Source organism: Zootoca vivipara, chromosome 6, assembly GCF_963506605.1.
Source record: "Zootoca vivipara chromosome 6, rZooViv1.1, whole genome shotgun sequence".
Classification (NCBI taxonomy): domain Eukaryota; kingdom Metazoa; phylum Chordata; class Lepidosauria; order Squamata; family Lacertidae; genus Zootoca; species Zootoca vivipara.
The window spans coordinates 91,174,600-91,318,778 of NC_083281.1; the positions used below are offsets into that span (position 1 = coordinate 91,174,600).

At 48.7% G+C, this 144,179-nt stretch overlaps 1 protein-coding gene across 1 annotated transcript; it reads right to left on the minus strand.

Annotated features, from left to right (window-relative positions):
* Window positions 1-14,676: 14,676 nt before the first annotated feature.
* On the minus strand, window positions 14,677-84,176 carry GFRA2 (GDNF family receptor alpha 2). Its single transcript, XM_035119132.2, has 8 exons — window positions 84,090-84,176; window positions 69,408-69,722; window positions 63,059-63,142; window positions 50,052-50,400; window positions 27,916-28,025; window positions 25,684-25,824; window positions 25,197-25,354; window positions 14,677-16,118 (listed from the first exon to the last, which is right to left on the minus strand). Exons 1-8 carry the CDS (start codon window positions 84,127-84,129, stop codon window positions 15,993-15,995), a joined length of 1,323 nt encoding a protein of 440 aa, XP_034975023.2. The 5' UTR covers window positions 84,130-84,176; the 3' UTR covers window positions 14,677-15,992.
* Between the last annotated feature and the right edge of the window lie 60,003 nt (window positions 84,177-144,179).

A 144,179-nucleotide genomic window follows, 5' to 3' on the forward strand; every position in this document is an offset into this window, starting at 1 on the left:
GGACAGGCTCTCTCCCAGGTGCTGTCATACCTTTGTGGTCTGTCAAACAATTTACAGGATTTACAGTTAGTGGCAATCACCTGCCTAACACCTGCTAGCAGGTGTTTTTTTTGTAAGCTTGCAGCTTTCTTTGTTAAAAGTTCCTTCCAGGTAAGCCAGGAGGGTTCTGTTAGGCTTCCTGAGAATGGCATATCACCTGCACCATGTCCTTTATTACATTGAACATTTCTTGCCAGAAGGTTAATGTTTGAAGACTTTAGCATCGTAAATGTAGGTCAGTGGTGCGTAGTGTTTGAGACCTCCAGCCCCTGCCTAATTAGAGGGTTTGTGTTTTTCACAAGACCAGGAACCACATGCCGCCTACAACTCAATTGAAACTTGAATGGATTCAGTGTCAAATTTATCTGAAGCATCTCACTCCTAAACGAATCACCTGCACCATACTGCTCCTCTGCTTTTCTGCCTTCCTACACTCCCACCCCTTGTGGGGAAAATATCCTTTGATCTCTTGAGAAATCCAGCAGCGCCCTTCTCTGTTTCCTAGACACTCACTGCATGGCCAAGCAGAGAACAATCCCCACTACCAACTCCACATTTTTCAGAAGGAGAACTTTCCTGCAAGGGCAACTGTTACAGGTGTTTTTTTTGGGGGGGGGTGTCCTAATAAAAAGGATTTGCTTAATCTGCCATAGTGTTTTATGGTCAGTTGGTCTGGAAATAGCAGGCATGAAACAGGTGGCCTGCTGTAAAAAAAACACAACACACACACAAAAAACCTGTCAAAGTGCAGATAGATAGGTCCAGGGGCTTTAATGCCAGGCCCCTTTGAAGTTGATTTGGGGGTAAAGGTAAAGGGACCCCTGATCGTTAGGTCCAGTTGCGGATGACTCCGGGGTTGCGGCGCTCATCTCGCTTTACTGGCTGAGGGAGCCGGCATACAGCATGTGGCCAGCATGACTAAGCTGCTTCTGGTGAACCAGAACAGCGCACGGAAACGCCGTTTATCTTCCTTCCGGAGTGGTACCTATTTATCTACTTGCACTTTGATGTGCTTTCGAACTGCTAGGTTGGACCGAGCAACGAGAGCTCACCCTGTCACGGGGATTCAAACCGCCGACCTTCTGATTGGCAAGCCCTAGGCTCTGTGGTTTAGAACCCAGCGCCACCCATGTCCCTCGATTTGGGGGTAGGAAGAACTAAAAGAGATAAAATAATTCCCTCTGATTACAAGCAGGATGACTAAAGGGGAGTTTGGGTCATGGCAAAAAAAGGAGGATTATGCAGAATTTCTGGTTTAATATGCTGGCTGTTTGCTGTAATAAACATTGACTTGACTTGACTTGCAAAAAAGGAGGGGATTTTTAGACTGCCAAAAAACCATTATATGGGATAGAAAATAAATGTGTTATCTCATTTTTATGTTAATAATAGATATGATCATACTCATGTGGTTGTTGTTTAGTCGTTTAGTCGTGTCCGACTCTGCGTGACCCCATGGACCATAGCACGCCAGGCACTCCTGTCTTCCACTGCCTCCCGCAGTTTGGTCAAACTCATGTTCGTAGCTTCGAGAACACTGTCCAACCATCTCGTCCTCTGTTGTCCCCTTCTCCTTGTGCCCTCAATCTTTCCCAACACCAGGGTCTTTTCCAGGGAGTCTTCTCTTCTCATGAGGTGGCCAAAGTATTGGAGCCTCAGCTTCAGGATCTATTCCTTCCAGTGAGCACTCAGAGCTGATTTCCTTCAGAATGGATAGGTTTGATCTTCTTGCAGTCCATGGGACTCTCCAGAGTCTCCTCCAGCACCATAATCCATACTCATACCCTTTGAGAATATTAACATCTTAGTGACTAAGGGCAATAATGCAAGCGCCCACACAATTGTTGCTGAACTAACCATACACTTCAAACGCTAAGCTTGGACGTGTAACACAACACAATGTGCATCACACGACAACTTTGTTGCATTCACAGGGTGTTCGCTTACGAAAACCTTCAAGCCCAACTGTAAGTTATAAAGTGAGTCTGCTCTATCATAGTGTCAAAGTGCAGAGAGAGGGAAATGCTTGGAAATGCTCGGCTCACGATACAAGTTCACAAGCCACAATTCAGAATTGCCCATGCACTGCCCATGAAATATATATATATATATATATATATATATTTATAAGAATAATGGAATAGAGTAGTATTATGACACTATACCTATTTTGATGCCACTTAGAAGAGCATTAGCTCACATGTGCCACTGGCAAGCCAGCTTATATTTGTTCAGCTGGTTAATCCTTCCGAAGGATAGAGCTATGTATTTGTCCCTATTGAAATTCATTTTCTTAGCTTGGCCCCAGTTCTCCAATCTGTTAAGGTCATTTTGAATTCTGATTGTGTCTTCTGCAGCATTAGCTACCCCGCCCAGTTTGGTGTCATCTGCAAATTTGATGAGCACCCTCTCAATTCTTTTATCCAAGTCAACAACAAATCTTTATTACGGTCACAGACCAGCATAAGGAGGGAGGGGTACAATCATTTAAAATCTTTTTTTTAAAAAAAGTTTCAGTATAAAAAAATTAAACTAAAAAGAGTTAAAACAGAAAATATATATGAAAGTCCATTAGACTCCAAAAGAAGCTAAGAAAGTCTAAAAGAAGGGTTAGGAACATCAGAGAAGAGTGAAAGAATGCAAAAGGCTAGTACTGTATATGTAAGACCACAGTATCTACAAAACACTCCGATACGAGTGCTCATCTTTTCATCCAAGTCGTTTATGAAGACGTTGAACAACAACGGGACCAGGACATGATCCTGCAGCACCCCACTCGTCACTTTTTCCCAGGATGACAAGGAACCATTAATGAGTACGGTACTTTTGGGGTTCAGACAGTCAACCAGCTACAAATCCACCTAACAGTTACCTCATCCAGCCCACATTTTACCAGCTTCTTTGCAAGATTATCATGCAGGACTTTGTCAAAACCCTGAAATCAAGATATGCTACATCCACAGCATTCTCCTGATCCACCAAGCTTGTAACTCCGTCAAAAAAAGAAAAAGGAAATGAGATTTGACTGCCATTACTTGATTTGGGGGGAACCCTTGCTGGGTCTTGGTAATCACAGCATCCTTTTCTAACTGTTTAATTATGTGTTCTTAGACCAGGGGTCAGCAACCTTTTCTAGCCGTGGGCTGGTCCACCGTCCCTCAGACCATGGGGTGGGCCGGACTATATTTTGAAGAGGAAAAAAATGAACGAATTCCTATGCCCCACAAATAACCCAGAGATGCATTTTAAATAAAAGGACACATTCTATTCATGTAAAAACACGCTGATTCCCGGACCGTCCACGGGCCAGATTGAGAAGATGATTGGGCTGCATCCAGACCCTGGGCCTTAGGTTGCCTACCCCTGTCTTAGACCCTTTTAAAAAAATAATAATGATGTTAGCTGGCCACTTAAGTGTTCTCGTCAGCATCCCAAAAGAATGAGCAAAGTTCCAAGAACTCCAGCCATGTGGGCCTCACCTAGCTGCTAGGCTGAAGAACAATAGCCAAACTTAGTTGGTCTCTAAGGTGCTACTAGAAGGAATTTTTATTTTTTTTATTTGGTTTTGACTATGGCTGACCAACACAGCTAAGGTAAAGGTAAAGGGACCCCTGACCATCAGGTCCAGTCGTGTCCGACTCTGGGGTTGCGGCGCTCATCTCGCTCTATAGGCCGAGGAAGCCGGCGTTTGTCCGCAGACAGCTTCCGGGTCATGTGGCCAGCATGACAAAGCCGCTTCTGGCGAACCAGAGCAGCGCACGGAAACGCCGTTTACCTTCCCGCCGGAGCGGTCCCTATTTATCTACTTGCACTTTGATGTGCTTTGGAACTGCTAGGTGGGCAGGAGCTGGGACCGAGCAACGGGAGCTCACCCCGATGCCGAGATTCGAACCGCCGACCTTCTGATCAGCAAGCCCTAGGCTCTGTGGTTTAACCCACAGCGCCACCTGGGTCCCACGGCTACCTACCTGTAAATAGCCATGGGAGTGTGTGAGAGCTGAGCTGAAAGCAGGCTGGAAGATGGAGACACACACACCTGCCTGCTCTGTGCTGGATCAAAATTTGCCACCAATGGAGAAGTAAGATCTGTTTGGATGTTAATGCCATGGGCCCCTCCATCTTATGTTTAGGTTGCATCCATGTGTAAATAAACCATATATCCTAATGACGCCATAGTCTCTGCTGAGTTTTATTCCTAGGAAACCAAAACCCGAGGAGGTAGCTGGAACCTCTGAAGCCTCTTGCTGCTTGGTTGTCGGGGTGGTGTGTAAACAGGCAATTACAGCTGGTGGAAGGAGATTAGAATAAAAAAAAATTAATAAGCAAATCTTTCTGGGGCTGTTTTTTTTTTACTAAAGCAAATAAAAGTAAATATTCACTGCACATCATCAATCATTTTGCAAGTACAGCTATTAGGCAACAGCAAAACCCTCTTTGTTCCCCAGTATAGCAGAACAATTGCAGAGTTAAAATGAAACATAAGCATCTATGGAGTTTGAATTATTTAGCAGACAGTATCCCTTACATCCCTGGACTTCTCTTTTGTACCAACCCTGTGCAGCTGAAAGTAATTCTGCATGCGATGATAACATTTCTCATCCCTATGATTAATTTACTGGAAATAAGTTAGGGAAACCACCACTGCCTTTCTCTTTTGATAGAATGCATGGATCTGTGATAAATTAACAAGGTATTCTTGCTCCCAAGCACGAAAACAATACAGAGGAAAGAAGGGGCGGGGGGAGAGAGATCCCACCAAATAGCATATTGAAATTATTGAGATGAACGCTTCTACAGTGGCTGCTTTCGGAGTTTTGCCACAAAGCGTATATTTCACTGTACATCTCAGCTGCGATCTTGTGTGCTGCTAAGGGGGACAAAACAAAAGCGAGGCAGTGGAACTTGGTGCAAGAAGGCCGTACTCTTTCCATGCTCTTGCAACACAGCATCCATTTTCACAAGGAACGCTTCAGCTGGAGTGAGCCAGTGTCACAGAATCGCAGAACTGTTCCACTGTTGAATAGCTCTTACCGTCAGGAAGTTATTCCTAAGGATTAGTCAAAATCTCTTTCCATAGATTATCGAATTGTAGAGTTGTAAGGGCCCTAGTGGTCATCTAGTCCAGCCTGCTGCAGTGGAGGAATCACTCAGTGGGACTTAAAGGTAAACGTAAAGGGACCCCTGACCATTAGGTCCAGTCGTGACCGACTCTGGGGTTGTGGCGCTCATCTCGCGTTATTGGCCGAGGGAGCCGGCGTATAGCTTCCAGGTCATGTGGCCAGCATGACAAAGCCGCTTCTGGCAAACCAGAGCAGCACACGGAAACGCCGTTTACCTTCCCGATGTAGAAATGCCAGGGATTGCAATGTAAAGCTGCATGGTCTCTCCCTAGTAAGCTGAGAAGACTTCCATTTCCAATAAAGGAATCAACACTCCCTGTGTTTCATTTAAAAAAATGGCTGGCTGCTGAAGCATTTCAGTTAAAGAATTTAAAGTGGATTGGTGACATTTCCCTTCAAAATTATAGGAAGGGTTTCATATGCCAGCTTCCCTATTTCCTTCATTTGATGCAGGCATTTTGTTTTCCATATAAACAGGACTCCGTTTTTGCACCTACCGGTACGCCCACACACAGCGCTTTTAATTGTCCTCTGAGACATGGAGGAGAGGAAAAGTGGGACATTCCAGGAAAAAACCAGAAACTGGGATGGCGACTGTAATTCTGGGTCTGTCCCTGGAAAATCGGGACAGTTGGAAGGTATGCAACCAGCAAGAATTTGCATTGATTAGGTTTGGCTGCTAGTCTCCCACACAACCTTGTTTAAAAACCCGAGGGAGTCCGTTCTACTGTCGAACAGCTCTCCCCACCAGAAAGTTATTCCTACGAACTTGGTTTGGTTTGGTCGGGATCTCCCTTCTTGTCATGTGAACCCATCAGTGCAGTCCCATGTCCCTCCAGCTCTGTAGCAACTCTGTGCATGGGCGTATCCAGGATCAAAGCTGGGGGGGGGCACACCAGCCACACCCCCAGCCACACACCCCAGCCACCCAATTGGCTAGCTGGCAATGATGTGGCCAGGATCCCCCCCAGGAGGCATGGTCAACGTCCACGCCCCCCAGAGGAAAGGGGGCCGTTTGCAAGGCAGCACACGGAGCCACCCGCGCTTGCACTCCTGCCTCGCCCGCTCCTTTAATGGCAGTGGTTAGCTGCCTCTGTTGAAGGAAACCTGGACCTGGGCTAACTTCAGCCCACACTCTTTCAAGTCACAGCGAGCACAGCCCAGAAAGTGCTGCCCCACAATGCTCCACGGCACTTCATTTGCATGCAAATGAGGTGCCATGGAGCATTGTGGGGCAGCACTTTCTGTGCTGTGCTCACTGTGACTTGAAGGAGTGTGGGCTGAAGTTAGTCCAGGTCCAGGTCCAGGTTTCCTTCAATGGAGGCAGCTTCGCTGCCGCTGCTGCCATTTCGCTTCAGCCAAGCAGGCTGAGGCGGAGCACAGCAGGCAGCGTCCCTGCCTGTCCTCTCCAGCTGCCCTTCTTCTAGGGGGGCAGCTGCCCCCCTTGCCCCATGCTGGGTACGCCCATGACTCTGTGCCCTACACAAAGGAGGCTGGCAAGGCAGCCCTTTGCAAGAGGATGCCTGGGTTAGCCATGTCCAGCCCTGCCCCTTTGTGTTCAGCTAACTGGTTAACAATAGCCGCATGGCTGCCTTCCCTTTCTTAGAGGAGTGTGGAGCCACGTCCATGAAATCAAATGCTAGTAAAAACTGCAGGTGAACACGACCCACATCAAGTCCTTTGCAACTCCCCCCGCCCGCCCGCCTGCCCGCCCCACCCCCCAATATTTTGAGCAACCAGCTTTGTTTATGTCTTTAACATATTTGAGTGCCGGCCGAGGAGGTTATTCTCCCCGACACTCCAGCAGGCAAGTAATTCCCTTTCCACAAACATGTGAGCGGAATGCCAGCCAGACAATTAGTGCGGCTTTTATTTTGCCTGCTTGCCATCCTTGCTAAGCTGAAGGAAATTTGATTTATTTCAGTAATAGGGAGGCAAATGCGCTGCTCCTGCTAAGTTCAGCCTTTCGTGTGCCTCACCATATACATCGCCGAGTGGGGAGAAGGCAGGGAACAAACCATGTCAACACACTGTGCTCAGCTGGAACAAGACCTGACGGCCACAATGCTCTTAGCTCAATGCAATGCATGAGTTTGGCAAGGGGAAATAAAGGAGAAAGGTTATATCTGGCCCAAGAGCTGGACAAGGGGATAGAGTGACTCCCTTATTAGGGGCTTTTGGGACTTTTTAGTTTAGTGAAAAGGCAAGTAGAAGTTTATAACATTATGCTATGATAGAAGTTTATAAAATTATGCCTGGCATGCAGAGAGTGGATGGAGAAATGTCGCCCCACCCCCTGTAACACTAGAACTTGTGGACATCCATTGAAGGTGGATGTTGAAAGATTTAAGATAGATAAAAGGAAGTCCTTCTTCCTGCAGCACATAGTTAAACTATGGAACTCCCATCCACAGGAGGCAGCGATGGCCACCAACGTGGATGGCATTAAAAGGGAATTGGACGAATACATAGAGGAGACAAGGTTAAGTCCGGGGGGGGGAGGGGGAATAGGAACATGATGTCAGGGGCAGGCAGGACTCCAAAGAGTGTGGGATGGAGGCAGGGGACCAGGAGAGTGACCCAGGAGAGGGGACAAGTTATTGATGGGGCTTGGTGCTGCCCGTAAGGAGCCAGGGGAAGCAGGAGAGTCAGGGCAGTCTGCGTGGAGAAAGGCATTCTAGATGTGGCACCAGAAAAAGAGGCTGTTCAGCCAACAGAGGAGTCTGCAGGCTCCCCACCTTCTCCTGCCTTGCTGCCTCCTAGATTCCAGAGGACCAAGAGGCGGCAAGAGCTGCGGTGACTGCCGTGCAAAAGAAGTCTCAGGTTCTGTTTGTGCAACCCACCAGGGGAGGGCATATAAACCAGCACACTTGGGGGGGGTGCGCGCACACACACATGCACGCACGCACGCACGCATGCACCCTTGCTTCCTATTGCCATAACTGCTGCATAGGGTCCAGACCAGTGGACAGTGGCCTAGAGGCTAGAAGCATGTTTGTGTGTATGTTTCTCTTGCAAAAAAAAGAGTTAACTGTCAAATGTGTGCTTTCCTTATCTGTGACGGGACAGCACACATAAGAGCACCTGCTGGATCAGGCCAATGGTCCATCTGGTCCAGCATCCTGTTCTCACAGTGGCCAACCAGATGCCTTTCAGGGGCTGGACTGAGGAGGAATGGTGGGAACCGCACCCCCTGCTCTTACTGTACCTTCCCGAGAGGAGAAGGGACAGTATAGATTTAGAACAGTGGTTTGCAGAAGGGCATAGTTCAGAGGCTGCAGAGGGGAGAAGCTGGGAAATATTGGAGGAACAGCAGGAAGAAAAAGGCACCAGGGGAGAGAGAAGCTGACAGACTCAGTGTCTCTTGAAAGCATTCCTGACCCACCCACCCCTCCCAGAACCAGGCATGCCTTGAGGGTAGTAGAACAGAAAGCTCAAGATACAGAAATCACAGATCAGCCAGCGCAGGGGTGATGCAGAATAGGAGAGACGGAAGGCGTGGGGCTTTACTTGGAGCAACGTCATTATCTACAAGAGACCGCATTCCTTTGTCTCTCTCTGTGAATATTAAATAAACTACTTGGTAAGAACCTTAGGGTAGTAAGACTCCTTAGGGTAGTGCAGGATATCAAATCCAAACTACTCCTCCTCCTCCTCCTCCTCCTCCTCCTCCTCCTCCTCCTCCTCCTCCTCCTCCTCCTCCTCCTCCTCCTCTTGTTTTTTGCTTCTTGGCATCCCACTGTGGAAGGTGTATAGGATTCCCTGAAACCTTGACAGAGACCCAGTGGGAAACCTGCAAGCAGGGTTAGAGCACCAGAGCCTTCTCTTGGAGCCAGGGTTGTTCCAGGTGATGTAAAGATCCCATGGGCACCAAGGGGCGGAGATGACAAGCAGATGGAAACCTGGTGTGGTCATCAAACAGGAGGAAGGGTGGGATAGAAATGGAATAAATACATAATAATATGTGGTAGGTGTCAAGTCTGTAGGTGCCAGGCTCATCAGCAGGGGAACCCAGGACAACTCCATGGGCATCAAATGCCAGTGGTCATCTAAGTCCTGATATTCAGCCCCAGGTGTGGAAACATCTGTCCTTCCCCTGCTGACATGATAGAAGTTCATAAAATGATGCATGGCATGGGCAAAGCGGAGAAACGCTTTTCTTCCTCTCTCCTAACACTGGAACTGCTGGACATCCAATGCAGCTGAATGTTGCAGGGTTCAGGATAGAAGAAAGCCCTTCTTTCTGCAGCACATAGTTAAACTGTGGAACTCACTCCCACAGGATGCAGTGATTGCCACTGGTTTAAAAGTGGTTTGGACAATTTCATGGAAGAGAGGGCTAGCAATGGCTGCTAGCCACAACAGCTATGCCCTGCCTCAACAGTTGGAGGCAGCAATGCTTCTGAATACGGGTTGCTGGAATACGGGTTACAGGAGAGTGTTGCTATTGTGCTTGGATCCCGCTTGCAGGCTTCCCCATTAGGACATCGTGTTAGCCACTAAGAGAACAGGATACTGGACTAGATGGGCCATTGGCCTGATCCAGCAGGCTTTCGTTATGTTCTAATTCTCGGAGGTTAAGTACATATTTTAGATTTTAATTTTCCTTTTTCAGAGCCGGCAGCACCCAATTCCCCATGGCTGCCAATGCAAAATGATCACAGACCACATCTAGATGTACTGTATAGACTCCCTGAATTCAGAAAGGGGGGGGGGGAGCCAGCCGAGCCAACACTTTGCCGGAGCTCTCCTGCAGGAGCACTGCATAGCTTGGGAAATGTGCAGCCGGACCATTTAGTCAATTGATCGGTTGCATGTCTCTCTTAAAAAGAGCTCCCCCCCTGCTAAATCAAGCAGCAGCTTTTAAAATACTTTTGCACTGCTGTTTATAGGAAGTCCTGTTTTCTAAGAAGATTGGCACCACCGTAGATAGAAGCGGCACCATCTCAGGAAGTACTCCCTGATATGGCACGGGCAGGCGGCATCTGAAAAGAAATAAATGAACTGTTCTCTTTGAAAAGAAATTGTTCTTCTTCACTGATGATTGTTCTGTTGGTGGATCTGCTTAGATTTCAGGCAACAGCCCAAACTGACTATCCACTTACTCCTGAGCCAGGTTCAAGATCTTTGCATTAATTCACAAAGAAGTTCTGAACAACTTAGGTCCAGCGTACCTCAGGGACCTCCCCTAAATCCTTCCATCCCAGCTTGGTCACTGAGATCAACTGCAAGAGCATCGTTGCTCATCCCTCAAGTTTTGACGTTCATCTGACACTGTCGAGAAACAGTGCCATTTAGTGCCATTGGCCCAGTCCTGTGGAACTCTCTGCTACTGGAGATTTAGCAGTCACCTCCTCTGCCAATTTTTAAATGCCTGCAGGCATTGAAGAATGCATCCTTCCATAGTAGTTAATGGATATCTGTTTTAAACTTTTACAATAGTTTTCATGGCTGTAAAGCACTTCAATATTTTTTATGACACAGCAGTATGCATTCCCCCCCCCCCCAATAAATAAATAAATAAATAAATAAATAAAGTGGAAGTGGCACATTTTGCTCTTGGTGGGCATGTCCGTGTGTCTCACCCCTAAGAGAAAGAGATGAGCTGCTTTGTCTGGCCAGTCACGTGGCCCATGGGCAGTCTTGCCCTTCTGCAATGCTTCCATGTCCACTTCGGTAACCAACTGGCATGGTACAGAACTGTGGCTCAGTGGTTAGAGCGTCTGCCTTGAAAGCAGATGGGGCTATAGGTTCACTCCCCAGTGGCACCTCCAGGACTGGAATGGACTCCTGCCTGAAACCCCAGGTTGCTGCTGGTAGTCAGTGTAGACAATAGATGGACCAATGGCCTATCACAGAATTCTAGAGTTGGAAGGGACTCTGAGGACCATCTAGTACAGGGGTGGCCATGTGATGAGTAACAAGTAACTAAAGAGTTAACTGTGTACTGTAGCACCTGACCACTGAGGAAGATCATGTTACAGAATGTACCAGAAGTGTTTCTGTACGTTGCAGTTGGTTTCGTTTCTGCCTGGGAGACGGTCGCAAGATGTCTGCGCTCTTACCAGGTTGTTTGTTATTTTCTCTCTAGAATAAACTTAAGTAGTTATTAGAACACTTTGGACTCTGTGTGTTCTTAAGAGGCTTTTTATCCAACGGCTATACAAGCTTTCGCTGTGTGAGAAGAAGAACTCTGCTGTGTGTGTGTTTTACTGCCAGCCCGGTTCTGCGGAAGCAGAGAAGCGGAGAGGAAGCGCGCCGGGCGATAATCAGAGGCTCCTAATTGAGTCATAAACAACTCAACGGAGCCCTATAGCCGTCACAGGCCAACTCCCAAGAGACTGCGATCTACTCACAGAGTTAAAAACTGGCAGTGATCTAGTGGGAGGTTCAGGTCAAAGTTGTTGAGCTTCTTTTAGGGATGAGGAAAGCCCCATTTTGGGGGATGCAGGAGCTTTTTTAGGGGGGGCAAAGTTGTTGAGCTTCTTTGGGGAGAGCCAGTGATCTACCACAGACGTCCAGTGGTCTACCGGTAGATCACGATCTACCTGTTGGACGTGCCTGATCTAGTACAACCCTTTGCAGTGCCAGAATATGCAGCTGTCCCATACGGGGATCAAACCTGCAACCTTGGTGTTATCTGCACCATGTTCTAACCAATTGAGCTTGTCACATTTGGCTCATATTTATCTGGCCCATATTTAAAGGCAATTGTGCGGTCTCTGGATAGATGCACCCTTCTCCTTTTGTCACCACTGTAATTTGCTCACCAGCAAGTCCCCAAGGACAAAAAAAAACCCAGCTGGGTGGGTGGGTGGGTGGAGATGCAGAATCTCAGCAAATGACTTCCCTCCACCAAAGGCAGGATTGCAGCTGACGGGCAATTTCAAGCCGTGGCTATCACCGTGGCTTCTGGCCTGTCTCCCTTCAGCCCAGAAGTGATTTCCTTTGCCTTGGTAAAGGTAAAGGGACCCCTGACCATTAGGTCCAGTCATGACCGACTCTGGGGTTGCGCGCTCATCTCGCATTATTGGCCGAGGGAGCCAGCATATAGCTTCCAGGTCATGTGGCCAGCATGACAAAGCCACTTCTGGCAAACCAGAGCAGCACATGGAAACGCTGTTTACCTTCCCGCTGTAACGGTTCCTATTTATCTACTTGCATTTTGACATGCTTTCGAACTGCTAGGTTGGCAGGAGCTGGGACCGAGCAACGGGAGCTCACCCCGTCACAGGGATTCGAACCGCCGACCTTCTGATCAGCAAGCCCTAGGCTCAGTGGTTTAACCCACAGCGCCACCTGGGTCCTTGCCTTGGAATACCTTGCAAAGATGCGTTTTCTCCTGCTCCCCACCCTTTCCCCCCCAATCTCCACCTGCAGGTAGAACAGGTGGAAGCCAATTATCATAAAGGCAGCGGCAATAGGCAATTTTGTGCAGTTCTGTTTGCTTGCGAGGCACATCAGAATCTTTCAATTTCATTGCCCTCCGGAGATTGTATCTATTTTCTTCCCCATTTGGAGAGGCGGCTGTTGAGAGCATATATAATGGGCCCTGGGTATTTCTGAGAAGAGCTCTGGTTCTTCCACCGAGCTCGCTTCCGATCAGTCACCTGAGCAAGCAGCCATTCACCTCTTAGCAAATGAGACCATTCAGACCCACCACTTTTTGCACCTGGCCTCATTTGAGCCCCGCAGCCACAAAAACATGAAAGGAGGCTGATGGATCAGGCCAATGGCCCATCTAGTCCAGCATCCTGTTCTCACAGCAGCCAACCAGATGCCGCAAAGGGAAACCAGCAAACTGTACCCAAAAAACAGGTGACCTCTCCTCTCCTAGGGTTTCCTGCAACTGGTATTCAGAAGCATTGCTGCTTCCAGCTGTGGAGGCAGAGCATAACCATCATCGTAGTTCAGCATCCAGTAATGTCTCCAGGTATGGCTGGAAGTGGCCCCACCTGGAATACTCATGGCCTGCCTCTGAAGCAGCTCCCCATGATCCTAGGGCCTTTTTATGGCTGGATACTCATGGCCACTGGTCCCACCACCTCCTGGCAAATAGAAGGGGAAGAAAATGGAGGCAGTGAGAGATTTTACTTTCTTGGGTTCCATGATCGCTGCAGATGGTGACAGCAGTCACGAAATTAAAAGACACCTGCTTCTTGGGAGAAAAGCAATGACGGACCTAGGCAGCGTCTTAAAAAGCAGAGACATCACCTTGCTGACAAAGGTCTGTATAGTTAAAACTATGGTTTTCCCAGTAGTGATGTATGGAAGTGAGAGCTGGACCATAAAGAAGACTGATCGCCAAAGAATTGATGCTTTTTGAATTATGGTGCTGGAGGAGACTCTTGAGAGTCCCATGGACTGCAAGAAGATCAAACCTATCCATTCTTCAGGAAATCAGCCCTGAGTGCTCACTGGAAGGACAGATCGTGAAGCTGAGGCTCCAATACTTTGGCCACCTCATGAGAAGAGAAGAATCCTTGGAAAAGACCCTGATGTTGGGAAAGATTGAGGGCACTAGGAGAAGAGGACTACAGAGGACGAGATGGTTGGACAGTGTTCTTGAAGCTACCAACATGAGTCTGACCAAACTGCGGGAGGCAGTGCAAGACAGGAGTGCCTGGCGTGCTCTGGTCCATGGGGTCACGAAGAGTCGGACACGACTAAACAACAACAGCAACTCATGACCAGCTTAAAACACAGTGAGGTTGCCCACCACCCACACACTTTGTTTCAAATGTCATGCGTGTGTCATTAAGGTCGGGGATGTTTCCACATTGCCAGCTGCCTGTCCACACAAGTGGGTGGAGAATGGCCATAAATGCCTTCATATGGCTTATGTGTATTCCTGCAGTGCAGAGGGTTGGTCAATATGACTCTCAGGGCCCCTTCCAACTCTGCGATTCTATGATTCCAAGTCAGGTTAACGCTGGTTTGCGGGAATGCAGGAATCATGGCTGAAAAATCCCAGACCAAGGGCCATCCAACCTCGGTTTAAAACAGTGTTTCTCAAACTTGGGTCTCTAACTGTTCTTGGACTACAACTCCCATCATCCCAGTGGTCAGGGATGATGGGAATTGTAGTCCGAAAAAAGCTGGGAAACACTGGTTCAAAACCTCCAATGAAAGAGAGTCGACCATCTTCTGAGGGAGTCGATTCCACTGGCAAATACCTCTTACCAATAGAAAGCTCTTCCTAATGTTTCGTCAGAATCTCCTGTCTTACCATTGGAATCCATTGGTTCAGGTCCTCCTCTTTGGAACAGCAGAAAACAAGCTTGCTCCACCTTCCATGTGACAGCCCTTCGGAATGTTGAAGATAGCTACCCATCTTCTCCTCTCAAGGCCAGAAATATGGTGGTCTGACCATTTCCAGCTGTATTCACCTACAGAAAAGCAAGTTGAGGCAGGTGCTCTGAGCTTTACCCTCACCTTCCTCAAGCAGGATGGGGAAGTAGGATTGTGGGGGGACGGCCAGTGACTCAAACAGCACACACTTTGCTTCTTGGTATGTTTATTTTAGATATTGTTTAAGCACTCCCAACTGCTCTCCTCTTGCCAATGCCCCCACCAGCCACAGGACTCTGGAGGAGGTCATCTTGAACATGGAGGGCAGAGATATTTTGTTCCCTGTTGTAGACATTGGTTAAATAATAATTAAAAAAAAACTTTACAATAATACATTTTTGTTGTGGTTTTGATCCTTAAAAAAGAAGACAGGAAAGCTAACAGAACCCTATCCAGGTTATGTGTTTGGTTACGTATATCCATATGTATATAAAGAAGCAGGTCTCTCTTGATATACATATGCTAGATATGCCTAGGATCAAAGGAGAGTAATGAATGCTGGTTGCCAGCTATGGCTGCTTCCATCCATCAGGAACGCAAAGTGACATTGGGGCAACCTTAAGAAGAGGAGAAGTTTCACCTATTGGACAGCAAAAATCCTAGAAAAAGAGAGAGGAGGGAAATCAGAAGAAACAGCAGAACGGGGTATCTCCTCTGGACCTGTCCGATACTCTTCTTGTTCCACCACGAGACTTGACTGGGTTTGCTATCAGGAAGGCTTTCCTGAAGGCCTCGAAAACCATGGGGTGGGTGTTGCTGCTCATCTCACAGTGCTCCTTGCACTCCTGGAGGGACCCCCATGCCCCACCCGCCCAGCTGCACAAACATCTTCTCCACCTTCTGCTTCACGAGGAGAAAGTTAAGACACTTCTGTGGGTGACGGAAGCCAAGCTTAGCCAAGGGGAGGAAGGAGACAGGGTTTTTTCCCCCTCCAAGCAGCAAAAAGGAATGGTATGGAGGTTGGGGAGGGGGGGTTGGACAAGGGGAAAGGGGGGAAGTAGCTGTCTCTTGCCCTGCAAAGCAGTTTGGCAAACTAAGGCGCATCAGCCACAATTGGCTCAGTCTCTCCATCCAGAGTCGGCCTCCTCGAGATTCTCCAACTGCTGGCAAAAGCAGGCGTGCTTCTTTGAAACGCCATTTGTGACCCCTTTCAAACATGGATGTATTTTGACACAATGGGAGACTCCTGGACTCTTGCTCTAGAGACACTTCAAACCAAAAAGAAACACAAAGCAAAAACCCCCCTCCTTTAAGTATGCAGAATTCCCAGCGTTTAAGTGCTCCCTCGGCACAGATTTTCTGGGGGAAATGTCCCGTCAATGCTCCTGCAACTTGCCGTCGTACCTTTTCGAAAGCAGAGACTCCGGAAGGCCAAAGGCCAAAGGAAACGTTTTCAAGGTGTCTTTGTCCATCTCTGCATGCACAAAAAGTTTGGGCTGCGCCTTCCCCCACCCCCTCAGAGCACTTGATCCCACTTCTCTTCTATAATGCCACTTTCAAAAGGAGAGAAAGAGCAAAGAGGGTCCCTGGGACAGAAGGCCGGATGCCAGATCCATTTGTGTCCACAAACGTCTTCTGTTCGGGGATCATGTCTGTGGTCAGCGACTTCTGCAGGGAGAAAGGAGGAGGGGGGGGAGAGAGAGGAAAAGAAAGGAGGGTCAGTTCAACAGAGCGGCAGCCACCCCAGGGCACTGGAGTTTTTTCCTGAAAGAGCTGCTTCTCTCCTTCCAAGCCAAGGAGTCAGACTTCTTGGTTTCGAGCGAGGATATTGGCAAGTGTCATTGTGGGCATGAAAAGCAATACAGCTCTCCTGGGGAGCTTAGAGAGTAAAAGCCCAGGCAGTAACTGCAGGAGGCTCTCTTCTCTCTGCAAGGCAATCCCTTGCTAGTCAGTGAAGACAATGGGCTCATCCACAAATCTGCTTGCCCCACTGCCTTCCCCATGGAAAACCCATGGCTTAGCTCTGAACTAGAGCAAACAGCAATCAGGTTTTGCACAGATTGCTGTTTGTTCTGATTTATCACTAAAGAACAGGTTTTTTGGGGGAAAGCAGTGGGACAAAGGCAAAACCACTTGGACCTGTACCTAGAAAGCAGAAAGCCACTTGGACCTGCACTTCCTAGACACAAGGCAAGCAGAAGTGTGGACCTGCCATACATACAGATACTTTCAATTGACGTTTCTGACTGCAGATTCCTTTAACTGTCGGCTTTTAATGGATCGTGGTTTCAATGTGCTGTGTACACAGACTGGGATTGTTACGATTCTTTGATAATGAATGGTTGTCTATAAATATTTAATAAAATACATAGAATCAATCTACTACGCTAAAGAGGCAAACAGTCTGGACTGGGCTGGGAAAGGGAGCTTCCTCGCTTTTCCTGATCACCATCTCCTGTTGTTGTTGTTGTTGTTGTTGTTGTTGTTGTTGTTTAGTCGCCTTGGTCGTGTTCGACTCTCCATGACCCCATGAACCAGAGCATGCCTTGGGAACTCTTCTCAAAGCTTCTCCTATTTTATGTCCATGGAGTTTTCTTGGCAAAATACTGGAGTGGTTTGCCAGTCCCTTCTCCAGGTGGATCACAGTTCCTTCTCAGCTATGACCTGTCTGTCTTGGGTGGCCCTGACCGGCATAGCTCATAGCTTCTCTGAGTTATTCAAGCCCCTTTGCCACAACAAGGCAGCGATCCATGAAAGGGCACCATCTCCTACCAGATGCTAATAATTCTGGTCTACTTTTGGAGGTGTTGTGAGGATTACTGAGCTAGAGCACATCTGCTTTAAGTACTTGAAATGTGCTCTGCTGGTATCATCATCATCATCATCATCATCGGTCATCAGGTCATCCAAAACAAAGGGGTCACAACCAACAGCATGAAATACCTTGGGTTCAGGTGACAAGGAAGGAGATTCTGGTGAATCTCAGTCTACTGCAGTGTTTCCCAACCAGTGTGCCTCCAGATGTTTTGGGACTACAACTCCCATCATCCCTAGCTAGCAAGACCAGTGGTCAGGAATGATGGGAGTTGTAGTCCCAAAACATCTGGAGGCACACTGGTTGGGAAACACTGGTCTACTGGATATTACAATATCTGCTTCTGTGTATGGACAGTTAACATTGATAAATAGGCACATAGAAGGGGACTTCCATTCCTGATGCCTCCTAGAGGGGATGGCCAGATGACCTTATAATCTTCCAAATGGATCGCTGCTCTACCAGTTAAGCAGCCAGGCCAGGAGTGACCAAAACAAACGTACAGTGGTACCTCGGTTTAAGTACACAATTGGTTTCAGAAGTCTGTACTTAACCTGACGCGAACTTTCCCATTGAAAGTAATGGAAAATGGATTAATCCGTTCCAGACGGGTCCGCAGAGTACTTAAACTGAAGCGTACTTAGCCCGAAGTATGAGTGTAATTGGTTCTGGAAGTCTGTACTTAACCTGAACCGTACTTAACTTGAAGCGAACTTTTCAACAACAAAAAAAAAAACTGGAAGCGAACTTTCCCATTGAAAGAAATGGAAAATGGATTAATCCGTTCCAGACAGGTCCGCGGAGTACTTAAACTGAAAGTACTCAAACCGAAGCGTACTTAAACCGAGGTATGAACGTACAATAAGAAGGGGGCGCTGGAGGGATCAGTGACTATCAGACTTTGAACAGCTGGTGTCACTGGATCAAGTTTGTCGAATTCAACAAAAAGTTTTCTATGTCTGCAATCCTATACCCACTTAACTAGAAGTAAGACCCTGTGAATTTGCAAAAGGTTAAAAAGAAATAAGATCCCAAATTGTCCTACCCTATATCAATCAGGATTGATGCCTTTGGTATGTTAGGATACAATATATCCCTTGGAACCTAAAATAGTTCTGCTTGGTTATCTGAAAGCTGTTATTCCACAAAATAATCAATAAATAGTGTTCAAACTTATAACAGCTGCTAAGAGTGCAAAATTAGGAGGTGGGGGAATCAAATATCCTACTATATCTGAATGGACTGAGGAAAAATTGGTTTGATTAAGCTAACTTATTACAAAACAAAATAAAAAAATCCTTCCAGTAGCACCTTAGAGACCAACCAAGTTTGTCATTGGTATGAGCTTTCATGTGCATGCACACAGTATGTTTCCAAGCACAGTTCAAAGTGTTGGTGCTGACCTTTAAAGCCATAAATGGCCTCGGTCCAGTATACCTGAAGGAGCGTCTCCACCCCCATCGTTCTGCCCGGACACTGAGGTCCAGCACCGAGGGCCTTCTGGCGGTTCCCTCGTTGCGAGAAGCCAAGTTGCAGGGAACCAGGCAGAGGGCCTTCTCGGTGGTGGCGCCTGTCCTGTGGAACGCCCTCCCATCAGATGTCAAAGAGAAAAACAGCTACCAGATTTTTAGAAGACATCTGAAGGCAGCCCTGTTTAGGGAGGCTTTTAATGTTTAATTGTTTTATTTCATTTTTCTGTTGTAAGCCGCCCAAAGTGGCTGGGGAAACCCAGCCAGATGGGCGGGGTATAAATAATAAATTATTATTATTATATTATTCTTCAGATACAAAACAATACATATAAACCAGCCTAACAGGTTGGTATATTTTATAATCGGAATGGTATATTTTATAATCGTTTGGAGCAACAAGTTCAATGATAATGTCCAACCTTTTGCTGCTTTCAACCTGCTGTGGCAGCACAGTATTTCTTTATGCTCTTTGTCTTTGGTTTATTTTCTTTACTTTTTTTATAATTAAGACCCCAAGGTAATTACAACTTGGTAGAATGGCCCCGCTCTTTAAAATGAGTACATAGTCCACGGGCCCCTCGAATCGGCACCCCAGCACCTCTTTTCATCCCCAAATGAGAGATTCTTTCTGTGAAATGGGGCCTAAATAGATGTCAGAGGGGACTTCTTTGTATTTGTCCCCTCCAGTTGAAATCTCTGAGCCTGGGAAGAATGACGAGGACGACGTGAGCTTTGAAGAGGCTCCTCTTAGGGATGGGCAAGAAAGGACCAAACAGCCACTAATGTTTCAAAACCAGGAGCTAGTCGAGGAAGCGGGGATCAGAGCAGCATCCTTTGGCATGAAACCATCAAAGACGCACGTCTCTTTGCCTTCATGAACTTGAGAGAGATAACTTCAGCTGCAGAAAAAAGACCTCATTAAATTCCACAAGATGGATTTCCTTCAGGAGCTCCTCAAGCCGCAGAGAACAAGCAAATTACCTTGTTTATGAGATGCTGCTGTACATATAAAAACCATCTCTGAATTGATGAAGTGGAATTTGACCTGGGCGACAGGGGGAACACAGTCGCACCAGAACGCCAAGTCGAGAGAGGTAGAGGGAGCAGAGGAAAGGTGGTCTTCATTCACGATTTACTATGTATTATTATTTATTGATTACATTTCCATACCACTTTTTTTCTCCAAGGGGCTGGGGGGGCATACATGGTTCTTCTGCCCCTCCTCCTTTAATCCCCATGACAAACCTAGGAGGGAGGTCAGGCTGAGAGGCAGTGACTTCCTCAAAGTCACCCAGTGAGTCTTATGATGGCCAAGTGGAGATTTGAACCTTGGTCTCCAAAGTCCAGGGACTTGTTGGGACACGGGTGGCGCTGTGGGTTAAACCACAGAGCCTAGGGCTTGCCAATCAGAAGGTCGGTGGTTCAAATCCCTGTAATGGGGTGAGCTCCCATTGCTCGGTCCCAGCTCTTGCCAACCTAGCAGTTCAAAAGCACATCAAAGTACAAGTAGATAAATAGGTACCGCTACAGCGGGTAGGTAAATGCCATTTCCGTGTGCTGCTCTGGTTCGCCAGAAGCAGCTTTGTCATGCTGGCCACATGACCTGGAAGCTGTGCACCGGCTCTCTCGGCCAATAACACGAGATGAGCACCGCAACCCCAGAGTCAGTCACGACTGGACCTAATGTTCAGGGGTCCCTATACCTTTGTACCTTACTCCCAAGTCCTCATGTAATCCTCACAATAGCCCTGTGAGGTAGGTTAGGCCGAGAGACAGTGACTGGCCCAAGGTCACCCAGGGAGCTTCATGATGAGCGAGTGACATCATCGGATGGGTTTTTCCAGGACTAAGGTGAAACTGCCAAGCTCCCAAGTTAGTTTTGCTGTTGGATGTTGCTAATGTACTCATAGAACTGTAGAGTTGGAAAGGACCCTGAGGGTTGTCTAGTCCAACCCCCTACAATGCAGGAATCTCAACTAAAACACCCCTGACAGGATGGCAATCTCTGGTCTTGTTACATTTATAGTACTGAAATGTTAGGAAAACGTTTTTGCACTCTTTGGTTTTGAAATGCCTTCCTGTTTTCTTGCTTGTAAGTCACTTTGGCCTGATTCTTTTTGAGTGGAAAAGTGGCATACAAATAAAATTACGAGTGAATGATGTCAAGTGAGGATTTGAACCCCGGTCCCAGAATTCCCAGTATGCAGAGCCAGGGGGGATACCTGTCCATCTCTAAAGTGGGATGTAATCCTCTAGAGCAGTCAAGTACAGCATTTCCTGTTTGCCTAGAGTGAACATGCAGGGGAATGTTGGTCCAGCCAGTTGAACTTCCTGTTATACCTGGTCCGGAGCATCCTTCATTTTGCATGTGACCAGGTAGGTGGGCATGGCCCTTCCAGACCTAACAAAAGGTCCAGTCACGCAGCCTTTTTGCCTCCTTTTGCCTCCAGTGGTTTACCAGTGTGGTGTAGTGGTTAAGAGCGGTAGACTCGTAATCTGGGGAACCGGGTTCGCATCTCCGCTCCTCCACATGCAGCTGCTGGTTGAGCTTGGGCTAGTCACACTTCTGTGAAGTCTCTCAGCCCCACTCACCTCACATAGTGTTTGTTGTGGGGGAGGAAGGGAAAGGAGAATGTTAGCTGCTTTGAGACTCCTTCGGGTAGTGATAAAGAGGGATATCAAATCCAAACTCTTCTTCTTCTTCCTGGACTGCTGGGATATACCCATGTGGAGTAAATCCACTCCTTCTACTTATTTGTAACTTCAAGCCTAAAACCTGCCTTCAGGGACCACACTGTGCTCTGATCGTGAGTAAACTTCTTATTGTTACTAACTGTATGAACAAGACTGTTGTGTCTTTATTCTTTTAGGAGGATTCAAAGGGGTCTTAACCAGGAATAATAGAACTTACGAGATTCTAACAAATCTGCAACTAGCTTCCTGCTTTGTAAAAGGGGGGGAATGTATGAATAAACTCACTAGCATGAGTTAGGAAGGATAATATTTAATCAATATATCCTCTCATGCTATTCACAACATTCCCACATCTAACACATCTGGATTCCCAAAGACCATTCCTTTCTCAAAGGTCTGCAGTGGTGGTCTTCCTTGCCTGCAGACTCAGCTCGCCCCCTCACCCTCACAGGTGACACCTATGCCTGGCCCCCTGGATCCGTGCACGCTGGGGGCTCGATGTCCTTGTGAAGCAGCGGCCCAAGGGCAATGGACAAATTCTCATGCTCATCACAAGCTGGCAATTACCCAGCTGGGGAAGCGGGAGGCTTGGATGCTATCTGTTTGCTTAAATATTTTGCCTCTCTACATGCATTTCTTGACACTCCAACTGCCAGAAGAGATTTGGAGAGGGAACAAGAAGAGAAGGGCCCCCACGTTTAGCTCCCTGGGAGCCTCCCGCCCTTTCCTTTTTTTTAATGAGGGGGGGAGAGAAGAGAATAAGAGAAGAGACTTCATTGCACCAACATTGCTGCTTCTTCATAAATGTCTAGATCTTGGGCAGCGGTTCTGCTACACAGGGTGCCAAGCCAAAAGGGGTGCAAAATTGAGAAGATCCATAACTGAGAAGATCCATTTGGGGGTGCCAAATTTTGGCCTTGCACAGGGCGCCATATTGCAAAAGATTAGCAAAGTCTGCCTGTGTCTTGGGATTTGGGGTGCATTAGGGAAGCTGGTATTAGGATATAATAAAAAGACACTATGAGAGCAAATCATCTAGCTGAGGAAGGCTTTATATTATTAATTTGCTTATTTAGCATATTGTTTGTCTCCTAATGTTTATACACCACTGGTTTGTAAAAATAAAATAAAATAAAAATCTCAAAGCAGTTTGCCGAAAAGATCCGACACTCAAAGAGCGAGTTCAATTCCTGAATTGCAGAAGGTTGGACTAGATGGCTCTTCTGGTCCCCTCCAACTCCACAATTCTATGATTCTATGATTCTAATGAAAGCAGGACGGCTCTTAGGCGGCACCTGTAATGGTGGCCGTTCCACCGATAGAAGTGGCCAAGTGGATGCATATGGGCAAGGTGATCTTGCAGGTAGACTGGTCCCAAGTTATTAAGGGCTTTGGATACTAATAGGAACACCTTGAACTTGACCCAGTAACATTTGAACTTTTCAATCATTCTTGTTATTTTTTTCTTAGTGATAATTTTATTGCTTTATCTTTTTTGTACACCATTTTGAGGTGTGTGGGGGGGTTTTTAACAATCAGGAGGTGTATAAATTTTTCGAAATAAATATTCACAGTTTCGGAAGAGAAGGGATGGAAACAGGTGCGCTGATATACTGAAAAACAGAGGATATCTACAAAGGCTGTTAAGCCACCCCCAAAAGGGGGTTCGGCACTGAGTGCATATTATGGGGTAAAGGTAAAGGTAAAAAGGTAAAGGACTCCGGCATGATTAAGTCCAGTCAAAGGCAACTATGGGGTTGTGGTGCTCATCTCGCTTTCAGCCGGCCATTGTCCACAGTCGTTTTCCGGGTCATGTGGCCAGCATGACTAAACCACTTCTGGCGCAACGGGACACAGTGACAGAAATCAGAGTGCACGGAAACGCTGTTTACCTTCCCACCACAGTAGTACCTATTTATCTACTTGCAGTGGCATGCTTTCAAACTGCTAGATTGGCAGGAGCTGGGACAGAGCAATGGGAGCTCACCCTCACCCCGTTGCATGGATTCAAATGGCCGACCTTCTAATCGGAGAGCCCCGGAGGCTCAGTGGTTTAGACTACAGCACCACCCGCATCCCTATATTATGCGCTACACACCCTAGAACCATAGAATTGTAGAGCTGGAAGGAGTCACAAGGCCAGGAATCTTTTGCCCAATATGAACCCACGACCCTGACATTAAGAGTCTCATACTCTACCGACTCAAAACCTCCAGAAAAATTCAAAAATAGGGCACTCTGGGCCTTGGGGGCGGGGTGGGTTGTATAGTTTGGAGCTGGTCTTTGTCAACTACAGCACCAAAAGACTTTTTTTTTTGTCTGAGCAAGATGTAACAAAGGATGTCAGGGTTTGACCCCAGGCTTGGGTAATGAATGTCCCTTGTTCCAGGGCAGGCAGCGAATCAGTCAATGGGGCTGAGGATGTGCTAATGGAGAGGAAAACGTTCTGTCCTATCCCCCACTTGCCATGGGGGGGGGAGAGGTTCTGTCGCGAGTAGAGGTGCCCGCAAACAGAGCACCGGGCTTCTGATGCGATGCAACTCTAGCATGAAATTGAGCCGCTGATTGTCTCAAGCGGCGGTAACGAGAAGCATAAGATGTAATTTCTCAGGCATGCCGGATCTAATTAGGGGCTGCCCAAGGGTGACATTGCTGCCTTTTGCATCTGCTCGCCGAGCTGAGGAGGGGATCCAAATGGCCAACAAGACCCCCCGAGAGAGGAGGAAGGGCTTCAGCAGAGAGTTGTCTCGCAGGTGGGCTGGGGATGGGGGTTCAGCAGGCATTGTGTCTCCACGCACATGGGAATGTGCCCCTTGGCGAGGGGCTCGCTGAAACGGCCATGTGGCAAGGCCTCGGTGCTCCCGCTGCTCCCTCGAGTCTTGTCCAAGTGTGGCTTAAATCACCGAATCAGAACTGTTGTGTTGGAAGGGAGCCCAAGGGTCATGTAGTCTAGCCCTTTGCGATGCAGAAATCGTAGGTAAAGACACTCTGACCAATGCCCACCCAGTCTCTGTTTAGAAGCCTCTGATGAAGGAGAGTCCATCACCTTCCCAGGTCATATAATTATAAAATTGTAGAGTTGGAAGGGACCCAAGGGTCATCTAGTCCAACCCCCGGAAATGCAGGAATCTCAGCTAGAGCATCCATGATAGATGGCCATCCAACCTCAACTTAACCTGCCACCCCAATGAAGATCATTTTTTAAACAAAAACAAAACCTCCAGTGAAGGAGAGTCCACTATCTTCTGAGGGTGTCAGTTCCACAGTTGAACAGGTCTTACCCTCAGAAAGCTCTTCCTAACGTTTAGTTAGAATCTCTTGTCATTTGAATCCATTGGTTTGGTTCCTAGGCTCTTGAGCAGGAGAAAACAAGCTTGCTCCGTCTTCCATGTGGCAGCCCTTTCGATATTTGAAGGTGGATGTCATCTCATCTCAGTCGTCCCTTTCCAGGTTAAACATCTCCAAGTCCTTCGGCTGTTCAAATGACCATTCATTGGAGGCAGACTGACCATGAGTGTGCCTGCTCTGCCTCCCTGTCCCCCCCATCACCCTCCGTGAGCTGACCCCCCTCATCAGCTGCTCTTTGGAGCTAAAACTTACACAAGGAATAAGAACATGAATAGAAAGTGGAGTTGGTGGGACTGGCCAAATGCCCCGTCCTCTGAGGAAGGAAGGCTGGGTCTTTCAGACTCCACACTCTGTGACCTGCTAAGCAAACCTGTGCTCTTGAGATGCCATGCAGGGATGCCTTCTCATAGGACTTACCTGGATGGAGGTGCAAGTGGTGGTCACCCCTGTGTCGTAGATGGTGTTGCTCTCGTTGGAGTCGTACGTTGATGTCTCCATCTTGGGCGGCAAGGTGATGTGTTGAATCGGCGGGAGAGGCCGGTCCGTGCCATTGCCAAAAGCCTGGATGGCATTTCCTGGAGAGGGAAACGGACAGCTTTACTGAAGGAACAACGAAAACTCCTCCTTGACATCACCTCCATGCCCTTTCCTATCAGGCTTCCATGTTAGGGACCCATCCCTCTCTGACCTGCCCTTTGCTTCCTGTGATAGCAGGATGCTGAACTAGATGGGCCATTGGCCTGATCACATTATGGTTGGTAGCCATCAATAGCCCTCTCCACCATTACATGTGGCGCTCTCTCTCTCACACACACACACACATGCGTGAGGCTCCACGGTGTTTGAGAGCAGCCCTAACCTCCCTCTGGCCAACTTCTACTCTGGGGACCACAGAATGACTTACGCAGGCAGGGGTTTTCCGTGAAGTCCTTCAGGAACTTCTCACACTCTTCCTCCATGTTGCCACTGCCCCGGCAGGAGCACGACGGGGACACAACGAGGTTGGCAGTGCTGGAGTCGACATAGTTGGGTGTCATGTCTAACCCTGTCCAAGAAGGGAGAGGGTAAAGCTTGAGTTTGCCACCTCCTACTCACAGAGGGATGGGCAAAGGCCACCTTCTTTGTAATTCCTTTCTCAAAACCCTGCCCCATTTGTCCAGCGCACATCAGGTATCTCAGAGACCCAGCTCTTTATTGTGAGAGATTGCAGTCAAACAGAACTACGCAAGACTCCTAGTTAGTACATGAAGGGGTTAAGGACTGCGTTGTATTGCTAGATAGCCTCAGTTAAGTCATGCCCCTCTCCAAAGAGGAAGCAAAGATTCTTTCCTCCTCCTTTCTGCCATTTGCTTAAGCAACCTCTACACTTAGACCACATGTCTGACTCTGGCTGTATTTTCTACCCAAGACTATTTTGCCTGTATTATCCTTGCATGGAACAATGCATGAGTGAGACCTTGCATCTGCAAGCAGAGCACTTTAAACTTGCTTAACATAGAATCATGGAGTTGGATGGGACCTGAAGGGTCATCTAGTCCAACCCCTGCAACGCAGGAATCTCAACTAAAGCATCCTCTACAGATGGCCATCCAGCCTCTGCTTAAAAATGCCCAGTGAAGAAGATTCCGCCACCTCCTGAAGGAATCCATTCCACTGTTAAACAGCTCTTACTGTCAGAAAGTTCTTCCTGAATCTCCTTTCTTGTAACTTGAATTCATCGGTTTGTGTCCTACCCCTCCAGAGCAGAAGAAAACAAGCTTGCTCCATCTTCCATGTGACAGCCCTTGAGATATTTGAAGATGGCTATCATATCCCTTCAGATGGTCTTTTCATTGCAAGAGGGGCAGAAAGAGGTCAGCTGCTGTGTGTGGCTAACTGGGATAAGAAAGATCCATGAACCTACATTCCTAATGTTGTCCTCCTGCACAAGCTGTGACTTGATTTTAGACTCTGCTGCGGCTTTCAGTGTGCTAGCTCTGGGTTTGGCATGTGTGGCGATGGACGGCACCCCACATGTGGAAAACCACCCACGCAATGTGCTCTGGTGCCAGGCTGCCCATCAGCCTTGGTGAGGACAGCTGGGGTGGGGCAGCAGATCCAGACATCTCTTTTTTTTCTCCCTTGTCACCTTCAATGTACTAGGGCTTCCCGCCTCCAGTAGCCTCAGGTAGGAGCAGAGGAGCCAGGGAGGCAGATGGAAGCCTCTGTCTGTTTTGCCTCAAGTGGAAAAATGCCTTGGGCCAGCCCCATTCAGTATATTCACAGTGGGGTAACATGCAATTTTATATTGGATTTTCTTCCGTATCAGACTATACATGGTTCAGTAAAATCTGATTTTGGGGGTGGGGTGGTAGAGTACAAGCCACTATTTTAATGAGGAAGATCATAGAAACCAACTGTAGAGCTGGAAGGTGTGGGAATGTTCAGGGAGGCAGGAGAGGATATATTGTCTAATAATATCCTTCCTAACTTATGCTAGCAAGTTCTGTAGCTTAGCAGAGTTTTACATTCCCCTTTTAAACGCACAGCAGTTAGCTTGTTGCAAGCTTGTTTAAGCATCTCAATATAAGATTCTGGTAATTTCCCTTATATCCCTCTTAAAAAGAATAGACACGACACAATCTTGTGTAAACTATATAAAATACGTTTACTCACACATTCAGTTCACAGATGGATCCCTGAAGGCAGACTTAGTTACAAAGTATATACATGTGGAACTATCCCACATGGAGATAGTCTCCAACAGAGCATCTCTATCTAAAAAGCTGCTGGTCTTGCGGCGGAGAAGGAGAAGAGAAGAAAGAGGGGGGGCGCATGCCCTGTGCTTTTGTGACCTGCACAGTTAAGGTCATGCCCACCTCTAGTCACATGCTAAAGGAAGTTTGTCCCAGCCCAGGAGGAAACAGGAAGTTCTGACTGGCTGGACCAAACATCCCCTTGCATGTCCACTCTAGGAAAACTAGGAATGTTGTACTTGACTGCTATCTATGTATCACGAAAGGGACCCCAACGGTTATCTGGTCCAAGCCCCTGCAACGCAGGACATCATGTGGACACTGCCAAAAATAAAAGACACAACAAGCAGTTTCAACTCAGCATTAGCTCCAGTGTGGATGAGCCCATTAATGCCACTCACCTATTAGGCCTGCGTAGGAACCAAGACAAGCCTGGTAATTGTCCCCAGGGCAGCTGGTCAGTGATTGGAAAGAGGCTTGGCAATTCGTGTGGAAATCTGCCAGTCTTGACCTGGTGACAAAGACAAGGGAGGAAAGGGGAAGGAAAGTTAAAATACTGCCCTGCTCAAGAAGTAGCAAGTTGCTTATGAGAGTTGGGGTGGAGGGAAGAGAGAGGAGGTGAAGGGAACCATGGTATTGCCAAATCCTGGACAGGGCCGTCTTAAGTATATCCGGCGCCATGGTGCAAAGATCCCTCCGGGAACCAAAGCGTTCCAAAACCAAGGCGCACTTTCCCATAGAAAGTAATGCACAATGGATTAATCCGTTCCAGACTTTTAAAAACAACCCCTAAAACAGCCGTTTAACATGAATTTTACTATCTAAGGAGACAACTTATCCATGAAATGAAAACATGAAACAACGTACTGCAGTCACACAATCAATCAGTCAGTAGCTGAACTGGGTTCCACACAGTCACACACAAAAAGAGCCGCAAAAACAAAAACGGAAAATAGCAGCAAAAACAGACAGACCTCAGCGTAACCCTCAAAACGGAAAGGTGGCACTCAAAATGTAAGCGTAACACTCAAAACGGAGCACGTTCGGCTTCCGGAAAAAAGTTTACAAACCAGAACACTAACTTCCGGGTTTGCAGTGTTTGGGTTCCAAGTTGTTTGAGTACCAAGGCATTTGAGAACCAAGGTACCACTGTAATTTGGATTGCTGGTATTCAAGGGTTTGCAAATGGTCCTTCTTGAAAAGGTATTTCATAAACCAGGCACGTCCAACAGGTAGATCGTGATCTACCAGTAGATCACTGGACGTCTGTGGTAGATCACTGGTAGATCACTGGCTCCTTCCAAAGAAGCTAAACAACTTTGGCTCCCCTAAAAATGCTCAACATTTTAGCCCTTCACCCCCCAAAACAGGGCTTTCTTCCCACCTCAGAAAATCTCAACAACTTTGACCTGAACCCCTAAAAAACAGGGATTTCCTCCTCCCTAAACAACTTTGACCTGAACACCCCAAAAGGGGGTAGATCACTGCCAGTTTTTAACTCTGTGAGTAGATCGCAGTCTCTTCGGAGTTGGCCACCCCTGTCATAAACCAAGTATCTAAAGGGCAGGGTTCAAATGGCCTTTTTTTTGGTATACAGTCATACCTCATGTTATGTCTGCCGCGGATTACATCTTTTCAGATTACGGATGCGCCGGAAGTCCCGAAACGGGTTACTTCTGGGTTTGGCACATGCGCAGAAGCGCTAAATCACGCTTTGTGCATGCGCAGAAGCGCCGAATTGCATCACGTGTGTGCGCAGACACAGCGCTTCAAGATGCAGCCTTTTCATGTTGCGAACGGGCCTTCGGAACAGATCCCGTTCGCAACCAGAGGTACCACTGTATATAATAGAATCATAGAATTGCAGATTTGAAAGGGACCCCAAATATTGTCTAGCCCAATTCCCTGCAATGCAGGAATCACAGCTAAAGCATCCCTGACAGATGTCCAACCACTGATTAAAAAGCTGAAATGAAGGAGAGTTCACCACCTTCCAAGGGAGTCCATTCCACTTTCGCATAGCTCTTACCATAAAAAAGCTCATTCATATGGCATGATTTTATTTCTTATACAAATATTGAGGCACATGGTCACTCAGTGCCACCAGCATATGCAAATGTCTGACTCATTTAAGCCTATACAAAACTTTGGACACATCTACACAGCTGCACATTTAAAATGTGTTATAAAGTGCAACATACAAACGTGACACTTGGTGGCGATAGTGAGCTATGCAAAATTCAATGCATTTTTCAAAACCTTTTTTAGAGAAAAGCTTGTTCACAGTGTTTTTTTAATATGTATGTAGATTCCACCTTTTATTCTCAGTAATGATGGAACTCACAGATGGAGAATACTTTTATTTTTATAAATCTTTTTGTTTTTTAAAAAGGAATATTTTTGTGAGTTAATACTTTATTATCCCTTTGGAGCTGTGTTGTATCTTTAACTATGATTCCTGCTTCACAAGGTTCAAATTAGATGACTCTTTGGGTCCCTTTCCATCTCTACAATTCTATGATTTTATTCTCTTTGTACTTTTGTCCTTCCCGGTTTTATGGTTTACATTTCTGACTCTCTCTTTTTTGCCTTTTTTGTTACGTTTGTACTTTTGGCTGTAGTTCGCAAATCAATAAAATAGAATAAAGAATAAAGGCAATCAAGGGTCTGAACAGCTGCAGGAGGTGGTCATCATGTCACAACTCATATTCCCAACCCTTTTGTGGCTCTTCCTGGACCTCAAACCGTGAGCGAGAGGAGGCAGAGAAAGCTGCCAGGAAGATCTATGTCCGAGATGACCACGGAGGCGTGAAGACCATCACCCAGGGAAGCACGGAAACTAGAGCTGGGCTGAAATGACTCACAGCTTTTCATAAATTTTTCTGGCAGTGCAAAAAAGAAAAAAGAAAAAAACCCACCCTTAGCATTTGGTCCCCACGTCCTTCTTGTGAAATTATGCACTTCCTTCGTTGACAACTGGCTGTCTTTTCTCTCAGTTAACCCTCAGTGACATCTTCACGCGGCCAAGTGGAATTGGCTTTGCAGTGTTGTGGCATCTCGTTCGCTGCATGAATCATAGAATCGTAGAACTGCAGGGTTTGGACAGGACCCCAAAGGCAATCTAGCCCAACCCCCTGCAGTGCAGGAACCACAGCTAAGGAATCCCTGGCAGATGGCCAGCCAACCTATCTTTCTAAACCTCCAACGAAGGAGAGAGGTCACCATCTCGCGAGTGAGTCCACTCCACTGTAGAACAGCTCTTACCATCAGGAAGTTCTTCCTAATGTTTAGACACTGGTGGAGGAAGAGGGGGTGGGGAGGAGTGCACCGCCCCCCAGCACCATGATCCCGGTGGGGTGCCATCACAGCTGCTCCCCCCCCCCAGGGCTGGGCGCCACGCCCACGCCTGCTCTCTGCTCCCGGTGCTGAAGCATGAAGCTCCGCCACTGTGTTTAGACACAGTTGCCTATATCCTTTTCACATGTACTGCTGTCAAACTAGGTGTCTCCCCTCCATACATTCTCTATTTGTGGATCTCACTAGTGGAGAACTTTACGTTTAAAACCTATTGGTTTTGAACCAATAAATAACCGTTCATAATTCAACCCACCTGCCTGTTAGGAAACCATTTTAATCTGTGTGTCTGGGAAGTAGGTGCGTTTCATTTCGCTGGCTTTGACCTCACACCTCTCTCTTCCTCCATCCCATCAAGGGAGAAACTTGCACCCCTATTTAATCCAGATAACGCTGAACCCCCCCTTTTTAATGTGTCCAGTAAATATATGGCGCGTATTGTGGAGTGACCAGTTTAACTACGTGGTTTGGTGAAGAAGCACCTCCTCCTGCCCAAATCTTCCAACAATTCAGCCTGTTGGCATTTCATAGGCATGTCATCGTCTTCAAGGCGATACAGGGCAGGCTGGCAATGCTAAAATCCTGGCATGCACTGCTGAGTTTGACATGCTTTCTCTGCCTCTCGCTGGAGTCTAGGCACGCTGGTGTCTTGAGGCATCTCCTTCTGGAAAGCTGGTTTGTCCTGGGCAGGTAATGAAGCAAGAGAATCGATGGGTTTTCACCCTTCTTCACTTTGAGGGAGGCCCCAGGGTGGGGGCGGGGAGGATGCTGTGGCCGCAGCAGGAGAAAGGGGGAGCCGTTTCATTTGCAGCGCCTTTGTGGGGCCAGGCTGGGCACAAGCAAAACACTGGGAGCACCGCTTACCTTTCTTAGTGGGTCGTGAAAACGACTATTCCAGATAACCCTTTTTAGAGGGTAGAATCATAGAATCATAGAGTTGGAAGAGACCACAAGGGCCATCCAGTCCAACCCCCTGCCAAGCAGGAAACACCATCAAAGCATTCTTGACATATGGCTGTCAAGCCTCTGCTTAAAGACCTCCAAAGAAGGAGACTCCACCACACTTCTTGGCAGCAAATTCCACTGCCGAACAGCTCTTACTGTCAGGAAGTTCTTCTTAATGTTTAGGTGGAATCTTCTTTCTTGTAGTTTGAATCCATTGCTCCGTGTCCGCTTCTCTGGAGCAGCAGAAAACAACCTTTCACCCTCCTCTATATAACATCCTTTTATATATTTGAACATGGCTATCATATCACCCCTTAACCTTCTCTTCTCCAGGCTAAACATACCCAGCTCCCTAAGCCGTTCCTCATAAGGCATTGTTTCCAGGCCTTTGACCATTTTGGTTGGGGCAGTAGGGGTGAGTTTATGGAAATAAAATGCTTGGGAACCACTGAGACGTAAATATCAGCCTGTAATATGAGTCTACCATATACAGTTGGTATAAGGATTTATGGCATCACGCTGGTGAGAGATGTTCAGCGCCTGCATAGGACAAGGCTACCTAAATACCAAGGAAGCTTCTTCTTATTTTGCTCCTTGGCTGAGACCTGCTTTGTCCAGGCAGGCAGGCAGGCAGAATAATGAATGGTTATTTCTTTGTTTAACCACAGGCTAAATGAAGCGCACAAAGAATAAGCAATATTCCAGGTGGGATATATGGCTTGGTTCTTATAAGGCTTAAATCAAGGCTATCTGAAAGACTCTGTTCCTTCATAAGAACCTGCCCGGGTTTTGAGATCTTCGGGAGAGTCCCTTCTCTTGGTCCTGCCACCCTCCCAGGCACACTTGGTGGGGACGTGGGAGAGGGCCCTCTCGGCGGCTGCTCCCAAACTTGGAACTCCCTCTCTAGAGAAGCCAGACAGGCTCCCTCCTTACTGTCCTTTTGCCAGCAGCTGAAGACTTCCCAAACAGGCATTTGGGAGCTGACTGCTTTTAAGGAAGGATCTCGCACTGTGTTTCTCCCTCCCTCCCTCCCTCCCTCTCTCTGTATAAATGTTATTGCTTTTTAATGATTGGCCCCCTGTCTTTTAAGCTGTTCTTATTTTGATCTATAAGCAGCCTTGAGGTCCGTGTCAAGGGAAAAGGTGGGGTATAATCAATCAATCAATCAATCTGGCGACTGGCGTAAATCTAGAGAAATAGTACATGTTGCATTTTAACAGATTCATTCCCTGGGTGGGGTATCTCAATGATCAGGTTCTGCTGCATCCCCAATCCCAGGATCAGAGTCGGTTGGATCAATGGCCCCAGGAAGCAACACAAGCTCGTTGCCAACAAGGAGAGAAATTTGTCACACACACACACACACACACACACCCTCCACCAGGTCTTTCTCCTGGCTTGTAGCACCCTCCAAGGCAAATGTTATTCTTTGCACAATACATGACAGGCCAGCTGGTAATCTTTCCGTAATATCCAAGCCAGATGTCGCTCTTTCCATTAGGCACAATGAATTCACAGTTATTGGATGAGATTTTAACTGCCAGGAATAAACCTTCCTGGAGCCATTCCAGGGCCTCTCAGGTTTCCGTCTTTCAAGTGCCTCGGCCGGGAGCCCTGGGCCAAGTCCCTGGGTGTGGTGGCATGGAGAAGTCCGGCCAAGCTGCCACTGAAGCACTCCTGGGGCAGGCAGGTGGTCCTGCCCAGGCTTCAAAGCTGAAGGGGGACCTGGCGGAGGTTCTGGAAAACGGGATTGATGCTGAAGGGAGGCCAGGAGGCCAGGAGGCGAGTCCAAAAACTTGGTTGGGTTCCTTTCCTGAAATACTGTACTTTTGAGAAAGGTATAAAGAAAAACAGATGAAAAACGTAGGCTGCCTTCCAAGGGCTCCATTTCAAAATTAAATCTCCCAGTTGTTCCTCTTTGATGAACTCATTACATGAATGTACTTTCCTTCTGGAGCCATTTGACTTGGCCGGGACATGCTGAGAATGTCTCCTTGGCAAACAAAGAGCACACATCGCTCAAAGTGTCTGGATCCCTGGACCTCTGTCATGGGACAGGGCCATGATCAAGCACTGGCCTAATCTGCAGAACCCCCTGGGCTTCCCGTGGCATTTATTTTTTATTTATTTATTGCATTTCTGTCCCACCTTTTTCTCCAAGAAGCTGAAGATGGCCCATAGGGTTCTCTCTCCCTCCACATTTTACCCCCCCCCCCAACAACTTTGTGAAGTAGGCTAGGCTGAGAGGCACTGACTGGCCCAAGGCCACCCAGTGGGCTTCATGGCTGAGTGGGGACATTGGAACCCTGGTCTCTCCCTAGTCCAACCACTACACGACACTGGCTCTCAACCATGGAGCCAGACAGGAGTTGAAGCTACAGTCTCCTTGTCCATAAGAGTAAGGTAAAGGGACTCCTGACCATTAGGTCCAGTCGTGACCGATTCATCTCACGTTATTGGCCGAGGGAGCTTCCAGGCCATGTGCCAAGCATGACAAAGCAGCTTCTGGTGAACCACACGGAAACGCCGTTTACCTTCCTGCCGGAGCGGTCCCTATTTATCTACTTGCACTTTGACGTGCTTTTGAACTGCTAGGTTGGCAGGAGCTGGGACCAAGCAACGGGAGCTCACCCCGTCACAGGGATTCGAACCACCGACCTTCTGATCAGCAAGCCCTAGGCTCTTTGGTTTAAGTCACAGCACAACACCATAGCTGCCAAGTTTTCCCTTTTCTCGCGAGGAAGCCTATTCAGCATAAGGGAAAATCCCTTTAAAAAAGGGATAACTTGGCAGCTATGCACAACACTGGTCCAGCTCTTGTAAAGCCATCCCAGGCCTGGATTGCAAAGCATGCCTGGATTTGAAGTGCTCGGTGCATATGCTGATTTGCAGGTGTGCAAGTGCACAGTAGAAATAGTTAACTAGGTATTTGCAATCAAATAATGGAAGAGCAAGTCTAGAGCAGAGGTGTCAAAGGGGAGGAGATCTGGAGAAATAAGCAGCAGGTGCATTAAATGAGGATGGAGAGGACCATCAATAATACTGGGGATCACAATGTTGATTATTTACCAGTTGACACCTATCCATAATCAGGGGAGTAAATGGCTTGTGGGCATCCAATGAAGCCGAGTGTCAGAACATTCAGGACAGATTAGAAAGTCCTTCACGCAGCATGTCATTAAACTCTGGAACTCCCTCCCACAGGAGGCAGTGATGGTCACCAACCTAGATGGCTTTAAGAGAGGTTAGACAAAAATTAATGGAGCCAGGCCACTAGCCAGGGTGGCCGCTCTCTGCCTCCACAATTGGAGGCAGCAATGCTTCAACTGCGGGAGACCACAGGAGGGGAGAGGGCTCTTGTGCATGAATCCTGATTGCAGGCTTCCCAGAAGAGGCATCTGGTTGACCACTGTGAGAACAGGATGCTGGACTAGATGGGCCACCGGCCTGATCCAGCAGGCTCTCCTTATGTTCGTATGCTTAAGAGTTCTTATGCTTGTCCCAGACCTGCAAGTATCTGCAGAGTCCCTAGAGGCCCCAGAAGTAAAGGGCTGAGGGGAGCCAGGTGTGTGGAAAGGAGAGGACAATTACAGAATGGCTTTCAATTGGCAAATTTAGGCTAAGGAAAGTGCAGGTTGACTTGGAGAGATCCTATCTTCCAGAAGTATTGGCACAGTGGAGACCAACATTTAGTCTTAAGGTTCTGTGTAGTTGTTAACTGATATTAATTTTTGTATCTTTTTAAAGATCTTATTTAGATCTTATTTTAGATCTTATTGTGATTTATGTGGGAATTGTTCAAACTGGTTGTGTATTTTTTGATGTTTGACTAATTGTTTATGACTACTTTTGTTACGTTGCAATTATGTACTTTTTCATGTTGTAAGGCACCTTGAACATGGTTTGAACTATGGAAAGGTGGCATGCAAATAAAATTTAATGCATGCATGTATTTAAACGCGCACACTCAAAATGTATGCATTAAAATGCACACTTTTAGATGGGGTCATCTGGACTGTTCCCATGCAAGTCCATGAACCACACATGGAGATTTCTTTCCGTCCCAAGGCAAGCCAAAATGGCAAATAGAATTGAGAACGGCAGCCCATAAAAAACAACTATAAAATCTACAAGGAACATTAAGTGAGTTTCTTATTTTATACAGAGGAAGGTAATTGAACCAACTGTTCAAACGGATGTTTTGGGACCCTCCAAAACGAGAGAGAGAGAGAGAGAGAGAGAGAGAGAGAGAGAGAGAGAGAGAGAGAGAGAGAGAGAGAGAGAGACTGCTGAACTGGCACAATCGCTTTGGCCTTTTGCTTCCCTCCTCCACAAAAAGCTCCTGCCAGAAAACCTCCTTTCTTGTCACCTGGTTCCATATCTTGCTAGGAAGAAGCCTTTCTTTTGGGGAATGTAGGCCATGAAGAAACGTAAGCTTTCTCGGCGGTGTCATCTGTGTAGCCCTCTATTCCAGGCATCCCCAAACTTTGGCCCTCCAGATGTTTTGGACTACAATTCCCATCTTCCCCGACCACTGGTCCTGTTAGCTAGGGATCATGGGAGTTGTAGGCCAAAACATATGGAGGGCCGAAGTTTGGGGATGCCTGCTCTATTCACTTCAGTGTCTCTCTTAATGCCCTGACGACCTTTGGAAGACATGTACCTATTTTGTCTATCTATCCTTGCTGGACCCAGGTGGCGCTGTGGGTTAAAGCACAGAGTCTAGGGCTTGCTGATCAGAAGGTCGGCGGTTCGAATCCCTGCAATGGGGTGAGCTCCCGTTGCTTGGTCCCAGCTCCTGTCCACCTAGCAGTTCGAAAGCACATCAAAGTGCAAGTAGATAAATAGGGACCGCTCCGGCGGGAAGGTAAACGGTGTTTCCGTGCGCTGCTCTGGTTCGCCAGAAGCAGCTTTGTCATGCTGGCCACATGACCCGGAAGCTGTCTGCAGACAAACGCCGGCTCCCTCGGCCTATAGAGCGAGATGAGCACCGCAACCCCAGAGTCGGACACGACTGGACCTGATGGTCAGGGGCCCCTTTACCTTTACCTTTATCCTTGCTGCATCCAAGTTCCTTAGACTATAGTTCTAGCTCTTTGCTCATCTCTCTTCTGGAAACCTTAATACCCCTCTGGTCCCCGGAAACTTTGGATTCGCCTGCATCTTTTGGAAGTGTGTGCCTGCAGTAGCAAACACAAAGGGTATGTGGTTCCAGATCCACCTTCCCCAACCTGGTGCCCTCTGGGTGTTGTGGACTGCAGGCTGATGGGAGTGATAATCTAATAGAGGTGGAGGCTACAAAGCTGAACCATGCTGCACTCTGTGGACCAATATTGGTCTAGTCCAGCACAGGTAGATGTGTTTATCTTTTAAAAACATGAGCACCTGTGCTGGATCAGACCACAGTGGGGCCATAGAGTGCAGGTGGAGATTTGTGGATGTCTGTCTCACTTAGGAGACCAGCCAGGGCTGGGTCAGAGAAACCAGCAGCCAGTCAGTCACAGAGAACATCTCCTTGCATGGTGAGACTTGTTGAAGTGAATGGGGGGTTCCCCAACAGCATCTTCCATCACTCTGTTACATTTCAATGCACCCACCAGGGGGACTGTGCTCAAAGGCTTATGTTCCACGAGCAAAACTTCCTTTTCAAATCCCACCTCCGTATTTGCTGGTGTGATGTTGTTTCCTCTTAAGAGCCCGTGTTTTCTTTTTAATTCATGGCGGTTAAATGCAATTGAAGAGGAGCCCGCTCCCCATGGCATCCCCTCACCTGTGCTCAGAGGCCATGATTACCTAGCGAGGGAAGGGGAGAATTAAGGGCATGCATCATTTGATTTTAATAGAAGGAATGTTCTATCCCATTGAACTGCTAACTAAGCCGAACACAGGATTGTGTTTACATAAGCAAGCCCCGAGTCGATATAGACTTGCTGTCACGTTAAGTCAATACTTATGAAAGTTCCCTGTTTAATTATTCAGTGAGGATTGACTTATTATTGTGTTAAGATGGTGGTTAGCCTTGAGCAAAGGGAGCCGCAAAACTGAAAAGGCTTCTTTCGGCTTTCCCCGGAAAGGGCTAGGGCGCAGAGAGAGGGGGTGGGCGTCTCTTGCATCTTCAGCATCGTCAGATGCTGCTTCGATTGGAGGGGGGGGACACAGCTGGGGATGGGGAGAAGGGGCAGTTTCCCATTTTTGTATCTTTCCATTCATACATTCCCAAATCAAAGCACGACCCCAGCAAGCCTTGGAGCTGAATATCAGCCAGCTGAAATCAATGATTCCCTAACAAAAAGTCACCAGCCTTCTTTCACTTTCAGAGCTAATTGAAGAGCCTCAATCCCCCCCCCCCCAAGATGTATTGTTCCACGCTACCCCAGTTTCTGAGCAATGAGAGACTCCAGGCCTCCTGCATGCTTAGCCAGAGTTCAGATTCCCTGGAATGAAGGTCAGTGGAGCCTGTTGAATCTTTAGGGTATGTGGTTTTATTTACCCCGACATACTGAGCATAAGATGAAGGGGTTTACAGCATCAACAGCCCAGCCGATCTTTCTTCTCCATTCTTTGGCTCCAGCACAGAGCAAGCAGGCCTCTGTGTATCCTGCTTCTAGCCTGTGTCCAAAAGCTCAGCTCCCACAAACTACTCTGGCTATTGTTCTCCTGCCTAGCAGCTAGGCAAGGAGCGATCCATCCCTTAGCTTGGAGGGTCCCATCACTTAGTTGTAGCTCTTGCAACCTGGCTCATTCATTAGGGATGTTGATGAGGACTCTTAAGTGGTCAGCCTAGCAGGGGTCCCCAAACTAAGGCCCGGGGGCCAGATGCGGCCCAATCGCTTTCCAAATCCGGCCCCCGGATGGTCCAGGAATCAGCATGTTTTTACATGAGTAGAATGTGTCCTTTTATTTAAAATCTCTGGGTTATTTGTCGGGCCTGCCTGGTGTTTTTACATGAGTAGAATGTGCCCTTTTATTTAAAATGCATCTCTGGGTTATTTGTGGGGCATAGGAATTCGTTCATTATTTTTTTTCAAAATATAGTCCAGCCCCCCACAAGGTCTGAGGGACAGTGGACCGGCCCACGGCTGAAAAAGTTTGCTGACCCCCTGGCCTAAGGTCTTTGTCATATCAAGAAACGTATCTGACTCAGTCAACAATAGAATCCTTTATTAGATTCTGACCCTTGCTGCGCCCAAGAATTGGAGGGTCTAAACTTAGGCATCATCCTGACTGACCTTCACCCCCCCCCCCAAAAAAACCCAACCCACAACAGTATGCTTGCATGGATTAATGTGTTCCCACCCCCTAGAAGAACAAACCTCATTTCAGGGGGAGCAGGGGGAGGTATATATGGATGTCATGATCAGTCCCCTCCCCCTAGCGGAGCACTTTCCATTTGGCAAAGCCCCTCCCCTCCATTCCTCCCTGATGGGGACCAAGGAGAGCTGATATCTCCCCATCTGGTTCCATGAACAGTATATTCTTATTTATATATTTACAGGGGAGGTCATGGTCATGTGTGAAGGGTGAGTCAACTGAATGTTATTCTGTCATGAAAGAAATGTGTGTGTGTGTGTGTGTGTGTGTGTGTGTGTGTGTGTCATTTCTATGACTTACAGTTCCAACATAACGCTTTGTTTTCCCCATGAGAGAAAGCATCCAAGGATTAACCATGGATCCCTGTGACATGTGTTATTGATCCAGACAGCCATTTTACCAAGCGGTAAAGGTGGTGGAATCCTTACAACTGGATGAACCCCCCCCCAAACCTTGGTTATACAAGAGAAAGCATAGCGGGAAAAGAATTACATTTCATTTCATTAGTGCAGATGGCCAAGACACGCTAGAAAATCTGGCCAGTCACATTGGGCTCAACTCCCACAAAGAGAACTGACCGCTGAGCTATGGAACTCCAGATTCTGAGCTCAACACCACAAATATACGGCTCTTCCCCTAAGAAGCATTTCTGAACCCCTCCTTTCCACAGATTAATAGGCGATTCTGATTGCTCTCCTGCCCTGCCTATTCTCTGGCTTAAACCTGGACCTGTGAACAGCTGCTCCAAGCCCTTCTCATTACGTAGTGTAGTGAGAAGGCCGAACCGCTCTGGTTGTTGGTTTTTTCCAGAAACGCATCTACTGTATTACCAAATGACATTTTGCCCATTCCTCTACAGCAGTGTTTCCCAACCTTGTGCCTCCAGATGTTTTCGGACTACAATTCCCATCATTCCTGACCACTGGTCTTGCTAGCTAGGGATGATGGGAGTTGTAGTCCAAAAACACCTGGAGGCACAAGGTTGGGAAACACTGCTGTAGAGGATATGGAAGTTCTGTGGGTACACGTACAAAGAAAGAAAAAGAAAAAGAAATCAAGCGTCCCACTTTGGACACGAATGCTTTCAAAGTCAGGCCATTTCATCAGCACCACCTTCTCCTCTTTCGAGGTTTTCCGTTGGAGGGTGAGGAGGAGAGAGTCGAAATTGAAGGAAGAACCCCAATGAAAAATGAAGGTCTCTCCTTGCCTCTGGAGACGGTGGAAACACAGCCTTTGTAGAAGATGGGAAATTCTTCCGAGGCAGCATTCAGTGAAGCATGTTAAGACCAGATTATTTGTGGTCCTGATTTGCTGATGCAAGATGAAAAAATACAGCAAACTGCAGCTGCTGAAATCAGCTCTTTTCACCCTTTCCCCTCCTCTTTCCCCTTAGCTGAGGTTATGGTTTTGCAAAAGGTTTTATATTCTGAAGCTAAAACCTGTCCGGTACAATCAGTGCCATGGTGCAAAGAGTCTGTCAGAAATCCCTGCAGCTGCGGGGAAGACAAGAAAAGCCACACAGAGGGGAACGAGGGTGCCAGCAGAGGGGGGGGTGCTGTTCCTTTTTTCCTACCACCTTTTTCCATTCCAAGGGGATGGAGAGCCTGATCCAGGCACCCTGGGATGGGGGCTTTTCCCAATCTCAGCCAAGGTCCCAAGTGGTGGCAAATGACACGTGACATACAAATGCAATGGGGGGGGTGTCTGGCTGCTGCTTTAATGAAAAGCGTGTCATTGGGAGGCTGCGATTTTGAGCAAGGGAGGGGTGATGTGTGCTTAGCCCATAGAATTGTAGAGTGTCGAGGTACACCCGAAGGTCATCTAGTCCAACCCCACGCACAATGCATGAATCCCAATAAAGAATCTCTGATGGGTGGCCATCCAACCTACTGTATCTTTTGTACAAGGGAGCGACAGGGTTAGTTAGCCTTTCCCCTGCTAGCCACATTCCCATTCTTCATTTCTGCCCCCCTGGTTGCATTAGCAGTTTGACCCCCTATCCTATAAGGGGCAACCTGCTCCCCACCTCCTTTCCTCTGATATCCTCCTGCACTTGAGATAAGAAGAAGAAGAAGAAGAAGAGTTTGGATTTGATATCCCGCTTTATCACTACCCGAAGGAGTCTCAAAGCGGCTAACATTCTCCTTTCCCTTCCTCCCCCACAACAAACACTCTGTGAAGCAGGTGGGGCTGAGAGACTTCAGAGAAGTGTGACTAGCCCAAGGTCACCCAGCAGCTGCATGTGGAGGAGCGGAGACGTGAACCCGGTTCCCCAGATTACGAGTCTACCGCTCTTAACCACTACACCACACTGGATAACAGTTAGGGGGGAGGGGAAAAAACAAAAACTCTCCTTAAAGGCTCTCCAATTACAGCTCATCTTTTTGCCTATTAGCTCTTGGGTTGGAGGTTTAATTACCTGCTGTCCTCCTAGCACAGAAACCTTATATTTCCCTGTGTCTCTAGGTTGTTATCAGGGTGGTAAGTGCGGTTTTCTTGGTTGTAGCTGGAGTCCCATCACTTAGGTAAAGGGACCCCTGACTGTCAAGTCCAGTTGTGAATGACTCTGGGGCATAGCTGCCAAGTCTTCCATTTTTCACGGGAAACCCCCGGATTTTAATCCGTTTCCCGCTGTTATCCCGAATAGAAAAAAATCCCATAAATCCCCTGATTTCCTACCTGCCAGGGAGGCTCCTTCTGCGCATGTGTGGACATGCGCAGAACTGATATTGGATGCCGCTCTGCCCATGTCTGGGCACCGGAAATCGGGCAGCGCCGGCACTGGAAGACATGCGTAGACGCGACTTCCGGTGCCGCGCCACTGCTGATCCTGGATTTTTCAATGGGAGACTTGGCAGCTATGCTCTGGGGTTACGACGCTCATCTCGCTTTACTGGCCAAGGGAGCTGGCATACAGGGAGCTGGCCAGCATGACTAAGCTGCTTCTGGCAAACCAGAGCAGCGCACGGAAACACCGTTTACCTTCCCGCCAGAGGAACCTATTTCCCGCCCGTTTACCTATTTATCTACTTGCACTTTGACGTGCTTTGAACTGCTAGGTTGGCAGGAGCTGGGACCAAGCAACAGGAGCTCACCCCATTGCAGGGATTCAAACTGCCGACCTTCTGATTGGCAAGCTAGGCTCGGTGGTTTAGACCACAGCACCACCCGTGTCCCAGCCCCATCACTTGGGCCTGCTTAAAAGCCAAAGGAATGAGCATCAAGGAGGCATTTTTTCCAAGAGCAGCAAAGACAAGACAAGCAGCGCCTTCCACATGGTCTCTTGCACCTGGCACTGCATGTTTCAGAAGGAAATAAGAAGAGCACCTGTTGGATCCGGCCAATGGCCCATCTAGACCAGCATCTTATTTCTCACAGTGGCCGACCAAATGCCTTTGGGAACCCCACAAGCAGGATCCAGATATTCAGAAGCATTGCTGCCTCCAACTGCGGAGGCAGAGCATAGCCATCCTGGCTAGTAGCCATCGATAGCCCTCTCCTCCGTGAATTTGTCGAAATCCTCTTTAAAAGCCATCTAGATTGGTGATCACCATTGGCTCCTGTGGGAGAGAGTTCCACAGGTTCACTATGTGCTTTGTGAAGAAGGGCTTTCTTTCCCCCCGGTCCAGCTAGAGCTGCTGCTTCAGGTCAAGGTGCACACAGTGACCACCTGTCCATTATTTAGTGGCCAAGGTGGCTTCCGTGGAATCCACTCCTAATGCTTTTTGACTTCCGACCTGTCTGCTTTTCTCCAATGCCTTCAGCCACCCAATTTCCCTTGCTGCCTTCTTGGGCTTGCAATGCTTCCCCTTTATACCTCTATGCCCCTTCCCTTTCCCACCAAGACTTCGGGTTTGGTCCCCTTGTGCCCTGACCCTCTGCCAATCACAGAAAACAACAACGCCCCATCCTAATATACCAGGATACCGACCAGATTTGCTCTCTCTTACTCTTTCCTCCACTTCCGCTGTCATCTTTTCTGGGCTGATTTATATACATACATATTATCCTTCATTCCTTATCTCGCTGCTCCTCCTGTAGAGCCCAGAGTAGCTACCAATGTATAAAATATAGCAATAAATGACTCCTGAAAGCACAGACTAAAAATACCGCCATAAAAATGCCATTAAGCAGCCTATCACAATCCAAAGTGCCGCAGGCGTCCTGTCCCAAAGGCCTGCCAGAACATAAATGTTCTTTGCTGGCATCTGAATAAAGGGGGGGGGAGAGAGGAGACAACTTGACCTGCAGAGAGAATAAATTCCACAAACAGGATGCCACCACCAAGAAGCCCCCGCCCTCAGACCATCCTAAATGGGGGGATCACCAGCAGAGCCTCCCCCTGCAGCTCTTAACACCCAGGCTGGTCGGCACTGGGCAAGGCGCTCCATCGAGTACTGGGCTCTTAAGTCATTCAGGGATTTGTACATTAGTACCGGTACCAACACTTTGAAACTGGGCCAGGTCATTTCGTTGGTGAAATATGAGCCTGCCTTGCCCTTCTAGATAATAAATGGGCAGTAGAATTCTGTACCAGCTTCAACTTCCCAAAGCACTTGGGCAAGAGGATCCCATTGTGCCAGCCACAGGGGCCATGCTGCCCTCCTCAGACTCCAGCTCGGAAGCCCTCATCTCTCCTGCTCTGCTCAACAACTGCTAAAGCCAGCTAAAGGTAAAAGGTAAAGGGACCCCTGACCATTAGGTCCAGTCGTGACCGACTCTGGGGTTGCGCGCTCATCTCGCATTATTGGCCGAGGGAGCCGGCGTACAGCTTCCAGGTCATGTGGCCAGCATGACAAAGCCGCTTCTGGCAAACCAGAGCAGCACATGGAAACGCCGTTTACCTTCCCGCTGTAGCGGTTCCTATTTATCTACTTGCATTTTGACATGCTTTCGAACTGCTAGGTTGGCAGGAGCTGGGACCAAGCAACGGGAGCTCTCCCCGTCACAGGGATTCGAACCGCCGACCTTCTGATCAGCAAGCCCTAGGCTCAGTGGTTTAACCACAGCGCCACCTGGGTCCCTGCTAAAGCCAGCTAGGCTGCTTTAATTGAAGAAGTTTCTGTCACCAAAGACAGAGCAAGCCACTGAGAGAGAGCTGCAGCTCTTATTCAGGACTCAGCCTTGGAGCGGCTTTCATGGAGCCTTCAGCCAGAGCCCTGCATGGAACTGTCCAAGGTGCCACAGGAGGCTCTCCCTCAAAGCAGAAGAGACTCAGAAAAGTTCAGGTAGCCCCCTGCCCACTTCCTGACACTCGTCAAAATATCCTGTGCTGGAGCAGAATATTGTGCAGGTCTCTTAAGAAGAGCACCTGCTGGATCAGGCCAATGGGGGCCCATCTAGTCCAGCATCCTGTTCTCACAGTGATCCCACCAGATGCCAGGAGCAACCCTTCTGAAGGCATTCCACATGGGACAATGAAAGTACCTTTGAGGGCCCCCCATCCCCACAAACCTTGTGCAAAGGCTGTTAATGGAGGGAACAAAGTGAAAGGAAAGTGAAAGGTGCATTAATATCAATGCTGGATGTTCCATAAACAGGTTTCCCTTTAGAATGGCCTGGCTGATTCCAAACCTATTTCGGTGGTCCCATTTGCCACCCAGAATTCACTGCTCCTGGTTCCACAGCAGAGCTAACCTCTGTGATGTATAGAAAGAAAGAAACAGGACAATAGTTGCTTGATTAGCCGAGCATCCACCTGAGAGTGCGCAGAGGAGGCACAAACACCAAGAAACAGATGGTGGCCATCTGGTCTTTCTTGGGCAGCAGGAAGGTGAGGTGGCTGCCCAACATTCCTACTGAGCAAGCAGGGCCAAGCTGGGGCAAGTTTCCCATTGGCTTGTGGGTCTCCCTTTGGGGCATCTGGGTTGCCACTATGAGAACAGGATGCTGGACTAGATAGGCCATTGGCCCGATCCAACAGTCTCTTCTGATGTTAATAAATAATAATACAGTGGTACCTCTACTTACGAATAACTCTACTTACGAATGGAGCTCCGTCCGCCATCTTGGATGGGGTTTAGATAGGATTTATTCTATAGTACTTACGAATTTTTAGATAGGGTTGCTTCGACTTACGAATTTTTTCTCCCAATGCATTCCTATGGGATTCGACTTACAAATTTTTTCGACTTACAAATGTGCGTTCGGAACACATTAAATTCGTAAGTAGAGGTACCACTGTAATAACAATAATAATAATAAATCATTTTATTTATATCCTGCCCTCCCCGGCCAAAGCCGGGTTCAGAGCGGCTAACAAGTAAAAATAGCACAGTGTACATAAAAATCACACTGTCAATTAATTAAAATACATTCTAAAATCAATTCAGAATCAAATTAAGGGCAACCATTGGGCTAGATTTCTATGAGGGTTACAGAAGGAGAGAAGGGGTCAGATTGTGCCTTGGCCAAAGGCCTGGCGGAACAGCTCCGTCTTGCAGGCCCTGCGGAAAGATGTCAAGTCCCGCAGTCTCTTGTAACAGAGCATTCCACCAGATCGGGGCCACGGCCGAAAAAGCCCTGGCTCTGGTCGAGGCCAGCCTAACCTCCCTGTGGCCCAGGATCTCCAAGATGTTTTTATTTGAAGGTCCTCTGTGGGACATACCAGGAGAGGCACGGGGGTCCTAGGCCGTATGGGGCTTTAAAGGTTCTTAAGCTCTTGCACTCAGGTCAGGCATGTAGGCTTCCCACGGGCACCTGGCTGGCCACCAGGAGACAGGAATCATCCCACTTCCAGGGTGAGGCTTTGCCAGGGATTCCCCATTACTGAGCACTTGTTGGGCCTGGGCCCAGTTGTGCTCCAAACACCATTTCCCAGGCCCACAAAAGGCTTTTCATTATTATGCCCTTAAATCATGGGAGAGCCTGAGAAATAAGATGACCTTTTTGGTTTGGAAAAGAGTAGAGCAAGAGGGAGGGAGGGATGTTGCAGTGCTAGGGACTTTTTAATTTAGTTTAGGAGAGTAAAAGGTGACATGGTAGAAGTGTATAAAATTAGACATGACTTGGAGAAAGCGAATAGAGAAAATGTTTTTCTCCCTCTCTCATAACACTAGAACTCGTGGACATCAAGTGAAGCTAAATGTTGAAAGGACCAATGCAGATGTTTAAAAAGGACTTATTTTACGCAGTGCAGAGTTAAACCGTGGAACTCACTCTTACAGGAGGCCGTGATGGCCACCAATCTGGATGGCTTCAAAAGAGAATTGAACGATAAATTGCAAGAACTCAGGCCAAAAGAAGATGGATTTCGAATAAGTCTTCACTAGGTTTTATTGATGTGATGTTATAATCTTTGTACATTATAAGCAATTTAACTCTTTATTTAGAAAACAGAATGTAAGTTTGATGTAAGGTTAGTTACTCACAGATATACCTGTTATATTCATTTAAACATAGTCTCTGTCTTTTACATATGTTAAAACTTCATGTTTAGAGATCTGAATGAGTTTTTATGAGGAGAATTATTCTAAGATTCATTTCAACTTTCTCAATATTCCAGCTGATGAAGAATAGTCGAAACAGGGCCTTGTCCTGATTTTTACTGGAATTTACCTTTATTTGCCTTCAACATTGGGACTGATTCCCATTTAAACTCCGCATCACATCAATAAAACCTAGTGAAGACTTATTCGAAATCCATCTTCTTTTGGCCTGAGTTCTTGCAATTTATCGTTTATTTCTGGACTTTCCCAAGAACTCCAATTTCTACTTCAAAAGAGACTTGGACAAATTCAGGAGGAGAGGGCTATCGATGGCTCCTATGGTTCTGAATATCAGTTTCTGGGAGCCACAGGAGGGGAGAGGGCTCTTGTGCTCAGGTCCAGCTTGTGGGCTTCCCAGTGAGGCATCTGGTTACTCGCTGGGAGAACAGCTGGACTAGATGGGCCAACATTGGCTTGATCCCGCAGGACTCTTTGTATGTTCCCATGTGCTGTGGTTCCCCAACTAGCCATTCCAGGAGCTCAGAGTTCCTTCCCTCCGCCTCCTCCCTTTGTACCCAGCATTTAGCAAGGGGCAAGGGGAGGCACACAAGGATCGGCAGTGCCCATTGGCCCTTGGAAGAGAATATTGCCCTGGCAGCTGATTAGACTGCCGGGGGAGTTCTGGCAGCTGGAGAGACAGAGAGACAAAACCAGAGAGACAGGGCAGAGCAAGAGACCGGAATTCAGGGAGACAAGTCTAGCACTAATGATGTTTCCCCCTTGGCCAGCACTTTGACACCTCCTTTTTCAACATCACTTGCAATTTCTTTCTCCCTGATCTCCTGAGACACATCCCTGCCCCTGTGTCCAGCCCTAGCAGAGCATCACATGCCCTCCCACCCCCACAAACACGCAGACACATAACGCCTAGGCCAACCTTTCTCCCTCCTCTATATGACATCCTTTTATATATTTGAACATGGCTATCATATCACCCCTTAACCTTCTCTTCTCCAGGCTAAACATGCCCAGCTCCCTAAGCCGTTCCTCATAAGGCATTATTTCCAGGCCTTTGACCATTTTGGTTGCCCTCTTCTGGACACGTTCCAGCTTGTCTGTATCCTTCTTGAACTGTGGTGCCCAGAACTGGACACAGTACACCAGGTGAGGTCTGACCAGAGCAGAATACAGTGGTTCTATTACTTCCCTTGATCTATATGCTATACTCCTATTGATGCAGCCCAGAACTGCATTGGCTTTTTTAGCTGCTGCATCACACTGCTGACTCATGTCAAGTTTGTGGTCTACCAAGACTCCTAGATCCTTTTCACATGTACTGCTCTCAAGCCATCCTGTATTTGTGTCTCCCATCCTGTATTTGTGCCTTTCATTTTTTTTGGCCAAGTGAATCCTTTCATTTGGCTCCTACCCTCAGAAGCAGCACAAAACAAGCTTGTCCATCTTCCCCATGACAGCCCTTCAGATATTTGAAGACGGCTCTCCAATCACCTTTCAGTCTTCTCCTCTCCAGGCTAAACATTGCCAACTCCCTCCACTGTTCCTCACAATTCTTGGTTCCAGACCCTTGGTACCCCTCCTTTCCACACCTTCCAGCTTGTCAGTCACAGGACTCCAGGTGGGGTTGGACCAAGACAGAATAGAGAGATACTATTACATCCTTTGATTTAGTTTCTTAGACTCCAAGGAGAGTCAACAAAGGTTGTATCTTGGGCTGGCCAACCTTGACATCCATGCTCAGTCAGGGCTGTGGTTGGTCAATTGGGGCACCTGAGCCACAGAGACCAGCACTGCCCAAGAAGACATGGTACTATTACTTCCCTTGATCTGGACACTAGACTTCTGGTTTGTGCAGAGCTTTTGGGGAACTTGGAACCTCCATGTCCTCCTCTTTCACTTTACCCTCCCATTTCTTGCATTCATGAAAACTCAGGAGGCCTTCCCTTCCTTGGACAACTTCCCTCTCTCTCGCTCTCTTTCCTCCCATCTGAACTCCATTTCATGCTGGACCAGGCTGGTAACGAAGGCTGCACTCACTCAACACTTTTCCAAATGCATCAAGTTTCCTCCTCCTACTCAGATGCATCCAGATCCCTGAATGTCCAAGCGAGAAGCAGGAGAGAATAGTAGCCCTTAATTTGGCCACTGTGCACAGCTAGCCAAGAATCTTTTATTCATAGAGATGGGGTGTCTGCTGTTACTATTTGATGAAGAGCTGCATTCAGGAGAATCGGACACATTCCCTGGGAAATTCAGGACAGAGAGAAGAAAGGACTTCTCCACACAGCACATCTTTACGCTATGGAACTCGCTCCCACAGGAGGCAGTGAGGGCCACCAGCTTGGGTGACTTTAAAGGGGGGGGCTGCTCAAATTCATAGAGGAGAGGCTACTAGCCAGGATGGCTCTGCTCTGCTTTCCAGAGGAGGGAGAAAGGTTGTTTTCTGCTGCTCCAGAGAAGCGGACACGGAGCAATGGATTCAAACTACAAGAAAGAAGATTCCACCTAAACATTAGGAAGAACTTCCTGACAGTAAGAGCTGTTCGGCAGTGGAACTTGCTACCAAGGAGTGTGGTGGAGTCTCCTTCTCTGGAGGTCTTTAAGCGGAGACTTGACAGCCATATGTCAGGAATGCTTTGATGGTGTTTCCTGCTTGGCAGGGGGTTGGACTGGATGGCCCTTGTGGTCTCTTCCAACTCTATGATTCTATACTCCATAGTTGGAGGCAGCAATGCTTCTGAAAACCACAGGAGGGGAAAGTGCTTTTGTACTTGAATCCTGCTTATAGGTTTTCCTTTGGGGCACCTGGCTCCCCACTGTGAGAACAGGATGCTGAATTGGATGGGCCATCGAAGACTCTTACGTTCTTATCTTCTTACCCCACCACAGACTTTCGTGAGCCAGAGGACAAGTGGAGTGAAAATTGAGAAGGGCAGTCATATGACCCATTATTTGAAGGCTTCCTCTATCCGGAGGGCGGCTCAAGTCCTTAGGTGGGAGAGGTGGTTGGAAATTGCTCACCCACAGTTGGGAACACCTGGAGTTCTTTATTGTAAATTTGCATTATAAGTTAGCCTAGGCAGATCTGCACCCTCTTTGGGGGCAAGGCATAAGTGGCCACCCTGAAAAGGTGAGTTTCCCCAAGAACACTCCCAGCATGCACCCAAACACACAGCCGCACAACCAAATCACCGCATCAAAGCAATCCATCGCCACTGAAGCTGGAGACTCCATCAAAAACCACACACACCCAAGACTCAAAGCCCCAAATGGGCCACAGTGACAACGTTTCATTGGTGAGCCCAGGATGCTAAGCCCGTTTTCCATAGTGACCTCCAGTGCTCAAGGCCTTCCTTCCTAGGTATCTTCTCTCCCATGTTAGAAAACTCTGCTAATAACAAAACCCAAGTTTCACAGATCATTCGTGAGCCCCAGGGGCTTTGCCATTGGGAAACCCGGCTTCACAGCGAGGCGGTCCTTACCGGCAGAGGGGGTCCGACCTGCACAGGCTGCGGAGCTCCAGGCAGTTGGGCTTCTCCTTGTCCTCATAGGAGCAATGGGGGACGATGGTCTGTCGGCGTCGCTCGGCACACGCCTGGTCCCTGCAGGAGCAGAAGAGCAGCCGGTAGGTGTACTCGTGGGGCACGCGGTCGAAGAACTGGCGCAGGGCTTTGTGGCACTTGCGGCGGTTGCAGGGCTCCATGGAGGAGATCTCCTTGTTGCAGATGGAGATGTAGCTCGAGCGGAGGCGCTTGCAATTGTCGTTCAGGTTGCAGGCTTTGGCCGCATCGAGGCAGTGGTTGCTTTTGGCGTTGGCAGTCGAATCCATCCCTGTCCCGGCAGAAGAGAAAAAAGGGGTTACTGTGCATAAGAACACCCTGCTGCATCAAACCAAGGACCTACCTAGTCCAGCCTCCTCTTCTCACTGTGGCCAAGCCAAGCCCAAGAGCCTTTCCTCCCTGTGTGATTTCCAGCAACAGGTATGCAGAAGCATTGCTGCCTCCGACTGTGGAGGCACAACATGGCCATCATGGGGAGGAGCCCCTGATAGCCCTCTTCTCTATGGATCTGTCTAATCCTCATATATATATATATATATATATATATATATATATATATATATATATAATTTATTAAGGTTTTTTCAAACAGTTAAAAAACATTTAAAAATACAAAAAACATACAAAGCACAAAAAATACAACAATACAAAAAGTACAAAAAATATAAAAACAAAAATTCAAACTTATAATCCTTATTGCTAACCTATTGACTTCCTCATTCCTCCTCCTCCTGCGATTCTTTACATATCTTCAGTAGTAAACTCTAAATCTTATATACTTCTAGTTGTTACTTAATATTACCTTATTTCTATATCTTTTACATCTTAACCTTTTATATTCTCTCCAAATCTTTCTTCTTAATTAGTTTATCATCAATTTCTAACAATGTTTATTTTGCACCATGGTATTATCTACAACCTCTATTGATCTCCCTCACTTCCACGAATTCTAATCTATTATATGCTTATTCTTTAAATAAATTTCAAATTTCTTCCAATCTTGTCTAATCCTCTTTTAAAGCCATCCACATTGGTGGCCATCACCTCCACCAGTGGGAAGGAGTTCCATAGTTTACCTATGGACTGCCTGAAGAAGACCTTTTTTTATCTGTCCTACCGTAGATCTTCCATCATGTGCCACAGGATTCTCTGGGCACTTCCAGACTGGTCCTTTACAATGTGCTCTTTGGGTGATCTGTGCCCTTGACGCTCCTCCTCTAGCTGCTCTCTGGGACCCTTTTGCAGCAGGTGGGATTCTTATCTATGCTCCGGGAACAGCAGGTTGCAGCCATTTTAGAAGGAGAACTCCCAAGCATGGCATTTGGGTCCAAGATTACATGCACCTCTGATCCAATTTGAAGGATGTGCACCTGGGAGATTTGGCATGGGTACCTCAAAACTGCCCAGAAGGGGCAATCAAGCAAGAGAGAAGGCACTGGCACAGAAGCATCCTTGTGGGGCTTGCCCCCCATCCCTTTCCTTCCCCTCCATCCAGAGGAGAAGAAGAAGAAGAAGAGTTTGGATTTGATATCCCGCTTTATCACTACCCGAAGGAGTCTCAAAGCGGCCAACAATCTCCTTTCCCCTCCTCGCCCACAACAGACACCCTGTGAGGTGGGTGGGGCTGAGAGACTTCAGAGAAGTGTGACTAGCCCAAGGTCACCCAGCAGCTGCATGTGGAGGAGCGGAGACACGAACCCGGTTCCCCAGATTACGAGTCTACCGCTCTTAACCACTACACCACACAGGAGAGGAACTGTTCCTTCCCACCAAACCACAGAAGCACTGACCCACTAGCTCTGTGGCTCCCAAACTTTGGGGAGCCACCATTCCCATGGTTCCATAAACTCATCCCCAAAGCCCACCACCTTACCCTATATATATATATATATAAACATTGTTCAGAACATCAATTTGCACAACCCACAAAGGAAGATAATAGCACAATAAAATCCAAAACAGTAACAATTAATTGCAGTTATTCAAAAGCCAATTAAAAGTATTTCTTTTAATTAATTCAAGAAAACTGATCCAGCGAGACCAGCTTTTCAAAGTCTGGTAGTCATTTACACCTCCGCCACCTCACACACACACACCCCGCCACCCCCTTGCCTCTTAGCACCCCCTGCCCACTTTGGGAAACACTGGACTAGATTGAGAATCTCAAGGGCTGATGCCAGCAGAGCATTCTGGAGCCCTAAGCTATTTAGTCAAAAGATTTTTAGGTGCCCATCGGTGAAACTTGCAGGCCAGCATACAACAAGAATAACAGGGCATCAACTCTTTAAAAGGAGGGAAAAATGACAATTGAAAATGCAGAACTGGACAAAAGCAGAAAATGCAGCAGAGCTGAATGAAAGCCTCTTCCAGCTCCCAGTCATCCCTGGAGGGGCTCCTCTCCCCACTTTCTCAAGGATTTTCCTGGAAACTGCAGCTGAAATTGGACACAGGTGGGCAGCAGGGAGACCCCACACGCCCCCAGCGGACCGCCTTGCTCCACCAGAACCACCAGAAGAAAGGAACACAGCATTAACCGCTGGGCTGGGTCATGTATGTGTTCTATAGTGGAGAAATATGACCCCCACCCAAAGTGGAAAGTCCTCTCCTGCCAAGTGCAGTTGTTAGATTCTCAGCATCTGCCCTGGAACACCAAATATTAGCACAAACAGAGAAGGTTGCAAGGAAAAATGAAAGGTGGGATTTCTATCTGAAAGAAGCATTGCTCCCCCCCCCCCGCCATAGTTTGCTCCGTAGCCACCCAGAACCTCAGCCATCATGTCATTCATACCTCATGGACCTATTAGAACCCGTTGGAGTTCTTTGACAAGAGGCAGATAGAGGTGATCTGGTTAACAGGCTGGACTTGTGGTTTGGGGGGGGGGGGGAAGCATCAGAAAAAGGCAACTAAAAGGATCAAGGGGTTGGAGCAACAGGTTGTAAAATGGATCTCTCTTCCCATAACATACTCATTTTTCAACAAAGCCGACTGAAGCACATAATCTGAATGAGAGTTGTGCAAGCAAGTTTTGGGGCCACACCATTCCTCTAGCCATACATGAACATCAAGAGATCTACAGCTAGATTCAGAGACAACATGCACTCATCCTGGCTCCTCTCCCCCCCCCCAGCATGTTCTGCCCCCAGCAGTGACCAGCAAGCTGGCTTGAGGCACAAGGCCTCCCTAAGCAACAGCCTCACACGAACTCCAGCGCGCAGATCTCTGACCTCAGAGATCCTTTCCAGATGTTCATTGGGGAAGTTGATTCAGTCTGCCACAAGCTGGCCTGAATCTTCAAAGCAGCTTCCTTGCCTTTGGCAGCCAGGATGACCAAGGGGCTAGAGCAGGGGTTCCCAAACTAAGGCCCCGGGGCCGGATGCGACCCAATCGCCTTCTAAATCCGGCCTGCAGACGGTCCGGGAATCAACATGTTTTTACAGGAGTAGAATGTGTCCTTTTATTTAAAATGCATCTCTGGGTTATTTGTGGAGCCTGCCTGGTGTTTTTACATGAGTAGAATGTGTCCTTTTATTTAAAATGCATCTCTGGGTTATTTGTGGGGCATAGGAATTTGTTCACACACACACCCAAAATATATAGTCTGGCCCCCCACATGGTCTGAGGGATGGTGGACCGGCCCCCTGCTGAAAAAGTTTGCTGACCCCTGGGCTAGAGTGACTCCCCTGTAAAGAAAAGTTGCAGCTTTGGGGGAATTTCAGTTTGGAGAAAGGGCAAGGAAGAGGTGACTTGACAGAAATTTATAAAATGATGCCTGGGATGGAGAAAGTGGATAGAGAAACATTTTTCTCCCTCTCTCATAAAACTAGAACTCGCAGGCATCCGGTGAAGCAGAACTTTGGAAAAATCAGGACAGATGAAAAATACCGTATTTTTCCATGTATAAGACAACCCCCTCTTTTTGGGAGCCCTCAACAGTTGTCGAGCTTCTTTTGTAAGTTCGCTGAGCTGTTCAGCAGCTTTCCCTGCTACTGCCACAGCACCAGCCCTCGCTTACTAAGCATATTAACCTGTGTATAAGACAGCCCTCAATTTATCACACACACACACACACACAAAATCAGATAAAGGGTCGTCTTATACATGGGGAAATACGGTAGTCCTTCTTCATGCAGTACAAAGTTCAACTATGGAACTCGCTCCCACAGGAGGCAGTGATGGCTACCACCCTTGATGGCTTTAAGAGAGGTTTAAAGAAATTCATGGCGGAAAAGGCTATCAAAGGCTGTTGGCCAGGACAGCTCTGCTCTGCCTCCACAGCTGGATGTAGCAATGTTTCTTAATCCTTGTGGCTGGAATCCACAGGAAGGAGAGTTGCTCTTGTGCTCAAATCCTGCATGCAGGTTTCTCACAGACATCTGGCTGGCCACTGTGAGAACAGGAGGCTGGGCTAGATGGGCCACCACTGGCCTGATCCAGCAGATGCTCTTCATATGTTCTTATGGTGGGAGCACATTCATCACTGGTCCATCCAAGCCAGCCTTATTATGGTGCCTGGGCCCTCCCTACCCTAAGCTGGCGAGCCTAATGGGAAGAGAGCTTACTGGGAAGTGCTGGTGCGCCCAGTTCCCTTCTCCTGCGATAACCAGCTTCCTTTACTGCGCAGAGCCAGTTAGCTGCTTTCCTGATAGAGTTTAACATGTATCAGGTGCCAAGTTCTAATACAGCATTAAATTAAAGGCATACCAGGGAAAGCATGAGGCGACACGCAAGTGAAAGGGGAGCCCCTCCCACGTGCCTGCCTTGAACTCAAGCCTGTCCTCGTCCGCCATCTGCTCTTGATTCAAACCAGCTTTCTCTGCAACGTTTCGGTTCCTTTTGCTGAAGCTGATCCTGGCCCTGCTGCCACCAGCCCTCTATGGCTGGGGGATGCAGAGCTCCTAAAGTCACAACAGAAAGTCCTTCTTCATGCAGCGTATAGTTAAACTGTGGAACTCCCTCCCACAGGAGGCAGTGGTGGCCACTAACCGGGATGGCTTTAATAGAGGATTAGGCAAATTCATGGAGCAGAGGGCTACCAATGGCTCCTAGCCACGAAGGCTCTGCTCTGTCTCCACAGTTAGAGGCAGCTATGCCTAGGACCCAGGCGGCGCTGTGGGTTAAACCACTGAGCCTAGGGCTTGCTGATCAGAAGGTCGGTGGTTCGAATCCCTGCAACGGGGTGAGCTCCCATTGTTTGGACCCAGCTCCTGCCCACCTAGCAGTTTGAAAGCACATCAAAGTGCAAGTAGATAAATAGGGACCGCTACAGCGGGAAGGTAAACGGCGTTTCCGTGCGCTGCTCTGGTTTGCCAGAAGCAGCTTTGTCATGCTGGCCACATGACCCGGAAGCTGTCTGCGGACAAACACCGGCTCCCTCGGCCTATAGAGCGAGATGAGCGCCGCAACCCCAGAGTCGGACACGACTGGACCTGATGGTCAGGGGCGCCTTTACCTTTACCTTTATGCCTAGAAACAACAGGGCGGGAGAGGGCTCTTGTGCACCAATCCTGCTTGTAGGTTTCCCTTTGGGGCATCTGGTTGGCCACTGTAAGAAGAGGGTGCCAGACTAGATTGGCCTGAATTGGCAGACTCTTCTGTCGGATGTCGCAAGAGGGAGAACAAGGCAAGTCACACCTGCAACCTACCCTTGAGGCAAGGCAATTGGATAATGTATCCGCTCCTCCTCCCGCTTTTGAGCCTGAATCCAGGCTGCCCTTTTGCAAGACGCCAGCATCAGTGCGGGGATCTATGTAAAGCAGGCTGGATTGCCTAATCCTCCCGAGTCCCCCCTGCTCCTGCCCTGCCTGAGACCGGCAGGGACCTGGATGCATTTTAATAGATTCAGGGCTTGCAGGAGTCTTGCTTTCTGGGGAGCTCATTAATGAGGTACAAGCATTAAACTTTCATGAAGAAGAAGAAGAAGAAAGGGAGGCTGGAGTCAGGCCTTTCAGAGGGGGAGCTGAACATCGCTGACCCGATTTGTTCTCGGGAGCTGCCTCTCCTGCCTCAAAAGGCCTCAAATACCCAAGATCCCTTATTCCACGTTCAGAAAGGAAAGGCATGTTCTCCCTTTGCCCTCCTGAAAACACTTGGGATAAAAAAAGTTCAGAACCTAAGGAGAGCCTGTCGGATCACGCCAATGGCCCAGCATCTCACGGTGGCCAACCAGATGACCCCAAAACAGGACCCAGGTACAAGAGCGTTCTCTGGACTAATGTGCCTTAGTCTCGGATGCAGGGGAAGTTGTAGCCTCTGCCTGCCCCTTCATAGAAAACGATGTCCCGTTAATGGGATCTGCGAGGAGCTGCTTCTGTCCAGGCACCCAGGTGGGTGCTAGGGCCAGGGCACTCCTCGATGGGGCTCTGGGGGTACCCCTATTTGACGAAGAGTTGTGTCGGCCCTGGGAACACTCCAAGCAGAAGGGCTGGAGTGCGAAATGGTATACCCAGTGCATATGCCACAATTTTCAAACCCGTAATCAATAAAGTTGTGGCTTATTTGACCCATTTTACACTTACCTTCTTTGTCCTGCCTGGTTATTTTTACTATATTGAGGGTGAAGGGGTCACAGTGCCTTGGCACACAACTCGGGGGGCTGGCCCTCTTAGCTAGATGACAGAAGGCCATTCAGCACTTGGAGAAGCTCTGTACTTGTGACAGCAGAGAAGGAAGCAAAAGCAGCTGATACACTTTGGAACTCCCTCCCTAGAGCAGTTAGGCTTCCTCCCTCCTTGTTGTCCTTTTGCCAGCAGGTGAAGAAAGAACCTTCTATTCCAAAAGGCATAGAAGCATAGAATCGTAGAGCTGGAAGGGGCCCTCAGGATGATCTAATCAACCCCCCTGCAAAGCAGGAATATGCAGTTGTCCCATATGGGGATCAAACCTGTGCCTTCAGCAGCTGACTTTTTTAAAGGGCTGGTACTGTGAAGCTTTTATATTCTTAATAGATTTTTAAATGTTGTTTTAATTCTATGTTTGTTTATTTTTTAAATGATTATCCTTTCTATGTTCTTAGCTTCTTCTCTTTTACCTGTGTTTTTGTATTTTAATCTGTGAGCCATCTTGAGCCTTGGTCTGGGGGAAAGGCAGGATATAAATTGTTGTTATTCAGATGCCTCAACATCCCATGCTCTGCAGATGATGCTGCAGTCGTTCCTTGGCTCCCAGGCACTTGGCCTATGCTCAGCAGGTAAGGGGGCCTTGTGGCCCTGCCCATAGAACATGCCATGCCACACACACACACCCCGGGAGAGCATCTGGAGCCACCCCAGCCTCCTACCTGCCTCTCCAGCTGCCATCCCCAGCACATCCCGAGGGGCTCCTTGGCTTTGCAAAAGAAAGCTTTGAAAAGCTGAGCCGCATTTCTAAACTGCTTTGTGGTGAGACTTAGCAGGTTTGACAGCCGCAAGGCGAGGAGGTGGGAGGTTTTGAAATTTAAATAGCATGTTTTCCACATCTGCCTTTGGATCCAACCTGAGGGTAATCGTTTTGCATCCCCGTGCAGCTGGAAAAGTGACGCTCTCCAACGTTTAGCTTCTTCTTTCCTTGTGCAAGGACAAACACCACCACCCCCAAGCTCTCAGCCCCCAGCCCCCCCCACCCACACGCACACACGCTTCCTGAAAATATTTTCGGTGATGAGATCCAGAATAAATACATCCTAGCGCTAATGCTTCTTGATGCCAAACACGGCCCCGTTCCTTATTTTCCACCAGCTAAATAGTTTATTGATGGGGATTTGCTTCAGAGCGGAAAAAAAGAAAAGTATTGTCGACTGGAATCTAAGCGCTGCATTTCTTGGAAGGGAGTTTTGCAGATTCCCTTCTGGATGTCAGTTCATATTTCCTGCCCACAGAATTAGGAGGGGGGAGGGGAGGACCAACGCGGCCCTGCAGCCCTTCGGGGCAACTCTGTTCATGGGGCATTGTCTGAGCACATCCAGTTCCCATCGCCCAGCACAACACACACACACACACACACACACACACACACACACACACACACAGCAGGTTCCTTGGCTGCCCCCAACCCCAGCACCTCCAGGAAAGAGAGGAAAGTGTCAGGAGTATGGGCAGGAGTCAGCCCCTGGGGGCTGTAGTGCTTTGCAGGACTGGGGCCTGCCTCAGCTTGTGCTGGAGAAGCAAGGAGTGGCCACTCAGGTGAGGCCACTTGATACCTCACTGCACCTGGTGGCAGGAGCTGGGAGGGATAAAAGCTCAGCATTTCCCTTCAGCTCTTTGCCACAGCAATGCTATCCCTGCCTGTTTGCCTCTGGCCTCTTGCTCCTTGGACCCTTGCCTTGCCGACGCCTTGCTCTTTGGACCCTCGCCTTGCCGACGCCTTGATCCTCGACCCTTGGACCTTTGCCTTGCCGATGCCTTGCTCCCTGACTCCCAGACCTTCACCTCTGCCTTGCTCCTTGACCCTGTGACTGCCTGCTACTGGACCCTCAGCCCTGCACCTGTTCCTGCTTCTACACCTCCATCTTGCCTCTGGTCCTGACGTCCCCAGCCAGGGCTTCAACCGCCCGCCGACCGGACCGTGACAGAAAGAGCCCACACAAACCACAGGGCAATCAGTGGGGCTGCCTGGCTGCCCTCCTGAGCCACAGCTTTCTTGAAGGAATTTCCCAAAGGTCTGCTTGGACATGCATACAATTATACATGGCATGGAGGAAGTGGGCAGAGAAAAGTTTTGCCTCCCTCTCTCATAACACTAGAACTCAAGGTCACCCAGTGAAGCTGATTGTTGGGAGATTCAGGACAGATAAAATAAAGTTCTTCATGCAGCGTGCAGTTAAACTAGGGAACCCAGTTCCACAGGAGTCGGGAATGGCCACCAACCTGGATGGCTTTAGAAGAGGATTGGACAAATGCATTGGGAAAGAGGGCTTTCGATGGCTACCAAGCCATGATGGCTCGGCTCGGCCTCCACACAGTCAGAGGCAGCAATGCTTCTGAATACCAGTTACAGGAAGCCACAAGAGGGGAGAGGGCTCTCGTTCTCTAATTCCGCTTGCAGGTTTCTCACAGGGGATCTAGTTGGTCACTTTGAGAGCAGGATGCTAGACTAGATAGGCCCCCAGCGTGACCTAGCAGGCTCTTCTTCTGTTCTTGTGACACTAACATGCCACGTGCATGAACCCACGTGACAACGGAAACTGACTTTCCCTCTAAGATCAAGTATTAGTCATTGGCTATATTTATTATTATGCCTCTCTGGGTTGCCATCAGCTGTCATCAGCTCTTAATCTTTGCAATCTCATTTGCAGAATCAAGTTCAGCATCTATTTATTTATTTGAAGTGTTTATCTGCTCCTGTTCAGCCACAGCATTGCCAAAATTTAAAACAAGCAACCAGCAGAACCATTAATCTGGCAATGAAAAAAGGGATAAACAGCACACAGCAGCACTGCCACCAAAAGCAGAATCAACTCTCAAGGATGCTGTGGGACTACAATTCCCATTACCCCTGCAACTGGCCAGGCTGGCTGCTGGGACTTGGAGTCCAGCCCTATCCCTACTACATCCCTGGTAGCCAGTCCAGATCTCAAAAGCTTTGTGAAATAAAATGTTTAGATTGCATGTAGCAGTAAGCTGAGAATGAGGCTCTTGATTCATTCCAGTTTCATGAATGATTATTATTATTATTATTATTATTATTTATTTTATTTATTCCCCGCCCATCTGGCTGGGTTTTCCCCGCCACTCTAGGCGGCTTCCAACAATTACCAACATGCATTAAAATATCACAGATTAAAAACTTCCCTAAACAGGGCTGCCTTTAGATGTTTTCTAAATGTCAGGTAGTTGTTCATCTCCTTGACCTCCGATGGAAGGGCGTTCCACAGGGTGGGAGCCACTACCGAGAAGGCCCTCTGCCTGGTTCCCTGTAGCTTTGCTTCTCGCAGTGAGGGAACCGCCAGAAGGCCCTCGGCGCTGGATCTCAGTGTCCTGGCTGAACAATGGGGGGGGTGGAGACGCTCCTTCAGGTATACTGGCACAAGAGCATTTGCACAGAGCTCAGAATGTGGGGCATTGCTAGTAAAAGCTCATGCTTCTGACATCTGGTAGCAGTCAGGCCCCACCTATGTTGAATCAACCCAGCTCCTCCCTCCCCCCGCTGGCCAGCAGGGTCCCCAACTTCAGTTTCAAGAAAGGAGATTCCGACTAAACATTAGGAAAGAACTTTCTGAGGGCAAAGAGATGTTAAACATGGGAAAGCATGCCTTTGGAAAGCGGTGGACTCTCCTTCCTTTTAAGCAGAGGTTGGATGGCGATCTGTCAGGAATTCATTAGCTAGGGGTTGGGCTAGATTGACTCTTGGGGTCCCTTTCAACTCTGTGATTCTAAGAGGGCAGAATCAACAGACACACCCTCACTTCTTCTTTTTTAACCTGACTGGTATTTGAGGTTGTTCTTCTCTCAGATATTTACATGCCTTTATTGCTGCCGTATCTGGATATTCTGTTTCCATATCAAATGTAAGCCTCTGCTCTAAACATTCCACATATCATAATTAAAAACAGCTTCTGTATTTACCCAGGCTACTTAGTATCATGACAGAATGATCAAAGGAAAGACTGTCTCCATCAATGCCTGGAGTGAGTGGGATTTAGATGCACCTGGTGAGAGAAGGAGGGTGGATTTCATCACTCCACTAGGAGACAAGTCCCCCCCCCTTTCCAGGCCTACCAGAAGAAATGCAAATGAAGCCAGCTGGATGCCACCCTGCCTCCTTGGAAGATGGGGCAAAGTCCTCTTTCTGGCATCCTTCCTGGCAAAGACCATTGAATGTTGAGTCTAAGAAGCAAAGAATCTGCTCCTGAACTGGGATGGGGTGAAGGAAGGGTTGTTTTGCCCCACTTTGCTGACACAAGGTGCCTTTTGCCTGCTCTTGATTCCTGGAGAGGGGTGACCAGACCATCGAGGGATCCATGCTCTAGTTCAGTGTTTCCCAACCTTGGGTCTCCAGCTGTTTTTGGACTACAATTCCCATCATCCCTGACCACTGGTCTTGCTAACTAGGGATGATGGGAGTTGTAGTCCAAAAACAGTTGGCAACCCAAGGTTGGGAAACACTGCTCTAGTTATGTCCAGGCTGCGTTGCCATGGTGAGTAATATATGTGGGGCTTTAGAAGTGGTCCAGAAACTTCAGCTGGTGCAGAAGATGGCTGCAAGAGCCTTAAGCAGGACCAGGTGTTAACAGATGTATAATGCCAATGTTCATCCATCTAACAAACTTGTTTTGGGGACGACTGGATATCACAGGAGGAAGAACAAGGCAGGTCACACACAGAAGAAGAGCCTGCTGGATCAGGCCAATGACCAATCTAGGCCTGCATCCTCTTCTTGCAGTGGACAACCAGATGCTGGGGGAGAACCTGCAATCAGGACCTGAGTACAAGAGCCCTCTCCCTCCCTGTGGTTTCCAGCAACTGGGATTCAGAAGCATTGCTGCCTCCAACTGCAAAGGCAGAGCCGAGCCATGGTGTCTAATCCCCATGGACGGCCCTCTCCTCCATGAATATGTCCAACCGTCTTTTAAAGCCATCCAAGTTGGTGGCCATCACTGCCTCCTGTGGGAGTGAGTTCCATAGCTCATCTATGCATTACATGAAAAAGGACTTCCTTTTATCTGTCCTGAAACCTTCCAACAGTCAGCGTCATTTGATGTCCAAGAGTTCTAGTGTAACAAGAGAGGGAGTAAAAACTTTTCTCATTTCACCTGCACAAGGGAGTTTGTGAGACAACCCACCAGTCAATCATGTGGTTTGGCCCAAAAGGCCTATCCTGGTCAAAAACTGGCTTGCAGAGCCAAAGGCATACCCCCATGCCCTGTTCTGTCCTAGGAACACAGCATATTCAAAAGTTGCATAGATCCGATTTCTCTTGTGAGCGTTTGCTGACACACAACACTCTCTGTTGAACATCTCCATGTTTCTCAGGGTGGGATGCCTTTGTACTGCCTGTGGGCCTCCCCACCTTCCCTGAGTTCTGGAAACTTGAGGCCCACTATGCACCCAGCCAATTTCTAAATCATGTTCAAGATACAAGTTTCCAGTATACCAGACATGCACAAAACAGTAGTTAAGGAAAATATATTTTGCTGCCTGAGGCGAAAAACAAGATAGCACCCTCCTCTAAGGCCCGTCCTGAAGCCAACTGGACTGGTAGTTGAATCCTATATAATAAAGTGCAAGTGTCTCTGCGTCCAGTATTCCCTGTGTCCCTGGGTTTGCGCTACTGCGCATGTGCCCCACGGACACAGGGATTGGACGCAGAGACTTGGAACGCACACCGCGCGTGTGCTCACCCCACCCCACCCCACCCCTCTGCCTACCGTTTCCCTCGCAGTCCTCAGAAGAATCGCGGCCTTCTCCTGGGCGCCCACTGGCCAGCTGGGCTCAGCGGAGCGCCCCGACGAAGCGGCGGCCATGGGAGGGGCCAGCCGGGGCCCCCACGCCCCGCCACCGAAAGAGGCCGAATCGCGGCCTTCTCCTGGGTGCCCGCTAGCCAGCTGGGCTCAGTGGAGCGCCCCGACGAAGTGGCATGTTCTAGCGCCCGTTTATTAAACGGGCTGAATGACACTAGTCCTACTTAATACTGGTGAAATGACTACCCTCAAGGGCAGAAGGCTAGCATAGGAGCTACAGGGCAGGTCATGTGGCACTCACAGCTCTGTTCGCTCCCTGCCCAACCTCAGCATCCGCCGCCTGAGGCAGCTGCTTCATTCTGCCTCATTGTAGGGCTGGCCCTGATGTGATGAACCAGATCCACTTTAAAGTGCCATGTGAACACAGACAGCCCTGAACTCCCAGGAAAGAGGAGCAAGGAGAAGATGTTGGTTCTCCTGGAGTTCTGGCAGTCACCTGATGGAAAGCAACAAATGGAAACAGCCAGGAAGCCTTTTTCCCTTGGCCTCTCTTACCTGAGACAATTGAAGCGAGTCTGAATATATCAGTGAGACGAGAGGTGACTGGTTCGTAGGGGGAAGCTTCATAAAACTCTTCTCCTGGAATGAGAAGGAGGAGAAAGAGAGACTCTTAGCAACTCATAATGTCCTTTTGCTTTTGCACGGGGTGGGGTGGGGTGGGGTGGGCAGAGAGCCACAGATCCCTGGACCCCTGTTAAACTGTGATTTGTTTCTTGTGAAAACAAACTCAAAGCAGTTTACCAAAAACCTTAATCAATAGCATTGTTCATAAGAAAAATTAACAACAACAATTTAAGGCTTTGGGGAATTTAAAATGACAATAGACAGTTTAAAACTCACATCAACTTTCTAAAGATCTGAGCAGGCTTGTCTAAACAAGAATGTTTTTAACAGGCACCAAAAAGAGGACAGTGAAGACGCCTGTCTGATGTCAATAGGCAGGGAGTTCCAGAGTGTCGGTTCCGCCACACTAAAATACCAGCTTCTTGCAAATGTGGAATGAGCATTACGTGGCACCTATAACAGCACCACTTCCACTGATTGAAGTGGATAAGAGGGTGATGTGGCTCAGCAGCTATAATAGGTTGGCCTTAGTTGATCTGTGAAATCAGATGAGGCTCTTTTGCCCCCTTTTACTTGATATCTGACCCATGAAACAGGACTGACAGCCTCACAGGGTTGTTGCAAGGATGAAAGAGGCAAAGGCTATTTTAACACAGTTCTAAGCATCAAGAGCCTAAGTACGGTAACTTGATTGAATGGCCCCTGAAGTTGCTCAGGCAAGGCATTTCAGATTCATTCAGGAGCCCTTGGCTTCCCAATTCACCTCTGGAGCCCTGGCGTGACTGTGATTCACACACCAGACCAGAGGGGCATGGAAGCAATCCTGAGGAGAGAGGGCCCCAGTTTAAACCATGGATTTCAACAGTTCTTAGTCCCAACGCCACTTTGACCATAGAATTTTAGGGTTCAATCCTCTGCAATGCAGGAATCAAAGCTAAAGAATCCCTGGCCATCCACCGCCTGTTTAAAACTTCCTACAAAGGAGAGTCTTCTCTGTAATATTCCGATTTTAGTATATGTGCTCCCAAAGCAAGCCCGCTGCAAAGGCGAGTCCGCCACCTTCTGAAGTCGTCTGTTCCACAGGCAAACAGCTCTTGCCACTGGAAAGTTCTTCCTAATGTTTAGTCGGAATCTCCTTCGCTTAAATTGGATCCATTGGTTCAGGTCCTCCCCTCTGGAGCAGCAGACAAGATTGCTCCATCTTGCATATGACAGGTATCTGAAGATGGCTATCATGTCCACCTCTCAGCCTTCCCTTCTCCAGGCTAAATAAACTCAACTCCCTCAACTGTTCCTCCTCCTAAGGGTTCGTTTCCAGACCCTTGATCATTTACTTGTTCCACCCTTTGCGATCAGGAGAAGGTTAAGGGGTGATATGATAGCCATGTTCAAATATATTAAAGGATGTCATATAAAGGAGGGAGAAAGGTTGTTTTCTGCTGCTCCAGAGAAGCGGTCACGGAGCAATGGATTCAAACTACAAGAAAGAAGATTCCACCTAAACATTAGGAAGAACTTCCTGACAGTAAGAGCTGTTTGGCAATGGAATTTGCTACCAAGGAGTGTGGTGGAGTCTCCTTCTTTGGAGGTCTTTAAGCAGAGGCTTGACAGGCATATGTCAAGAATGCTTTGATGGTGTTTCCTGCTCGGCAGGGGGTTGGACTGGATGGCCCTTGTGGTCTCTTCCAACTCTACAATTCTATGATTCTATGAGTTGTAAAACAAGCTCAAAGGATGGAAAGACTGGTGGAGGAGGAGGAGACCTCCCTCCCTTCGTCACAGGTTCTTCCTAGGCTGCTTACTCACAGAAGATATTCTCAGCCAGGAGGAGGAGGAGGAGGAGGAGGAGGAGGAGGAGGAGGAGGAGGAGGTGGCAGCTGCCCTCCTCCTCTCTGGTAATTAAGAAGCTCAGCTGCTCAAACACAAGGTTATTAGCAAGCCAGGAGCACTCCAGGAAGGGTCAGCCCCCACCACAGGAGCTCCTTGCTGGACAGTTACAAATGCATTTCATTACAGTACCCAGGATTGTTCCCCTTTGCCAGGCGAGCTCAGCTGCCCCCATGCACAGAGGCTGCTTCTCAAGGGCACGCTTCTCACACAGGCTGCTTCTCTCCTTTCTCAATAGGAAACGGGAGCCCGGGAAGGGAAAGACAGAGCCTTAACGGGAGGTTCACATGAAAACCATAGAATTGTAGAAGCGTCATCTAGAGCCCCAACCCCCTACGATCCCGCTTGAAATGCAGCAAGGTCATTTCCCACCCGCCCACAGAGTTCCAAGGTGCATTTACAGGGGATCGTTCCCATCAGGAAGTGGAGGGTTGGGAGGGATGCCTGAATCTGACACACGCAGGACCTTGTCAGTTTCCCACCCTGACAATTCCTATTTACGAAGCTGCCATCTGCGCACATGTGATGGCCACACATTGGCACGACCCCACTCCCTCCCTCTGCACCCACTTTCCTAATCGGATTGAAGCTGGCTTCAGAAATGGCAGCATTTGTCAAGGAACAGCAGGAGCAAAATGGATTGTGGCTAACAACATGTGAGCATGGCATCAAAATTTAGCAGTGCGGATGTAGTGGATGTGGAGGAAGCGGTCATGTGGAGGTGCCCAAAGAGGCTCTGACTTACATCTAAGGGGGAGCAAGTGAGAAAAGTCCTGGTGTCTGTCAGCCATAGCTCAGTGGTAGAGCAGCTGCCTTGCATGTAGAAGGTCCCAGGTTCAATCACTGGAATGTCCAGGGAGGGTTGGGAGAGACCTTCCCCCTGAAATCCTGCTGCCGGTCAGGGCTTGTCCACACCCCTGCTTGTCCCGTGCTTTAAAAGCTCGGGTCCGAGTGGTTTTCCACTTCTCCCATGCTTTCTAGGCACAGGTTCAAATGGTTTTGCATCTGTCCTATAGCTCCAACTGGAAAAATGCTCTTTACCGTTGAACTGGAACAAACAGCAATCCATGGAAAAGTCAGTTGCTGTTTGGTCTGATTCAGTGGTAAGAGCCGTTCAGCAGTGGAACAGACTCCCATGAGAGGTGGTAGACTCTCCTTCCTTGGAGGTTTTTAAGCCGAGGTTGAATAGCCATCTGCTAGGGAAACTTCAAATGAGATTCCTGGACTGCAGGGGGTTGGGCTGGATGACCCTTACGGTCCCTTCCAACTCTGCAATTCTATGAAATCGATTCAGTGGCTAGCCTTGCTTCTGCCTCCAGTGGACTCTCATGAAGCTGGAGAATTTCTGGCGCGGAATCAAAGCTTTGTCTCTCCATGGGCAGCTCTGACAGGCCACAGCTTTGAATTTCCCCCTCGCTGGGCTTGCAACAACAAATCACACATTCGCAATTCAGGTACCTCAGTTGCTTCTTTTTCTATATCGCCTCGCCAGGGCCGTAAGTAATTAGGTATCTGAAAAACTTTGCTCCTCTCTAGGAAAATTGCCTTGCATCAAAAGGGCAATGGACCTCCCCTGAGCTGGAGGAGGCAGAAATAGCCTCTTGGGGGGGGGGAAGCACCAAGGTGGAACAGGAGCAGCCTTGGTTGGGGGGGGGAGCTCAGCTGGGCTCCTTCCAAGAGGAAAGAGGACCTTTGGGTAGTTGGTCTGGGGCAACACCTTGGGCAGGTGGGCAGACCTTGCTGTTTCCAAACTATTCTTTGCCTTCAGGTGCAGAGAAATATGCCCAGAGATTTGCATTTGCTGGAGACAGGAAACTGTGCCACAGATCTTGTATGTGTAAAATGGGGTGCACCCATCAATACAGCACCCCTCTTTTCACCACTGCTTTCCTCCCTCCTCCTGCCAGTTTACTTATAGCTGCTGCACCTTCCTAGGCTAGTTTGTTTGTGACAGATTAGCATAGAACATAGCTGCCAAGTTCTCCCTTTTTTTAAGGGAAATTCCCTTATGCTGAATAGGCTTCCTCGCGAGAAAAGGAAAAACTTGGCAGCTATGGCATAGAAAAACTGAGATAATGAGATTCCCTCGCTGCGAGAAGCCAAGTTCTCGATAGTGGCACCTGCCCTGTGGAATGCCCTCCCACCAGATATCAAAGAGAAAAACATCTACCAGACTTTTAGAAGACATCTGAAGGCAGCCCTGTTTAGGGAAGCTTTTAATGTTTAACAGACCATTGTATTTTAATATTTTGTTGGAAGCTGCCCAGAGTGGCTGGGGAAACCCAGCCAGATGGGTGGGGTATAAATAAATTATTATTATTATTATTATTATTATTATTATTATTATTTATCACACAGAGGCTGGGTACTGCCTTCTTTTTCATTGACAGGGTCCCTACTTCATGCTAAAAGTTTAAATGGTAACACTTAGAATCACAGAATTGTAAGAGCTGAAAGGTACCCCCTCTCCTCGGATCATGGTGCAGGAATCTTTGCAAGAGTCTTTGCATTTCCAGTGAAAGGCAAAAGGCTGCATTTCAGCTGGCTGGAGATCTTTTGTGAAATCTCAATATGTTTTGCACGTTGAACCTCTGCAGTCAGGAATAAACCACACTGAGTTCCATGGATCTTACCCCCAGTTAGATTGCTGATATGTGTGCATTGTAATGGATCAACACCATTAACTGCATTCCTGGACACGCTGTGGGGAGCATGCATGGCTATGGGGCGGGGAGGGCTCTCCTGATGAGCTCCTGCACTTCAGAATTTGCCATGGCACTGCAAGTCTGGATTGCAGGGAGTGCCAAAGGGGACACGTGCCTTGGGCAGCCCATTAGGGGGACAGCAAACCGTACTTTGTCCCCTTCTTTTTTCATACCTCTCGCTGCCTGCAGCAACACAAAAGCAAGCCCCTTTCAATTTGGCTTCTTTGCAGGGTTTGTTCTCCCCTGGGTGGGGAAGGGGAAGAGGTTGTTGTGGGATGGAACACTGGGGCAGACAAGTCACAACAGTTCCTAGAGTGTCCACTAAGAGGAACTCACCTGGGGAACACCTGACTAAGTTTCTGTTCCTCCAGATATGCAGATGAGATGGATTAGCTGGCAGACAAAAGCTCCCAGCCAGCAGCCATTCTCTCTCCTAGCCTTCTCTCCTTCAATGGGAACACATCTCCAGAGAATCTACAGTTAGGATGGTTCTCCCTCTCGGCCTGCTGCCAAGAGAGAGACCAGATGGAGCCTTACTCTACTAAGAAGACTCCAGATGTACATACTTGTAACTTTTCTACGCAAGCCTGCCTTTCTGAGATTATGCTGTTAACTCAGGATGAAACTGTAAGTAAACTCTATCTTATTTTATAAACACTGTGTTGTGTATTTCTTTTAAGAGGGACAAAACTTTGCCAGGAAGTATAATATTGTACAGGTTTTAGCAAACCTGGACGCACACGCTTTGCTGCGCACAAAAGGGGAATGTCACTCTGCTGATATTGGAAGCTTGCTAACACAAGCTTGGATAGGATCTATCTAATAATATATCCTAATCCACATCCCTAACATTCCCACAGTTGTAACAGCTGGCCAGGGAAAGGAGGCATGGGAAAGGGAGCACACCTGGTCTGCAAGAGCAGCAGCATCAAGAGCAGCCAGCAAGGTCATGTGGCATGGAGGGTGGGCTTGAAAAGCCTACAAACTTAACCAAGTCCACACAGCAGTAAACCTTATCCAGCCTCTTTTCAAAGGAAGCTTGGTCTAGGCTTCCCTGGGATTCTCCCATCGAAGAATGAGACGCAGACTTGCACAACCGGTACAGGTGCCATGTAATACCCGTTAGGCATTTATAAGAACTCAAATCGTTTGCTGTGGCAACACCCACACTTTGGAACTCCCTGCCTCTTGAAATCAGGCCAGCGTCTTCACTGCACTTTTCACAACGCCAGTGCTGCCAATTGAAACAGTTGTGTCGGCAGACATGGGTGAGGCGATCTCCCAAGTAAACCGGTCCCAAGGGCTTTATATACTAATAGCAACACCTTGAACTTGGCCCAGTAGCAAGCTGGCAACCAGTACAGATCTCTGAGCAAAGGTGTTCTGTGCTGACAAGGCCTCACTCCTGTCAGCAATCATGCTGCAGCATCCAGATCAGGCATCCCCGAATTCGGCCCTCCAGATGTTTTGGGACTACAATTCCCATCATCCCTGACCTCTTAGCTAGGGATGATGGGAGTTGTAGTCCCGAAACATCTGGAAGGCCGAGTATGGGGGTGCCTGATCTAGATGAAGCACAAGGGCGGCCTCACATAGAGCGTATTGCAGCAATCCAGCCCAGTTCTCAATGCTCTACTCAGTTTCACACATGCGCACCCCACACTCCCGCCAGCCAGGGAGGCACTTACCCCCCGTCAAGCCAAGGTGGATGCTCCAGTAGATCTGAAGGCACAGGAGCTCCTTCTTCATCCCGCGCTTGCAGTGGCAGTCATAGAGGGGGCTCTCCTGCAGCACCTCCAGTGCCGCCTGGCACTCCTTGTTGGCCAGCATGGTGTTGCGGTCACGCCCGGCCACACACTGGCGCAGCGTACGGTAACGGGAGCTGCAGCTGGGCTCGGCGGCACACAGCTCGTTGGCGCGGACACAGTCCACAGGGATCCGCCAGGTGTGGAAGTCCTGGGTGGTCAGCGAGGAAGAAGCAGCCCAGGTGTGCAACATCTTGTCTGCAGGCAAGGAGGGAAACACAGGGAAGCGGCTCAGAGACGAAGAGAGCACAGGGCACCACACCCCCAAAGCCTGGGCAAGCAGTGTTAGAAACTCAGGTATATAAGCCAGGCGCCAGATGGCTCCTTAAACCAAGGTTGCAGTCACCAAAACGGAATGTCTAGTTGCCGTCCGGGGGCAAGACGGCTCTAGAGTGTTGTTTTTCAAATGAGGGACTGGCCGTGATTGATTCTCAGTTAAACATCTCGCTAGTTCAGAGCACAATCTCGAGCTAGGTTAAGAGCTTTGAGAACTTAAAGAAGAAAAGTCACTTGATCCAGGGACAGTCCACAGGCCTGCTCTGAGCTCTGCTTCTCTTAATCATAAATCACACTGCACAGAAAAAAGCATTTGGGTTGCAGAAATTCATTCCAGCTGTGCAGATAAAATAGAATTGATAGAATTCTACAGGATTAGCCTGTGAAAACTGTGGCGATCCAATGAACCCCAGATGGTGGAGATGTCAGGTGTCATCCTGGCACCCAGGCAGCTTCACTTGGTTGCAAGTGATTGAAAGCCAGGTGCAAAATGAGGCCGGTGCCTGGCTAATTTCGAACACTGTGGGCAAGGGGTGCCACGAAAGAAGTTTAGAAAATCATGCCTGACATGGATAAAGTAGACTGAGAAAAGTTATTCTCCCTCTCTCATAACACTAAGAACTGCTTGTGGGTATCTAGCTGGGCCCCTGGTCTGATCCAAAATGTTCTTTGGTTCTGATGTTTTAATGTGTCTGTGTTACCAGGAATGGCAATGAGAGGATCTAAGTATTAAAATAGTAGCCCCAAGCTCCTCCTGCCCCACCTGAAAGGCTGCCTCTCCTTCTACTCAGCAGGATCACCAGACCTTTAAGGCCTCACAGCTGGTGAGTGTTAGCACAAGGAGGCCACCCACCATCCATTCCCAGACTAGCCCCAGGAGAAAGGAGGAGAACACCACCCAGAACCTGCCATCGCGCAGCACCCAAAGGTGCTTTCCGGAATATGGTACTTCATATATTTGCTGGAAACTGCCCTGAAGCATTTGTTTGGGCAAAAGGCAGAGAAGGCATCTAGCAATCAAATGCATGGACCACACATGGACCAAGAGCCACGAGGAAATGCAAGCTTCTTGTGTCTCATCATCTGCTGAGAGAAACCAGGTGTGCTCCTGCCAGCCAGGAGTCGACAACCTTCAAGGGACCAGGTGCACATCTGGAGATCTGAAGAAGCGCCCTGGGCACCACAAAATGTGGAAGAAAAACTGGGGGGGGTACTCAAGAACCTCCTTGCCCACACACAACAGGAAAGGCACACACACACACAGAAAGAGAATATTTAGGACAGATAAAAGCAAGTTTTTCTTCACATTAAACCAGGGCACTAAATTATGTCCAAATTATTTGTATAGAAACACGAAGGTGGCTTGCTTAAGCCATGCAATCTAAGCTTGGAGTATCCAGCTTAGGCCTCCTTACAGGTAGGGTTCACATGGTGGAAGTGAGAGAACAAAGCGTTTGGCAACCCCTTCCTAGAATCATAGAGTTGGAAGAGACCACAAGGGCCATCCAGTCCAATCCCCTGCCAAGCAGGAAACACCATCAAGGCATTCCTGACATATGCCTGTCAAGCCTCTGCTTAAAGACCTCCAAAGAAGGAGACTCCACCACACTCCTTGGCAGGAAATTCCACTGCCGAACAGCTCTTACTGTCAGGAAGTTCTTCCTAATGTCTAGGTGGAATCTTCTTTCTTGAAGTTTGAATCCATTGCTCCGTGTCCGCTTGTCTGGAGCAAGGTGTGGGAGTGTGACCTATCTTCCGCTCAAGGTGAGGGGGTGTGACCTATCTACGTCTGCCAGAGCAGCTTACTCTATGGTCTTAACCCCTTCGTGCATTAATTAGGGTTAAGCATGTTGGTTGTATGAGGCTCCTTTGTCCCACATCGGCTGCCCTGGCAGATGGCAACACCTGTCTCAGCAGAAGAAGAAGCACCTGGCCAGCTCTTTTGCAGGTAAAGCGCTTTCTTCTCTTTCTTTCTTTCTTTCTTTCAGTCACTTTAAAACACCCAGCTGCCAGCATGTCTTTGGCAGGAAGGTCGCAACTGAATGTCAAATGAAAGTGTTACTGGAACGTCAGTTCTGGGGGCACAGTGGGGAGGCTGACTGCCCAGCACTGCCAAGCCTTGCCTTTTTAAAAAATGTACCACAACTCTCCTAACTGCTCAAGCTGGGTGGAAGCAATAAGGGTACAGCAAGCTCAGTGTTGTTCATTAAAGGGCCTCTTCCAAACACCACGTTTAAAGAGAAAGGCGGAGAGAGAGGCTTGCTGTTTCTTCTCCAAAGCCAAGAATATCCCATTGAAATGCTGGGGCTTTAGTTAGTCATTCTTGGGATTTAAAGGCCCATCTCCTGCACAGCTGTCCTACAAAGCCAGCCCTTTCTAAAGAATCCAGTTGTCTTCTTATTTTCAGGCACCAAAGAAAGATCCCAGCAGACTATGAGAGCCTCCTGACCTAAAACATCCAACAAACCGTACTGCAAGACAAGAGGAGGACAATGGCGATTCTTTCATGTGCTGCAGAAGACGGAGGAATCAGAAGTAGCTAAGAAGCAAGAGGAGTCAGGGGTTGTGCTGCGCAAAGGCCTTGCCGCCATCTTGCAGGAGGGATATGCTTGGCAGAATCCCAGACTGCATCCCTCAGCCCAATACATGAAGATGCTCTGTGCTCCGCAGCACTTAAAAAGTACATGCCCAACATCCAGACTTCAATGTGTTGCTTGTTTTGTAGTCCAGTCAAATGAAGAAGCTGTGCTGTCATCACTTACATTCCTGGCTTTGAATCTTGGATCCAACAGATTTTCAGGAGCATGAATCGGATGGCAACAAAATTATGTTGCTCTGTTATTTCTCCCAAGCCCAGTCCTTTCAGGTTTCATCTAGAAGGCAGAAAGAGATCCACCAGCTATGCCAAGAAGAGGAAGACTACAAACAAAGACGGCATTGAATCCTTCTGCCTTCCCTTGTCACAATGGCAAGGCCCCCCAAGAGGCAGAAATGTATCTCACTCTTGCATGTGAGCTGTACTCTCAGGGCTTGCTTGTCCTCAGGGTACAGGAATTGTAGTGAATCTTACAGTACATGGTCTTACATAAATGTCTTACTGTTACACAGTTTTAGAAATCATTGGAAGGGCATAAATATATGAAAACTTGGTCTTAAACATTTTGTTCATCATTCTAAATGAAAATATTTCATAATCCCAAAACCCTTTCAAAATGTCCATTTGGGGGGGGGGAATGGACAGGAAGGAAAGAAAGGATGGGACAAAAAGGGCTTTGAAGAAATGGAGAAAGACCTGTTTTCTCCCCTTTTTCCAGTTCAGCCCCATCCAGCCTTCAAAGGTCTACATTTGGGCAAAAATTCCCAACTTAACATATATTCTAACAGGGTTCAAAGGGGCAGGACTGACCAGGAACAAGATTTTGGGGCAAAGGTGGATTCAATGAAGACATTGACCCAGTGTGTGGCAGCCTTGAAAAAAAAGTGAATTCCGTGCTAGGAATCATTAGGAAAGGAAACTGAAAATAAAACTGCCAATATCAGAATGGCATGTAATTCTATGGTGTGGCTGTACTTGGAATATTGTGTACAGTTCTGTTTGCTGCACCTCAAAAAGGATACTGTTCGAGGTGTATAAACCTATTATTTACCACTGAATTGGAGCAAACAGCAGTCTGCAGAAAACCTGAATCAGGCATCCCCAAATTCAGCCCTCCCAATGTTTTGGGACTACAACTCCCATCATCCCTGACCGCTGGTCCTGTTAGCTAGGGATGATGGGAGCTGTAGTCCCAAAACATCTGGAATTGTATTTTGCTCCAATTCAGCAGCAAAGAGCAGGTTTTCGGGGGGGGGAGCAGCACTTGGGCACAGACCAGGGAAGTGCCAAGCTGTGCCTAGAAAGTGCAGGGTGTGGATGATCCCTGAATGTTGGACAATTTTGGACAGACACATGTCTTCACATAGTTCAGCTATGGAACTCACTCGCACAGGAGGCTGTGACAGTCACCAACTTGGATGGCTTTAAAGGAAGATTATGAATGGAGAACAAGGCTAGCGGTGGCTGCTAGGGCACCATGTTGGCAGAGGCTGGCTGGGGGTCTTCTGCATTTCACTGGCCCTCCAGTCATGGAGTCTCAGGAGGGTCCTGTGGGAAAGTGTAGAGGGAATTGCTGCTTCCTCTTCTAAGTTGCCATCTGTGAAATGACCTCAGTCTCAGGCTGCTGTCTGCAGGAATTAGATGCTAAAAGTCTGGAAATCCCCGAAGGGGTTATCCCAGCAGCCTTGAAGCAGAGCAGCCCCTCTTCCAAACGCAAAGGGGTCGGGCTCCGTCACATGTCAGATATGCAGGTGCTGCGCGGAGGTTAGCACAAGGTGACACGAGAGCCACAGTTCACGCATTCCTTTGAATTCAGCACCCTCTCAGGGTTCACCTAAGTTCACCCAGTTCCATGCCTGGGACATGTTGTTTTCATTAAAACTGCATGATGCGCTGAGAGAGAAAGCATGACAAGATTTGATGTCTTCATCTGCTTTACAGGATTAAAGTCACGCAGACTCGGGAGAGGAGGGAATTTGGGAGCGGTGAATAAGTTGGTCTGGTCTGATTCCATAGGCTTGTAGAACTGGAAGGGACCCCAAGAGTCACCGAGTTCAATGTGCAGGAATCAAGCTGAAGAATTCTTGACGGATAGCCATCAACCAGTGTGGTGTAGTGGTTAAGAGCGGTAGACTCGTAATCTGGGGAACCGGGTTCGCGTCTCCGCTCCTCCACATGCAGCTGCTGGGTGACCTTGGGCTAGTCACACTTCTCTGAAGTCTCTCAGCCCCACCCACCTCACAGGGTGTCTGTTGTGGGGGGGGAGGGGAAAGGAGATTGTTAGCTGCTTTGAGACTCCTTCGGGTAGTGATAAAGCAGGATATCAAATCCAAACTCCTCGTCCTCTTCTTCTTCTTCTTCTTCTTCTTCTTCTTTAAAAACCTCCAGTGAAGGAAATCCCACCATCTTCTCAGGCAATCCGTTCAACTGTCAGAATAGTCTTCCTGATGTTGAGCCAGAATCTCCTTTATTGTCACTGGAATCCCTTGGTTTTGGTCCTCCCCTTTGAAGCAGCAGAAAACAAGCTTGTTCCATTTTCCATGGGTCAGCCCTTTAGATATGTGAAGATGGCTATTGTGTCACCTCTCAGTCGTCTCTTCTCCAGGTTAAACGTACCCAACTCTCTCCACTGTTCCTCATAATTCTTGGTTCCAGATCCTTGATCTGTTTGGCCATCCTGCTTTCCATACCTTCAGCTTGCCAACCTCCTCCTTAAACTGTGTTGACCAGAACTGGTCACAAGACTCCAAGCGGAGTCGAACCAAGGCAGAACAGAACAGAACAGAACAGTACTATACTTCCCTTGATTTAGCTTCCTGGGAACCTCCAACAAGAGCCACCAAAGGCTGCATCTTGAGCTGCTCAATTCTGACATCCATACTCGGCCAAAGCTGTGGTTGCTCAGCTTCGGGCCCCTGCTCTGAGTGCCATATGAGCCACAGAGACCAGCACTGCACAGAATGAGGCAGAACGGGTTGTCCAAGGTAAGGCCAAGTGTTCCAGGCAACCAAGGAAGCTGGTGGCCAAGGTGGTGTCAACCCTTTGAGTCAAAGCCAAGAACAAGGCTAAAGGAAAAGGAGGGAGGGGGATGGGAAGGCCTGCCAATGGCAGCACAAGAAGATACAATGGAAACTTGAAATGACCAGTTGCCTAAAGTAATTTGACACAGGCAAACAAGCAACAGCAACGTTTGGGAAGACAGGAAGCTGGTTCATCCAGCGTCAGACCATTGGTCCATCTAGCTCAGCACTGTCAACAGGGGCTGACAGGGGCACTCTGGGATTTGGGGCATGCTCTCTCCACCACCACGCAGGTGGCGCTGTGGTCTAAACCAGAGAGCCTAGGGCTTGCAGGTCGGCAGTTCGAATCCCCATGACGGGGTGAGCTCCCGTTGTTCAGTCCCAGCTCCTGCCCACCTAGCAGTTCGAAAGCACGTCAAATGCAAGTCGATAAATAGGTACCGCTCCGTCGGGAAGGTAAACGGTGTTTCTGTGCACTGCTCTGGTTTGCCAGAGTAATCCGCGACAGGACCTAACGGTACCTTGACCTTTTACTCTCCAAAACCCAATCCAGAAGGAGAAGCAGGCCTGGATGGGAGCCATGGCAAGACAACCCCTTAGCAGTGGGTGATAAGAAACTGCTAAGAAACCCGAGGAACAGGTTCCAGCTGCCGCCAGCAGAGATCAAAACTTGAGCCTTGAAAGGCCATCTTCTCCCAAGACTTTGTTGCTGGCCCAGTTGCTCTTTGAAGTGCATCAGTAAAGTTTTACGGCTTTGTAGATCCCAGCTCAGGGAAAGGGTGGCCTGCCTTAGGGGGGAGGGGTATTAAAGCATTGCCCATCCCTGCTGGGTGCATGGCCTTTTCCCACCCCCATATGCTCTGGACTACAATTCCCATCAGCCCCAGATAGCATAGCAATGCTGGACTCTTAAGACTGCAGTGGCTGGGGCTGGTGGAAATTGTGCTCCGAAGCTTTAAAAAAGGATTGGGCCACCATGGGATTTGAATACAGTTATCAATGGTTGCTAGTCACGATGCCTCAGAAAAGCAGTTGCCAGGAACTACAAGTGGGCAGAGTGCTCATGTCCAGCTTGCAAGCTTCCCAGTGTGAGAACAGGATCATGCGGGACTAGATGGTCCATTTGCCTGACCCAGCAGGCTGCTGCTCTTATGTTGGAAGGGAGGGAATGAAGGCTCTGTCCCACATCCATGGAGCCCAACAGGCCAGGAGTCCAAACACAATCACCTCCTCTCTTTGCAAGAGTGAGTCTCTCTGTCTCTCCCCATCTTCCTTCTCCCCCCGCCCCACCCTGAACGGATCCACTTAATCCAGCGTAAATAAGCTCAGCATTTCAGGGCTGCAGCTCTCCACCCTGCTCCCCCAGGAGGGAACTTCGTTTCTTTTGTACTTTGTTTGGCTTGCTCTGGCAGGAACGTCCCACTGAATGCCACCACCCCCCTCCTGCCACCCACTTGACTAAGGAGGGAAGGTTGGGAAGGCTTCCAAACAGCTTCTTGGCTGAAAGACAGTGGGAAGGGGGGATCAAAAGGGCTGCCTCTCCAAGGCCCCTGCCTCCAAGCACACACAGCCTGGCACTGGCTTGTAATCTGGGCCCATGGGGCCTTTGCCTTCCCCACCCCACTGATGCCACCACCATACACAGAAAAGGCACCAGGCTGCCTTGAGCCTTCCCACCAGGCAGAGCCCCTAGGAAGTGAGGCAGCAGCGACACCTACAGGCAGGTGGAGGCTCAGCAGTCAACACACAGATGGGGCAGTTTGCAGGGTTGCTCCTCCAGATACTTCCCAGCATCATGGTCCAACTGGAGCCTGCCTGCTCCATTGCAAGGCCCGCTGAAGGCCAGCGCCTGGTCCCTGGCAGTAGCCAGCACACGGCCTCTCCATCCCAGAGGCTTAAGGGACACCCTGGACACTGGCCTTGAAGCCTTGCATGGTGACCCCCACCTGAAAGGGAGGTGCATCTGCCTCAGAGAGGCCTTCTGATCAAGGCCCCAGTCCCTCATGGCCTGGCTCTACAGCACACAGAGGCTCAGGGAGTCCAGGGTGGAGTTGCCTGGGCAGAGGCAGGAGGGCCAAACAGCTGGGGCCGGAGCCCCCCTCCCCACTAGCCTGAGGTCTGCAGGCCAAAAGCGGAGGGCTCTGTGAGGTAGGCAACACGGAAAGGACTGGGTGGAATGGCTGTTTGTGTGGTCACGCCCTGGCCTATCCTTCCTCAGGAAATGAGACGAAGTTGGAGCAGTTGAAGTAACGCATGAAGGGTCTGGCTGCTGGATCCAGTATCCCATTTTCACAGTGGCCAAATGCTTCTAATAACTTAAGATTCTGGATAGACTGCCTCCGGACCTGGAGGTTCCACAAGAATGTAAGAAGAGCCTGATGGACCAGGCCAATGGCCCACCTAGTCCAACATCCTGTTCTTACATTGCCTTAAAGGGAAACGCTGCAAGCAGGAGCTGAACATAACAGCAACTCTCTCCCCACTTGTGATTCTGAACAGCTGGAGGATTATTCTTACTTAAATCCCCACCCCACACCCCACCCCTATTTCCAGGCAGAGGTCTGGGTCAGAGCAGAGGGTGGTTTTTTGCTCCAAACTTTCCCTGCAAATACCCATTCTTTAAAGCTGAATCGGAGAAAACATCAATTTGGCTTTTCAGTGGATTGACGCTTGCTCTGAATGAGATTTAAAGGGCGGGTGTTCGCGGGGAAAGCTCTAGAGCAAAAAGAGGGTGGGCACTCGGACACGGAGCTTTAAATCGCAGGCTGTGCCTGTTGATAAGGGGGAAAAATAGAAGAGGTGTTGCAATTGCTGCTCCCGCCCCCCCCTGCCAGTTTTAACACTGGAAAGAGTGGAGGAAAGGTAAGCCCTGAGATTCAGAAGCGTGACTGCTTCTGACTGTGGAAGCAGAGCAGAGCTATCATGGCCAGTACCCCTTGATAGGTCTCTCCTCCATGAATTTGTCCAATTCTCTTAAACCTCCACTGGTGCATGCAATAAGCAGTGCCATCGGCCTATGACAGTGGTCACTCTCAAGTTCAGTGACTTGAGCCTCAGAGCATTTCTAGACAGAAAAAAATAAGTCCTTTGCCACCTCTAGAGGGGAGGGGGCAGCCTTTCTGTTGGGGGAAGGGACAGGGCAGGAAGAGCAGAAGTATTAACATTTCTCCTGTACTCAAACAACAGCACTGAGTTCCTGGCAAAATTCACCACTGCAGAACTACTCCATCAGCATCTCGTCCTGAAGGAAGGAGATCTCTCTCACGTTCCAGCTGTTCCCCTCCCACACACCCTGTGGCTTTATTGCATCATTTTAATTGGTGCTTATTGTTTTAATATTTTTATGCACACCATTTTGTGGTGTGTATGCAGTAAACACATTGTGTAAACAAACAAACCCGTTGCAAGGAAGCAGAGTTCTGCTCCAACACTGGACAGAACGGGGGGGGGTGTACACTGAGAGACAGTGTGGTATACTGGTTAGAGTGTTGGACTAGGACAGGCATAGGCAAACTCGGCCCTCCAGATGTTTTGAGACTACAATTCCCACCATCCCTGACCACTGGTCCTGTTAGCTAGGGATGATGGGAGTTGTAGTCCCAAAACATCTGGAGGGCCGAGTTTGCCTATGCCTGGACTAGGACCTGGGGAAGCAGGATTTGAATCCCCACTCAGCCATGAAGTTCACTGGAAGACCTTTGGGAAGAACCATGTAGGCCACCTTGATCTCCTTGCAGTAAAAGGTGGGATATAAATTCAATAAAACACTGGAAAGATTTGTGAAATGATTTTGTGTGGACAACAGTCATTGGACAGGGTGTTGGGTGGGAAGCATGTGAGCTCTACATTGGGGAAGGGGTGCTCAGTTTTAAACACCAGCTATTTCAGGAAAGAGTCCCAAAATTGGCTGCACATCGTTTGTGCAAGAGGAGCTTGCGACCTTTGACCTTGCTGCCTCCATGACCACCAATCAACAGTCCACCACTGGCACTTCTATACCACCAGGTAGATTCCCCTGGTACAGTAAGATCATAAGCACATAAGAAGAGATTGCTGGATCAGGCCAATAAGGGCCCAACTAGGGCAGCATTCTGTCCCCACAGTGCCTGACCAGGTGCCTCAAAGGGAAACCCGCAAGAAGGCTTCAAGCACACAAGCACTCTCCCCTCCAGTGGCTCCCAGGAGCTGGTATTCAGAAGCGTTGCTGCCTCCACAGCATAGCCATTGTGGCTAGGAGCCCTCTTTGCCATGAAGTTGTCTAATCCTCTTTTAAAGCCATCCAAGGTGGAGGCCATCACTGCCTCCTGTTCTGTGGGAGGGAGTTCTGTAGTTTAACTACTGTATATTCCTGCATATGACTACTTTTTAACCCAGGAAAATCTTCTCAAAAGTCGGGGGTCGTCTTATACGCTGGGTCATATTTCTTATACAGCGAGTATATCCCAAACTCTATACCGTATATTCCGGCGTATAAGACGACTGGGCGTATAAGACGACCCCAACTTTTCCAGTTAAAATATAGAGTTTGGGATATACTCGCTGTATAAGAAATACGACCCGGTGTACAAGATGAGATTTTCCTGGGTTAAAAAGTAGTCTTATATGCAGGAATATACAGTATTTTAACTGGAAAAGTTGGGGGTCGTCTTATACGCCCAGTCGTCTTATATGCCGGAATATACGGCATGTGCTGCGTGAAGAAGTGGCTGTTGCCATTCATTTTTGTTGTGTGCAGGAGAAATGTGATTCCCCCTGCTCCCTCCTCCCCTGCCCCCCCCAAACAACAACAACACACACACACACAGAGCACTTGGAAGAGAGCCATTATCTGAATGATGTTCAGCAATGGTGTTTCCTGTCCCCTTACGCAACTTTGGTACCCTTGTCTATCGCAGCTCATCCCTCATCTGGAAAAGCCCCCCCCCCCCCTCCTTGAGCATAGCAGACTGTCTTGCATAACCAGACAATGCATCTCTGATCAAATTGCTGGAAAGGAGTGGAGCCCAGCACCCAGGGGACACGTGCTGGGAGACAATTTCATCCCATGTAGTAGCTGCTCCTTTCCTTGTGTGACTGTCAGCAGAAGGCCAAGACGGAATTCAGAAGCCACTTCAGACCTAGAGGCCAACAGGGCAGCGCTGTGTGCTTGTCTAACTATGAGGTTAGGCAGTTTTTCACCAGACACTTATGCAAGGTAGCATAGAAAAGGTGCAATGGCAAATGGTGGCAGAATATTGTTTGTTTGTTTGTTTGTTTGTTGCATTGATATCCCGGCTTTTCCTCCAAGACCTCTGTGAGGCAGGTTAGGCTGAGAATGAACGACTGGCCCAAGATCACCCAAGATCTGAGTGGGGATTTGAACCCTGATCTCCCAGGCCCTAGTCCGACACTCTAACCACTACACCATGCTGGTTGCTTTGACTTTATCACCACCAAACTGCACTCTTAGAAGGAGCAGACACCAAGCTCAGTAAGGAAACAAAGCAGTCCTCCCTCTAGGCTTGGGATCCACAAAGCAAAGAAGCAGCTTCGGCAAGCAGCAGCAACCTTGATCGTTAACAGAATCATCCATGAGGGGGATGGGAAAAGTCACCCACCAAACTGCCACAGGTCCCACTCACCATAATCCAGCCCAGATGAGACCACTATATTCCAAGGTATCAAGAGACAACTGAATCTAGCAACAAAACAACAGGAAGCGTATTTACTCTACTGCAACTGCAATCAAGAGCACCCAACTCAATATACTCCACTTGGTTAAGACTCAGTGGTCCTGTTTCAGTTTCACTGTTTCCAAAACATGCTTCCATTCGGGGATAATTTTATACAAAGCTCACAGTGCTATAGGAATCCCCAAAAGGTCATTTCCAGGAGACCTAGCCCCTAAATCCCGTGCCCTGCATCAAGAACAGGGGCCTGCAAACCACATTCCCCCCCCCAACCAGGAAAAGAAGGGCATCTTCCCCTTTCCCACCAGGATCTCTCTCCTTTCACATGATGCCTGAGCCCATCCCACTTTAAAAAGATCAGCTTCTTCCTCGTTTTGTGACCCTGCTCAGAAGGCAGCCTAAAGACATCGGTGGAATTGATGTCCTGTCAGTTCACAACAAGACACTCTCCATGGATTTTGGACCTGCTCTGCAGAGGTGATCCAGGACCTGGCTTGTGCAAAAAACAAATGCCTTTCACTGCCAAATCTTCTGGATACCCAAGTTATCCCAGGCACCTATTGATGCCTGTGGTCAGCCAGCAAACGCAAAGCAGATCTGGAAATCTAATCATGCAGTTTGTCTGGGTGCCAACCTCCTGTTCCAATAAGGTTGCATTTGTAATTGGTTTGCCCCCTGCCTGGATCACCTGTCCTAGTGCCAGCCCACACTTTGCTGCTGTATTAAGAGAAGAAGAAGAAGAAGAAATCTCACACACGCCTCCTGAAGACAGAATATCCCCCCCCCAAAAAACAAAGAAAGCCAGAAAGGCTCACTGCCAGCTAGTCAAGGCTGCACGCTCTTCCCCCAAACCCACAGCACATTCACCAACAGCAGGCCTTTGTGTTCAAAAGTCAAATGTGAGGCAACACACACAGAGGACAGCGGATTTGTGGAGCTGGGATGTTGGTTCTGCTCACAGGTTCCAGCTTTCCTTATCATACAAAGGAAAAGGTTTCAATTGCATGCCACTCTTGAATGGTAGAACGAGCCAGCTGTGGCTTTGCAACTCAACTCCAACTCCCAGAATCAGCACCACAGAAGCACAAGAGCAGCTTTTTTTTGCCAACCTGGCTGGCACCCTCCAGATGTTTTGGACTACAACTCTCACCAGCACCAGCACCAGCAGCAGCAGCAGCCAAAGCAGTGACTCTCCCATTCCTTGAAGCATCACACAGCTGTAGGTTAGTTAGGACACCAAGGGAAGTGGCGTAGGAACATAGGAAGCTGTCTTACAGTGAGTCAGACCACTGGTCCATCTTGCTCAGTATTGTCTACTGACTGGCAGCTGCTCTCCAGGATTTCCAGCAGGGGATCTCTCCCAGCCCCACCTGGAGATGCTATCAAGGACTGAACCTGGGCCCTTCCACACGCAAGGCAGATGTTCTACCACTGAGCTACAGCCCTTCCCCAACACATCAGGAGGGCACCAGGTTGTTGGAGGGTGAAAGGAAGGAGGTGGGCAGTCTAGATCCAGCTGGGTGGGTGGGTAGGGGGACCACTGGACCCTGGACCTCACCATCAGCCCTCTGCACGTGCTGATCATCGCTGTTGCCAACGGCCCAATCCTGGCCACCATCTCCTTACACTTTGTTGTTTGCATGCACATACATTTGTGCAGAGAAAGACAACATGACGACTGGGGTCAGTCTCAGCCTTCGAAAGCATTGCATTTGGCAAGGGCAGTGGAAAGAGAAGAGGCAAAGGTGGGGAAATTCTGGGGGGCTCAGCAGGCCTGAAATGACACACACACACACACACACACACCCTTCCTCCGTTGAGAACTGAGGCTCTCTCTTTGACAGCACCAGTCACTAGCCCAAGCGGCAAATGGGGAGTGGCGAGGTTTTGGCAGGAGGAGGGCAGGCATGAGCTGTATCCCCCAGTGTGCCAAGGATTGCTCTCTCATGCCCAGTTACAGCCAGGATGGCCAGAGAGGGCAAAGATGGGTTAGTGGGCCCCTGGGGCCGTTCCAGCTGGTCTCCCTGCCACAGACCTTTGCGAGGCTGGACCTTCTCTTGAGGAAGCCCCTTCCTTTCCCTCTCTGGTTCTGCCATCCCTGCAGAGACATCTGGCATTCTGGGGGGTGGGCAAGTGCTTAGCTCCCACTGAGGTCATTTTCTAGTCCAGCAAAGCATTCAAGGCGGTCTCTTCAGGAGGCGCTGGCCGCCCGCCGCAGCCTAGTGTCAGCAGTCTCATTTGGGGAGAGATCGAGGTGATCCTGCTTCTCTCCCCTCAAAAAAAAAAAAGATCTAGGTGGGCAGAGGCAGTGCCCCACCCTGTCCAGGAGACAACCCCCTGGCCTATTTCTCCAACTCGCCCTTCAGGATCCCACCCCTTCCCCCCGCACATCAACCTAGGACTCGACCTGGGGCAACCCCAGGAGACTGGCCTCTCACTACCCTCCAGCAGGCGGGCGAGGCGCATTCTTTTGCCCCCCCCCCAGATCGTAAGCCAGGGAGGTTGATTCCTCCGGACAAAAAGAGAGGACGCCCCCCCCCAACCAAATACACCCCCTCCCACCCCCACAGCTTGGTTGGCCTGACAAGACAAAGATGGCAATGCCGCCCGCACCCCCACGCGCTCCTTCTTCCAACTAAACTTTCGGCGGGGGCTCTCCAACCCGACCTTGGCGGCGGGGAAGCAGCTCGGATCAGGAGCGCTGCAGTGAAGCAAAGCAGCCGACACCCCCCCCCCCAAAAAAAAATCCCCCGCCAGCCATGTCCCATTTCCTGCCGCGCTCCCAGCTGGCAAAGGCAGCGCTGCCCCCCACCAGCTGAGACGCCCCCTACCAGGCAGATGCGCCCCTCCAACGCACACCCGTCCTCCCTTCACACAAGAAGACCCACCAGGGCGCCCCCTTTTCAGTCTTCCCCCACCCCGCTCTCTCAGTCCAAGCTGGGGCGCCCCTCCGCCTCGCCGTCCAGGATCCAACCTTCCCCAGCGCACCTGCTCGGTCACTCACCCAGGCAGAGGCAGAGGCAGAGCACGCCGGCGGCGATCATGGCAGGCAAATCGTCCCCGGGACCGGCGGCGGCTCCGCCAAGGCAGCAGCAGCAGCAGCTCCCGCGCTCCGTGCGCTTTCCCGGCTCCGTCCGCCCGTCCTGCCGCCGCCACCGCCGCCGCCCTGCTCCTCAGTCCCCGCGAGGCGGAGGCGCCGTCCGCCGCTCCGCCGGCAGCATCTTGCCTGCCTGCCTCTTCCACGACGACGGAGCGGAGCTCAGAGCGGAGGCTCCATGCCGCGCCGCCTCTCCGCGCTCTCCGCCTGCCCGACGACGACAACGAGGACGGCTCTCGGCTCGCTCTGGCTGCCGCGGGAAGCAGCCGCAAAAGTGGCCGGCAGGAGGCGGAGGAGGCGGAGCTGTCCGCGGTGCTTCGCCCGGCCTCCGCGCCCGCTCCTCGGCAGCCTCTCCGTCGCCCGCCGGAGCCCAGACTTGCAGAGCTCTCCCCCGGCGGAGGCGCGGGCGGGCGGGGACCTTTTGAGGCGGGGGGGGGAGGCCCTTGGTGGCTCCGCCAGGGAGGGAGCGAGGGCGGGGCACAGCCTTGCCCGGGCGCGCCGTCCAACTTGGCCCTGCGCCGCCCGGGATGCCGCTACCTTCTGCCCCAGCAGCGGCGGCGGCGGCGGCGATGCCTCCCCTCCGAGTAGCGGCACAAGGGAGGCGACGAGAGGCGGGTGAAACGCGGCGAGGTGGAGTCGGATCGCGCGCAGTCGAGCCTCGCTTTCGCAGGATCTACCTGACCTCCCCCCCCCCGCCCACTCCCCGGGACGTCTCCGAGGGCAAACGGCCCCGAGGGCATCTCTGAGGCGCATACAAGCGTGCCAAGCAAAGGAACGCCCAAGGACCTCTGTGTGCGTGCAGAGTGCGTTTCCCTCCCAGCTGATTTCACGCAGCCTGCTCCCCAAACCTCTCCACGTTCATTTTTAGGAATTTTATTTTTGCATTAAATCCCACCCCTTCCTCCATGGAGTTCAATTTGGTGTACCTGTTCTCCTCTGCCTCCCCAATTTATCCTCACAACAACCCTGTGAGGTGGGTTAGGCTGAAAGTCAGTGACTGGCCCGACGTCACCCAGTGAGCTTCTTTATGGCTGAGTGGGGATTTGAACCCTGGTCTCTCCTAAATCCTAATCCAGCACTCTAACCACTACGCTGCACTGACTCTCTAGTTTCTGGTTTTGTGCCTTCCTTCCAGGCAGCCTTGAACTCCCTCCCCTGCTCCTGGAAAACAGCTGGGGGAGACACTACTGACCCCAGCAAAAGAGGCACTTAAGAGTCTTGGAGTATGCTTAGACCTTGGAGGGCATCTCAGTGCAGGATCTCACAGATGCAGCCTCCACCACCTCATAAGGAACTCTGGCCTGTCCCATCAGTTCAACAACCTTCCTGTTGGAAAGTTTGCCCCAGGTAGAAGATCTTCTCTTTTCTAGATCTAACCTGTTGCCTCACTCCCTTGCCCATTCTCTCTAAAGAGAGGGGTGTCTGCGTGGAGAGGGAGACAGAGGCAGAGAGACAGAGCGCAGATTTGGGAAGTGGGCCTACTGGTAGGGAGGTGGTTCTGACATAGGCCTTTTCATGGTTCTGCTCAGCCTACAAACCACTGGACCTTTCCCCCTGGCCTTTCTGGGTGACTCATTTCTCCAGGCCTTAGAATCATAGAATGATAGACCCACCAAGGGTCCGCTAGCCCAACCCCCTGCAATGCAGGAATCCAGCTGTATCCCTGGGGACAGAATGCAACAACCAAAGAGGCTAGTTTTGCCCCACCATCTCTTTCCTCCTGTGCTTCTTAGATGGGTCTCCCGGCCACCATCCTTGGAGGGGGGGGAGGCTCTAAGCTCCCGCTGCTTCTCTTGCTTTCCCAACCTGCCTGGGCCTGTGTGACACTGAGGCTGATTTTGCCCCTGGGGCCATCCTGCATCTTGTAGGAGATTCTGCTGACTTTCTCCCCACTTCCCATGAGAATTCTTGCCCAGGTGCCAAGACGATGGGACAGACACAGATCCCTCCAAGCAACCTCCCTCTGTCCCTTCTTGGAGCTGGCTAGGACAGGAAGGGGAGGGGGAAGGGCAGAACACCTGCCATGCATGCAGAAGGTCCCAGGTTTAATCCCCGGCATCACCAGGTAGGGTTCGGAGAGACCCCTGAATCTGAAACCCTGAAGAGCTGCTGCTGGTCAGTGTAGACAATACTGTACTGAGCAAGATGGTCTGACTCCATATAAGACAGCTTCCTATGTTCCCAGCACAAGGTAATCCATTTGTGTGTGAGAGAGAGAGAAAGAGAGGTGGAGGGGGGAAGAGATTAATTGTTGTTGTTGTTGTTTGCTTGCTTGTTTGCTTGTTTATACCCCACCCATCTGGCTGGGTTTCCTCAGCCACTCTGGGCGGCTCCCAACAGACTATTAAAAGCATGATCAAACATCAAACATTTAAAACATCCATAAACAGGGCTGCCTTTAGATGTCTCCTAAAAGTCAGATAGATTTTTATTTCCTTGACATCTGATGGGAGGATGTTCCACAGGACAGGTGCCACTACAGAGAAGGCCCTCTACCTGGTTCCCTGTAACTTCGCTTCCTGCAGTGAGGGAACCGCCAGAAGGCCCTCAGAGCTGGACTTCAGTGTCTGGGCTGAACGATGGGGGTGGAGATGCTCCTTCAGGTATGCTGGGCTAAGGCCATTTAGGGCAGGCATCCCCAAACTCAGCCCTCCAGCTGTTTTGGGACTACAACTCCCATCATCCCTAGCTAACAGAACCAGTGGTCAAGGATGATGGGAATTGTAGTTCCAAAACAGCTGGAGGGCCGAGTTTGGGGGTGCCTGATTTAGGGCTTTAAAGGTCAGCACCAACACTTTGAATTGTGCTCGGAAATGTATTGGGAGCCAATACAGGTCTTTCAGGGCCAGTGTTATATGGTCCCAGCGGCCACGCCCAGTCACCAGTTTCGCTGCTGCATTCTGGATTAATTGCATTTTCCGGGTCACCTTCAAAGGTAGCCCCACGTACAATGGCGTAGTAATGGGGGGGGGACGGGGGCATGCTGCCCCAGGTGGCAGGCTGGACGGGGGGCAGCAGGCTGGACAGGGCTGACCACCTCCGACGGCTGCCACCGCTGCTGCGCGACGCAGCCGCCACCATCGAGGAGAAGCCCCGATACAAGCGAGACTGCCTCACTCCACGGCTTGCTCACGGGGTTTGCCACGTCGCTGCGTCATATGCCTCCTGTGCGCGCATGCATCGTACGTCATGGCGCATGCGTCATGACACATGTGTCGTGCATCGTGCGTCATGATGCATGTGTCATGACACATGCACAGGATGGACACCCCACCCACCCCCAGCGGGATGCCTTCGGGTTTGCCGCCCCAGGCAGCCAGGCGGCTAGCTACGCTGCTGCCCATGTAGAACGCATTGCAGAAGTCCAAGTGGGAGATAACCAGAGCATGCACCACTCTGGAGAGACAGTCTGTGGGCAGGCAAGGTCTCAGCCTGCATACCAGATGGAGCTGGTAGACAGCTGCCCTGGACACAAAGTCAGGAGTCAGGAGTGTGGGAGGAAAGGAATCCAGAGCACAATGCCTGGCTGAAAGGGATAGACTAGAGAAGGGCAGAACTGGAGCACCCTTAAAATTAGCCCTGCTGAAGGTAAGTCAACCCCACACAACCAAGCAGGCTTATGGGGCCACCCACTGGAAAGCTGAAATAGTGGGAGGAGGCACCCATGTCCCCATGGGAATTCCCAGCAAGGTGGGATTTCTCAACTGTCGTGGAGGTAGCATGGTGGTGGATACTTCTTAAAACACCCAACAGAGTTTTGCAAAAACTAAAGTCAAACAAAATTTTGATCTTTCATGTGAGGCTTGCTTTCTTTTGCACCATCATGGAGTGAGGGAGCTTCGTTCTTTCTCTCTCTACTTTGCAGGGGAAATATAACTAAAGGTTCAGAATTCATTTTTGTTTTCTTTTGTTTAATTTTCATCGAGTGATTAACAAAAAAAGTGCGAAGATAACAAAAAGAAAGAAAACAAAGAATGAAAAGGTTGCGGCGTTTGGGACAGTTTAGTTTAGAGGAAAAAACAAATACTGGTAAGAGGTGACATGATAGAAGTATATAAAAGCATGCCTGACATGGAGAAAGTGGATAGAAAAAAAGTTTTCTTCCATCTCTCAAAACACTAGAACTCATGGACATCCAATGAAGATTCAGGACAGATAATAGAAAGAAGATTTTCATGCAACACATAAACTATGGAACTTGCCATCGGTGATGGCAGCATGTGATGAAAACTTGCTGGTCACAGTGAGAACAGGATGTTGGACTAAAGCGGCTGTTGGTCTGATCCAGCAGGCTCATCTTATGTTCTTAGGTTCTTGTTTGCTACGTTTGTTCCACCTCATCTGGGGAACAGCACTCTGGGGAACATTACCCTTTGTAAGGAAATAATAATAATAATAATAATAATAATAATAATAATAATAATAATAATAATTTATTTATTTATACCCCGCCCATCTGGATGGGTTTCCCAGCCACTCTGGGTGGCTTCCAACAGAAACATTAAAATACACTAATTTCTTAAAGATTAAAAGCTTCCCTAAACAGGGCTGCCTTCAGATGTCCTCTAAAAGTCTGGTAGTTGTTTTTCTTTTTGACATCTGGTGGGAGGGCATTCCACAGGGCGGGTGCCACTACTGAGAAGGCCCTCTGCCTGGTTCCCTGTAACAACTTCTCGCAGTGAGGGAACCGCCAGAAGGCCCTTGGCACTGGACCTCAGTGTCCGAGCAGAGCGATGGAGGTGGTGATGCTCCTTCAGGTATACTGGACCGAGGCCATTTAGGGCTTTAAAGGTCAGCACCAACACTTTGAATTGTGCTCGGAAACGTACTGGGAGCCAGTGCAGGTCTTTCAAAATGTTATGTGGTCTCGGCGGCTGCTCCCAGTCACCAATCTACCGGTAGCTGCCACATTCTGGATTAATTGTAGTTTCCGGGTCACCTTCAAAGGTAGCCCCACATAGAGCGCATTGCAGTAGTCCAAGCAAGAGATAACTAAAGCATGCACCACTCTGGCAAGACAGTCCACGGGCAGGTAGGGTCTCGGCCTGCGTACCAGATGGAGCTGATAGACAGCTGCCCTGGACACAGAATTAGCCTGTGCCTCCATGGACAGCTGTGAGTCCAAAATGACTCCCAGGCTGCGCACCTGGTCCTTCAGGGGCACAGTTACCCGATTCAGGACCAGGGAGTCCTCCACACCTGCCCGCCTCCTGTCCCCCACAAACAGTACTTCTGTCTTGTCAGAATTCAACCTCAATCTGTTAGCTCAATCTGTTAGCCGCCATCCAACCTCCAACCGCCTCCAGACACTCACACAGGACCTTCACAGCCTGTGTCAAACTGCGTGCCTGCTTTTCCTCAGTGATGCTTTGTCAGTTGATAAGCCATTTGCCTCTTTGACCCTTTCCCTAATGCAGTGTGCTCCACTCCTCCAAGGACAGAAATGCACGTTTTCCCCCATTGCAGGGTTTCTTCCCCTGCTTAAAACATTGTGAATGGACTTCTCTCCTCATGATTCCAGAACCACACACAGCAGGGTTGCATGTTGAGGCAAGAGATCAACGCTGCCTCCCACCGCCTTGTCGGATTAGGTCAACTGCAAGGGAAGCACTAAAAATAAATGTGGTGTTTGTTTTCCTTTCCATCTCTCCAATTACGGTAGGAAAGGTCCTAATTTGGCAGCAGCTGCTTCTGCTGTGGTTCCCCTGGCTTTGGCCTTCATGGGGGGGGGGGGAGGAGGGCTTGGAAGAGGCCCCTTCAGGCTGGAGCTTTTAACTCCTGTGGGCTAAGCCATTGCTTCTGCCTTTGGGCCGGAGCTTCCTTTGGAAGCCTGCTGAGAGATCCTTCTTTATGCAGAGAAGATCTAGAAGAGGGCAGTCCAACTTTTCATACCAAGTGTGCCAAAAGAACACTTTGACATGGAACCCATGGGTTGCACACTGCCTTGCAGTGGGGTGGGGAGCGAGGCCGAAATTTGATGCCCCCCCCCAGCCTCCATTCTGCCTTCCCAAAGCTTCCCTCCCACATCCTTCCCAAAGTTGGCAAAGCACTAACTAGGCTTTGGGAAGGAGGTGGGAGGACCCTATCAATGCCTTGTGTCTCCTTCCCAAAGCCCAACGCCTCGCTTACCTCACTTTGGGAAGGCAGGGCAAGGATTGTGGGGGGACGGTGCATCAAAAGTTGCTGAGGACTACAAAAAAAGGCCTTGAGGGCCACATCCAGCCCTTGGGCCCTGTATTGGACCACCCTGATTTAGAAGGAAGTTGCACATGGAGAGTCCCATTATTTCTGTGTTGCAGGACAAGGAAATACTTCCTGCCTGGGACCCCAAAGTCATTGCCCATCACCATAATAAAGAATGCTGAGCTGGGAAGATCAATGGCCTGACTCAGTGCAAAGCAGCCCCCTCTCTTCCCAGCACAGAGTGGTTTCTGGCTATTTCGGGGCGACCATGTGAGTCGCCAGTTCAATGCTGTTCCATACTTGGCTATGTACAAGTATGTACAAGCTTAAAACGCAGCAAGTCGTTTCCCAGGCTTCAGGTTGTGTTTTCATGTTTTCATCAGGGAGAGGAGGCGGGAGGAGTCTCCACCCAATGCACACAACCTTTCTGTATTCCCTGCCTCTGCATTATTCGCCCCCCCCCGTGTCATTTGCACATGTTCAGTGGCTGTCTCAAATGTACACACCTCAGCTTAACTGCAAAGAGAATGTGGCTCAAGTTTTCCTTTTGGATTGAAGTTGGTTGGAGGGCAAAGAACCAAACAGAAGCATTTCTCAAGAGACAACAGGATAGCTCTTTTATTATTGTGAAAATTGGGGGTGGGGTGGGGGGAGTGCCAAATTTTGTCCTCGCTCAGGGCGCCATATTGCCAAAGTTAAACCGTGCACACTTTGGCCTGATCCAGCAGGTTCTTCTCTTGAACTGAAAAGGAATCAAAAGCCAGGAGTGGAAGCATTATTCATTATTATAACAAAAGCCTTGGACTGATTTCTTTCCTCCACTAACACAGACAAAAGTGTTCAAAATCTATTATCACGGAGTCTGCTCTGGTGAGTTGCTTTGGCCTGATAAAGACATCACTCTAATAAGGATTTTGGGTTGTTGTTTTTCCCCTTAGGGGAACATACATAACTATTTTTAGTTTACGTGTGACCGGAAAACATTGTGTCTGGGATTTATTCTGAAGCAAAGTATGTTTGAATCTGGCCAGAGTGCAAGGACCGAGTTTTCCCATTTGGCAGTGGAAATTTCCAAGGAACACAAGATCCCTTCCTTTCCCACTTCAGACTCCAGAAAGGATGGGCAATGAGTTTTGAGTGCAAATGCAAGAGGGAGAAGAGAGATGATCACCTCCCCGGGGTGGAGGCATGCATGAGATTAAAGAAGTGATTGAAGAACAAAGTTAGCAGCCTTGCTCTGGCTGGGGTAACTCTTGAGTCCTACCTCCACTACTGAAGTCTGAGCCAGCTACCAGGCTCTTCTCATAACACCAGAATTTGTGGACATGCAATGAAGCTGGGCGTTGGAATATTCAGGAGAGCTAAAAGAAAGTCATTCTTCGTTGAATCACAGGGTTAAACTATGGAACTTGCTCCCATAGGAGGCAACGGTGGCCACCAACGTGGATGGCTTTAAAAGAGGATGAGACAAATTCATGAAGGAGAGGGCTATCAATGGTTATTAAGCCACGATGGCTATGTTCTGCCTCCACAGTTGGAAGCAGCAATGCCAGTTGCTGGAAGCCACAGGAGGAGAGGGGAGTGTTCCTGTGCTTGAATCCTGCTTGCGGGCTTCCAACTGGGGCATCTGCTTGGCCACTGTGAGAACTGTGGGAATGTTAGGGATGTGGATTAGGATATATTATTAGATATATCCTATCTAAGCTTGTGTTAGCAAGCTTACAATATCAGCAGAGTGACATTCCCCTTTTGTGCGCAGCAAAGCGTGAGCGTTAGGTTTGTTAGAACCTCTGCAACAATATTATACTTCAATATTATACTTCCTGGCAAATCCCCTTTTTCCCTCTTAAAAGAAATACAGTACACGACACAATAGTATTGAAATAAGATAGAGTTTACTCACATGACATCCTGAGTTAACAGCATAATCTCAGAAAGGCAGGCTTACGTAGAAAAGTTACAGATATGTACATCTGGAGTCTACTTAGTAAAGTGAGGCTCCATCTGGTCTCTCTCTTGGCATCAGGCCGAGAGGGAGAACCATCCTTACTGGAGATTATCTGGAGATGTGTGCCCATTGAAGGAGAAATGGCTAAGAGACAGACTGGCTGCTGGCTAGGGGCTTTTGTCTGTCAGCTAATCCATCTCATCTGCATATCTGGAGGAACAGGAACTGAGCTTAGTCAGGTGTCCCTCCAGGTGAGTTCCTCTTAGTGGACACTCTAGGAACTGTTGTGACTTGTCTGCCCCAGTGTTCCATCCCACAAGAACAGGATGCTGGACTACAGTAGATGGGCCATTGGCCTGATCCTGCAGGTGCTCTTCTTATGTTCTCATGTCATTATGTCTGGCAGGGGATCCGACAGGGTGCCGGGGCAAACACAGTGAAGCACCACATGTGGACTTGAATTTCTGAAGGATGACAGGGCGGCTGGGAGTTATAGTGGAGGGCACCTGGTTGACAAAGACTGGACTAGGAGGATCTTGCTCTGATCTAGCAGGGAGGCTCTCATTCAGAGGGCTTTTCCTTCTTTCTTTTGAATGTTACACCTGGCTGGCTGCCCGAGAGCATCACTTGGCTCACCCCACACCTTCCCGCCTCCTGCTCCCACGGAGCTCAGGGTGCCGTGGGTGGGTGATTCCACCTTATTCTCACAGCTGCCCTTTGAGGTAGGTGAGGCTGACAGAGAGCAGCTGGTTCAAAGCTACACAGAACGTAAAGCGTGGGCAGGGAGTTGAACTCCCTGGTCCTGAATGGGGTAACTGTGCCCCTGAAGGACCAGGTGTGCAGCCTGGGAGTCATTTTGGACTCACAGCTGTCCATGGAGGTGCAAGTCAATTCTGTGTCCAGGGCAGATGTCTACCAGCTCCATCTGGTACGCAGGCTGAGACCCTACCTGCCCGCAGAGTGTCTCTCCAGAGTGTTGCATGCTCTAGTTATCTCCTGCTTGGACTACTGCAATGCACTCTATGTGGGGCTACCTTTGAAGGTGACTCGGAAACTGCAATTAATCCAGAATGTGGCAGCTAGACTGGTGACTGGGAGTGGCCGCCGAGACCATATAACACAGGTCTTCTTCTTTTTTAAAAAATTTAATATTTATTTTAATTTTTTTTTAATTTTTTGCAAGAATTTACAAAAACTTTGCCATAAACAAACTAAAAATATAGTGAATAAAAATAATCAAAAATTACCAACTAACCAAAAGCACAATAAATAATAAATTATCTTAGCTTAATTGAAAGACAGTTTTCATCTTCTCAACCACCCCCACCACCCAACCCTCCACCCACCCTATAAAATTATTTATTAAAAAAAAAAGACTTCCCGGATTTACAAATCAGTCCCCATACAAAATCCATTGAAGATGAAGCGTGTCCCCGGATTCATTGAAAAAAAATCTGGCAACCTTATTTTAAAAGACATCTGAAGGCAGCCCTGTTTACGGAAGTTTTTAATGTTTAATACTGTTTTGTGTTTTTAATATTTGGTTGGGAGCCGCCTAGAGTGGCTGGGAAACCCAGGCAGATGCGCGGGGTATGAATAATATATTATTATTATTATTATTATTATTATTATTATTATTATTATTATCCCGGGTCTACCTGGCCTATGCCTGATATCTCTAGTCATTTCACCAGAAGCCTTTAACTGGTGATAATCAGATGATACTTCAGAGCTTTCGTGGCTGCATCACCATCAAAATCTAAATTGCCTCCTGAAGTTACTCGCAATATCTGCATAAATCTCACAGCATGCCTGGGTTTGGGCTGACTGTGCTATTGTGCAAACCATTTGCACCTCACAGTGCAAAACCTTGTAGCTGTCTGCTTCTAAAAATAACTCTGTTTGTACCTCAAGAGATCCTCCTTGTTCTCAGCATCCTGACATCTTGGTCAATGGTGGGGAGGGCAGCTCCAAGTCTGGTAGAGAAACACCACTGGAGGGACCCAGCGTCAGTTGGACCCATGAGGAGGAAGCAAGTGTCAATGCATGTCGGGGCAGGTGGTTACATGGGGGGAGAGCAGGGGCGGAAGAAAGGGGGTGCGGCGGGGGTGATCTGCCCCAGGTGTCACTACTGAGAGGGGTGACAAAATGCCAGGGGGCACTCACCATGGGGCCTGCAGTGCGCCCGAGCCACAAGTCTCTCCTGGGAGTGACACGGTGGCTTAGGCGCCTGCAGGTTCCGCGCTGCCCCAAACGGTCCGCCCACGTAGGGTGGCTGAGTGGGTGGAGGCAGGCAGACTCCTAGGAAGCTCCACGGAGTGTCCTGCCCCTGCTTGCCCCGTCCCCGCAAGCGGCTGGCCCCGCCCAATCGGCTTGCTCCACCGCTAGGGGGGGAGCGGAAACTGTGCTTCTATTCATGCATTTATTTATTTACAATTTCAAATCCTGCTTTTCCTCACCAAAACAGATTGCAATCTCCAATAAAAGCTACTCCACCTGACAATAAACCATAAGAATGAAAAATGCTGTACAACTAAACAATAAACCAGCATGAAAAGTGGAGCAGAGAAATGCAATATAAAACATAATGCAGATCACACAAGCAGTTAAAGGCTGCAGGATTGTGCCCGTGCCTCTGATCCAACACTTGTGGGGGGGGGAGGGGAGGCAGCATCGTGGAGGGTTTGTGTTTACCAATACATAACAGAATGTTAGTGAGAAAAGCCAGGATGAGAGAAAAAAGCAAATCAGAAGACAGGAAAATGTGAAGGTGCAGAGGAATCAATAGCAGACTTGCACTCAATGCTAGTGCTCACTTTTTCTCTCCTGATTTTTATTTTTGCTTCACTCCAAGTTTTGCTAATAGAGCCTTGTTTGCTCTGAGGACTTTACGCCTTCTCTTTGTGTGGAGAAGAGATTCCTTGCTTTGAACGTCTTCCTCCTTCTGGCCATTTTATCTGAATCAGCCCTTCTGGTAAGCCTGGATACTTGGCTCATGAATAGTTTTTATGAGATGCAATTTTGATAGGGTTTTGTTTTCCCTAAAATCCTTCCTACAGTATTTTGATTTGTTTGTTCTGTTTATTAACTGCTGAGACTCAGACTGCATTATTCCGATTTTAAATATTTTTCCTGAACTTATTTCCCACCTGGACCATACTGGATTTTGGATTCCTCTTTCTCAACTTTCCCTTGGAGCCCACAGAAGCCAGTTTCATGGATTCCTTGTGCCGAGATTGATAATTCTGCACACACACACACACACACACACACACACACACACACACATTTAATCTTCAGGCTAAACTAATGTAACACACACATTTAATCTTCAGGCTAAACTAATGTAAGGCTGGGAATCTAGTAAGCTTTTAACTGGTTTTGACTGGGGGAGGTGTAAAGGTAAAGGGACCCCTGACCATTAGGTCCAGTCATGACCGACTCTGGGGTTGCACGCTCATCTCGCATTATTGGCCGAGGGAGCCGGCGTACAGCTTCCAGGTCATGTGGCCAGCATGACAAAGCCGCTGTTTACCTTACCTTCCTATTTATCTACTTGCATTTTGACGTGCTTTTGAACTGCTAGGTTGGCAGGAGCTGGGACCAAGCAACGGGAGCTCACCCCGTCACAGGGATTCGAACCGCTGACCTTCTGATCAGCAAGCCCCAGGCTCTGTGGTTTAACCCACAGCGCCACCTGGGTCCCCAGGGGGGAGGTGTAGGGAAGATATAATCCAGAATATAGCAATATGCATGCTTTCGTGGTAGCTGTTTGGCAAATAAAAACGATTAAACATTCTCATCTCGTTTTCCATTAATACATAAATTAATTCATATATTCTCTTTATTCTTATCTTTCCGTTATTGCTGAGTCTGTCCTTTTTCATTCAAATCTTTCCCATTTATGTTATTTTGGTCAGACTGTGGTCCCTCTCTCATTACCACCACAAGCTCACTGGAGCGAAAATTAAGAGCCTCTTTTCACATGGGGCTTTCCTCTCCCCCCCCCTTTTAATTTTTTATTTATGCATTTTCCAAAATTAATCTTTCAGTTCTCTTCATTCGTCTCCTTTATCCCCCGCTCCATGGCTTTCAACTTTGTTCCTTGTTATGCTGCATATGGATTTATATCACCCATTTTGATTCTATGCAATATCTCAAGTGTTATTAATTGCTGCTCACATACGTATCTATCCCTACTTTGAAATTTAACTGGCTGTTGCACCCACTCCCTTTTTTATTCACACAACAACCCTGTGAGGGTGGTTAGGCTGAGAGAGGTTGACTCCCAAGATCACCCAGTGATCTTCTTGGGGATCTGAAGCCCAACCTCAGAGGAATCAGATCCAAACTGTAGCCAGTCCCTAACACCGGTTCCCAACCTTGTACATCCCAATTTTTGTCAGAGAAATGTTTAAAGGCATGCCTTTCGGATATATGGTTTTATTTACACATATATTGTGGGATGCAATCCTCTGGAGCAGTCAAGTACAACATTTCCTGTTTGCCTAGAGTGGACATGAAGGGGAATCAGGGGCGTACCCAGGATAAAATTAGGGGGGCAAGGGGCGGGGGCAAGGGGCAGGAGGGGAGGGGCCACAGTGGGAATGCGGGCGGGGCTACGTTGCCTGCGCCTCCCCGGTCTTCCAAGGAGGCGGCCCCAGGCTCCCGCTCCCGGCACGAAGCCCCAGAGGTGTGCGGGGAACGCGAGCCTGTGGCTGCCTCCTCCGCGCCTCCCCGGTCTTCTGAGGAGGCGGCCCCAGGCTTCCGCTCCCGGCGTGAAGCTCCAGAGGCGCGCGGGGAACGCGAGCCTGTGGCTGCCTCCTCCGCTTACGCTCCTGCTTAGCGCTCCTCCGCTTACGCTCCCCGCGCGCCTCTGGAGCTTCGCGCTGGGAGCGGGAGCCTGGGGCTGCCGCGCCTGCGCCCCTCAGCCTTTTGCTTCTGGGGGGGGGCAATTGCCCCCTCCTGCCCTCCCCTGCCTACGCCCATGAGGGGAATGTTGGTCCAGGCAGTTGAACTTCCTGTTACACCTGGACTGGACCATCCTTCCTTTGCATGTGACCAGTAGGTGGGCATGACCCTTCCACCTCCTTTTTTTTCACCCTGCCTGCTTCCTGCTTCCCTAGGTTATCTCCCATATGGGGTCAACCTGTTTGTACATATTTGCAACTTTAAGCCTAAACCTGCCTTCAGGGATCACACTGTGCTCTGCCTGATCGTGAGTAAAACTTCTTTTTGTTACTTATGAATAAGACTGTTGTGTCTTTATTCTTTTAGGAGGGATCAAGGGGGTCTTACCAGGAATAATAGAACATATCTCAATCTTATTGTTTTAAGAGACTCACATGAGTCTTCAACCAGCTTCTTGCTGTGTAAAAGGGGGGATGCACTCTGCTGTATAAAGAAACTCAGGGGCATAGGAAGAGGGGGGCGATAGGGGCGCCCCCCGCCAGTGCTGGGTGCCCGACCCCTGCAGGCGGCATGCCATGCCCCCACGGGCAGCGTGCCATGCCCCCAGAACACATGTCAGCCCCGTCCCCACCTGCTTTCCACCTCCGGTGCCGGATCATGAAGCTCCGCCACTGAAGAAACTTGCTAGCGCGAGTTAGAAAGGATAATATTAATCAATACGTCCTCTCCTGTTACCCACAATATTCCCACATATATGCAACCTGAGCATAGGATGGCAGGGCTCACAATATTAACACCCCATACAGAGAGATCTTGCTTCTCCAGCTTTGGAACCAGGACAGAGCAAACATGCCTTTCAACTTCCAGTGTCCTTTTAGCTCAGCTCACGGTCTCTCTCACAGTACAGTCGTACCTCGGGTTACGAACCGCTCGGGTTGCGAACACTTCGGGTTACGAACTCCGCACCCCCGGAAGTGTTTTCGTTGCGCGTGCATTCCGCGCATGCGCAGAAGCAGCGCACGCGCTTTGCGCATGCGCAAAGATGGCGCTCGGTTTGCGACCTTTTCGGGTTACAAACCGCGACCGGGAACAGATCGTGTTCGTAGCCCGAGGTACCACTGTATTGTTCTCCTAACCAGCAACTAGGTGAGGGGGTGGAAGAACGGCCCACCCCTTAACCCGGAGGGCCCCATCACTTAGTTGAAGCCCTTGCAACAGAGCTTATTCTTTTTGAGATGCTGATGAAGTGGCCAGCTAAGGTCACATGTCCTCCAAGTGTCCCGATTTTTCCTCTCATTTTCCTGTGAGGTTTTAGGCATCAAGGAAAAGGGCCCCTATCCAAGAGTGTGGTGCCATTTTTGGATTTTCCACACTGAGCTCTTCTGCCCCCCCCCCCCCCGGGCACTATAGCATCGGGTCAGAACAGAGTTGTCTTCATTATCTGCACAAAATTGATAATTATGACGAAAGGATTTTCCTTTCCATTTCAGCTTCATTAGGATAAGCTGGATCTTCTCCCACTTTCTGAATCTAATTCGGAAAGAATTACCACATTAACCAGCGTCAAGGTTGTTAAAGTGATGGATAACTCATTAAGACGCCGTTCTCAAGAGGGAAAATCCTGTCTGGACACCACAAAGTGGGCTCTGTCTGCCTTTGGAGGAGTCATTTGGGGCACAGGCAGACAGAACCATACACACACACACACACACACACACACACACACAATCACTTTTCATCCTTGTGCACAGAGTGTGATTTGTGTGTCTGATAGTTGCCTAAAGCAACCAACCAGTTTGGCCACTGTGAGAGCGCACAATGCTGGGTTAGATGGGCCATTGGCCTGATCCAGCAGGCTTTTCTGATGTGCTTACATTCCCACAGGAAATCCAGGGCCTCCTCGTTTTGGCTCTGTCACTAGGGCGGTCAAGAAAGGGGCATGGAGAGCACCCAAGGGACCAGGAGGATCACAGTGAGGCAGCCAGCACAACCCACATATCATAGAGCCCACATCACAGAGCGGCATTATCACCACAGAGCTCCCTTCCAAACTTATGTCTATGGGCTTCTTGGGCCTTGCAGAGAGGACTAAGGAGGAAGGCAAACCAGACCAGCTTTTCTCAGGGAAGACTGGCTGGTGGGTAAGGAGCCTGGAAGACCAGATTCCCCACCACCACCAGCTCCTACCCACTGCCTCACCTTTTGCTCTAAAAATCCTGGGCATGCCTTGCCTGGATGATAGCTTGTTCGTTGGCCATCTAATTAATTGTGTGCTAATCGCTAATGTGCAATTAGCCAACATTCTCCATCTGTCTCAAATATTAGTGCAATTTCAGAGTTCAGGCACTAGCGAGACTCAGCATGTGGGAATCAAGAGGAAGAGTCCGTCCTCTGAAGGCGGTGGGCTCTCCTCCACTGGAGGTTTTTAAACAGAGGGTGGCTGGTGATTCCTTAGCTGTCATTGCTGCATTGCTGGCTTGAAGAGGTGTGGTGCATTTCATAACTTCGCCATACCTTGTCTTTGAGGACTTAAAGAACATAAGCACTTGAGAAGAGCCGGCTGCATCAGGCAAATGGGGGCCCATCTAGTCCAGCCTCCTGTTCTGGAAGCATTCATTCCAGCACAAGAGCCCTCTTCCCTCCTGTGGTTTCCAGCAACTCGTGTTGCAGAGCACAGCCATCTCCTAGTAGCCTCCTCCTCCTCCATGAATAGATGGTTGGACAGTGTTCTCGAAGCTACCAACACGACTCTGACCAAACTGCGGGAGGCAGTGGAAGACAGGAGTGCCTGGCATGCTCTGGTCCATGGGGTCACAAAGAGTCGGACACAACTAAACGACTAAACAACAAACAACAGATTTGTGGGCATCACGGCCTCCTGTGGGAAGGTTGCGTTCTCCCCGCTTACCAAAGAACTGCAATGGTTTGCCATGAATATGATTCATATTAAACAATTAGCGCTGCTGAGAAACATTTCTGAATGTTTGCAAGGCAGATGTTTTGAGTTTTCTGTACATGGATTTGTGGAGGGGAGGCTCGAATGTTATCTTCTACAATCTAAATACCATTAAAGTGAATAAATGCAGATTATACAAAAGCCTGCATTAAAGCAATAGCAGTGAAGGTGACCTGGAGATGTGTGGGTGGATTTGATTCATCATCTCTGTTCCCCCCCCCCCACGGATGGGCCATGGACGGCAAATGGAGAGGTGCTACAGCTCAGTGGCAAAGTGCAGGCTTGCTGTGCCCAGAGCTACAGGATCAGTCCGCAGGATGTCCCATTAAAAGGAGCAGGGAAGTGATGGTGGAAACAGCCCCTTTGCCACCACCCTAGGAGACCCTGGATTGCTGCTGCTGTCTGAGCAGAGAATTTGGGGTGAGATGCCTTAGGGCTCTGTCTCATCCATCCCTGGCCAATTTCATCCATGCAGTGCTGGGGAAGAGAATTGGTACCATCGCACTCCAAGCCCTTAGCACAAAGCTGTGCAGCTTTGTATGGATTTTAGCAGTGAAAAAGCATGCCTTTCAGGACACAAAATACACACACTTCAACATTTCTCTGATGAAAATAGGGACATCCTATTCTATTCTATTATAGGGACCCAGGTGGCGCTGTGGGTTAAACCACTGAGCCTAGGGCTTGCTGATCAGAAGGTCGGCGGTTCAAATCCCTGCAACGGGGTGAGCTCCCGTTGCTCGGTCCCAGCTCCTGCCCACCTAGCAGTTCGAACGCACATCAAAGTGCAAGTAGATAAATAGGGACCGCTCCGGCGGGAAGGTAAACGGCGTTTCCGTGCGCTGCTCTGGTTCGCCAGAAGCAGCTTTGTCATGCTGGCCACATGACCCGGAAGCTGTCTGCGGACAAATGCTAGCTCCCTTGGCCTATAGAGCGAGATGAGCACCGCAACCCCAGAGTCGGACACGAGGGGATTTGCAGCCCAAACCTTTGGGAGGGTGCCAGGTTGGGGAAGGCTACCATAGCTGTGATTCATACAGTGCACAGACCCTGCAATTATTCTATTATTTTACCTCCAGGCATTCTACAGGCTAGGGAATATTACCGGTATTTTACTCTGCTGCTGCTGCTGCCACCACCTCCTCTGGCTGGAGGACCAGCCCTGTAAGTTGTTTTTCTGCATTAGAACTCACAGATATCCAATGAAGCTGAACACTTGAAGATGAGATGGCAGAATCCACAGGAACAGCAGATCTAGGCGTTCATCTTTATTCCTCCCTTGTTCCTGATGTAGATCTTAACTCACCAGTTCTGTTCTTCCCTGGCAGGGAGCGGGGCGCCATTTTGTCATTTGTCTCAGGCGTCAAAATTTATTGGGCCAGCCCTGGACTCAGGACAGATAAAAGAAAGGACTTCTTCATGCAGCCCATAGTTAAAGTATGGACCTTTCTCCCACAGGTGGCAGAGATGGCCACCAGCCTAGATGGCTTTAAAAGAGGAATGCTGTGGACAAATTCATGGGAAAGAATTGTGCTATTGATGGCTACTAGCCAGGATGGCTCTTCTCTGCCTCCAGAACTGGAGGCAGCAGTGCTTCTGAATATCAGTTGCTGGAAACCACCAGAGGTGAGAGCGCTCTTGTGCTCGGATCCTGCTTGCAGTTTCCCATAACAGGCATAAGAACAGGATGTTGGACCAGGTATGCCCTGGTTGGCCTGATCCAGCAGGCCTTTCTCAAATCCTTGTGTTCGTTTGCTCTGATCCTGCTTGCAGGCTTCCCACTGGGGCATCTGGGTGTAGGGTTGCCAGACTCAATAGAGGATGGGACTTCTGTGCCTTTAATTGCCCTGCTCTCTTTTGAGTCTGGAAACCTTAAAGAGAAACCAGCAGACCCTTTGTTTAATTTCCAAGCAAAGGGTCTGCTGATTTCTCTTTAAGGTTTCCAGACTCAAAAGTTGTTGTTGTTGTTTAGTCGTTTAGTCGTGTCCGACTCTTCGTGACCCCATGGACCATAGCACGCCAGGCACTCCTGTCTTCCACTGCCTCCCACAGTTTGGTCAAACTCATGCTGGTAGCTTTGAGAACACTGTCCAACCATCTCGTCCTCTGTTGTCCCCTTCTCCTTGTGCCCTCAATCTTTCCCAACATCAGGGTCTTTTCCAGGGAGTCTTCTCTTCTCATGAGGTGGCCAAAGTATTGGAGCCTCAGCTTCAGGATCTGTCCTTCCAGTGAGCACTCAGGGCTGATTTCCCTCAGAATGGGTAGGTTTGATCTTCTTGCAGTCCATGGGACTCTCAAGAGTCTCCTCCAGCACCATAATTCAAAAGCATCAATTCTTCGGCGATCAGCCTTCTTTATGGTCCAGCTCTCACTTCCATACATCACTACTGGGAAAACCATAGCTTTAACTATACGGACCTTTGTAGGCAAAGTGATGTCTCTGCTTTTGTAGACTCAAATTGTAGACTCAATTGTAGACTCAATTGTAGACTCAAAAGAGAGCAGGGCAATTAAAGGCACAGAAGTCCCGTCCTCTATTGAGTCTGGCAACCCTATCTGGGTGGTCACTGTGAGAACAGGATGCTGGGTTAGGATGAGCGTTTGGCCTGACGCAGCAGAGCTCTTGTGTGCTTACCTGGGAAAATGGGCATTTCTCTTCCACCCACTTTGTTGGCAGTGCAGGGTTTTATTTTATTGTTTTAGTCCAGGGCAGAAGCAAAATGAGAAAAGTTCCCACCTGGGGAAATTAGATCACCCAGCGGGGACCCTGGTCGGCCCTGTATTCATCCTCCTGATTAATCCTGATGCGAGTCTGATGAAGGCCTAGAGAGGCTGATTGCCAGGGTCTCCCCCCTGTGTCACCTTGCTCAGGAAGCCACAACCACCTCCGGCTGATTGAAGCTCCTCACAGGCTCAGGGATTGTTGCTGTCAGAGAAGCTGCCTTGTTGTGATTACAGAAGTGAAGGTGAGCCGTCGGCATGGCAGAAAGAGAGTCTCCTGACAGCCTTGACCCCTCTGAATAAATACACCTCTGTTTGTCAAGCCAGAGAGCTTCTTCGGGTGGAACGCTATGTTCAACTTCGACAGCGCCCTTGTCTGGGGAATTTGCTCACGGACACATCTGACCAGAGAGCCCTGCTGCTTTGCGTCCTTTCGGAAAGATGGCAATTAAAGCTAGGCGGTGCTTCTGCAATGCAATGCAGGAACCTGCCACTTGCTCGCTGTCGAGGCAGGAGGCGTCACTCACCGAAGGTCACCCTCCTCTTCTCTCCGTAGCTCCACTGTCTTTCCTCTCCCAGCTGCTTGTGGGGCTCGAGCACCAGCGGAGAGGAATCTGTCTGGGGTGCAGGTGACGTTGGGTAGGAACAGTAAGGCCTGTTCTAGAGAAACTAGACTGGCTCCCTCCTTGCTGTCCTTCTTATTCCAAAAGGCCTTTGAGAAGTGACTGTGTTTTAAGGAAAGGGATTTAAAAGAGTGCTGTGCTGTTTTTATTACCCGCATTTTAATTAATAACTTTCCATGAGTCCTTTGTCTTTTTCTCTCTTTTTTGCCTTTTTTTAACCGTCCTGCAACTGAGGTAAACTATCCCCAGTTCCACCAGTGCTGTCTAGAGCAGTGTTTCCCAACCTTGTGCCTCCAGATGTTTTGAGACTACAATTCCCATCATCCCTAGCTAGCAAGACCAGTGGTCAGGAATGATGGGAATTGTAGTCCGAAAACAGCTGGAGGCACAAGGTTGGGAAACACTGGTCTAGAGACATCTCAAAGGGATTAGGAGACTCAGCGCCCCCAGTATGGGGAATTGTAGCACATGGCACCTTACGCGTCGGGGTGGGCGGTTGTGGATTGGGAGAATTGGCCCTGTATTGGAGATGATAAATGGGCCAGGTCATTTGAATATACCAGTCCCCCTTTTCCTGTGGCCTCGTTGGCCTAATCTCCCTGCCACATTGTGACACCACAGTAGGGCAATCACATTAATTTTGTGAAACGGCTCTTTGCTGTATTTCCACCAATATCCAGTCTAGGTAGGAATAAAGGGGACCCTATAAATGGGGACATCACACCTGTCATTAAATGCAAGGAATCTTTGAAGACTTTTCTTGGCAAAATATATTGCTTTAATTCTATTTATGTTAATATATCGTTAATATCTTTTTAGCTTTTTGTATTTTATCTGTGCTGTCTTGATTTGTATAAAGCACCTTGCGTCCTGGTCTGGGAAAAAGACGGGAGAGACGAAGGGACAGACAGAATGTGGCTGGGATTGCAGCCCTTTACAGACGAAAGAGACACATGCAGGATCACATCCAAAGAGGGCGAATGTGAGCCATGGTGGCGCTGTGGTCTAAACCACTGAGCCTCTTGGGCTTGCCGATCGGAAGGTCAGCAGTTCAAATCTACATGATTTGAGTGAGCTCCCATTGTTCTGTCCCGGCTCCTGCCAACCTAGCCGTTTGAAAGCACACCAGTGCAAGTAGATAAATAGGTACCACTGTGGCGGGAAGGTAAACAGTGTTTCTGTCCACTCTGACTTCCATCACAGTGTTCCATTGTGCCAGAAGTGGTTTAGTCATGCTGGCCACATGACCCAGAAAGCTGTCTGTGGACAAACGCCGGCTCCCTCAGCCTGAAAGTGAGATGAGCACTGCAGCCCCATAGTCGCCTTTCAGTGGACTTTACCTTTACCAACTATTTAGCAATGTCACAGTATACCACCAAGGGCTCCTTGGACAGTTCCCCATGAGCCAGCTATGCCAATGAGAAACTCCCAGAAGGCTCTCAGGAATCCATCGGGATCCATCTGTGACCAAGTGGGGAAGTCCGAGAGAAGCCTCTCAAACCCTTTTCCTTGCCCAACTGCAAGGGAAGCCACTGGGTCTTACTTTTCAGTAGTTGTTCCCCCACCATCCCACTTACTCCTGCAAACCAGGTGGACCTGGGATGCACTAAACAAAGCAATTACTCTGAGAAAGGTTCGGTGTCAGGGCGCCAGCACTGCTCAGTTCAACTCACACCCTTGTGATTCACGCTGAGTGCAAATACAGCCCTCCCTTTCTCAGAGACCTCAGAAGGGTGTGTTGGTCTCTTACAACTCCAACCCTAAACTCCCAGTAGCCTGAATGCCAAGCACCTGGACACGCAGGGATTCCAAACCCCTGAGGGTGGCAAACATACACACTTCAGCGTCAAATTAACTTTGCTGTGAATAAAAGTCAAGGGGCAAACAGGCAGAAGGTCAAAACAGAACACAAAATGAAACGGAGCCCTGTGGCTCTGAAACTGAACTAATCCTCATCCACTCACTGCACTGGTTGTTCCGGTTTACTCAGCAAGGCTGGTCAGCTTCATAGAAAGTCAGTCTTGGATCCCTGGTGCTGGGAAGAGAACTGGACCCCCTGATGTTGGGAGGGGAACAAGCTGCAAGAAGCAGCTCAGCTTCTTAAACCCTCTCCGCTGTCTCCTGGGAGGAAGGAAACCTTGGCTCCTTCTGGTCACGTATCTCACATGTCCCTTTTTGCTTATGAAGAGGACTGGCAGGGGGTGCCTCTCAGATGGACTGGCAGAGGATGCCTGCTCAGGGTCCCTCTTCACACCATCAGCCTCCAATGTTGGACCCAGACGCCTGGAATTCATGCTGCTTATGTGGGATGGAACACTGGGGCAGACAAGTCACAACAGTTCCTAGAGTGTCCACTAACAGGAACTCACCTGGAGGGACACCTGACTAAGTTTCTGTTCCTCCAGATATGCAGATGAGATGGATTAGCTGGGACAAAAGCCCCTAGCCAGCAGCCATTCTCTCTCTTGGCCTTCTCTCCTTCTATGGGAACACATCTCCAGAGAATCTCTAGTTAGGATGGTTCTCCCTCTTGGCCTACAGCCAAGAGAGAGACCAGATGGAACCTTACTTTTCTAAGTAGTCTCCACATGTATATATCTGTAACTTTTCTAAGCAAGCCTGCCTTTCTGAGATTATGCTGTTAACTCAGGATGAAACTGTAAGTAAACTCTATCTTATTTTATAAACACGGTGTTGTGTATTTCTTTTAAGAGGGACAAAGGGGACTTTGCCAGGAAGTATAATATTGTACAGGTTTTAGCAAACCTAACGCTCACGCTTTGCTGCGCACAAAAGGGGAATGTCACTCTGCTGATATTGGAAACTTGCTAACACAAGCTTGGATAGGATCTATCTAATAATATATCCTAATCCACATCCCTAACATTCCCACAGCTTAAAGTGTAGGATCTGCAGTGCAAGAGACCAGCATGCTCTTCTGAGATCTGAGAGAGACCCAGGGAGTGTGGATTGCCTTTACCCTCTGAGTAACTTACAAGGTATCCATTGGTCTCAAAGTTCCCAGCTTTTAGGAAGCTGAGAGGGCTCTGCCAGGGAAAGGAGCGAGCGGCTTAGATCTTGGACTGGCATAAGGCAGCTGGAAGCATTCCCCCAGCAATTTGCCTGTGGGTTGGACCGAGGAATGCTGGGCACCCAGCTGGGGATCTCAGCAGAGGTGTGGCGCCCCAGGGGCACTGCAGGGGGCGCTGCAACTATGATCTAGACTGGAAGGCGAGAGATACCCGTAGGACATGGGAAAAGACCCTCCCTGGAACCTGGAGCCATCCAACATGCCTCCAAGCCAAAGAGTCCGCTGGGCTGATCAGAACTGCGGAAAGCTGCCTTCCTGGGAACCTGCTGCCCCTTCCTTTCTTTTGCATTTCAGATGCAAGCCCACCTGTGCGAGCTGCTCTCCCCAAACCCCACAGTTGAATGAGGGGCCAATTAGCTCCCAAATGCTCTGCATTGGGTCCGCGCAGGGGAAAGATGTCAGGCGCCCTGGTCACGGGCCCATCAGCTTCCACAGCCCCAAATTATATTTGACATTTAATTAAGCCCCCTCAGGCACCTAAGCAAAGAGTGCTGGCTTCGGAAGCAAGATGACGGGGGATTTTCTTCCTAAGGAGCAGATTTGTTTGACTCTGGTCCCTGCTTATCATTTTGATCAGCGGCAATCCAGCAGCTTCACGAGGTTAGGGAGACTTGCTTAATGAGAAAGGGAGATGGGGGCGAAGTGTGGAGGGGGAAGGACAGCCAAATCTGGGTTTGCCTCTGAAATTGAGCAAAGCTCTTCACTGTTCTCTGGGACTCCCGTCACCTTCTCCCCCAGAAGCTGCCTGCCCCACCCCCCACCCCACTTGGGTTGTAGGGCAGAGAAAGGTGGCTCGCAGACTCAGAGCCTGAGGCTCAGGCAGCCTGAACATAAGCAGAGCCTGCTGGATCAGGCCAATGGCCCATCTCCCGTTCTCATAGTGGCCCACTAGATGCCCATGATGGCAGACCCACAAGAAGTAGGACCCGAGCACAAGAGCCCTCTGCCCTCCTGGGCTTTCCATAAAGGACATCAGAGCCTGCTGATGGATCGGGTCAACGGCTCATGTTCTTATGTTCCTCCTGGTAGCAAAGCCATAGCTGCTCTTTCTGGTTTGTTTTCCTGCAAAACATCTTCCCATTATCATGTCTCGCTGCTGCTCTGCCATTCTCTCTTTCAAAAATGCTCCCATTTGTTGTTGCATAATTAGACATCAAGTGTTTGCTGGTGCACTGAAGCAAGGCCAGGGGAGGAGTCGTACTTACATAAGAATCCAGGTACTGTTTTAATCCCCCCCACCCCCAATAATGCTCAGATTTTTGAAAGTCCAGCGAGTGGTGGGGGGAGAGGCTTGCTTATTTATTTATTTATTTTATTTACATACCTCCCTATACCCACAGCTCTCAGGGCAGTCCACAAGATTTCCCTTCAGGATCCTCTTATCTAAAAATATGTCCCTCACACTCTAAGACAGTTCAGGAAGTTTGTTTGTTTGTTTGTCTGTATTCTTTATTTATTGCATTTATATCCCGCGTTTCCTCCGAGGAGCTCAAGGTGGTGCACGTGGTTCTTCTTCTCGCAACAACGTCACAACAACCCTGTGAGGTAGGTTAGGCTAAGAGTCACAAAGTCATCACTCAGTGAGCTTCGTGTCTGAGTGGGGATTTGAACCCTGGTCTCCAGGCCTTAGTCCTCATTTAATCTTCACAACAACGCTGAGAGGTAGATTAGGCTGAGAGACAGTGACTGGCCCAAGGCCACCCAGTGAGCTACATACCTGACTAGAATTCCAGTCTCCCAGGTCTCTAACCACTACACCACATTGCCTCACTCTGATAGCAGGGAATTCCCCAGCTCTTCCTTCCTTATCTCAAATCCTTTCTTGCTTCTGAGCATCCCCTTCCCAACCTGGTACCCTGCAGTGGCCCAAAACAGCTGGAGAGAGCACAGCTGGTTGGCAAAGGCTTACTTTGAGGATGAGCAAGGAAACTCTGCCTCCGCCCCCCCTCCCACTCCAAGTAGGGAAGTGTGGGGCATCTGATGGATTTTTTGGAGAGCTGCTCCTGTGGAAATGGCTTTGGGGAATGGAGCAAGCAAGGTGCTGAGCTGGGCCAGCTCTGCTTTCATCCACTCAGCCTCGCTCAGGCCAGGCAGCAAATTGAGTTTCGCTAAAAGCTTGGGAGGCCGGCCTCCCATCCTGCCCGGGCAGTTGAGGGGAATGAGTGCGCCATCCATTAGGGGGATGTAATCAAGAAGGTTCCAACTGGGAGCAGAGACAATGTAAGTAAATTAGGAGCTCCCTTTGCTGAAAAAGGATGAGCTGACTTGGGCTTCGTGTCAGAAAACAATGTTAAATCTTCCCCAGTCAACATTTCTTTACTCTGGCCAAAGGGCTTTGGAGCTGGTGGAGGGAGGGGCAAAGAATCAGCTGAGCGGAGGGACTAGCGCCCCATCACTTAGTTGTAGCTCTCACAACCAAGCACATTCTTTTGAGAGGCTCCGAGCAGGGGGGGGGCGTGTTCGGCCCCCTGCTCCACCTTTACCTGCCGCGCTCAGGGCCCTGGCTGGCCAATAGGGCCAGCTGTGGGCAGGGCTACCTGTTTTAAAAGAGCGTGGCAGACTCCAGATCGCCCCTTTTCGCTCCTGCTCCTCAGTTTCCTGGATTTCAAGGCGTGGTATGCGGTGGGAAGAGCTGATGCCTGCTGTGATGGCTCAAGCTGCTGCTTGCGGTCCCCCTGATGTCATCATTATCCAGCTGGGGGGAAATGATCTTGCATACAGGAAGAGTGTGGACTTATTGCTTAATATAAAGAAGGACCTTGATGGACTTGCTGCCTTGTTCCCTGGTACAGCCTTGTTTTGGTCCACACCGCTCAAGAGGAGAGTGTGGCGCGACTGCCATTACCCACGGGCCTTGGAGAAATCCAGGAAACTGTTGAATCGTGTTTTGGCACGCAAACTGCGTGGCATGGAGGGCCATGTTGTGGAGCCCCCTGAAATTCGGTTCAGTGAGTCGGCTCTCTTCCGTGATGATGGCGTGCATCTTTCAAACCAAGGAAACGACATCTGGCTAGCTGATATCACACGAAGCATTAGGGCTTGGTTACAGCGGGGAGGGTATTGGCAGCGAGCCTCTTGGCTCGTGTGGCGGTAGGCATTGGAATATGGAGTTGTCTGGTGTGTTTGAGGACTGGTTGTGGGCATCATCCAACCCTCCTCTTATAGGGGTATCCCCTTAAGGGATCCGGCGGTAGTGGATCCTGTCCGACGCCCTGCTGGTGGCTAGGGCCATGGCACGACCCCCGGTGACACCAGGGGGAGCTTTCAGTTGTATTTGCATCAACAGGCTCCTTCCTTGGGGTGTTAACCTGATATGACCCCCCCCCACCGAGCGGGGTGGAGTCATGCTTGCTAGCGAGTCCAATGCCTAAGCCAATACCTCTCACTTGCTCTAACCAATAAAGTTGTGGCCTTATTCTACCCATTAACTCTAATACCATGTGTCACTGTGTCTTTATTTATCGCGGGGGGCGGGTTCTCAAACCGCAATGGGAGATTTTAGTCTTCTACTAGAATGACTCAATTTAGCAGCAGGTGGGCAAACATCTGGGCCATCCATCACATCTGGGCTGTGCCACAGCCACGTCCTCCCTGCCCACTGATCTTTGCTTTTCCTCCAATGAGCTCAAGGTGGCGTGCATTATTTTCCTGCTTCTTATTTAATCCCCACAACAATCCTGTGAGGTTAATGAGGCTGAGAGGCAGCAACCGGCCCAGGGTCCCCCAGTGAGTTTCATGGCTGAGCAAGGATTTAACCCTGGTCTCCCAGGTCTGACATTCTAACCACTATGCCACACTGCCTCTTATACCCCATGGCAAATTGCGTACAAATACAGGCTACCCAAGGGATTGATGAATTGAAATTGCCACGGCTTTAAGGCAATGTGGCCGCACAGAGCAAAACATTCACTTGGAATAAAATGAGCATTTACCAAACTGCTGAGAGCTCAGGTCTGCTGTTTTTTATTAATTAGACTTGGAGGCACATTTCACTTACACCTGAAAACGTTTATGAAAGTGTGGTTCTTAAGGTGCCCCAGTGGGCGAGGTGCCTGTGTGTGTGTGTGTGTGTGTGTGAGAGAGAGAGAGAGAGAGAGAGAGAGAGAGAGAGAGAGAGAGAGAGAGAGAGAGAGAGAGAAAGCAAAACCTGGGAAGCAACAATTAGCTTGGAAAAATTTATTCTGCATACACCAGCAGAAGACCACTGAATTATTTCAGTTTATAATAACAGTAATATCAGAGACACAAACAGCACATTATATATAAATAAATCTCAGAGAAGAGAGGAATATAATGAGCAGTGTAGATAAGTCATGATTACATGGAAAACAAAACAAAATATGAATATGCAATTTAACTTTTTAACATAACTCTACGCAGAACAACATGATGCAACTTAACTATTGCAAACAATAATTTGGGCATATGAAACCAGTAATTTAAACAAATACTCAACTCGATATTTATTTATTCCTTTAAGCTTCCAAACCAGCTGAAAGGCTTTGCAATGTTGCAGCTATATAGGAGCGTATCCTAACTATTAAGAAAAGAGAAAAAGGGAGGCAATGATAGCAGAGATGCAAAGGAAATGGTTTCTGAGCGCTCAGGGAAGAGCTGAGAGATGAATGGGTAAGGGGAGAAGAAAAGGTTGGGGAAATAAAATGGGGAAGCAAAAACCTCAGCTGGGATTCGGAATAAGACAAAATATTAAAACACAAGCTAGAGGTAGAGGTACCCCTGACCATTAGGTCAGTCGCGGATGACTCTGGGGTTGCGGCGCTCATCTCGCTTTATAGGCTGAGGGAGCCGGCGTTTGTCCACAAACAGCTTCCGGGTCATGTGGCCAGCATAACTAAGCCGCTTCTGGTGAACCAGAGCAGCACACGGAAACGTCGTTTACCTTCCCACCAGAGCGGTACCTACCATATTTCTCTACTTGCACTTTTTGGCGTGCTTTTGAACTGCTAGATAGGCAGGACAGAGCAATGGGAGCTCACCCCGTGCGCGGGGATTCGAACCACTGACCTTTTGATTGGCAAGCCCTAGGCTCTGTGATTTAGACCACAGCGCCAGCCAGCCACGTCCCATTCATAAAACACAAACAGGTGTATAAAAACTACAAAAGCTAAATCTCTTCAAAGTTGTTTATGAGCCAAAAGCCCAGCTCCAATGGGCTGGTTTGGAGGAGAAGGGCCAGGAAAAGCTTCAAAAAGTGAAGGAGTGACAGGTTCAAAGCAAGGTCCGCTGCAAATTGAGCTGCAAAAAAAAAAAAAAGGATCAGAAAAACTTGGAACTAAGCACAGATCAAATTAAGAATGAAGAAGTGAGCTGCAAGCCGAGCAGTTCAGCAGGGATCAGGGAGACTCAGGAAGTTCAACCAGCCCTGCTAGTCGCCCAGAGCGACGAATCTTGTACCATAGTAACATTGGTACACTTTGGAACTCCCTGCCTATGGATATCAGGCAGGGACCTTCACTGTACTGTTTTTGGTGCCTGCTAAAAACATTTTTGTTTAGGCAAGCCACCTCATATTTAGAAAACGATGTGAGCTTTAATCTGTTATTAGTCTATTGTTAACTTAAATTTTCAAAATAAAAAAATTTGTTCAGTAGCACCTTAAAGACCAACTAAGTTTTTATTTTGGTATGAGCTTTCGTGTGCATGCACACTTCTTCAGATAAACTTGAAACAGAATCTGAAAAGGTGTGCATGCACATGAAAGCTCATACCAAAATAAAAACTTAGTTGGTCTTTAAGGTGCTACTGAAAGAATTTTTTTATTTTGCTTCGACTCAGACCAACACGGCTACCTACCTGTAACTTAAATTTTCAAACTTATTAAATTACAGTGGTACCTCGACTTACAAAGATGATCCGTTCCACGGCCGTCTTCGTAAGTCGAGGTTTTCGGATGTCGAAGCGCAAAACACTTCGGAAGTTGAAACCTTCGGAAGTCGAAGCGTTCGGATGTCGAGGTATGACTGTATTGTTTTTAATTGTTTTATTGTTTCATCTGTTTTTTGTAAACCATTCTGAGGTCATTGTTGCTTTGCAGTCAAGCGGTGTATACATTTTATGAAATAGATACAGAAATGCATATGGCCAAAATGTGAACTTTCAAGGAAATATGTACAAAGATGCTGGTGAATTTTTTTGAGGACTTTTTATTTATTTATTTCTCAAACAGAAATGTGGTAGAGGGAAGTTAAGACTGGGGGGAAAGAATGCAAACAAATTAAGCCCCACAACAACCCTGCGAGGTAGGTTAGGCTGAGATGCAGTGGCCGTGACCCACGGTGAGTTTCGTGGCCAGGTGATTTGAACCCTGGTCCCTCCCAAGTACTGGCCTGACACCTGACAACTGGAAGGGAGTACAGTTTGAGAGGGAGAGGGTTAACCCCTTGAATTACCAACCAAACCTTAATTATTAAAAGAGAGATTGTGTACACTGCCTTGCTTTCAGAAAAGAGGGGGGGGGAGGGAACCAAACTGGACTCTGGTCTCCTGGTTCCCAGACTCTTCGAGCTTTTCCAAGAGCAATCGATATTACAGTATTCTGTATCCAGCATATGAATGAAATCATGTTCTCGCCAACTTTTTCTCCTAGTAAAGCCCAACGCATTCTGCTGCGTGTTTCTTAGACCGTAGCCATCCGTGATCAAAGAGATTGCGATATCTTTCTCCTAGCCAACTTCAACCCCATTGCTCAGGTTCTCCGATATCATGCAGAAGACGTGACGAATCAAAGGAAGAGTCTGCTGCAGGGGTGTGTGTGTGTGTATGTGTGTGTGTGTGTGTGTGTGTGTGTCTGTCTGTCTGTCTAAAACAGCGGCCTGTTTATCCTCCTGCAAATGCCTCACTGATACGATCCATCACAAAGTTAGTGATCTTTATATAGGAGCAGCGAGACAGGGAGGAGAAAAGCTCTTAGAAAGCTTACATAGCTAGACAGAGGAGATGATCTTAGCAGCCACTTTTGATCTTAACTGACTTGGAGGGAAGAGTAATTATGGGATATAGATAGATAGATAGATAGATGATAGATAGATAGATGATAGATAGATAGATGATAGATGGATAGATAGATAGATAGATAGATAGATAGATGATAGATAGAGCAGATTATAGTGTTATATGCCACCCCAATCTCCAAGCAGTAAGGAGGGGTTCTAAGTGCTTACCCAGAGTCATACCTGCCAAGTTGCTGTCAGAGAAATAAGGGACCGGGCAGAAATAGCAGACCGGAAGTAGCGCTGCCGCCATTTTGGAACTGGGCAAAGCAACATCAAAAGTCACTTCTGAGCATGCTCCGCCCAGTTCCAAAATGGCCGCCACGCCAGAATAAATCGGGGGGAAACAAAAAAAATCCGTTTTTTCAGCTAGGAACAGCTGGGAAAACGGGGATTTCCCGGGGAAAACGGGAGACTTGACAGCTATGCCCAGAGTTCAGTCTCCTTGGAATCAAGGTCAGTGGAGAATGTGACATCTTTAGGATATCTGGATTTATTTACACATATATACAACCTGAGCATAAGATGAACGGGCTCAGAACTAACACCCCAACAGATCTTACTTCACCATGAGTCACAGCATTGGATCCAGCACAGAACAAGCAGGGCTCTGGGTCTCCAACTTCCAGACTGCTTCCAGCTCAGCTCTCACACATTCTCTCTGGATATTGTTCTTCTACCTAGCAGCTAGAAGAGGAGGATGGAGGAAAAGTCTACCCATTAGCCTAGAGGCCCATCATCACTTGGATGTGATTTTTTTGGGATGCTGATGAGGACACTTAAGTGGCCAGCTGAGGCCATTGTCTTACAAAGAAACTTGTCTGACCATTTCAGCAAACTCCCCTGCTAGACCCCTGCTAGAACCCCTATCTGAGTAAGGTAAAGGGACCCCTGGCCATTGGAAAGGCCCTTGGGGCATCATCCAAACTGACCCCACAAACCCACAACAATATATATTATATCACTGGGGTATATGAAGGATCTCATAGAGGAAAGGGGTGCTAAACTTTTGTTTTGTTTTGTTTTGTTTAAAAAAACTTGCAAAAACAGAGATACCAAAAATATAGAAAACACCAGATGTCCCAACAAAAATAGAAATTCTGTGGAGAGTATGTATTGTACAGTCATTAATAAAGCTAACAAGCTGGATTTGGGCCAGAAGTGGAAGGAGATTAATGATTTTAAAATAAAATAGGAACAATTCCTCATTTTCTGGTATCAATACAGAATATCAGCCTTGAATGTCATTATCTCTCTGCAGAAAATAATGTGTATCTGTTTGAATTCTTTATTGTGTGCTGTATTTTATCATTTGGGTGTTGACTGCCAGAAAATTGACCAGTGTACTCTTTTCATTTAAAAAGTGACACAAATGTCATTAAACAAATCTATGGGGCCACCTGCCTTGAAATACTGCACCGTCTCACTGCAAAAACAATATTATACGGTTGGGAAAGATTCAGAAAAGGGCAACCGAAATGATCAAGGGGCTGGAACACGATTCCCCTATGAGGAAAAGTTGCAATAACTGAGTTTTTTTAATTTAGAAAAAAGGCAGGTGCTAGGTACTAACTAGGACCCAGTGGAGCCACTCAATGAAGCTGATTGCTGAAAGCTTCTGGACAGGCAAAAGAAAGTCCTTTCTTGCACAGAGAATAGCTGAAATGCTCTCTCAAAAGATGTAGTGATGGCCACCAACTTTAAAAGAGCATGAGTCAAATTCATGGAGGCTGGCTATGAATACCAGCTGCTGGTAATCACAGGTGGGGATAGTGCTGTTGCCTGACTCAGAAGGACTCTTCGTATGTTTCTGTTTTCTTTGAGGCAGTCATGTCCACAATGGAAGGGACTCAAAACCCCTTAACCCAGCTTTGGGAATAATCAGGGAGGCAGGAGAGGATATATTGTTTATTAATATCCTTCCTAACTTGCGCTAGCAAGTTCCTTTACTTAGCAGAGTTTTACATTCCCCTTTTAAACGCACAGCAGGTAGCTGGTTGCAGGCTTGTGTAAGCCTCTCACTATTAGGTTCCTAGTAAGTTCCCTTACATCCCTCTTAAAAGAATAAACATGCCACAATCTTGTTTAAAGTCAATAAAAGACATTTGAAGGGACCCAAGTGGCGCTGTGGTTAAACCACTGAGCCTAGGGCTTGCTGATCAGAAGGTTGGCGGTTCGAATCCCTGTGACGGGGTGAGCTCCCGTTGCTTGGTCCCAGCTCCTGCCAACCTAGCAGTTCGAAAGCATGTCAAAATGCAAGTAGATAAATAGGAACCGCTACAGCGGGAAGGTAAACGGCGTTTCCATGTGCTGCTCTGGTTTGCCAGAAGCGGCTTTGTCATGCTGGCCACATGACCTGGAAGCTATACGCCGGCTCCCTCGGCCAATAATGCGAGATGAGCACGCAACCCCAGAGTCGGTCACGACTGGACCTAATGGTCAGGAGTCCCTTTACCTTTACCTTTAAAAGACATTTACTCACATCATCAGTTCACAGTTGGATCCCTGAGGGCAGACTTAGTTACAAAGTATATACATGTGGATCTATCCCATATGGGGATAATCTCAGTGTCCTCTGTTGGCTGAAAGCCAACAGAGCATTTCTAGCTAAAAAGCTGCTCCAACAATGGAGGAAGTCAAAGAGAGAGAGTATGGCAGCATGCCTTGTCCTTTTGTTACCTGAACAGGTAAGGTCATACCAACCTCTAGTCCAGGCATGTCAAACATGCGGCCCTCCAGATGCCTGACCACTGGTCCTGTTAGCTAGGGATCATGGGAGTTGTAGGCCAAAACATCTGGAGGGCCGCATGTTTGACATGCCTGCGTCTAGTCATATGCAAAGGAAGTATGCTCCAACCCAGGAGGATCGAGGAAGTTTTGACTGGCTGGACCAAACATCCCCTTGCATGTCCACTCTAGGAAAACAAATAATGTTGTATTTGACTGCTACTTATGTCTGACATTCCACACCAGCTAACTAGCCTGAAGACTATGCAGATCCGCTTAGATGCCAGAGGTAGCTCAATCAAGAAGCACATCCTTCAAGAGCAGGAGAAGCCCTCGCGGGGGGGGGGGGGATGCACTTCTTTCATCTTGGCAGGTGTCCAGAGGCTCGAGGTCCCGTGTGACCAAATGCCTGCCAGTGCCAGGACCTTGCTATTTGTTTTCTCATGCACAGTGGTGGAACTACATTTGCACTGTCATCATGGGGGCCCTTCCACAACAAGGGTAACCACTGTTTTCTTCTTCCATGGGGTTCTTCCACGACAGATCCCCATGCCTTTAAATGTCTGCGCAACTGACTCTCAAACTTTGGGGTTGTTGAAACACATGCAACAATAACAAAACAATCCATTTGATGGTAGGTTCCAGTGGCAAGGCAGCTGGGGTGCCCACAGGGGTGCCACCTCAGGCGTTTCTGCTGTCCAAGGTGGCTGCTTCACCTAGTCTCATGGGTGGGCTGGCCCTGGCTATCGGTGGCCACTAGCCATGATGGTTATGCTGTGCCTCCATGCTCAGAGGCAGTAAGCACTTCTGAATACCATTTTCTGGAAATGCAGGAGGGGAGAGGGCTCTTGTGCTCAAATCCAGCTTGCCGGTTTCCCACAAGCTTCTGCTTGGCCCCTATGGGAAGAAGATGGTGGATTAGATGGGTCATTGGCCTGATCCAACAGGCTCTTCTTATGTTCTTAGGTTGCAATGTGGACCCAGCCCCTTTGCAACTCATTTCCCTTTGGCCTGATCTGCCGCTTTGGCAGGCTAGTTGTCAGGAGTATGGGCAGGAGTCAGGCTCTGGGGCTTGTAGTGCTTTGCAGGACTGGGGTCTGCCTCAGCTTGTGCTGGAGAAGCAAGGAGTGGCCACTCAGGTGAGGCCACTTAATAACTCACTGCACCTGGTGGCAAGAGCTGGGAGGGATAAAAGCTCAGCATTTTCCTTCAGCTCTTTGCCACAGCAACACGATCCCTGCCTTGTTGCAGCTGGCCTCCTGTTCCTTGATCCTTCACCTTGTTCCTTGCTCCTTGGACCTTCGCCTTGCCAACGCCTTGCTCCTCGACCCTTGGACCTTCGCCTTGCCGACGTCTTGCTTCTCGACCTTCAGACCTTCGCCTTCGTGACTCCTTGCTCCTTGACTCCCAGACCTTCGCCTCTGCCTTGCTCCTTGACCCTGCGACTGCCTGCTGCTGGACCCTCAGCCCTGCACCTGTTCCTGCTTCTACATCACCATCTTGCCTCTGGTCCTGACGTCCTCAGTCAGGGCTTCAACCGCCCGCCGACAGGACCGCGACACTAGTCAGCGGCAGCAGCCGACCGTCTTGGCTGCTCTTCCAGACAGACAGATGGGCCTGTGTCATCTGAAGCGTGGAGTCGAGGCTCAGCCCAGCCAAGTCCAGCCAGCACTGGGCAGGTGGAGCAGCTTTTTGTCGTGCACCCAGCTGCAAAGCCCCCCAAGTGATTTCCGCCTTGGGAGGCTGGTGGAGTGAGAAGGCAAGTGGCCGGTTCCTCCAGATCGCTTCCTTTGAGGCTCCACCGAGGCTGATCCCTCCAGCCCACATGGCCAAAGCAATATCAAGGACTCTGGGCTTTGGGTTCACCTTCACAGGCAGCCAGCCTCCCCCCCCCCCCCGCACGAATGCCTTTTGCTCTTATGCCAAGAACCATAATGTTGCACTGAGAGGGCCAGTTCCCCAGGCCTCCTCTGCCACCTGCTCAGGATGAAGTCTGGACGGGAAAGGGCACAGGAGCCAAAGGCAAATGGAGATAGATCTGCTGTTGGTGGGAGGGGAAGGGGAGAAAGGATGGCAGCAGGAAAGAGAGATTTTCTGGCATCGGAGCTGGAGGACCCCCTTTTTAAGGCAGTAAACGCACAGCTGTTTCTTTTCCCTTCTGCTGCATTTTTCCTACCCCTCTCACACCGCGATGTTCTGTCATTTGGGGGAAAGCCATTTTCTCCACATCACCTGTTCTTTGCTTTTGATGGAAAGGTTGTGCAGAATGTGGTGATGCGGGGGTCAAGGGTGCCAGCCGGCTAATGCCCATCAGACGGCACAAGTGATGAGTAACCGCCAGGCGTCTAAGCCAGGCACGGAGCACCTGGCGACCCTTTAAAAAGAATTATGTCTCGTCTCCCGTCAGATTTCCACAGGGACTGAGCAGCCTCCTCTTCTACCACTTGAGCACACCCAGACCTTCGGAATACGTCTGAAAAGGGCAGCTCTTTCCTGTGTTCAAATTGAAGTTTGTATTTTATTTCTCTTTGAAGGATATACACTCCTTGCTTTCCAGTGCTGAAGGATTCAAGCAGACCATGGTCATTGCAAATCTCTGCAGCATGGAAAGCCACCCTCCAACTAGCAGGACACAACCTGGTACCCTCCAGGTGTTTTGGAACACAAATGCCATCATTCCCATCATGCTGCGGCTTTGCGACACCAGTTTGGGGGTGGCTGGTGTAACAGGCTGAGCGGTGAGAGACTCCAGGCTCTTAGGGTTCTGTTTCCTTGGAATGATGGTCAGCAGAGACTGTGGTGTCCTTAAGACAGTGATGGCGAACCTATGACACACGTGTCAGACGTGACACGCAGAACCCTCACTGCTGGCACGCGCCCCATCGGCCCCATCGCTCTGTTGTTGTTGTCCCCCCCCCCCCATTTGTTCTCCCACTCCTCCTCACGCTACAGCTTGCTTCCGCTGTTAAAACCCGTTGTCAAAACCCGGATCCTTTTTTGTTGTTGTTGTTGCTGGTAGCCAGAGATTGGTTTTTTAAACCCTTTCTGTGCTGTTTTTCTGGCGCTTTGGCAGACGATGACTGGGTGTAACTGTTCATTTTTTAACCTGTTCTGTGATGGGGGTTTTTGCGCTTTGGCAGACTATGTCGGTGCTGCGTGTTAGTTCCAGCGAAGGTATTATCCGTCATTTATTTCTGTTCTCTTCCCCCCCCCCCAAAAAAAGCATAGCCGCTTTGGGGCACCCCTCCCAAAAAAGCAAAGCAACTTTTGCACCAACCCAAAAAACCTCCAAAACTTTGGTCAGCAGCTCCCCCCCAAAAGCTCAACAACTCTGGGCACTTTGTGATAAATAAGGGTTTTTTGGTTTGGTTTGGTTTGGTTTGGTTAAATAATTCGTTTTTGGTTTATTAAATACAGTTATATATTACAATTATACATTTTTGTTATTTAAACTATATATATCGCGAAATTATGTTTTTTTTTCTCGAAGTGACACACCGCCCGAGTTATGCTCGGTTTTTTGGCGAATTTTGACACACCAAGCTCAAAACTTGCCCATCACTGCCTTAGGATATCTGGTTATCACAGAGGTACAACCTGAGCAGAAGATGGAGAGGCTCACAGCAAGAGCACCCCAACAGATCTTGCTTCTCCATTAGTCGCAGCCTTAGATCCAGCACAGAGCAAGCAGGTCTCTGCGTCTCCAGCTTCCAGCCTGCTTCCAATACAGATCACACACAACACTGGCTATTGTCCTATGCCAGGGCACCAACTCCAGAAAACTGACCACCAAAAGCTAAGTTTAGGAACAGAATCCAGGTTGCACAACTGTCTCACTTTAATGCCAACCCCTTTCCTTCCACAGGAACCAATAGTGTGCATTACAGAGTCAAAGGAGAACCCTTAAACCTAGGTCTGGTCACCTCTTTCTCCAAATGAGCAGGCAGTTCATCTGCCCTAGGACAAGGTGGCAACCAAATGTTTGGGGGCAGAGCAGAGCAGAGCCAGCAGCTGGGAGCAAATGACTGTGGAGAGAGGATGCATGCCGGCTGGTCCCGTTTGATGCCCTCTCCCAAACTTCTGCTCTCTGGAGGGAGATCTTAGCTGTGATTCCTGCATTGCAGGGGGTTGGACTAGATGACCCTTGGGGTCCCTTCCAGCTCTACATTTCTATGATTCTGTGGTCTCAGTTCTTCTCGGGGGAAAGGGACAGCTTAGCCATGACCCATCAAGCTTTCCATCCACATTTTCCATTAATTGAAGGCAAAGTATTAATGACAAGTGAGATCAACTGCAATAGACAGTGGAGAAGAAGGAATATTCATCGCACAGCTCTTGCATTTGCATTCTTATTCATTTTGCATGAATGCAAAAAAAAAGTGGACCCCACTCCTGTCCCCAAATAGACATGAACCACACAAGCGCCCCCCACTTTGGCTTCTGGTTTCTTTTCATTCTATCATTCTTTCACCTCGCTCTGGAAAGGTTGCCAAGCTCTAAACCGTCTGTCTGTCACAGCTGGTCAAACATGATGCTACCAACAGAGGCTTCCAGGAGGCAAAGATAAACATGAGCATAAGGGGGTTTAGAAGAGAACAAGAGGGTAATCAAAGAGGGAGGGTAAACGAGAGGGAGGACCATTTAATTTCCTTATAATTGGAAAAGAAAGTCTCGCTCTTTGAACAGCTGTGTCCTCCTACAGGCTCCAAGATGCTTGGGAGATGGGCAAAGAGTTTATGCAGATCGATGAGAGTCACCTGTACGTTCTAGTACTTCCAGTTCCAGCCGTCAACCAACCTGATGCTCTCAAGATGTTTGGGACTAAGAACTCCCACCAGTGGCAGCTGTTATAAGGATTCTAAGGTCCCAAATAGAAAACGAACGTTCATAAATGTACAGGGCAACACATAAGTAAATAAACCACATGTCTGAAATAGTACAGGAGAGCAATCCTGAAGCCATTTTGACTCTCCCAGTGACCTCAAGTAATTCCTCTGCAGTAAGGGAGGAAATGGGGAAAGCCTTCCCATTCTCCTTTTGCTTACAAATCCTGTCTTTGGGGCGTATCTGTGTATGAATACGGGATTTGTGTATGAATATGGGACGCAGGTGGCGCTGTGGGTTAAACCACAGAGCCTAGGGCTTGCTGATCAGAAGGTCGGCAGTTTGAATCCCTGCGATGGGGTGAGCTCCCGTTGCTCAGTCCCAGCTCCTGCCAACCTAGCAGTTTGAAAGTACGTCAAAGTGCAAGTAGATAAATAGGGACTGCTACAGCGGGAAGGTAAACGGTGTTTCCGTGTGCTGCTCTGGTTCGCCAGAAGCGGCTTTGTCATGCTGGCCACATGACTTGGAAGCTGTACACTGGCTCCCTCGGCCAATAATGCGAGATGAGCGCGCAACCCCAGAGTCGGTCATGACTGGACCTAAAGGTCAGGTGTCCCTTTACCTTTACCTGTGTATGAATAGGGTGAGCCTGTGACCTGGATTCAGGAACTAAAGTATTCATTCACCATCACAAAAGAATGGCCAGGCTGCCCAGGTGGAGCAATCAGTGACCATTATCAGGTTTCCAGGCAGACAGGATTTCTGCTGTAGACCACCTCCTTCTATGATGTATTTATGATGTTTTGGGGTGGTGGTCTTGATCTACAGGATGGGCAATTTCAAAAGTCTATATACATAACTCCTTGTGCACCATTGTTCTGGTTTCCTCCTGCCTCCAGCGTGTGGTGAGTGAGGGCCCTGTTGCAGCAGTTTAATAAAGATCAGGCTTACTGCTCACTTTGCTTCCCAGGGCCTTCTCGGTAGTGGCGCCCACCCTGTGGAATGCCCTCCCACCAGAGGTCAAAGAGAATAACAATTACCAGACCTTTGGAAGGCATCTTAAGGCAGCCCTGTTTAGGGAAGCTTTTAATGTTTGATTGATTTCTGTTTTTTAATATTTTGTTGGAAGCCGCCCAGAGTGGCTGGGGGAACCCGGCCAGATGGGCGGGGTATAAATAATAAATTATTATTATTATTATTATTATTATTATTATTATTATTATTATTATTATTATTATACTCTGGTTGGCCTCTGTTATTTTCTCCTACTGATAGGGAACCCACTTAAGGACTCTATATGGCAGACCTTGTGGGGGGCCGGACTATATTTTGGAAAAAAATATATGAACGAATTCCTATGCCCCACAAATAACCCAGAGATGCATTTTAAATAAAAGGACACATTCTACTCCTGTAAAAACACCAGGCAGGCCCCACAAATAACCCAGAGATGCATTTTAAATAAAAGGACACATTCTACTCCTGTAAAAACACCAGGCAGGCCCCACAAATAACCCAGAGATGCATTTTAAATAAAAGGACACATTCTACTCATGTAAAAACACCAGGCAGGCCCCACAAATAACCCAGAGATGCATTTTAAATAAAAGGACACATTCTACTCATGTAAAAACATGCTGATTTGCAGACCGTCCGCGGGCTGGATTTAGAAAGCAATTGGGCCACATCCGGCCCCCGGGCCTTAGTTTGGGGACCACTGTTATATGGGCTCTTGGATACCCCATAAGGGAAAGGGAGCAGTATTTGTCTTATAACACATCCAATGGGAGCTGTGGTCCAAAGCATCTGGAGGTCACCAGGCTTTATATAGTTCTTCAGAGTATTTAGAGAATTTGCATTGCTTCTGGAAGCTGCTAGGCTTTGGAAATACCCTTCCTGGAGAAGACAGACTGGCTCCCTCCTTGTCCTTTCCACCATCAGCAGAAGACCTTCTTATTGCAACAGGCCTTTGGGAACTGACTGTTTTCTAAAGAAAGGGCTTCTAAATAGGACTGTGCTGTTTTTTATCATCCATATCCTAATAGAATTTGTTCTATGTTGTTTTAATTCTATTGGAGTTTAATTACTTTTCTGCCATCATCTTTGATACGTTCTTCGCTTTTTGTAATTGTCCATGTTCTTTTCATTTGTACAGGCCACCTTGAATCCTGGTCTGGAGAAAAGGCAGGATATCAATCAATCAATATAATAATAAGTTATTTGCACTGATCTGTTCGTTAATTAATTAATTAAACAAACAAACCAACCAACAAATAAATAAATAAATGAAGCAGGTCTTTGAATTGGAAAACTTGGGGGAGCTGCAAATTGTTTTGACTTTATTGCCTTTTTACTAACTTCTGCCTACATGCTTGCATTTCCAAGTCTTCATATTAGCAAACTGTATTGGATGCGAGGAAAAATAATAAAGTAGCAAAATAAATAACAGGAATGCAATGAAAATAAATCATGAAATCGTTCTGCCATTTCCCCCTGCAAGTTGTTTTCCTTTTTATTTAAAGGGTGGGTGTTGGTGGGTGCTGATAAACCTCTCATTCCACACTTGCTTAGTTTGTGCTCAAAAGGCAGTAGTGGAAATAACAAATCAGTAGGCACCTGGTGTCGAATGACACACCATGTGGGGAATTGCCCACAAGTACAAATGGAAAGCAGGTAGTACAGGGCAGCTAAAATACAAGCGCCATTGCAAACATGCGTGGACTTCTAAGAACAAATCGGAACGAGAAAACAGAGGATTCAGAGCCAGATCCCGTTCACCCCAGCAAGCATTGCAGAATCATAGAACTGTAGAGTTGGAAGGGACCCTCAAGGGTCATCTAGTCCAACCCCCTGCAATGCAGGAATAACAGGTGTTCACCTGTGAAAACATGCAAAGGCAACTCTGCATAACAAGATGAAGCTTCGCTGCCATGCTGTCAAAGCGCAGAAGCGAACGCTCATAGAGAGTCAGAAATGCTCGGTTCATGTCACAAGCCGCTTTTCGGAACTACGTGTGCCGTGGGTCCCGTGTTCCTTAGGTTTTGCCTCTGCTAACCCATCTCCTTATTCTGAACCCAGGCTCAAGAGGCTTCCAGCTCATGGTCGGGGCTCACCTAGGGAGTATCAAGACATCCCAGTGCCTAAGACTGCTCAGCCCATCCCAGTCCCCCCCAGGACCATGTCCACTCGACTGTCTATCTCCACATCAGTTGCCTGTCCTGCAGTAGAACAGGCACCAAACACGCATGCACACCTTCTAGCAATCCTTTCCACCAGGAGGCCGGCCAGTAGGCACAGCTGCTATCTTGTTAGCACAGGAGCAAGGAGGAAGGATTAAGTCTGATTGGCAGGCTGGCTCCCTCTCTTAGCCTTTAGACAAATGGTTTAGATGTTTGCTCGGTTTTTGCCAGGCATTTGGGCTGAGTTTATATATTTCCCATGGCTGCTGTGGATGTTTCTCACGTCCCTGTTTTCCACCACCCCCCACCCACCCCCATTTATCTGTATTGCAATAAATGTGATAAATAAATGCAAATGCGATAAATGTTCTTTAATTGTATGGTTTGTATATATATTTATATACAAAAATATGTAAACCATACAATTTGGGAGGCTCTGACTGTTGTAAGGTGGGATATAATATCCTAAAGAAGCATACACATGTTGCATAATGTTGTGGGTTTGGAAGTCAGTCTGGATGATGCCCTGAGCCCCTTCAAATTTTGGGGGTCCTGTACCCAAATAAAGTTGGACTCTAATATTGCTGAACTAGTCATATGTGTTGCTTTGTAAGACCTTCATTGGCTACTTAAGTGTTGTCAGGGACTGTGCTGACGAGGAATGGTGGGAGCCTCCCCCTCCCCCTCCCCCAGCTCCTGGTCAGGATCCTGAATCTTCCCAGGAGCCTGAGGATAGTATAGATTTGGAACGGTGGTTTGCAGACGGACATAGTTCAGGAGGCAGAAGCTGGGAAATACTGGATGGGTAAGAGCTAGGAGAAGAAACACTGGGAGAGGGTTAACAGACTCACTGTCTTTGGAAAGCATTCATCCACACAGCCCAAGGTCAAGAAGAGCAGAGAAGATGGCAGCACAGAAAGCACAGTGGTTAGGAGCTCAGGGTACAAGACGCAGTAGTGACGTGGGTGACTAGGGAGGAAGTGGGTGGAACCCTTAATTGGGAGCACCGCCATTCCTAGGAAATGGATTCTTTGTTCTCTCACTATGATCATTAAAGTTTCAAACTGGTAAGAAGACTCCTTTTCCTTTGTTCTACTTATCTACTGCCAAAGTGGGGAGGAAGCCTGGAGCCTGACAAGTGTCCTCATCAGCATCCCCAAAGAATGAGCCAGGTTGCAAGAGCCTCAGCTAAGTTATGGGGCCCTCCAAGCTAATGGGTGGGCCTTTCCTGCAGCCCCCTCACCTAGCTGCTAGGTAGGATAACAATATCCAGAGTGTGAGACAGAGAGCTGAGCTGGAAGCAGACTGGAAGCTGGAGACACAGAGACCAGCTTCCTCTGTGCTGGATCCAAAGCTAGTGACTAGTGGAGAAGCAAGATCTTTGGGGGGGGGTATTAGTGCTGTGAGCCCCTTCCACCTTATTCTCAGGTTGTATGGATGTGCAATAAAACCACATAACCTAAAGATATCACAGTCTCTGCTGACCTTCATTCCAAGGTAACCGAATCTGAGTAATCATCTGGAACACCTTGAGTGCCACACAGCTCGGAAATTGGGGTGGTGTGGCACACTAATATCTTTGCACAGCCCCATGTCACCTGTGAGCTGTTCCTGGTGCTTGCAGACACATCTCTGCACCTTGATGTGACAGAGGCAGAGGGGGGAGAGGCAGCAGGAAGTAGCGCCTCCCGAGTTCATCCATCAGCCTCAATGTTAGTGTCCCTCCTTTGCCTGCTCTGATCAAACCGTACAGGAAACCTCTTTTGAGATGTCTGAGCCAATCTCCCAAACTGCTGTCAGAGGCTGCCCCAGAGGTCCCTAGCAACATACCTGAGTCCCTTGATTGCTTTTATTGCCTCTTCCTCTTCGAGGCATCACTGCTGTGTCAGCAGGGATATTTATATACCTCCCCCTCTGCAGGCTCGGGATTCTGCCTGCTGGTTGTTAGCAACCTTGCCTGTCTTTCAGTCCTGCTCAAATTAGGTCTGGGATCCCTTGAACATCATATGCCTTGTGGCAGTCATGCACTGACTCACCACAGCAGCGAAACCTTCTCCACAGACTGCAGGGAGCTGCATCTCTATGTCTCCTCCTAGGGTGACTCTTCCTACTCAGGCTCTCCCAACTATGGGAACTCCCTGCCTATTGACATCAGACAGGTGCCTTCATGGTACTCTATTTGGTGACATTTTTCTTTAGACAAGCCTCTCCAGACATGCGGAAAGTTGCTGTATGTTTTAATCTGTTTTTAGTTTATTGCTGATTTTATCTTATGGCTGTTTTAAAGAGTGGCTTATGCTCTAATATTATTGTATTATTCTCTTTGTAAACCATATAAATTTTATGAAATAAATAGTACCGTAAGTACAGCCCTTTCCAGAGACAGACCAGACAAGCCTTTGGCATCCCAGAGCCTCAGAGTCAGGAAGCCGATCGTGAATGCCACACAGTGGCTGGCAGCTGGCTCTTGAAAGCCACAAATCAGTTATGTGTGTGAGGCCAGGGAGTCGATGGGAAAGGGGGGGGCGCGCAAGGGACGTGGAGGAAATAGAGGGGATCAGGAAGCAGGGATGGCTCAGGACATTTCGGTGCCAAAGGTGAATCAGAAAATTGTATCCCCTCCCTGGGAATTCTGTAGTGAAGGTGGTGAAGGTGTGAGTGTCTGCAGGCGGTTGGAGGATGGATGGCAGCTTACAGATTGAAGCTGAATCCTAACAAGACAGAAGTACTGTTTTTTTGGGGGGGAAGGGGGCAGGTGGGTGTGGGGGACTCCCTGGTCCTGAATGGGGCACGTGTGCCCCTGAAAGACCAGGTGCGCAGCCTGGGAGTCATTTTGGACTCACAGCTGTCCATGGAGGCGCAGGTTAATTCTGTGTCCAGGGCAGCTGTCTACCAGCTCCATCTGGTACGCAGGCTGAGACCCTACCTGCCCGCGGACTGTCTTGCCAGAGTGGTGCATGCTCTGGTTATCTCCCGCTTGGACTACTGCAATGCGCTCTACGTGGGGCTACCTTTGAAGGTGACTCGGAAACTGCAATTAATCCAGAATGCAGCAGTTAGAGTGGTGACTGGGAGTGGCCACCAGGACCATATAACACCAGTCTTGAAAGACCTATTGACTCCCAGTACGTTTCCAAGCACAACCCAAAGTGTTGGTGCTGACCTTTAAAGCCCTAAAAGGCCTTGGCCCATTATACCTGAAGGAGCGTCTCCACCCCCATCATTCTACCCAGACACTGAGGTCCAGCTCCGAGGGCCTTCTGGCGGTTCCCTCCCTGCGAGAAATGAGGTTACAAGGAACCAGGCAGAGGGCCTTCTCAGTAGTGGTGCCCGCCCTGTGGAACACCCTCCCATCAGATGTCAAGGAAATTAACAACTATCTGACTTTGAGGAGACATCTGAAGGCAGCCCTGTTTATGGGAGTTTTTAAACGGATGTTGTAGTTGTTTTGTTTTTTATTTGTTTATGAAGAATACAGGCAGCAGGGCTGAACCAGAGGCGGGGCATCTCAATTTTGTCCTCCCTCCCCTGCAAAATGAGCCATTATCAACAGGGTGGAGGTGATTCTTTGGGCCAGCAGCTGAGGAAACCAAGGCACAGAAGTACCTCCTGTGGGTGAGTTCTGCAGGAAGAAGGACTTTCTTTTATCTATCCTGAATCTTCTAACATTCAGCTTCTTTCGGTGTTCTCGCGTTCCAATATGGATCTTTTTTGGGGGGGAGGGAGTTTGAGCTCACAGTTGCAGTAGTACATCATGGGGCAAAGGACAGCTACTCCCAGGTGAATTAGCGGCAATATAGACACCAAGGGTTAGGGCCAAAGAATTTGCCATGTATTAGGAAACAGAAAAGGATTGATTAGTATGCAGCCTGTTGCAAAAATATAAGATCATTAAGTCCAGGCTCTGCAATTACCTCCCTGTGAGATTTGCAACGTTGATATTCTTCTCTGTTGCTGGTTTTATCCTGTATTTGATTTTAGGGTCGTGTGGGTCTGGTTTTATATTTAATGGTTTCAGATTTTTGCAGTAGGTTCCCTGGAGAATTTGCTTGGCACGTCAATACCGTAAAATAAAGAAATGGAGTAAAAGAAATTGTGGCCAGCCCTCGGGAAGCCCAGAAGCAGGGCTTGAGAGCAAACCGTGTCCCTGCCTTTTAGTGTCCTTTGGACCCGGAGGAGGTTCCCTATCTAGCCAGGACTATGGCTATGTTCTTATCCCAAGTGCAGATTTGCCTGACTTATTATTCCACGTTTTTGTGTTTTTCCCTTCTCTGAAGTAGTTATCTACTTGCCAGTCAATGTGTTGGAGGGACCGTTGCTTTAGGATGTTGAGAGGAGATAAATCACATCCCTGAAGAAAACCTTGGGAAGCCTGTTACTTGGCAGGCTGGACTGTTAAATCTGCTGGAGAGGCTAATAATGTGTCACGTGTATCAGTCCGAACAGCGTGTGATGTTGAAGCAACATATCACCTCTCGGTCTCCTCTTCTGCAGGCTAAACATCCCCAATTCCCTCAACCATTCCTCACAAGGCTTGGCTTCCAGACCCCTGGTCCTCTTGGCCACCCTCCTCTGCACACTTTCCAGCTGGTCAATCTCCTTCTGAGACTGGACCCCAAATGGGGTCTGACCAAGACAGACTATAGCCGTACAATGACTTCTCTTTGGCCCCCTTCTCCTTTGCAAAAGAGCGCAGCATTGCAGAAGCCTTTTTCCCCACAGTTAAAATCAGGTTTGTTTAAGCATTAAAGCATCTCCTAGCCTGTGAAGAGCACAGCCCTGACACCAGGAGGCAAGGAGCAGGGGGGCGGGGGGCATGTGGACAGTGAGGGCATGCCTGGGTCCCCCACTGCTTGTCTCCAAGAGCTTGCAGGGTTGACAACATAATGGCCCAGCCACTCGCTCCAACCATCTGTTTTCCCTCCTGTTTGATTTACTGCGTTCATTCTTCTTGGCAACTGAAGCTGAGCTTAATTAAAGGTATTTTTATGTGCATTAATAGCATTTGTTGTTCTGCAAAGCCAAGTCAGCAGGATGGGGAGGGAAAGCAAAACCAGCTCTCCCAGTTGTTTCTAATGGCTAGGATGGAATTTCTCCTTCCTGCTTCCAAGGAAGTGGGTCCTTTAATTCTGGACCTAGGCACAGGGTCACAGGTTTTATGCCCAAAGATTTGAGACCCCTGCCCAATCCCAGGGCCAGCCCAAGAAATGATGCTGCCTGAGGCCAAGGACAAGATGGTGCCTCCCCGGAATCCAGGAATAAAAGCTAAGCAGGCTGGCAATTGCATGCCACTTCAACTTCCTACAGTACCCCAGAGGGCAGGAGACACACCACTGTCTTTAGGATATATGGTTTTATTTACACATCTATACAAACTGAGGGACCCAGGTGGCTCTGTGGGTTAAACCACTGAGCCTAGGGCTTGCTGATCAGAAGGTCAGCGGTTCGAATCCCTGTGGCGGGGTGAGCTCCCGTTGCTCGGTCCCAGCTCCTGCCAACCTAGCAGTTCGAAAGCACATCAAAATGCAAGTAGATAAATAGGAACCGCTACAGCGGGAAGGTAAACGGCGTTTCCGTGTGCTGCTCTGGTTCGCCAGAAGTGGCTTTGTCATGCTGGCCACATGACCTGGAAACTATACGTCGGCTCCCTCGGCCAATAATGCGAGATGAGCGCACAACCCCAGTGTCGGTCACGACTGGACCTAATGGTCAGGGGTCCCTTTACCTTTACCTTTTACCTTACAAACTGAACAAAAGATGGAGGCGCTCACAACACTGATGCCCCAACAGATCTTGCATCTCCATTACTCACAACTTTGGATCCAGCACAGAGTATGCAGGTCTCTGTGCCTCCAGCTTGCAGCCTGATTCCAGCTCACTACCTATAGAACCCAGGTGGTGCTGTGGGTTAAACCACAGAGTCTAGGGCTTGCTGATCAGAAGGTCGGCGGTTCGAATCCCTGCAACGGGGTGAGCTCCTGCCCACCTAGCAGTTCGAAAGCACATCAAAGTGCAAGTAGATAAATAGGGACCGCTTCGGCGGGAAGGTAAACGGCGTTTCCGTGTGCTGCTCTGGTTCGCCAGAAGCAGCTTTGTCATGCTGGCCACATGACCCGGAAGCTGTCTGCGGACAAACGCCGGCTCCCTCGGCCTATAGAGCAAGATGAGCGCCGCAACCCCAGAGTCGGACACGACTGGACCTGATGGTCAGGGGGCCGTTTACCTTTTTACCTATAGAACACTACCGTACCTATTGTTCTCTTCCCTAGCAGCTAGGTGAGGACCCCTCCCTGCCCCATAGCCTGGAGGGCCTCATCACATAATTGTAGCTCTTGCAACGTGACTCATTCCTTTGTGATGCAGATGAGGACACTTAAGTGGCCAGCTAAGGTCATTCTGTTCTCAAGAAACCTTTCCTTTCAGCAACTTTCTCTCTTCCAATCATCTCTGGATACAAGATACAAGACACCAAGAACTGGAAGGGACTTGGGGCATCGTTCGCACTGATACCCCCCCCCCCAACCCATAACAAAATGTTGAATGCATTTAATGTATCAGCTTTTGTTATTTCAATAGCAGAAGGAGTGGTATCATCAGAATGTAGGAAGCTGCCTTATATCAAGTCAGATTGTTGGTCCAGCCAGCTCAGTCAACACTGACTGGCAGTTGCTTTCTAGGTTTTCAGACAAGGGAGGAAGGTCTTTCTTTGCCCTACCTGGAGATGCTGGGATCTTCTGCATGGAAAAGAGAACATAAGAAGAGCCTGCTGGATCAAGACAATGGCCCATCTAGTCCAGCATCCTGCTCTCACACTGGCTAACCAGATGCCTGTGAGAAACCAGCAAGCAGGATTTTGAGTACCAGCCCTCGCCCCTCCTTTGGTTTCCTGAAGCAAAGTTGTCTCCAACCGTGGAGGCAGAGCATAGGCACCTTGGCTAGCAACTATCAATGGCCCTCTCTTCCATGAATCTGTCTAATCCTCTTTTAAAACCATCCAAGTTGGTGGCCATCACAGCTCCCTGTGGAAGGGAGTTCCATGGAACAATTATATGATGCATAAAGGACCTCCTTGAGAGCCAGTGTGGTGTAGTGGTTAAGAGCAGTAGACTCGTAATCTGGAGAACCAGGTTCGCGTCTCCGCTCCTCCATATGCAGCTGCTGGGTGACCTTGGGCTAGTCACACTTCTCTGAAGTCTCTCAGCCTCACTCACCTCACAGAGTGTCTGTTGTGGGGGAGGAGGGGAAAGGAGATTGTTAGCTGGTTATCTCCCACTTGGACTACTGTAATGCGCTCTACGTGGGGCTACCTTTGAAGGTGACCCGGAAACTGCAATTAATCCAGAGGGTCTTCTGGCGGTTCCCTCGCTACGAGAAGCCAAGTTACAGGGAACCAGGCAGAGGGGCTTCTCAGTAGTGGCGCCCACCCTGTGGAATGCCCTCCCACCAGAGGTCAAAGAGAATAACAATTACCAGACCTTTAGAAGGCATCTTAAGGCAGTCCTGTTTAGGGAAGTTTTAATGTTTGATGGATTTCTGTATTTTAATATTTTGTTGGAAGCTGCCCAGAGTGGCTGGGGGAACCCGGCCAGATGGGTGGGGTATAAATAATAATATATTATTATTATTATTATTATTATTATTATTATTATTAGCCGCTTTGAGACTCCTTCGGGTAGTGATAAAGTGGGATCTCAAATCCAAACTCTTCTTCTTCTCCTTTTATTGGTCCTATGGTGCTCTGCTACTGAGTTATGGTCCAGGATTGCTGTGCAGAGGGAAGGCAGTTGATCCCCACGCCCCCTTGCCACAGGCATGGCACAAACAGGGAGCCCTTTCAGCAGAGAGGCTGCCTAGCAGGACATGGGAGAGGCCGGCCTGTCCAGGATACCCCTCTCCGCCCTGTTTCTGCCTGATTTGAATCTGTGCTCGAAGGCAGTGGCCATCTGAGGTGGAGTCGGCCGAGCAGTTCAGCACAGGGTTGTCCACATGATAGCGCTGGCATTGATGTTGCCCAGCAGTCCGCCAGCCAGCCAGCCAGCCAGGTGGAAGTCTATTAACTGGCCCCATAAATCTCACCTCCTCCCATTAAGACCCCTGGCTAGCAGGAAGGTCCTGCTACAGCTGCCTGCCACACTTGCTTCCACAGTTCAGCAGCTCCTTCCTCAAATGGGAAAATATTTCACAGCGTCCAACACTGGAGGGGTAATAATGCCAGACCTCATGGAGGCGCCTCAATGATGCTGGGCCAAGTAATTCATGGTGCAGGACCGAGGCTGGCTCAGGGCAGCAGGCACTCCATCTCCCCAAACTGCCGGTCTCTTTCACGCTCCCCTGTGAAGTCTCAGGGTGAAGCCGGTGCTGGCAAGTGAGGGGGCGCAGAAGGGCTCATCTCCTTTCACTACTGTAAGGTAACAAAGATCATTTGCCTATGAAAGCATGAGAAAGGAAGTGCAGCCCAAGTGGTCCCAGTTAAGTGCCTTCACTGAAGAAGAGGAAGGAGCAATTGTCAGATATTTCCTGGAGAGGAAAACCTGAGGCTTACCATTCACAAGGATCTGGTGGGAAATGAAAGTCCGGCATATGGCATCTTTTGTCTGTGTAATGAGGAACTAGAGAATGAATCTTCAAAAAGGATACCTAGCCTTACGAGAAATGGTGGCAGGAGTTGGGTATGTTCAAGCTTCACATGAATCAACAGTGTGATGCAGCAGCAGCAAAATAAAAAATAAAAATCTAATGCAATTCTAGACTGCATCAGCCAAACCTCAGTGCCCAGATCAAGGGGAGTAATAATATCAGACCCCGCCTGGAGTCCCGTGTCCAGTTCTGGGCACCACAGTTTAAGAAGGATATTAACCAGCTGGAAGGCTTGCAGAGGAGCTGGCTAAGATTATCAAGGGTCTGGAAACCCGGCCTTATGAGGAACAGTTGAGGGAGTTGGGCATGTTTAGCCTGGAGAAGAGAAGAATGACAGGTGATATGAAAGCCATCTTCAAATACAGTGGTACCTTATGTTGCGAACGGGATCCGTTCCGATAGCCTGTTCGCAACATGAAAAGGCCGCAACATGAAGTGGCGCATCTGCGCACACGCGTGATGCAATGCAGTGCTTCTGTGCATGCGCAAAGCGTGATTTAGTGCTTCTGCACATGCGCGCAAGTCATGGACGCGTTGAACCCCGAAGTAACCCATTCTGGGACTTCCGGGTTCGGCGTGTCCGTAACCTGAAAAGACGCAACATGAAGCGGACGTATCCTGACTGTATGACTGTATCTGAAGGGCTGCCATGTGGAAGACAGAGCATGCTTGTTTTCTGCTGCTCCAGAGGGTGGACCTGAACCAATGGATTCAAATGACAAGAAAGGAGATTCTGATCAAATGTTAGGAAGAACTTTCCAACAGTAAGAACTGATCAACAGTGGAACAGACTCCCTTGGGAGATATTGGACTCTCCTTCATGGAAGATTTTCCAACAGTTTGAATGGCCATCTGCCGGGGATTCTTCAGCTGTGATTCCTGCACTGCAGTCGGTTGGACTAGGTGATCCTTGCGATCCCTTCCAGCTTTCCAGTTCTATGGCTCTATGAAACACTCCATGTGAAATAGTAAAATCCAGTCTGTATGACGTCCCGGAGGCCATGCTGGAAAGAACAAGCAGCTCACCTTCTGTGAGGCAGTGTTCGGGTAGCACATCATGACGGATTGTGTTTCTAGTCCTCATTAGTGGCAGTGGGGTCCTGGCTGCCCCAGAAGTGGGACATTGCTTCACAAGATTTGGCAAGGGAGATGGGCTTAACAGCCCAACTTGCTCTTCTTCTGGGAAATCAATGTGTGCTAGTAGCCACATTTTTTTATTTTTAAAATTTTATTCCACCTGCTTAATCAACAAAACCTCTAAGTGGTATATATGAAACGCTATAAAATATTCATTGAAAATACATAGAAGGTTAAAAACAAACAGAGAAGATACCTCCCTTCCCCACTTAGCCCTACGCTGGGCTTCCCGGCACCCTCATCCAAGGAGCAGGAGGCAGGAGGGAAGCTTCTGCTCACGGAAGAGGCTCATTGGGCTTTCCTGGGCAGTGGCAGACATGCCAGCCTAGGTGTGGCCCTGCCTTTTCCTTAGCAGACTGAAGTCCACCTGCCTTTCACCCCACCTGCCTTCCTAGGCCTCTTGTCCACATCCGGGCATCACCAAGGGATGCTGAGCTGGCACTGCAGTCCAAGAACCTAGTCCATCTGCCGCACAACCCTCTTGCGAGGGAAGTGGTGGGTTCTCCGTCACTGGAGGTTTTTAAATGGAAGAGTTCTTTAGCTAGGATCCCTGCATTGCGGGAAGTTGAACTAGTTGACCCTCCGGGCCCCTTCCAGCTCCACAATTCTATAATACTATGTTCCACTGGATGGTTTTAAATAGAGGGATTCTTCAGCTGTGATTCCTGCATTGCAGCGGGTTAGACTATATGGCCCTAGACATCCATTCCAAATCTACAGTTATATGGGAAAGCTATTTGGGGTGATTCAATAGAAGGTCTGCATGGGGCACTAGGGCCATTAAGGGGGTGGGCAGTGTTTGGCCACTGGGGGCCCCCCGGAGCCAGAGACCTCCTTGCTTTGCCTGCTCAGATGTGTTGCTGGTGGACTCCAGCAGCCTTGGCCTGGAAAACGGGGGCACCAGGCAGCTGGAGGTAAGAAGAGTCCAGCCTCCTTGACCTTTTCTGGTTAGCAGAGGCAGGCTTTGCTCACATTTCAGCAGTGGCGTAGCATAGGTTGCCAGTGCCCAGAGGTGGGGAACGGATGTGTCCGTGTCACCCAGGAGATGGAAACTGCAGAGATAAGAAGAGTCACTCCGTTGTCTGGAGAGGTTGGGGTGCCAACTATAGAGGGCGGAAGGAGCTTTGGCCCCCTCAAGATTTGTGGGCAGGGGGCTGAACCCCCCCCCCATATTGAGGGTGCCGCAAACAAACAGGAAACCCACAAGCAGGACCTGAGCACAAGAGCACTCTAACCTAACCTGTGGTTTCCAGCAACTGGTATGCAGAAGCATTGCTGAGTCCAGCTAGGGAGGCAGAGCGGAGCCATCCTGGCTAGGAGCCCTCGATAGCCCTCTCCTCCATGAATTCGTCCAATCCTCTTTTAAAGTCAACTAGGCCATCACTCGATCAAGATGGTATTTTCAGACACAAAACGCCAGCTGAGAAAAAGGTGCATTCCACACTAAGAACCATCACAGTATAGCTGAAGGAGAGTCTCCACCCCCATTGTTCTGCCCAGACACTGAGATCCAGCTCCAAGGGCCTTCTGGCAGTTCCCTCCCTGCAAGAAGTGAGGTTACAGGGAACCAGGCAGAGGGCCTTCTCGGTAGTGGCGCCCACCCTATGGAACGCCCTCCCATCAGATATTAAGGAAATAAACAACTACCTGACTTTTAGAAGACATCTGAAGGCAGACTTGTTTAGGGAAGTTTTTAATGTTTGGTGTTCTATTGTGCTTTTAATTCTGTTGGGAGCCGCCCAGAGTGGCTGGGGAAACCCAGCCAGATAGGCGGGGTGTAACTAAATGATGATGATGATCACAAAGGTGATCAAAAGTGGAAATTTCCACTACCAGAATAGTTTCATTCGAATCTGTGTCGCGAACCCCACATGGAATGCCATGTTCAGTTCTCTTCATTGTAGAGCTGGAAAGGGTTCAGGAATGGGCAAGCAAAGTTATCAAGGGGATGTAGAGAGACTTCTATGAACCAAGTCGACAGCATTTGGGGCATTTTAGTTTAGAGCAGTGGCTCCCAATGGGTGTAGTACCACCCCCTGAAGGGCAGTGGGATTGCCTGGGGGGGGGCTAGAAGGCAAGGGGGTAGCAGGGAGCACTGGAGGTGTAAACGACTATCAAACTCTGAATAGCTGGTACCACTGGATCAAGTCCACCCATCTTGTTGAATTAATTGGACTAAATGGTTTTAATCAGATTTTGAATAAACGTGTAATTAATTGCTATCTGAAGAAGTGTGCATGCACACGAAAGTTCATACCCATGACAAACTTAGTTGGTCTCTAAGGTGCTACTGGAAGGAATTTTTTTTATATTTCGTGTAATTAATTGTTTGTGTTTTGAATTTTATTGTGTTATTATCTTCCTTAGTTGGCCGTGCAAACCACTACAGATGTCTCCCCACCTGTGCGTGATCATCGCACACATTCCCACTGACGAGTGTGACGAAAATGGCGGCACTGGGGGGGTGGGGTGGAATGGGGGGGTCCCCACTTGCAACACATGCAGGGTCCTGGAAGAGAATCCCTGCATAAGTGGGGATTCCCCTGTATTCTGAATAATGCATTTTATAGGATAGGGGGCACTGAAGATGAGTTTATAGAAAGGGAGGTGGGTTGTGGCCCAGAAAAGCTTGGGAACCACTGGTTCAGAAAAAAAAAAGGCAGTAAGAGGAGGCATGATGGAGGCATATTAAATGAGGGAAACCAGCGAGGCATTCACATATTTGGAATCCGGCAGAAAACTCCAGTTTGACACATAGGACTCCCATTAGCCACCGGCTGTTCTCTCCTCCACAGCACTCAAGAGCAAACACACTTTGGGCTGAGGCTAATTTTTGAGATTGCCACTAAAAGAGGAATAGACAAATTTATGGAGGAGAAGGCTAGCCATGGCTACTAGCCAGGATGGCTAAGCTCTGTCTCCGCAGTTGGAGGCAGAGATTCTTCTGAATACCAGTTGCTGGAAACCACAGGAGGGGATTCTGAGGATTCTCCCAGGACAGATGCGTAGATCAGGCACACCCCGCAGTGAGAGCCACCTGGCATTTTATCAACCCCCTCAGTGGTGACACCCGAGGCAGATTACATCCTGATTGTTGCTTGGCAAGAGAGGCTCACTGGCCAGGAGGCTCACTACTGTCAGCGAGCCACACCTTTGCACCTTGATTTTGGATCATGCTACTAGCCTTGACTGAGGCTCGCTCTGCCTCCACAGCTGGAAGAAGCAATGCTTCTGAATACCAAGTTGCTGGAAACCACAGGAGGGGAGAGAGGGGCTCAGGTCCTGCTTGCACACTGCTTTCCCAACTCTACGATTCTATGAGTCTATGCATTTGTGAAGTCTACATCATTTTTACTTGAACTCGCCATTTCACTCTTCTGTCATTGTTGCATTCTGACTGCTGTATTTAGAGCTCACAACCATTTTGCCCCTTAATGCCATTCTGGCACTAGTAAAAAATAAACAAATGATTTTTGAACTTATGAGGCTAAATGGTTCTTGTTAATTCCTCCAAGTAATCAAGAGCAAAGGGCAACTTCAGCCAGTCTGTGTCTCAGCCCAGGATTGTTGCATTTGAAAGAACTTGATCTTTTAGTGTGGCTGCCCTACACTTTGGAACTCCCTGCCCATTGACATAAGGCAGGTGTCTTCACTGTCCTCTTTTTGGCACCTGCTGAAAACATTCTTGTTTAGGCAAGCTTTCCCAGACATTTGGAACACTGGTGTATTTTTTAATCTGCTTTTAGTTCACCATAGGTTTTATTTTTTGAAAGTTTTAAAGAATTGATTTTCCTGTTTTTACTTCTTATAAATGTATTCTCTTTGTTAACTGCTTTGAGGTTTGTTTGTTTTTACAATCAAGCGGTATACGGATGTTATAAAATAAATGAATTAATAAATAAGATTTCGAAATATCATATCTGTGTGGTTACATAGGTGTAGAGACCTGGTAACAGAAGCCAAACAAATTCAAAAGGAAAACAATGAATCAACATAAATTAACAAAGATATCACATGCAGTTTTGAGCCATAAGCTCCTTTAAAAGATAAGGTAAACAGTGATATATAACCACATAACATTTGTGCTTTCCCAAAAAGATTAATGGGCCAAGTGGGGGCTTAGGGGGCGGGAAATTGGTTATGATTAATATATGATATAAATAGATAGCAAACAACATATAAAGTATCACATTTGACCAAGCCTCTCGAGAGGCAAGGCTTCAGAAGAGAAACCTACCATATTGGTCCTTGATCAATAGTAACGGTTTGATGAGTAATGTCCTAGCGATTTCCTAGAGAATTTGTAAGCAGACGCCAGCCAGAACATCGCAATTCCTCCACTCATGCCGTCTATGCCTGTGCCCTCCATCACAATATACAGGGTGAACCACCCCTATGGCTGGTGGAAGGCCCAGAAGCAAGGTACCAAGGATGCAGGGATCTTAAGGGGGGTGATGCCCTTGCTCTGGCTAAGACGGGATGCAGCCAATGAAGCTGAATGTTGTAAAATTCAGGACAGAGAAAAGAAAGGACTTCTTCGCACAGTGCACAGTTAAACTGTGGAACTCCTTCCTGCTGGAGGCAGTAATGGCCACCAGCTTGCATGGATTTTAAACCTAGATGGTTTTAAAAAAAGGATTGGACAAATTCACAGAGGAGAGGCTATCAACAGCCACTAGCCACAATGTCTGTTCTGTGCTTCCATGGTCAGAGGCAACAACACTTTTCCCAATACAGTGGTACCTCGGTTTATGAACACAATTGGTTCCGGACGTCTGTTCATAAAGTGAAGCGTTCATAAACTGAAGCGAACTTTCCCATTGAAAGTAATGGAAAGTGGATTAATCTGTTCCAGGTGGTCCACGGAGTACTTAAACTGAAGTGTTCATAAACTGAAGCGAACTTTCCCATTGAAAGTAATGGAAAGTGGATTAATCCGTTCCAGACGGGTCCGCGGATTACTCAACCTGAAGCGTACTTAACCCGAAGCATGGGTGTAATTGGTTCTGGAAGTCTGTTCATAAACTGAAGCGTTCATAAACTGAAGCGAACTTTCCCATTGAAAGTAATGAAAAGTGAATTAATCCGTTCCAGATGGGTCCGCGGCGTTCGTAAACCGAAAATTTGTAAACCGAGGTGTTCATAAACCGAGGTTCCACTGTAGAGGCATCTGGTCAACCACAGCGAGAAAAGCAAGTTCTGGATTACAAGTAGATGGGCCATAGGCCTGATGTTATGTTCTTGTGTTCTTATGTTCATTGGTTCCATAGTTCACAAAGAGGACTCCCCACTTCCCCAGGACTCTGGCAGTGAGTCCATTCTTAAGCTGAAACCGTTCTTATCCTGAGGCACACTTTCGCTAATGGGATGTCATGCTGCGCGTGCGCCTCTGACACACAATTTCCATTCGCATCCTGGGGCAAAGTTCGCAACCAGGAGCAACTACTTCTGGGTTAGCGGAGCTCGTAACCTGAAGCGTTCATAACCAGAAGCGTTCGTAACCAGAGGTGCCACTGTATCTGATCATTCAAATGAGCTTGGATAGTTAACATCAGCCTCTCAGGGCCAGCATGTGGAAGTAATTCCTGCTGAGTGACAGTTGGGGGGGGTGATAAGATGTCGGATGGCACAACCCAAGCCAATGAACCTTAACAGTTTGGATGCGCTCCAGCAGTTGGGCTCCCGTGGAATGATAAATCACACTTGCAACAGATAAACTAGATGTTGCTCTGGGCCTCCGAATAGCAGTTTTATTTTATTTTTTTACACGCTTCCTAGGAGGTCCAGGAAAGGAAGGAAGCGAAGGGGGGAGTCAGCATGCAGACCATTTCTCTGAACGAAGAGGGGCTCATAGAATCACAATATTGTAGAGTTGGAGCAAATCCCAAGGGCTGTCTAGTCCAACCCCCTGCAATGCCTGCATCACAGCTAAAGAATCCCAGGCAGGCAGCCACCCAACCTCTGTTTAAATACCTCCAGTGAAAGAGAGTCTGCCACCTTCTCAATCTTCTCCTGGGAGAACATAAACAGGACGCGTAATGCTTTTTCTGTGGTTTACTGTCAGGGACTGGGCAGCCTGACCCTTCCAGAGAAGAAGGAGGCAGTTCAGAATTACAACAGAGGTTTGAGGGAGGTCACAGCTCAGAGGCAGATGTGGGGGAAAGCTGGGAAATAATTGGAGAGGAGGGGGAAGAGGAGGAGGAAGAGGAGGAGGAAGCACCAGGGGAGCATTCCAGACCCCCCCCTCAGAACATGGCAGGCCTTGAAAGTAGGAGAGCAAAGAGCTCAAAGGCAGAGGGCACATTCCAGCACCTGTAGTGATGACATGAGGAAGCGGGAGGGAGTGGAGATTCACTCGGAGCAACGCCATTATTCCAAGAGGCCACATTCCCATGGCTCTCTCTGTGAATATTGAATAAAAGCAGGTGGTAAGGACTTCCCTTGTCTTGTCCATTCCTGGAAACCTGCCGTGGGGGTTGGTTCCTCTGCTGCCTGACATTTACTATCCAGGGTTCATTTTGGGATGGGAGGTTCCTACAGGGAAATATAAAACCTCTTCTCCTCTTGAAGTATAGGGAAGGGGGTATTGTGTCGTCATCCTCCCCCCATGATTTTGCATCACCATCCCATTCCAGCAGCATCCAGCTCACTTTGTTTTTGCTGGAGACACAGCCTCAGCCTCTCTTGCCACAGCCACCCACCTCCGCCCTGCCCACCTATTTAGGGGTCTTGTTCCCTACTTCCTGATGGAGGGCTTACTTCGGCTCCTCAGTGTCAGGATCCAGGCTCCCCGGAGCCACCGAGACCATCTGCATAATCCTATCCAGACAATTTGTGCAGGCCACCTTCGGGTCATAGCGATCAGTTGAAGCCACTTATCTGCCCATTTTCTTCCCCATAATATTAGGCTAATTTGATTACTCTGCAACCTGGCTGTTCTGTGGCAGAATAATTGGGAGGCTTTTCACCCAAGGCAGGTCAGTGGCATTTGGATTCCCAGGCACTGCTCTGTCTATCAATGCCAACTTCCAGGCCCACCGAGAATGGAGTGAGCACATCTGTGGGCTCGATTTGGCTTGTCTCCTTCTCACCGAGCCTCTGCAGAGTTACAAGGAAGGAGCAGGACAATTGTGGACAGTTTTCAGCCAGCCTGTGCCGATTGTCTTTCAGGTTGATGCTGAGGCCTACCTTGCAAAACTGTAGGTACAATGGAGGAAGCAAGGAGGCCTCCCCCTCCTCCTTCAAATTAGCTACCTTCACAGTCAGCAATGCCTCTTGGATGTGCAAAGCTGCAAATGCTGGGATATGGCATATCAGAACCAGTGAAGGCAGTGAATGTCCTGTGTGAGTGTCTGGAGGCGGTTGGAGGATGGATGGCGGCTAACAGATTGAGGTTGAATCCTGACAAGACAGAAGTACTGTTTTGGGGGGACAGGGGGCGGGCGGGTGTGGGGGACTCCCTGGTCCTGAATGGGATAACTGTGCCCTTGAAGGACCAGGTGTGCAGCCTGGGAGTCATTTTGGACTCACGGCTGTCCATGGAGGCACAGGTTAATTCTGTGTCCAGGGCGGCTGTCTACCAGCTCCATCTGGTACGCAGGCTGAGACCCTACCTGCCCGCAGACTGTCTCGCCAGAGTGGTGCATGCTCTAGTTATCTCCCACTTGGACTACTGCAATGCGCTCTACGTGGGGCTACCTTTGAAGGTGACCCGGAAACTGCAATTAATCCAGAATGCGGCAGCTAGACTGGTGACTGGGAGCGGCTGCCGAGACTACATAACACTGGTCCTAATAGACCTACATTGGCTCCCAGTACATTTCCGAGCACAATTCAAAGTGTTGGTGCTGACCTTTAAAGCCCTAAACAGCCTAGGTCCAATATACCTGAAGGAGCATCTCCACCCCAATTGTTCAGCCCAGACACTGAGATCCAGCACCAAGGGCCTTCTGGCGGTTCCCTCACTGCGAGAAGCAAAGCTACAGGGAACCAGGCAGAGGGCCTTCTCGGTAGTGGCGCCCGCCCTGTGGAACGCCCTTCCATCGGAGGTCAGGGAGATGAACAACTACCTGACATTTAGAAAACACCTAAAGGCAGCCCCGTTTAGGGAAGTTTTTAATCTGTGATATTTTAATGTATTTTGGTATTTGTGGAAGCCGCCCAGAGTGGTGGGGGAAACCCAGCCAGATGGGCGGAATAATAATAATAATAATAATAATAATAATAATAATAATAATAATAATGTGCTGGATAGGACCCCAAATCTTCCACAAGCATCTCAAGAAATTTGGGATAAGTAACATCTAACTGGCTGAACAAAAACTATTGCTGTAATACATAGCTTTTTATTCTTGGTACTCCTTGGTTTCAGTTACGGCTTAATGTTTCCGTATATCTTGCAAGTCATGTGCACAACATCCCTTGTTCTCTTTGTTTCTTATGACACTACTCTCCCCTTACCTGTCTGTATCTTATCGCAAATATCAGGATTATTATTATTTTTTTAAGGACAACTGAAAAAAAAAAGAAAATTATGGGAAGATACAGCAAAGGAAACTGAAGTAATAACTGACTGCACTGTTCCCACGTATCTAAGTTTACCATTTAGCTACAGTAAAGAAACTGAACTACCATAATAGAGGCAGGGAATTGATGCAACACCTTTCAACTGTTGCCAGAATTACTATTTGTCAAAACTGAGGGGGGGGGATAAGAAGACCATACACGACAGAATGGATAACTAAAACCTGGGACATAGAATGCATGGTTAAGTTTACATGCATAGCGAGAAGCAGAGAGGGAAGAGAACCAGGTAATGAAATCATTGAGAAATGAAGCCCTTTTTAAAAAAAAACATACAGGAGGATATAAAATACAGATAATGTAAACCCATTTGTGTTTTTTGGAACCCTGTGATATTTATTTATTACATTTGATTTTTGGTACAGAAATCTGTTCCTATATGTTTAGTTCTATATAAAAAAAGGTAAAGGTAAAGGACCTCTGACATTTAAGTCCAGTCACAGACGACTCTGGGGTTGCGGCGTTCATCTCACTTTACAGGCTGAGGGAGCCGGCGTTTGTCCACAGACAGTTTTTCAGGGTCATGTGGCCTGCATGACTAAGCCGCTTCTGGTGCAACGGAACACCAAAACCAGAGCAGCGCACAGAAATGCTGTTTACCTTCCCGCCAGAGCAGTACCTATTTATCTACTTGCACTTTGATGTGCTTTCGAACTGCTAGGTTGGCAGGAGCAGGGACCGAGCAACGGGAGCTCACCCCGTCGCGGGGATTCGAACCACTGACCTTCTGATCGGCAAGTCCTAGGCTCTGTGGTTTAACCCACAGCACCACCCGTGTCTATATACCCCCTACTAAATGTTATTTAGCATCTGTCATGTTTCATTTGAGAGAGAGAGAGGGAGGGAGAGAAACTCTGGCAGGGGACAGCCAGCAAACTGACTCTGCTCTGCTCTGGGTGCCATCCTCAAAATGAATCCGGTCATCTCCCTGTGACCTTTGCTTTTAATATCCTGCTTGAACCACCACATCAGTCATCTTGCCCTTCTCTCCACCTTTGCAGTGGAAACATGGATTTTTCTCCTTCCTTGTGTAATGATTACATGAAAAACATTTCTTCGGCACTGGGGAAATGACCAAGGAGAGGACCGTCAGTTCAGGCCAACCCTGGGAGCCAGGAACATGCCTTAGAATCCTAGCTCTGGTCCGGCCCCCTGCAAACACAGGGGTTGCAGCTAAAGCATCCATGACAGATGGCCACCCAACCTCTGTTGAGAAACCTCCAAGGAAGGTTTTGAATTAAGGCCTTGCATTAAGACATTCCACAAAGAGAGAGAGCAAGGAGCGAAGGAGGTCTTCCCCCTATCCAGTATGCCCACAAGGGTTGCCAGACTCAATAGTGGACAGGACTTCTGTGCCTTTAATTGCCCTGCTCTCTTTTGAGTCTGGAAACCTTAAAGAGAAACCAGCAGACCCTTTGCTTGGAAATGAAACAAAGGGTCTGCTGGTTTCTCTTCAAGGTTTCCAGA

What these genes read in the sequence shown, in the direction of transcription:
- GFRA2 (XM_035119132.2), bottom strand. Translation starts at nt 84,129, where the DNA reads ATGATCGCCGCCGGCGTGCTCTGCCTCTGCCTCTGCCTGG. An exon ending in ACTCGCTTCAATTGTCTCAG is followed by an intron (nt 50,401 to 63,058) that starts GTAAGAGAGGCC and finishes CTGCCGGGACAG; the next exon opens with GGATGGATTCGACTGCCAAC. An exon ending in CACGGAAAACCCCTGCCTGC is followed by an intron (nt 25,355 to 25,683) that starts GTAAGTCATTCT and finishes TTCCCTCTCCAG; the next exon opens with GAAATGCCATCCAGGCTTTT.